Below are 137,282 nucleotides of genomic sequence, written 5' to 3'. Positions count from 1 at the left end.
TGCTTTCATATATTACTTTCATCACTTTGTCTCCAGTGTGTATTAAAGGAATGTTAGGCAGTTTCTGTAGTGTCTGTTTGCAAAACAAAAATGAAACATGTTTACAAACAATCTTTGCAAACTTCCTTTAGGAATACTTTTAACTTGAAGTTTAGTAACCTGTCGAGGAGAAACTCATATTCAGAAACTCACATTTGTCTAATCAACTGAAACCCAAACATTTCATCAAATTCCTCCATCTTGTAAAAATTGTGCCAGTGTTTACCCTTGTTTTACTCCATTGTTAACGGTGTATTTTGGCATTTCTTCGAATTTTGGCTTGCACTTCAATTACGGAGTCTAAATGTCTTTTATTCACTCCAGCTAAACACCTTCAGGCTCAGCTGCTACAGTAGCCACGCCCCAAACGCTCACTATTGGCTGCACAGAGGAACGAATGAGTGGATGAATATTTTCAGACTTTTGGTGCACTAAGTCCTTCTGGGAAGTTCATATTAACTCGTGAATACGATTTATCCAATATGACCTGAACACACCACACGTTGCTATCAGGATGAGAAGAGGCTTTCAACCAGTATAACAAAAAATTATTCTAGGGAAATAATTGACTGCCTGTATAAATTCATCCAAAATCACTACCTCATAAAAATAGTTATGTTTTCACGTGAGATTAGGTTGTCTGTGCTTACCGATGTTTGGACTATGTAAAGATCATGTTCCATAAAGATATTTTGTAAATTTCCTACTGTTAATATATTGATACTTAATTTTTGGTTAGTAATATGCATTGCATTATATGGACTTTTATAAAAACTTTTTTTTTTTTGCACTCTCAGATTCCAGATTTTTAAAATAGTTGTATCTCGGACAAATATTGTCCGATCCCAATAAACCATACATCAATGGAAAGCTTATTTATTCAGCTTTCAGATGTCGTATAAATCTCAATTTTGAAAAATTGACCCTTAAGACTGGTTTTGTGGTCGAGGGTCACATTTATTCTTATTTATGTTTTAATTAAAAATGTGAGAGCTGAATGATGTTTATGTTCTAAATATCAAATGCAGTAAAGGCTTAGTTCAGTATTTTGTATTTTGTTTTATATATATATATATATATAAACTTGTAAAAGGGTGATTTTACAAGCATCTATATGTTCAGCAATCCCAAATGGTTAATATTTTAAAATGCTGTGTAATTTGAACTCTTATTCTCTTGTTGTATTAGATTAGTCTGTCTCATCATGGCCTTCAAAAGACTAAGCATGAATACTGTTTCCTCTTTCTCCATTTGACAGCTGTAATGGAGTACACCAAGTTCATGGAGACAAGAGGCAAGATTTATCATCTCATATTTAACTGTTTCTACTGCATCCATTGAAAAGAGCATTCCTCCTCATAATCTGTAAAAGATTTGTTTCTGACTCCCCTTTCATCGGAGCAATGTGTTTCCACCCTTCCCTCCCTCCCTATTTCTCTATCTTTCAAACTTGTGTGTAACCTTTCTCTACCCCCATTGTTTGGCTTTTGTTTGGCAACAGCTGTTGGGATGGTTTTTTTTGGTCAGCTGTGAGAGCTCCAGGCACAACAGGAGCAGATGGCGTTTTGCCCTGCATGAATGGAGAAACGGAGGAGAGGAGCTCAATAGAGTCTCTCTGAATGGTGTCTGTACAGCACCTGCCCCTTGTAGCTTTGCAAAGACATCACAGAAACATTGCTTGATCTGCTACGGCTTCCTTACTGTCGTACAGAATTAGACACAGAGAGAGACTGATATAGAGAAGAAGTAGAGAGAGAGAGAGAGAGAGAGAGAGAGAGAGAGAGATTTTTTTTTTTTTGATTTTTCAAAAACCATTTATTACATAAAATGGAACAGGCTACAATACATCACCTATTTCCAAAAGGATAAAAAAAATCACCTTAACAAAAATGAAAAATACAACTCTTCTTCAACAATCTCACAAAGAACCCCATTTATGCACCAAATTGACTCAAACAATAAAAGATCATGCATTAATTTATAATAATGGAAGTCAATCAAAATCCTGGATTTCACAAGTCTTAAAAAAACAGCTACTAAATCACTGAAAACATTGCTCTCCATTTTTTCTTTTCTAGTGACGTAAATTGCCATTTTTGCCTGACCAAGCAAAAAGTTCAACAACTGAGACTTTTGACGATAACTTTTTAAAAACTTAAAACCACAAATAAATATTTTCATTGTAAAAAACACATTAAAAGAATTGAAAAGCATTCCCAATATATCAAATAAAGGTTTAAGCCTTTCACAGTGCATGAATGCATGAAAAACAGTTTCTTTTTGTAAACAAAAAGGACAACCTTCATTACAATCAGACTTAAACAAAGATACAAAGGCATTGACTGCAACTGCACCATGCAACAGTCTCCACTGTAAATCACCCGTTTTTTTGATCAATGGTGACTTGTATAAGACTCTCCACTCTGGTTTTTCGTTAACATCAAGTTTAAGAACCTCTCTCCAGGCTGTATCACACCTGTTATTTAAAAAGTTCTTATTAAACACTTTAACACAGTTCTTATACAATTCTTTCCCAGATGCAACCTCTGAGTCCACAATCTTTAAATTCTCACAATTGAGTAACATGCCATTACATTCTCCCATAACTGGATATACACATAATTTAGGAAAAGGATCATTACAATCAGGGTTTTTAGACCCTTTTGAATATTGTTCCAGCAACACTTTTTCTTCACCAGTAAGAGCTGATCTCCAACTTTCAAGTGCTTTTGTTACAATACGGCATGATTTGAGTCCTAAACACTCAGCAACTGTGTACACATCTTTAAAATCCAGTCCTGCTATTTGATGTAAGTGACCTATTGTTGTCACTTTAGTGTTCAATAAAGTCCTTTCTGGTACAGCAAAAGATGCTTCATGTGTTAGGTCCAAACGTGAACCAAAAACTAAAGGTTCTTGGAGTAACCAAAAGAGGGAGGGAGCACTGTTGTCCCTGTTAGTCTTAAATAAAGACCAGACTTTGAACAAGTTGCGATAAAAAACCGGAAGGTCACAAAGTCTTAGCCTATGAGAGTCCAACCAAAACAAAGCTTTGTCCAAGCCTAGGCCTTCAATGCTTCGAAGAATTGCACAGGCAGCACCCATCCAACTTGAATCTTTAGTGCACATCAAAAGTCTTTGTACATACTGTAGGCGAAATGCAGCAGTTCTGCTCTGCAAGTGTACTAGACCAAGTCCACCTTCTTCTTTCGTCAGGTACAACACACTTTTCGGCACCCAATGCAATTTGTCCCAAAAGAAGTCAATTAAAATTGACTGGATTTTTGTTAAAATATCAACTGGGGGATCTATACAAGCTAAACGGTGCCAAAGTGCAGATGCAACTAGATTATTAATAATCAAAACACGTCCTTTATAGGACATTTTGGGAAGTAAAAACTTCCACTTATCCAGTCGTCCTTTTACTTTTTCAACAGTGCCTTCAAAATTCATTTTCACAACATTCTCACTCCCTAAAAAAACTCCAAGATATTTGAAACCATCTCTGGTCCACTTTAAGTCTTCAGGAAGCTTTGGTTCACCTGTTAGCCACTTTCCAACCAGTATAGCTTCACTTTTTTTCCAGTTCACTTTGGCGGATGAAAGAAAATTAAAATCATTTAAGGTCTTTAACAACACATTTACATCATTTGATCCACTAATTATAACAATCACATCATCAGCATAAGCTGATAATTTAAAATTGTTGGTACAATTTGGTATACACAGTCCACACACAACAGTTCTTAATTTATTTAACAGAGGTTCTATGGCCAAAGTGTATAACATTCCTGACAGTGCACAGCCCTGTCTCACACCTCTATACACTCCAAAAGGAGAGCACAAGTCACCATTAATCTTTAAAACACTCTCAACGCCACAGTATAAGACTTTAACCATTGAAATAAAACTTGAGCTAAAACCAAAAGCTTCTAAAACACTCCATAAGTACATGTGCTCGACTCTATCAAAAGCTTTTTCTTGGTCAATTGATATCAGCCCAAAATCTAAATTAAAAATTCTTCCACAGTCTAAAATATCTCTAATAAAGGAGACATTGTCAAAAATTTTCCTGCCTGGCACACAATAAGATTGATCTGGATGTATAATATATTCAAGAACTTTACCTACTCTAACCGCTAAGGTTTTGGAAAGTATTTTGTAATCATTACATAATAAACTTATTGGTCTCCAGTTTGATATATCATTTAAATCTCCTTTTTTGGGGAGTAAGGTTATAATCGCTCTACGGCAACTCCGTGGCAATTGCCCCTTTTTTAAACTCTCATTAAAAACGGTTAACAATTCTGGGCCAACCTCTGACCAAAAGGTTTTGTAAAATTCAATTGTGATACCATCTATACCAGGTGTTTTACCACTTTCCATTTTGCTAAGGGCATCTTTCAGTTCGCTTAAACTCAGTGTTTTACTTACTTCCTTATCAACATCTTCCGTTATTTGTGGTAAGTTCTGAAAAAACCCAGAAATATTGTCTTTTACTTCTGAGATTCCATTCTTATACAAATCCTTATAAAATTTTACAGCTCTTGTTCTAATATCACAAGCATCAGTTAGTAAAACTCCGGTCTCGGACCGCAAGGCATGAATCAATTTTTTCTGACCGTTCTTTTTTTCCAAATTGAAAAAAAACTTTGAAGGTGCATCCATTAATTCGGCACTTTGAAATCTAGATCTAATTAAAGCACCTTGTGTTGATAATCCTAGCATTTCACCCAATATTTTTTTCTTTTCTTTAACTTGCTCCATAAAATTAACATCTTTTGTTGAATCTACTTGTTCTTGTAACTTCATTAAGTCTTCTTCTAACAAACTCACCGAGCCTTTAATATCTCTTGTAGCGTTGAGAGTGTAATGTTGACACAATTGTTTAATCTGTAACTTCACAAAATCCCACCACTGCTGTAATGTCAAAAAAGAGGATTTTATAGCTTTAGCATTTATCCAGAATGCTTTAAAAGCTTCTCTAAAAAGAGAGTCACATAGCAGGCTATTATTAAAATGCCAATAGGCACTTTTTGATTTGACACGATTTTTTGCCATAACACATTTGACCAAATTATGGTCAGAAAAACATACAGGAAATATTGAGCATTCTCTAAACATACTCGACTGGTGTTTGAAACCATAAAATCTGTCAAGCCTTGCCAATGACACCTGACCGTCATGAACATGAGCCCATGTATACTGTCTCTGTGTGTCATGAAAGTTTCTCCAAACATCAAAAATACTATGAGACTTTATTAGTTGAGTTAACCTCTTTCTTGATTGCTTGTGTGGTTCAACATGATTCCTATCCAAAGCATTTTCAGTACAATTGAAGTCTCCTCCCAACAATAAAAAATCATCAGTATTACAATCATTTAAAACATTGTCTAATGTATTCAGAAAAAGCATTCTTTCCAATGCCACAGTTGGGGTATATACACATACAAAAACAAAAGAAACATTTTCAAATGAAGCTTTAACTTTCAACAGCCTTCCTTTAATTACTTCTTCAACATTATAAAAGTGTGGAATAAAATGTTTTGAAAATAACACAGCAACTCCCCCACTTAGAGAGGTATAATGGCTTAAAATCACCAATCCATTAAATTCTTTAACCCAATCTATGCCATTTAAAACGTCACTGTGAGTCTCTTGCAAAAACAACACATCAATCTTTTTACTTTTCATTAATTCAAAGATTTGAGCTCTCTTCTTGATGTCTCTTGCACCATTGACATTTAAGGATGCAAAATGTATTTCCCCCATCAAAAGAGAAAAAAGAGAGCAAAAGAGGCAAAAAAGCCAATAGGAATTTTCCAAACTGCCCATTCTAGCTATTTTCACTTGACTCACTTAACTGGTTTAACTTTGTCACAATTTTTTTCAGCCGATAAACCTCTTGATCAGTGAAGCAGCTTTCACTTCTAAAAAGCTTAACTTTTTCAGTAAACTGCATTATATCAGGAAAATATTCATCTATTTTCACCTTCCTCAGATTTTTGGTCACTTTTAAGAAAGTCCTTATGTCATCAACAGTGTACGTTTGGCTGGAGAAGCCACTTTGAGGCAGACTGGCACTAAAACTACACTCTGAGATATCACTTTCACTGTCAGTGTCAGTCTGACTCACACTGACGTTATCCGCTTTTTTTGCTTGTTTATCAGTATGACAAGTTATCAGTTTTCTTTTTTGGGGAGTTTTAAAAAAACACCCTTCATCCCCTAACACGGGGGCATCGATTAATGGATTTACCAGTTCAATAGCCATATCCTTATTTTCGCCATTACTGCTTTCCGACTCGTCAGATTCACATTCAATTTCTTTTTCAACAGAGGAGTTTTTGATTGTTTCAGCTCCGTCTGTAATTACTCCGTTTTTAACAACATTGCTACTTTCTAAACTCTCAGGACTGTTATGTGTATTTTCTAAAACAGCAACTGGTGCTTTGCTCGGACCCGGCATTTCAGCGTCACGTTCCCTAACGACATTCTGCACTTCAGTCACATTATCAGAAACTGATACGTTCGGTTCATTCACTTTTTTTGGACAGGCACGGATGAGATGTCCATTATCTCCGCACGCATAACACCTCATTGTGTTTGTTGAGGCATATATGACATAATTAAAATCCTCATGACGAAAGTTGAGAGTCAAATCGAGTTCATCAGTATTATCTTTCAAAACCATATACACGAATCGCCTGAAAGACACAACATGTTTCAAAATCGAAGACTTGCTTCCGATTGGAATCATCTTTATTGGAGATATCAGTTTTCCATACCTGGCGAGCATTCCAGCCAAAGTATCATTTTTGATAAACGGCGGCACGTTTGAAAGCGTGACCTTCTTTGAAGGAGTAGAAAGGGGAAGCACTGATGTAAAAATGCCACCAATCTCAACACCGCTCTCTACTACCAAATTTGCCAGGTCTATGGTCTTAAGAAAAATGACAATAGCATTGTTCATCCGTGAAGCTGACAGAACATTCTCATGTCCAGCTAAAGCAGCCACCGCTAAAACACACTCTTCTAAATTAGCGGTAGTATCAATTTTCACTCCGTGGCGCCTCGTTAAAAACTCCAAACTCCCTGCACCTGGAGCAGCCATGCTCCCAGTACACCGACTGGGAGCGGAAAACCCTCCCTTAAACAATCACCTCCTTTGACTATCTTTACCACAAAACACAATTTACACTGACACAGTTAAAGAAGATAGGTAAAGGTAGAAAAAGAAGTTTTCAAACACTCGTACCTCACACCGCAATCAAACGCTCCACATCCACGCTCCACGCTCACACCCACTCTACGCATGCGCACGAGAGAGAGAGAGAGAGAGAGAGATGGAGCATGGTTTGTTGGGTTGTCCACATTTATTGATTTCTCTCAGACCACTGGAATAATGCGCTGTATAGTAAGTTTGAGTTATTGGATATGACATAGCATGCACATGTAATCTATCACTTTACTCTCCCAGTACACTTTATCAGCTTTGTTGCTATAGTAACATGTGAGCTCAGTAATAGCTTACATTAACAGCCTAAGTAAGTCACAATAAAAAGCAATTTCAGAGAGTCAGGTTTCTCAGAAGAACACAAAGTCCATGAAATACTGAAGAGGAATTGGAAAGAGGCAACTCAGGGGGAAAAGAGATATGGTTTCATATTCTGCAACCCAAAGAGATGGAATGAATTCTCTCTCTCTCCCAGAGACATCTGTCAGCTTCAAAGTTTAGTTCTTTGTCACAACAAGCAACCGTTCCTCAATCAATGCTGACTCACAATGCAGTTTTAAAATGAATATCTACCTGAACGTGATACAAATCATTGTAAAGCAACTTTACAGAAAATTTATCTTCTACAATATATTTAGTATTAGCTTATCTGTGGTGACTGTCAGTCATTGTACATATGGCAGAAATGTACAGAAACATAAATTTAAGGCATAATCAAACACATGATGAACACTATTAACAGCACTTATTATATGATGCAATCAAACTTGTAGCAAAATTTGGTAGTTCTGTATTTTGTTTCAGGGTTGGCATCATCTGAGGTCTTCTGAGGGTCAGCATCATCCCTTCTCAGGTGTTCTGAATCTAGACTGAAGCTTGTGTAAATCCTAGTGACCACGGGATGTCAGTAGATGCTGTTCCAGCCAAGCAAAATGTATTTGTTTAACCCAAGCTAAAGAATAATGTGTTGCATTTGATCAGATATAACTGCAGTACAAGATTATGAGATGCATTATTTGAATGCTTGGCCAAAGAGATGTGTCTTTAATCTAGATTTAAACAAAGACAATGTGTCTGAACCCTGAACGTAATCAGGAAGGCTATTCCAGAGTTTTGGAGCCAAATGCAAAAAGCCTCTACCTCTACTTTGCTATCCTAGGTACCAAAAGTCCAGTGTTTTTCGACTTTAGGGAGCTTGATTGATTGTAGCCTGGTAGAAGGCTATAGGTACGCAGGAGCTAATCCATTAAAGGACTTATAGGCAAGTAATAATATTTTGTAACTGATACAGAACTTAAAAAGTAGCCAGTGAAAAGGACTGTAAAATTGGGGTCATATTATCATATTTCTTGACCTGGTAAGGACTCTAGCCACTGCATTTTGGACTAGCTTGTTTATGATTATGCAGGATGCAGGACAACCACCTAGCAGTGACAATAGTCCAGTCTAGAGGTCATGAATGCATGAACTAGCCTTTCTGCATCATGAAACATGTAACATGTATAACATGCATCAGGCTCTTAAACTCAAAACCAGCCTCTTAACATCTTCATGTCTCCACTTAACATTAACTTAATAGTAAGCTATTCATCATTCTATACCTCACATTGACATACTGGAAGTGTCAACCTGTTTGCACATTTGCCTCTTGTACATCCCTGTGTATCTTAATATTTAAGACTACAGTTTACTTTCATGCACATTATTTCCGTTCTATGTTTAATTCTACAGTATACATCTTATTTATATTTTATTCTTATATTTTTATTTTTGTTTACTTTTATTTAATTCTTTCATAGCTAAATGTACGTATGTATATTCTCATCTGTGTTGTATTCTTAATAATTGCACTGTCCATGGAGCGGACCTGACTCACATTTCACTGCTGGTTATATAAGCTCTATGTAATTGTGTATATGACAAATACAAATCTTGAATCTTGAATCTTGATTTGATGCTCCCTCATGTTTCAATGTTTCTAAGATGGAAGAAAGCTGTTTTTGTAAAAGACAAGCTGCTATCTAATATAACACCCAGATTTTAACTTTAGAGGAAGTAACAGTACATCCATCTGATTTCAAATTGTAATCCAAGATATTCTGTGTACTGTTTTTTGGCTAAATAAGTAATATCTATGTCTTATCCAAATTTAATAGGAGAAAATTATTGGTCATCCAATCTTTTACATTTTTAACACACTCTTTTAGCTTAGATAATTTAGAAGATTCATCTCATCTTGTTGAGATAATATTTTTATATTTTCTAATAATATTACCAAGGGGCAACATATATAATGAAATGGATATTTTTGTATATTTTCTAATAATAATAGCGAGGGGCAACATATATAATGAAAATAGCAGAGGACCAAGTACGGATCCTTGTGGTCTCTTAAGAAGAGGCTTAATAACTGCCACCTTGAATGGTTTTGGGACATGACCTAAAGATTACGACGAGTTAATAACATTGAGATGCGGTTCTTCTGCTATCAACTCTTTCAGTAATTTAGTGGGTACAGGACCTTATAAACATGTTGGTGGTGTAGATGCAGTGGTAAGTTTATTTAGCTCTTCCTGTCCCATAGTTATAAAGCACTGCAGTTTATCTTTGGGTGCGATGAATGAAGCTGAAGTATTAGACGCTGTAGAATCTACATTTGTTATTGCATTTCTGATGTTATCGATTCTATCAGTGAAGAAATTGATGAAGTCATTATTATTGAACCATGAGGAACTTTTTAGATCAGATGGCGTCTGGTTATTTGTTGATCTAGCCACTGTGCTAAATGAAAACCTTGGATTGTTTTGGTTATTTTCCATGAGTTTGTGGATATGATCGACCCTGGCAGCTTCTAAAGCCTGTCTATAGCTGGACATACCATTTTTCCATGCAATACTAAAAACTTCCGATTTAGTTTTAAACTCGAAAAACGCGGCAGCAACAAACAGGAAGTGATGTGTTCATGCATCATTGATCGTAGTGATCAACTGTTAAAAATGTAACAGTAACATTAGTGCTGAGAAATTCCAGCTATGTGCAAACCGTTTCTGAATACCAAATCACATTGTTTGTGTTGGCCTCAGAAATACGGACTGTACAGTAAACTATGTTTGGAGATTTCCTGAGAACGGCTGGCTTTTTTCTGCCTGCAAGGTGAAACAGAGTCATTTTTTCTGGGCTCCATCTCATAGCATATCTTGACTTTGGCTGTGCTATGTTTGTTGTAGCAATTAAAAATAAATAGAAAATGCAGTTTTTATATTCATATAACCAATAAGAAGTGACTCAGTCCATGGAATATTTATGAGCTGAGGAGAAGAAAATATTTTAGAGTGCTGTACTGCAAACGTAACCTTGGTATATTCAAAGAGAGCAGATTCACATTATTTTAGCTATGGAGAACAATGAAGAGAATTTGCAATTATACTCACTTAAATTCAGAAAGTTCATAATATGTAAGACATTTTATAAAGTTAAAATATCGCGGGCTTCATTGAATTCGTCGTTCCAATGGAGGCGTGAAATATAGCTTCACAGAATAATATCTCTTGACACTAATAAGTGTGTATAAGAATCCTGCTTTAGCAAAAACTCTTTTCTGGGAATTTAAACTTCAATTTAGAGCAGTTCTGCTGTTTCTGGCAGAGCTGAGAGGGCTGCTGGGAACTTGGGAGAAATTGGGCTGATGCATTGCTTTGATAAAGTGGTGTTAAAAAGCAAAGGCTGGTGAATGTACTGAGTAAACATACTGTATGATGTTCATCTCACTATCAAGGCAAACAACTATACAAACTAGAACTAATTGTGAAAACAACACTTCTAAAAAATAAGTATTTTTCTTCAGAAAGTGTGTAAAGCATGATAACAAATAAACAGAGTAAAAATATGAAAAGCCATAAGTAGGATTTTATAAGTATAGCTTTGGTGCTCTCTGCTGTATAAAATTGTTACAATTAAATTAAATATAAATGCATTAAAGCTAAACAAAAAATACTAATTAAAAATACATACATTATATAAAATTCAAAAGAGTAATAAATATTATACTAGTTAGTGTACACATTATGAACACCATCTAAAAAACTATTACAATTAGTGTTATTTATTTTTTTTGCAAACCATTCATAAACAAACAGTACATACAGTAGTACACAGTGTTCTAGAATATTGCTTTAAAGGTTCAGCTGGGGAATCTTTCATACAAATGTTCACAGCAGGTCAACAGCACCTGAAGAAAGTTCTCTCTCTGAATGAGAGGTCAACATTGTGCAAACAAAAGCTGCCAGGGATCAACAGGATCTTGCCAAAAGCCAGTCAGTGAAACTCTTTACTCACTGCAAGGCCAGGTGTCTGAAGTCAGGTCAAAGGTTGCATGTGTTGTTTGGGAGCTGGGTGAGAAAGGCTTCGTTTTGTTAATGGCATGACCTACCAGACAGTGTAACTGATGTTCCGAGGCTAGAGATGACCTTTGCCCTATTCAGGTTCTGCCCTATTTGGTTATTGTTGCTAAGCTACACATACAATGTCCACAACCAGAAACTCTCCATCTGTCACGAAGCTGCTTTATCAGTGATTGCTTTATCAGAAACCAAGAAATTGTGTTAATGATTAGTTTAAATTACCGATCACAAACATGTATTCAAATTTCATAAGACTGACAAGATTCAGTGAGGTGGAAAATGCTTGATTGCTAACTAAAAAAATGAAATTGTCTTTTCACAACAGCAGGCTTATACAGCTTTGAATTTGGTTGAAAGCACAATATAATCAAATGTAATATAATAATAGGAATTATGGTCATTTCTGATGGAAACTAAGAGACCACAAAGCTACTGAGGTCACAGTCTCAGCCTCAGGACACAGACCTTTTGTCACAGCGCTCCCACTGAATCTGTGCAGACAGCAGGGTAATGAAAGACACCGATCAATCATTGATTGAGATTACAAAAATGGGACATTCACAATGCATATGACCTTTTCCTCTGTGTCTTTAACATAGACTAAATTAACACACACACACGATGATGAACAGCAGTGGATATTAGGTTATATCATATTTAACTACTGTTCGTGTCACTATGGTTTGATCTAGATTTTAAAGAAAGATATCATATGATTACTGGAGGGTAATTCTATTCTATTTTATGTTTGCTTTGAAGAATTTATGGCAACATTTTACTTTAAAATATGAATTTATATATAAATTCTTTCATTAATTACTTACCACCATGTCATTCCAAAGCTGTATGGCTTTCTTTTGTGGAACAGAAAATACTACATTATGTATATTATTATTTATATGGACAAAAACAGCTTACATATTCTTCTTTGTCTATCTATTTCTGTCTGACCATCCATCCATCCATCCGTCTGTCAGTACGCACACACACACACACACGTTTGTTTTTGTGAAAAGTGGGGACATCCCATAGGCGTAATGGTTTTTATACTGTACAAACTGTATATTCTATAGCCCTACCCCTAACCCTAACCCTCACAGGAAACGTTGTACATTTTTACTTTCTCAAAAAAACTAATTCTGTATGATTTATAAGCATTTTGAAAAATGGGGACATGGGTTATGTCCTCATAAGTCACCCTCTCCTTGTAATACCTGTGTCATACCCATGTCATTAAACAGAGTTGTATCCTGATACAGTATGTCACAAAAACAAGAGCACACACACACACACACACACACACACACACACATGCATGGCACCATTTTTTTTGTTTGTTTGTTTGTTTGTTTTTTCACATTTTGTTATATTGCTACCCTATGTTAAAATGTAATCAATCTACACTCCATGCACTGTAATGGTAAAGCAAACAACTGTTTTTAACATCTTTACAAATGTATTAAAAATAAAAAAACTTAAATGATTCCATTGCATAAGTACTCATATCCTTATCTGAGACAGTTGAAATTTAGCTCAGGAGCATTCATATTACCTGTAGATGTTTCTACACTTTGAGTGAAGTTAACCTGTGGCAAATTCAATTGAATGGGTATGATTTGGAAAAGCACACGCATCCTTTTTAAAGGTCTAATTGTTGATAATGCATATCAGAGCAAAAACCAAGCCCCGAGGTCAAAAGAACTGCTGGTAGAACTAAGAAACAGGTTTGCATCAAGCCACACATCTGGAGAAGAGATCATAAAAAAAAATTACGCTTCATTGAATGGTCATAGAAGCATGTGGTCTGTTAACCTTATTGGAAGAAGTTTGAAACAACCAGGACTCTTCTCTCCTGGCCAAACTGCACAATTGATGGAGAAGGGCATTGGTTAGAGTGGTGAACAAGAAGCTGATGGTTACTGTAGTTGAGTTCCATGATCATATGTGGAGAAGCTACAGAAGAACCAACATCACTGCAATACTCAACCGATCGGAGCTTTATGGCAGCGTGGCAAGACTAAAACATGTACGAAGTTGTGATAATTCTGTTTTTGCTTTGTCGGTATGGAGGGTAGATTGATGTGGATTTTTTTCTTTAATTTAAAGCAGTTTAACTTAAGGCTGCAACATAACAAAACGTGAAAAAAAGAAGCGATATGAATACTTTCGCAAGGCACTGTATAGATAAATAGATAGAGATGAATATGCGCCTGGACCACAAAACCAGTCATAAGGGTGAAAAAAAAAAGAGAGAGATTTTTACATCATCTGAAAACTGAATATATTGAATAAAAAAAACTATGCCTTAAAGCATTTATATAGCACTGTATGGAAAATATAATGATATATTATGTAAATTTAAAATTATATTTTAATGAGGTCTAGATGAAGGTCAGTTTTTCTTCGGTCCCTAAAACGGCACACAATCGCTAATGTGCCAACATCATCAGCTGTTGTTAGGACATATCATCAGTTTTGAAAATATCTGTAAACCGTTATTTATTTATTCATCACAAGGGTTTGTCATAGTTCCAGCCCTTCTTGTGAGATATTTATCCTCACTGAGACCGTGCGGATAACAAGGTTTACCAAATAACAAGGTACTGCATGCATTATTGATGCTGCCCTCCATGAGACTGTTCAGAATAATAAGCGCTATTTCCCGGCCCCTCATTACCGGCTGTTTTTAAAGGATGTGTTTGGTCGCCATGGACACCACTCTTACATTCTTCTATTAGCAATCTTCGCTCTCTCCATCCTTCTCTCTCCCCACTTCTTGCATTGAAATTCAGGGCATGTGGGGTACTCGCTGTTTTTAATTTTCATTTCATCATAGGCGCTTTAAGACTGTTGCCAGCACTTACTTGCAGTTTTCCTGCAGACCTCTCCACTACACCCTCTGACAGAACAGATGCTACAATTAATCAAAGAGTGAGAGTGTGGGCTTCTCTGTGACACAAAACCTGACTCGAGAGCCAATCACTGCAGCCTCTCTCATGCAAATTGCACAAGCATTCTCAGAATTAACTAATTGGGTACAAAATACAGATTGAGAATTCTATTAATGTGGAACAAGATATGCGCCGGCAGATTCCTTCCCTTCTGTTGTGTTCAGGCGTCTCTGTCTGGCGTAGCGTGTAAGACACCAGCGCCGCTCAGCAGATAAAGGCGTTCCACTGTCCTCACGTGCTTCTTGTGCATTTCTGATAATTAGCCTTTTGCAAATTCTTCCTTTTCCCACAAATATTTGTGTTTAGGGCCTCAGGGGTCATTTTTAAAATGTGCAACACCATGGAAAAGGATATCAGTGTGAACAGGCATGAAGGAAAACATAAACAGAACATATCTGAAGAAATAAATAAATGCAAATACAACTGTATAACCCAAAACAACAGAATATTTTAAGTACTGATGTCTTTATTTTAAATCTTTCATAACTAACAAGGACACATTGAGGAAATATTTTATACAAAAGTATGGCTAATATAATCTTTGAAATGAATCAGTTCCTTGAAATAAATATTTTTGATTATTTTAATTGCAAACAGAGAGACACAGAGAAATATAATACAAAATTATGGCTAGTATCATATTGATGATAATGATGGAATGTGTCTTTTTAATGTTTTTATTTATTTATTTGTTTATTTTTTTGATGGCAAAAATAAAACGTAATCAATGACGTTTAAAAACAGGTGTAGTTTCCCACTGACATGAACTGTAGTTATTTTACTGTCAGGTGTGTAAAAGCAATTAATTGTGAAATTTAAGCAAAAATACAAACAAATGATTTGCTGCTACTGTAACTCATAAAAAAGTAGAAAAGAGCACTATGAGATAAAGCAGGTGACAGGTCAGCTTGCCAAAGTCTGCATTTAAAGCCTCACATATTAAAACTTTACAACAAGAGGTCTGAAAAATGTACAACTTCATTTTCTTTTATCTTACCACTGATTCTTTTACAGCTGACACAAAATACTTCCATGTCCTTTCTATGATAGGAAAAAAAAAAAACTCCGATAAGACTCCCATTTAATGGCCCTTGTTGTGAAATGTAGGGTAATATGAAATTAAAATACCCCAATCAGTAAACCAACAGCCTAAATTCAGTAATTTAGCTTTCCCCCCATAAAACAAGTTTTCATTACACAAAAGAAAAAACAGAAACATAAGTTATTCAATAAAACTTCTGAGGTAAAGATAATTACAAAGAATATGTTTTTTTGGAGTGCTGTTACTATATGTTGGAGTGAATGCGTTTTTGAGGGTTTTGGCCAGAGGAGAAGAACTCCAAAAACATTCTCTCCTGTTTCCTAAGAACACATACAGCAGGTCACAGAAGGTGTTTGGAGACGTGATGACTGAAATGATCTATGGAAGCATGTCAAATAGTCCAGCAAAATGCTGAGTGTTTTACATCTTTTGAAAATTACACGGCATAAGATGTGTCAAACACCACTTGGTTCTAAAAGCAGGATGATTTGATTGAGAGCTTCCCAACAGTGACTGTTAAACAGTTTCATCCATGGGAATGCCAAGAAGGATGATGGAAAAGAGAAGAAGAGAGGACAGACTTGACTATACACTGGCCAGACAGTGCAAGTGCCATAAAGCATGTCTCTGATGACCAGTTTCGTAGCAGTTCATTTCGGCTCTTTTGCGAAACGTCTTTATAAATTCCCCGTCCACAGAAATCCGGTCTTCCATTTTGTCTGGTGGTGAAACGCAATCCAACCTCTGTTAAATAAAGCTGTTAAATAAAACCGTCAAGTGTTTCTGTGATCGTCTCGGAATGTTCTTCCCACGCCATCATGCTCTGACAGAGTTTAACCTCCACAACAGAGAGAGAGAGAGAGAAACCAAATGAACTAAATATACATACAAATGACTACTGGGCACTCAAGTCTATCAACAGACCTCCCGGTAGCTCAGCCTATCTTATAGACAAAAAATCCAGCATAGACGCTTCGTCCTTTTAACACAAATCTTATATCCATCTAGAACAAAGGACAGTTCTTTGTAAAACATTCATATTCCTTACACACTTCTTAAGTGCAACTTAAAAAAAGCAACCTTGTTAACGATGCTTTTCAATTACAACTTCCTTCCGGTATTCTCGTGGAGTCGCAACTGTGGGTCCGAGGGCTTTTGGTTTAGTAGATGCTCACTTGCGACAGGACCTGTGCGTGAGCCTGTACCTGTGAGGGGTGAGGCTGGGACGCAGGAGGGGGCGGCGGGCTGCCGAGAGAGGCCGAGTGCGGCGTGCCGGGGGAGTGCTGCACGGGCGAACACTGCGACTGCGGGTGATGCTGCTGCATTTGATGCTGCTGCATCTGCTGCATGTGCTGCATGTGCTGCATTTGCATTTGCTGCTGCTGCTGTATCTGTTGGTGCTGCTGCTGCATATGGTGCTGCTGAAGCTGCTGCTGCAGGTGATGCTGGAAATGCTGCTGCTGCATTTGCTGCTGAATCTGCTGGTGGTGCATTTGCTGCTGCTGCATTTGATGGTGCTGCAAGTGCTGCTGCATCTGCTGCTGTTGCATGTGCTGCTGCATGGAAGCGTGCCGGGGCTGCATTGGCGGACTCAGTTGCGACGGCACGCCTGACTGCGGACCGCCCGCTCCCATCTGCCCCAGCAGCTGTGACTGATTGCCGCCGGCCGCCATGTTCTGATGAGCTACCGTGACTGAGGTGACAATCTGGCTGCTGCCAACACGCATTTGCAGAGGTTTTGGGGCGATGGCTCGAGGCAGGGCCTGCTGGAGCGCCTGTGCCGCGGCGGACATCGAGGGGTGCTGGGATAGAGGTGAAGGCAGCATGAGTGCTGGGGACAGGCTGGTGGAGGCGAGAGTCTGCTGCACCGAGCGGATCGTCTGGGCCTCCGCTGACTCTGCGGCAGCCTGAGACAGAAATAGCGACTGGTCAAATGAATTCTAGTACTCAACAGATTCTTTCTTATGTAGTGCCCTCTCCTTTATTAGTGCTGATCTGGTGACTGACTCCACACAAAAGCTGTTCAGAGAAAATTGCTGCTGTCTTACATTCTGTGATCTAAAGAACTTGCCAAGAGGGGAATTTATATTATTTAGTAGCCTAGTAGAAAAGATCTGAAATAAGTCTTGCACACTGAGAGTAACAAAGTTTGTGATTCAGAATTTCATAGATTTAATAAATGTACTCAATGCAATGTGATGCTGGACATTAACATACAGTACCACTAAACTGTCTGTAAAACTGTCTTATTTTTTTACAAGAAGCAACAAAGATGCAAATGCTCCTGACTACCTGGCTGATACAGCGAGATAATGAGGCATGAGGAATCATGAGAATATCTCATTCTAATTCATTAGCTGTATTTAATGCTATTTTTATACCTCTAGTGTGATGGAACAAACACATTCACAGTCACATTTAAGTATGAAAGAAAATTTTGTGTCCTTTAAAATCCTTTCCAGCTGGTTTTTAGAAGTTCACTTTGAGAAGATCAATGAATGTTAACTAATGCACAAAGAAATTAACACTTCTCCTAGTTACAGAAGAACTGCTGTTTTCAATTGCCTTTCAGCTGTCAGTAGTACATTCGGCGCTTACATTGAAACCTTTACTGTGTAGAAGGTCTTATATTTTAAAAAGTGGTTAAAGACTCAAGGTGAAAGCTATCGAGCCTTAAATTTTGCTGAATTATTATTAGGATACAGATAACTAGAAATATAATAGAAAACATGATGAATGGCAAAAAATGAAAAACAACATAGTAAGAGGTAGTCAGAATTGAGTAAAGATAAAAACAGACATGCGGAGGGATGTTTAAACAGAAAACATCTTCACCTTTGACACAAGGCTAGCGCGGTACGCTGCAAGAGCTTTCAGGTACTCTTTCTTTGCTGCTTCTGTTTTGCTTTTGTAAACCTGTGGAGAAAAGAAAGAACACGTGAGGTGTGATAAGCAGATAATTAGTGGAACATTGACTGGCAAGCATGCGCTTCACAACAGGGAGAGCCTGCAGGCTTCATCTAAGCTGGTAATAAAAACTAAAGAAGGGTGAAAATATCAAGCAGTCTGTTAAAATACCTGACAAAAATCATTATGTGCAAAACTGAGAGTAGAAATGAAAAACATTTGTTATTCTAGCTAGAGCGAGAAGACTCCAGAACAGACAGCTCTATTTACAGAACTTTACATATGGTGTTCTTTGTGATGTAATATATTTTGTTATTACAAAGGATTGCCATTTGATACCTGTTTCTGCTCCTCTCCCAATCCATCCCACATTGAAGCTACTATCTTGGACACCTCTCCGAACGTGGCGTTAGGATTCTGGCCTTTAATGGCCGCCTGGGTGTCTCTGAAGAACAGGGCGTAGGCAGACACTGGCTTCTGAGGCTCATTGGGATCCTTCTTCTTCTTTTTCTTGGGCGTCTTAGGCTTCTTACCTGAGTCAGGGGCGGGACGCTTTTCACCAGTCACCTGATGGAGAGAAGGCAACTTGTTATAAAATCTCACTAACTGGATGTTGATTTAATTCTCAATTAAATGTTATGATGAAAACAATGCATAAAACATGACGTGGATTAAATGGTACTCACCCTGTTTCCTTCCTCTTGATCGTCTTCATTAATGGAGCTGGAGGGAGAGGGTGTGGCTGATTTGCTGGCGGGTGGGGATGGGGATGTGTGAGCAATGTTTGATCCGGTCATATTCAGCCCCAGCTGTGTGTTGATCTGGGACTGGTTGATGGTGGTAAGATGGTTTTGTGACATCATGCCATTGGGGTTATGCATGCTAATGATGGAGCGCATCACCATGGTGGGGTTTGGAGGGTACTGACGGAGATGGGTCTGACCGACAGCCTGCAGAGCACACGGACAAAAAAAACATGTTTAGATGTACAAAGATGCATTAAATTGATTGTTACAAAAGATATGATTTTTTTTCAATAAATGCTGTTCTGTTGAACTTGAACTATTTATCAAATTATAATTTTTTTGATTAAAACCAGTGCCAATTTAAAGGTATTCACGTTAACCCGTCAAAATAAAAGTTAATTTTTACATAAAGTCATTGTGCTAGAAATATTACTACTATTTAGTAGAATGTATTTGATACTGCTACTACTGTTGAAAAAAATAAATAATACAACTTTATTTTTAAAGAAATACATCACACAATATTTCTTCCATGTTTTAATTTTAATAAATTTAATAGCAAATTTTAATAGCAAATCCCCTTTATTTACCAAAAAATGTAATTTTTTTTAATAATAATTTTTGTTTAAATATCATTATTTAAAAGATAAATTAAATTTGGGTGAAACTTGTTTAGTATTTTTCATGATTATATTACTAGTAGAAAAACGTTGAACACAATGGTAAATAAGTATAAAGAATGACATTGGTTTTCTTAGTGATAAAAAAATAGATATTTTTTTTTTCATTAGCATATTTTTGTGTTTTGCTTTGGTAATTTATTATTATTATTATTACATATATATTTTTTTTCTTTTTTTTTCTTCAGAACTTAATACTGGCCATTTATCAGTTATTGACCATAACAAAAAAAATATTATCAACTTATGTGTATAATTTAGAGTAAAACTGTATTTGCAGTTAGAGGAACATATAATTAGCTCAGTCTAAAAGAAGAGATGAAGCAAAACTAAAATAAATTTGATAATAATGAAAATAAAAAGTATAACTATATTTAAAAAATAAAGTTTGGAGGTCGGGTACACATGAACCTGATGTGTTTTGCATTGACCAGTTTACAGAGCAAGAATGAACAGCTAGAGAAAACCAATTGTTCATTTGATCTCCTCTGTTCATTTTTTTTTTTACTACACTTCAACTCTGTCTCTCTCTTTCTCTCTTTCCATCTGGTTTTCAGAGACTCATACTCAATATCTGTATGTGTCAACACATCATAAAACTGTGCACCTGGCCTTATTGGCCAGAACTGCTGAACCCTCTCCCTTAGTACAATATTCTAACACCTTCCCTCACATACAGATTACATTTTCTTTGTATTCATTCCCTGGGTACACACAGCTTCATACCGAATCCGTGTCTTATCAAAAACTACAATCTACAAAACAATAGCTGTTTTCAACATCTGTTAGGCTGATGCTGGAAATTTTGCACTATTTTTTTTTTAAGAAACACACTGTATAAAATGAAGCAAGGAAACTAGTTAGATTAATAGATAAGTAAAAGAATTAATGACAGAATTGCACAGCAACAGAAATAAACACATTTGCATTAGTTTCATCGCTAGAATGCGTTGACAGAGCCAGCAGCAGTCTTTGTGTCAGACCTGTCTTGTGTTCATTAGCTACGACCATCTGTGTCTAACACTTCAACACAAAAAGTCAGTGATGTCGCGTATTAAATCACTAGCATTCTCTCATGCGTCTGTAATATAAAGAGTGGAGGGAATCACAGAGATGTAAGGCAGCCTTTGAGGGCTCATATTTATCATCAAAGTCTCTGTCTGGGCTTTGTGTTCTGGCTCTCTCCCTCATGTGAACACTTCAACATGATCAATGATTTGAACATGCAACATTTGTCAGACGACCATATGCCCACTTACTCTTTTGATTGATTTCATGTACTGACTACGCTGGTAAATGGTCAGAACTGGTCTTTAGTTTCAGGAGCACTTTGATCCGGTCGCACAAAGCAGAACAGATGTGGAAATAATTCCCGAGTCGGATTATGAAAAAAATAGGCTGCGATTTATCTCGAAGCATCTAATGATTTGACAACATTATCCTCTAAATTCCCAATGATCATACAGCAGAAAAAGAAAACATGAGATGATTTTGTATAAAACAGATATTTATGTGTAGAATCAGTAGATGGAAAAGAAAGAAGGCTGAATGGAGCATTCAGACTAAAGCTGCACAAACAGCAGTCAGCTTTTGCTAATAGCAGCCTTTGTCGGGAATGAAAGAAATGTGATTTTTGCTGTCAGAGTGGTTTAGCTGGTAGAAAGAGTGAGTCAGTATCCGATCTGTTTATTTATGTCCCTGCTGCACACCCTACATTTGCATTTTGATTGGAACATTGTCTGCTGACACACAGCTCACATCTACACAGATGCTTTCGATAGTCTTCATAAATCTGTAAATAACTTCTTATCTGAAGAGCAAAGAGGCCAGATGTGTCCTATCTTCTCGTCTGTGTGTTTGCGTGCGCTTGTGCAAATGTTGCTATTATATCAGCAATCAGTCCATCTCAGTTGACTGTATTCCAGCAAAAAATAACCTCCTCGTATCTTTATTCCCCGACATATCTTACTACAGGCACAAAAGCTTCTGACATTAAAAGGTGCCAAAAAGAGATGCTGACCAAACAACCACGCCACACAAGGAGCCCCTTGTCCTACATACTGAGATGTTTGATGGATGACTGTTTGGTTCTGACTCGAATAGTATCCTCACCCCTTTCATCAAAAGCAGCAACCGCAACTAAATAGTCAAGAAAGTATACTGGGGGGAGGGGGGCAGCCAAGACCTCTTTTTCCAGCATGTGTTCATAACCATAACACAACCAATACTGCTTTCAGACGATCGGGATAAGAATCTGAAGATGCCGTGTCAAAGGCTGAGAGTCTCGGGTCTGCTCTTTAAGATACCAGCCTCGGGATTCTGTGGGGGGTGGGAATGGAATTGGAGAGTTTATTAAAAGCAGCTTGGTATGAGCTGTTCCATGCTGAACAGAATGTTAACAAGTTCAATTTCCATTCAATCTTTCCGCGGAGCTCTTGGAAATGTTCCATAACAGAAAACGGAGTAAAATCATCTATATGGTAATTATGAGGATGAATCTAACAAGTTTGGCCAGTGTGAAAAGGTCAGCTTTATTATGAATAGTTTATCAGCCCTCTGCACATATTCACAGCTGCACTGGAACCTTAACCAACATGCTGCTTTATTTTTCAACCATTTATGGGCACCTGCATAACTGGCTCCTCCAGAAAAAAAAAAATAAGAAAATGGAATTTTGAATGCTTGCAGAGACCACGGTAGCGTGAAGATAAATTGTTTTCTAGTCCTATTTCTCCTCCACCTACTCACTCTCCTCTCTCTCTCCATCTACAAAACACACACACATTCTCTCGTTTCATGCGCCCTGTACGAATTGTACCCTTTGAAAAAAAGGTCCCAGAACATTGTTCCGATACCTTAAAAAAGACTAGTTTATAACCTACCTCTCTCCTCACTCTCATCACTTCTCCTTACCTCCTCCACATCTCCCGTTGCACTATGGATATTTAAAACTTGTTCAACATGATTTCATTTCCTTTCAAGTACTGGCTGAGAAAAACAAAATTACAGAATCAATCACACAGAAGGTCAGGCTGAGACTTCATTACAAGTATTGCATGCCTGCATGAATATCTTTCATTTCTTACTGGCCCAATATGTCACAATGGCTGTCTGACAGAAAAAAGAAGAAGAAGAAGAACATGAAGGTGAAGGGGGAAGAAAAAAAATCCACTTTCAGAGATTGATGTACATCTGATGTCACAACTACTCCTCTTGGAGATAAGATAACAGAAATGTGTAAAGAGAAAGAGAGGAAAGTGTGAGAGAGAAACTGTATGTGTGTGTGGTACTGGAAGAGAAGAAAAATAAAGTTTCTGCATCACTGGTCATATTTTCCATTTTATTCACAGACACAGCAGTCAGACCCTAGTCAGTTTGTGAAGGGATCATGTTTTAAAAAACTGTTCCACTGTAGATTGCTTCGAATCCCACAAACACCTGCTCTGTATAAATACACTGCACATTCATTATATTTTTATTTTAGGTAAAATAATGATGCATTTGTTTTTATACATATATATATATATATATATATATATATATATATATATATATATATATATATATATATATATATATATATATATATATATATTGTGACTAGTCAGCTGCCTCCTCCCTGATTATCATCGGCACCCTGTCGTAAATCCCTGCCCTTCACCAGGCTCCCGACAGGAGTGGGTTTGTGAGAGAGGAGGGGCGCTGGATGAGCCAGGGCTGGCGGCGTGTGATGGGACACACCTGATGTAAATGGAGCCTCATCACCGCCGCGGTTTAAAAGCCTAACGTGCCTCTCTTGGAGAGACCGGTCTCTTTCACGTGCATGCACACTGGTGTCCTCGAGGGTCCAGGAAGGGTGCTTTGAGGGACTCCCGCGCCACCAGAGATGTGAGCTGCCGGACACGCAGTCCGGACGAGAACTGCTTCCATTTACACGGCTGACGGGCCAGGATGCCGGGCTGTCCATCCCCTGCAAGCGCCGCAGCCAACGAGCAGGATGCGGCCGCTAGAAGAAGCCGCCGACCCTCTTGCCCCAGACCGAAGAGGGGAGCGCGTGTGGCCGTTGGACTCTGCCCCTTACCTGGACCCTTCTTTCATGAACACTGCCCGACCCACACGAACACCACAGCACGACGAGGACACCAGATCCCTCTTTTGCTTTATTTTATGTTAATAAAAGCCATGCCCACTGTGTGTTGTTGGCTCCTCCCATTACTATATATATATATATATATATATATATATATATATATATATATATACCAGAAAAATAGGAATGCTAAACCTGCTCTACACAACCTCCAAGAACATCTCTTCTGAGATAAACAGGTAATCACATAATTCACATCTTCATCGGTTGCGGTCTACTGAGATCCTGTCAGAACCTAGATTCCAGAGAGTCTCAAACGACATACAGGAGCTTGTTAGGCGAACAGATTAAATAAATAATGACTTCACATTCTGAATCCTGCCAGACTTCTTCACAGCTGAGAACTGGATTTTGCCGAGTTGGGTTTGGCCAGCAGCGTCTGCGGCTAATTTTACCTGACATACGTGCAGCATTAAGAGGGAAGGAATTAGAGGAATAATTGGCTTTAATGCAAAAAAACAAAGTGCATATGAAACTAGCACAGGTGTGCTGTCCCTCATAGATCTGTTTAAGCTGCACTTAACAGTTAGAATATATTTTTTTGAGCCAATGTATACATTTTCTTGACATTTTTGTTTTATTCCCTTGCTGCCATTGGTCTTAAATTTTACAACAATTGGATCCCGAATTGTACATAACTGCCTGTCTTTTTGCATTAAATGTACAATTATAATTCTTAAATGCATCAAAATGACTGAAGGACAACGTTGGAGGTTATAGTGCTAACTTCCGCTAACCCTTAGCGAGTCCTTTATAAATGTGAGGCATTGACTCAAAGGCATGGTACTGTCTGTACCAGTCCCAGAGAGCAGGACAAACTGAGATCAATTCCATTAAGAGGAGAGAGACTGAGAGTCTTTCAGGAGGACAATGAGTGATGAGCGATAGAAAAGAATCAGAGGGACGTCACAATGCCACCAGGCACAGAGCAGAGTGCCCTCATTCTCCCTCAAACCCGCTAATATAGTCCCCACACAATCAGAACCACTGTCCACAGAAAGAGCTGCTAAAGAGGAATAATGCTGGAGAATCAAATCTAATCCCTTCACAGCGCAGTGAGAACAGGCCGTGTTGTAATTGTGTCAAGGTTCCGTTTTTTCTTCCAGATGCATACGAGCTTAACTGACCATGAAATGAAAATTCTTTAGGCAAAAAGCCTTCCGGCGGTCACTTATGCAGCACAGATATTTTAAAAGCTGCAATTATTTTACTCGCCAGCAGAATGGATGGTCAGGAAAAAAGCAATAAAATTTGATGGTGCCTATGCATATCGGAATGTAAATAGAGTTATATTATTCCACATATACATTGTTGGTTAATGGGAAAGTGAGGCACTATTCAGAATGAAAATAAAAATAAAAACAGTTCATGAAAAGCATGCCAAAGCATCATCTGCTGGTTAATGTCACTTTGTGTCCTTTTATGTATTCAAAAATGCTATAATAGCAGTTTTAAAATATCTAGTCTAGCCATGGCATTTTCAATGCTTCCCCTTCGATGAATCCATGTCTGTGGCATTTAGGAGCCATTTCTCTATCTGAATTAACAGCCATAAAAAACTTGATCATAAAACATGATTATTATGAAGCAAATGCTTGCCTAGACCTTTATTTTATCTTACATATTAGTCATCACAGCAACACAAGGTTAAAAATTAATATATTCAACTAAGCTGACCAATTTTATTGCATGCCTTCATTGTTTATCTGTTGTCTTTTCATGTTGTTCTAAGCACTTTATGTCTTCCATTGAACACAAAAATAGAAACTTGAATCAATAAACTGGTCGCTCTTTTTCATGAAGTCACAATGAATGAGGATTGGAGCTTATAGACTTCAAGAAGGTTGGAAAACAACCATTAAAATAGCATTACGACAGAAATATCATAAAAGTGGTCCATATGTCTTGTGCACTTTAATCCAAGTCTTATGAAGCCATCCAATAGCTTTTTGTGTTGCTAATTATAGATTTTTTTTTTAATCTAGTAAATTGTTAATCAATACTACCAGATCACAGATTTTAACCTTAAGAACCAAATTACTTAGTAAATTATTTTTAAATGAATCATTCAGCCTAGTTTTGCTAAATGGATGGACTGATTTAATGAACAAATATGACCCAACAAGAACATTTTTAGAGGGGGTATCGATATTTTCAGTGAATAATAATTTTTCCGTCTGTTCCTTGAGCAAAGCCATTGGGCTAAGGGCTAGGGTAAAAATGCATGAGTCATAGTGAACTTTTTTTGGAGTTCTCCACCAGTTCTCATTCACTTTCATAAAAATGGAAGGTGATAAGAAATGATAGCAGAATTTATATTTATGGGTGGACTACCCCTTTAAGGCTTTATCTACAAATACAAATACAGTTTTATAACAACGACACATATCATCAGCCACCTTGATTTGTTTTGCATATAACACCTTGGTCAAACATATTTGCATTTAGAGGAAGAAACCTCCCTGGATTTAAATCCTTACTTAATCCAGATGGATCTAAAAGCTAAATGTAACTGCCAGTGAATTATAATGTTGTGAAAATATTTGTGTAATTTTTGACTTTGCATAACGACTGCCTTCAACATCTGCAAACATTACGATCTTTAAAAGGGTTGTTGAGTTATTTACATAGTTTTAAAACAACACTGAGTTATTTAAAAAAAAAAAAAAAAAACATAAAAAATAAAACTGGACATATAGCAGAGTATTTCTGTGCCAGATACACACTTTTGGGTTTCTTAAAAGATTCAGAAAGATTTTTTTTTTCAATTGTGGCTCTTCATGACATAATGAAGGGTGGAACTCCTTATATGGGCATTTCTCACGGAAGAGCAAGCCTGTGCACACATTGACCAGTGCGAGAGTAAGAGTGTGTTTTTGGTTGTAAAGTAAAGATAACATTGTTCAGCTTGCCAAAGAACCCAGCGTTATGTGATCAGTGCATGCAGTTTGTTTTTCGGGGCAGCAATAGTTTCGCAAGTGTCTTTGTTGACGAACATTTTATAAACAAGGCCCAGTTCGACGCTGGATTTGCACATTGTTTGATACTGAAAGATGGAGCGGTCCCAGCTACAAAAGATCCCGGTCATGATTCGGAACTGCAGACATTAAGTGAAACAGCATCAAATGTCTGTGTTTTGTTGTCATTCGGCACTCAAGTGCTCGTCACTCTTTAGCTCCGCCCACAGTGTGCCTCCATGAGCTCGGCTGTAAAGCTGTATCTTTCTTTTATAAATATGATCAAATTAAAGACATTTTGGGGATATAAAGAATGCAGTACTACTCTATAGGTACTCAAGATTAACATGAAATTGGGTGAAACTGTATGTGTTATGTCCCCTTTAAAATGTTCAAGCAAATAACCCGAGAATAACCAGACACTTACCCCTGGATGTCCATTGTTGATTTGTCCTTCCTGCTCCATCATATTTCTGGAGATGGTGATTGATGGCAGCTCCAGGCTCTGGGGTGGGAACTGAGGGGTGAACAACCCCCGCTGAGAGTTGGGATGGTCGGGTAGCCCAGGGAAAGGTGAGTCCACCTCCTGGAGGCCCATACCAGGGTCGGTCTCAGGAGGAGGGGTGATTGGGGGTATTTCAAACTCCTCGTCACCAAGACTTGGAGTATGAAACGTCTAAGAAAAAGAAAAAGGAGAAAATCAGGGATGAATTTTGCCCAAAATGTGGTGAGGGCCTGCAAAGTTGAAAACTTGAAATCACCATGATGTTGTTACACTAGAAATTAAACACAACCTTCACATAAACTGGAAACACATTTCATTTCAAAGCTTTGAAATATCTGTTGACCAGAGCACAAGAGATAAGAAAACCTACTTAATACTTGTACGAGAAACGGATGTTTATTCTGTCCCAAATCATTACATTCTCCATGAAACAGGATGTGAAAAAAAAGATGTCTGAATCTGAAATGCAATATTGTGTGGCTATCATACTTGCAGGAGGACAAAATAAAAGCTGCTTAATCCAAGCTGGATTATGCTGGCTGGAGGTGAAAAGAAAGTGCAGAGACTGATGGGTTTAAAGAACGTTCACACAGATTATTCCAGCTGTCCAGAAGTGTCGCACTTTGTTCTTCTCAGTTGCACCTCCAAATCTGCTCATCAAACGACCAAATCCCTCCGGCTGTGAATTACAGCCTATCGTCACACTTAATTTGCTTATGTTGACTACCTGCTCTGGGCTCCTCATCGAGGAATTCACTGACCTCCACTCCTCTCTCTTTTATCTGTTTCTTCCTGTCTCCCTCAATTTCTTGCTTTATGTATTCAGAACCTCTTGTTTCGTGTTCAATCTTGTTTGGAATCTTCACTTTAATACTCTCAACGTGTTTCCTTCACGGCATCAAAAACATATCAACATCATGTCAACACATCATCCATCCTCTGAAGCTGTTTGTCTTTTCCCCTGCTCTCACTCTATATCTTGTCTTTCATATTCCCAATTCCTCAATCTCAACCTTCTTTCTTTTCAGTTTTATTCTTACTCTTTTGTAAAAGCATAATGTGCACAGGGAATCTGCCAACACATATTTTATTAGAGCATATTTTAGAGCAGGCACACATTCAAACACACATACAGATATGCCATGGTCTCCTACATCTAAACCAAACTCTCAAAAAAACATTTCTGGATTTTAGTGGTCACAATATGGGTGATTTTGGGGTTCCTTACTGCCCTAATGGTGACATTTTGGTGCTCACAATATAGACAAAACCTGACCACCATCCCCCCATCCACACACACACGCACATACACGCATAAATCAAGACTCAAAGCTCATTCAATGCCTGTATGATGAGATCCAGCTGAGGGGGTAAGGCTAATAATCAGCTCTTTTTTGTCACCTCTCCATCTTATTTCATTTTTTATGTAGCTCCATTCCAGCATTTAACTTGCAGCATTTTTTGATCTTGTAAAGGCAGTGGTGTTTTTTGTCATAGTGAGGACCAGGGGCTTACAGTGCCTAACACATGTTCACATTACCTTCAACTAAAGCCATTAGTGACCAGCCCAGCTCTGTTTCCCACTTCTAAATTAACACACAAGCTACAAACTCATTTTCCCTCCCTGTGGCATTGCAGCAGTTAACAGTGTGTTAATCAAAACAGCAGCGTTGCGGCATTAATAATAAAAACTGTGTCATGGGAGAAGAACGAGTCAGATATCATGCACATGGCAGTGATCACAAGACATCACTGACATTGAATTTAAAGACCAACATGGAGGTAAAAAAAAACAACAAAAAACAGAGATTGAGGGAGAAGAACTAAATATAAATAAATACAAAATAGATCAAATAGAGTGAAACAGGACGAATGAATGATAGCAAAGCAGAGAAAACAGGAAAAGAGAGAGAGAGTGGTGTTCTTTTCATTTATTTTCCTTCATGACCTTTCTCTATGAATAAGACCTGCAGTGCCAGCATGTTTTCACAGTACAATACCACAGAGAGAAAGAAAGAGTGAGAAGAAGAGAGAGGGAGAGAAAAAGAGAGTGCCTCGACCTAAATGTCCCAATAACACAGTTGTGCTGTAAGATCTGATACGACATTCAAAGATCAAATGTGAGGTACATATAGCCCCTTTCTTCATCTTTTTCACATCAGAGCATAACTAAAATGACACTGACCTTTACAAATAACAAAACAAAACACTGAACACCTGACTGAACACAATGAGATGAGAGAGAGAAGGCAGAGATTAAATTAAAATTGCTCTCAGAGACAGTGAGGTGGTGTGTGTAAATGAGAATCGAGATATGGTGGTAGCATGACTGAAGTATACAGAAGCTGTCAGCTGTCAGTGTAGCGCTGGTGTTGTCTGGTGAGGTAGTAGCTCACTGGAGACTGTATTATTGTGTGTGGTGAAAGCTCAGGTCAGTGTGTGTAAAGCGGACTCAATCTTCAGTTCAGGAGGAGGAAAATAGGGCTGCATGATTATAACAAAAATCATAATTGTAGATTATTCCCTTGAAATTGTTATTGCGATTATTAATTCTCATTATTACAGTTTACTTTGAATGATGTTTAAACCACTGTTTGCATGCAGTATTTTTATATGAAAATAAACAAGCTGAAAATACTCCAACACTCTTATTTTATTTTGGTATTAAGCTTCAAATGTCAACTATACATCGGATTGGTTTCTTCTTTAAATGTAAAAAAAAAGTTAAAATATGAGTGGTATTATAATGCTATACTAAAACTAATAATGTGAAGAACCTTTAAGATAACATGTAGAAAGAAAAAAAACAACAATCTTAAGCACACAAAATAACATAACTGGGACTTTGAACGATTAATTGCCGCTTTGAACAATTATGTAATTGTGGCATTTGTGGTAATTTATTCCACTTTAAATTAGCTAAACTGACCACAAAAAAGAAAAAAGAAAAAGAAAAAAAGAAAACTGAGGCAGTTTAAAAACTAAAGTTACTTTCAATTTCAAATGTAAATGCAAGTTCAACTAGGTTCATTTTCATTGAGTTTGCTTTTTGGTCTACCAAAACAAAGATCTTATAGATCTTTAGGCATTAATAAAGCATAATTATAATATTTAGGTTTTTATTGCTTAAAAGAGAATATGAATATAATTTATGAATTTGTTTAGAGGCAGATTTTGGCAAAACCAATTGTGATAAATTAATAATGTTTATTAAAAAACATCATGAGATTAATCACAATTGATTTTAATTTACAAACAGCCTCAGGTTATACATATATCATCTGTACACAAAATACAATAGTGTAATATTTCTGTCATAATTTCCTAACTTTAGCTGGCACTGCAAGGTGGTCTAATCTTCAAGCATTCATTAGTCCAGAAGACTGAAGAAAGAGTTTACAGTAGTGCTTATTATTCTTTAATCTCTGCAATTATTTTCATTTGTATGCTAATCTGTAAAGGCCAAAATATTGTTAAATAAATGAAAATTATGTAATCATTTACTCAACCTCATGTTGCTTCAACCATGTATGACTTACTGTCTTCTGTGGAACATAAAATATTTCTTAGTTTTTTTCTTGTTCATTCAATGAAGGTCATTGGTAACCAACATACTTTAAAATAACTTATTTTGTGTTGCATGCAGTTTTGTATACAGGCTTTAAACAAAATGAGGGTAAGTAGGCTAAATGACAGACAGAATTTTCATTTTTGGATGAACTATACCTTTAATTCAATATAAACTGACAGATCTGTTCTAAACATCCAACTTGCATTCATTCACCAGCTCCAGTATGCTAAACTGAGATGACCAAGGTAAAGCAATAAGCCTTTTCACTTTGTAAATTTAGTAAACTGATTCAGCAGAGACATAAAGCAGCAGTTGTTAAAAGGCAGTGCATCACAATTACTGAGCAGATTGGTTAGGAGGATCAATAGAGCAAAGCTCCTAACATCAGCTGAGCAGAGAGAAAAACGCTCCTCGGATGACAGTGGCAAAGACTCTAAGAGTCCAATAGCAGCCATTCCAAATCCATTTCTACATATACAGTAGTGATTATATGTGAGTAATGAGATTGTGTGTGATAAGTGATATTACTAAGTGGAACTGAATATGACCATATCAGTTTCGTTTCAACAGCAGGAAGGAAGAGGTCACCTTATCAAGCACTGTGATATACTGTTTCCATATCTTGTTGCATTACAACATTCAAGATAATGTGGTTTACATATATTATCATATTTGAAATATGTGTGTGAATTATTTACAATTTTCAACTAAAATGCTACAGAAAATACCTGCTAATTGGTTAATGTAGGCTACCTTACCATACACAGTGAAAAGTGTAAGTAGTTTAACATAAATAATTTACAGTACAATATTTTACTTTTATTAATATGATAAAACTAAAGACTTTTTGGATTTATGAAGGATGTAGTACTTCTCTATAGGTACTCAAGATTAACATGAGATTAGGTGAAAATGTGTATGTTATGTAGCCTTTAAGAATTTACTGTGGAAAAACTTAAAAACATTCCAATAGGTATTACTGTGTTATTTAATGGCGTGTGTTACCCTGATGGTGTTTTATCTTTACATGTACAGTACAGTACCAACCAACAAGGTGGTTTATGTTCTTGTTGCATGTTGCAACTCATCCGCCACCTCCTCCTGTGGAGTCAGAAGCATCTGAGGTTCCTTCGTGCCATCCACATCCCGGGTGTGTTCAATCAGGCAGACGACTTGTCTCGAGCACCACTTCAGGAGGTAGTTCAGCTGATCTGGAGATGGTTGGGAGTTGCTTCGGAGTTGCTCAGGTAGACCTGTTTGCATCACTAGAAACCACCCACTGCCATTGGTCATACTCCCTAACCAAGGCTATACTCGGTTGCGCAAATATGCGTGCCCCCCAGTGAGCCTGCTCACACAGACACTGTGCAAAATCAGGGAGGACGAGGAGTAGGTAAGTGGCTCTATATTGGCCCAACAGGACCTGGTTCTCAGAACTCTTGCTTCTCGTGACAGCCCCTCCCTGGCTGATTCCTCTGAGGAAGGATCTGCTTTCTCAGAGACGAGGCACCCTTTGGCACCTGCGTCCAGATCTGTGGAAACTCTATGTGTGGTTCCTGGAAGGGATGCAGAGGTTCTAAGTGATCTATCCCAGGAAATAGCCCTCACTATCGCTTCAGCGTGTGCTTAGTCCACAAAACAGGCCTTTGCACTGAAATGGAACCTGTTCATCAAATGGTGCTCCTCCCAGTGGGAGGAACCCCAGGAATGTTCGATCAGAGCCGTGCTTTCCTTCTTGCAGCAAGGGTTGGAGCGTAGGGTGTCCCCCTTCACCCTTAAGGTTTACGTTGCAGCTATTCAGCCCATCACGTCCCCACAGAGTGGAGGTTGGTGGGGAAGCATGATCTGGTCTTCAGATTTCTTAGGAGGGCCAGAAGGTTAAATCCTCCAAGACCTCCCTCCCTCTTGGGATTTGGCATTGGTGCTAAAAGCCCTACAATCTACCCCCATTCGAGCCTTTGCAGTAAGTCAAGTTGAAATTTATTTCTATGAAATCCCTGCTCCTGACTGCAATGGCCTCGATCAAGAGGGTGGGGGACCTGCAGGCATTTTTGGTGAACGAATCGTGCCTTCAGTTTGGGCTGGCTGATTCCAGTGCAACACTGAGACCCCGGCCCGGCTACGTGCCTGTCGTTCCCACCACTCCCTTCAGGGACCAGATGGTGAACCTGCAAGTGCTGCCCCTGGAGGAAGCAGACCCAGCCCTAGCTTTGCTCTGTCCTGTATGCATACTGCGGCAGTACGTGGATAGAACTCAAGAGCTTTAAGACCTCAGAACAGCTCTTTGTCTGTTACAGTTAGCAGAAGAGGAAGGCTTATTCAGATTATGGCCCACTGGATAGTGAATGCCATCACCTTGGCCTTTTTATACACAAGTAAATGGTAAATGGTAAATGGACTGCATTTATATAGCGCTTTCAACAGACCACATGGCCATCCAAAGCGCTTTACAATTTGCCTCACATTCACCCATTCACACACATATTCACACACCGACGGCGGTGTCTGCCATACAAGGCGCCATCCAGCTCATCGGGAGCAGCTGGGGTTAGGTGTCTTGCTCAAGGACACCTCGACACTTAGTCAGGTGGAGCCGGGGATCGAACCACCAACCTTCCGGTTTGTAGACAACCTACATGAACCACTGAGCCACTGCCGCCCCAAGGTGTGTCCTGCCCACTCAGGCTCCGTGCTCACTCCACTAGGGGTATTGTATCATCCTCGGCAATGGCTCATGGCGAGCTTGGCGACCCCTAACAAGTTCGTTAGGTTCTATAGCCTGTGTGTCGAGCCGGTATCCTCCTGTGTTCTCACCTCAAATGGTTAGTGGCACTGATTGGCACTGTTCAATGTCAGCTTGTGATGTCCCGGACACCTAGTTCTCCAGAGAGTCCCCTGACCGGGCAGACCCTGTCGAGTCCTCCAGCACTTCGGCAGCCAGATATGGAGGAGCGTCCATCACCAGGTCTTTCTGCCAATGAATTTCTGAAATCTGGTGTGAAGCTAGTGCCCATATGAGTGAACTGGTTGGGATCCCATATGTGTATTCCACAGTAAACCTACTAAGGCTATGTTTCCCCTGGCAGACCATGTTCTGCCGTTTCTCAATGATGAAGCAGTGAGCCATATCAGAGACATTTGTGTGCAGTAGAGCCCCTCAGGGTTACTCCAAATGAGTATATGTCACTTAACCCCTTTGAAGGAGGTGACTCCACAGTGTGTCCTCTTCCAAATTGAAGGGCATCCTTTCCCAGTGTATCCAAATCCTACTGTTGGGTTGCGAAGAACAACAGTAGTCTACCTTCTCTGTGAAGAGCACGGTCCTATTGTCTGCTTTATAGGAATTATCAGGAGACATACACAGGTCACTGGAGGAGGAAGCACCTGTGGCGTGCAATGCTGGGTCACCTGCTCGGCTCCTCAGCTAAAGCATTATAGAATGCAGTGCACCTGCTGCCTCTTAAACTTTCGCTGTGATCAGCGGCAGCTGAATGCAATAATCACATGCCAATATGCATTGGCTCATTTAGTTACACTCGAAGTGGATTGGTCTCTCTGGCGAGATCCCAATTTGTCAACTGAAAGTGACATGACACACAGCCAAGTATGGTGACTTATACTCAGAATTTGTGCTCTGCATTTAACCCATCCAAAGTGCACAAACACAGCAGTGAACACACAAAAACCGTGAACACACACCCAGAGCAGCCATTTATGCTGCGGCACTCAGGGAGCAGTTAAGGGTTCGGTACCTTGCTCAAGGGCACCTAAGTCCAGTGGTATTGCCAACCCAAGACTCAAACCCACAACCCTAGGGTTAGGAGTCAAACTCTCTAACCACTAGGCCACGACTTCCCCTCTGTTCCCTGCTTCAGGGAACGAGGGTTACATACATAACCGTGATATTTTGGTATGTCACAGTTTACTTTATTTTGCCATCCTCACTTACATAAATTAACTATAGTGTCCTGCACCCACTAGTAAAAAAACCTTTTTTTTACAGTGACTGTCTGGCAACCACAGCTGCTGTTTTTTAACCCTAAATTAAACAGGGTATTTTTTTTTACCATGCATATTCTTTCATCACAGTTCTTTAAAAAAAAGAATAATGTGTATATAAAACCTGGTTTACATTAAATCTAATGTCATATACAGTTTATTCAGGTCCATATGCAAAGTGCAGAGTGTCAAACTCTGAGATACTTAGCCTCTCTCTCCCGGTCTCCCTCTCTCACTCTCCTAAAGATGACACATTAAGCAGATTAATGAAAGAGCTAAAGCTCATGGAAAACCCATCACACTGTGAAATTACAGCACTCACTAGGGTAAATTCCCTTTAATTTCTCTTCAGCTTGAGTTACAAGAAACAATATCTCCCTCCCACCACCCTACACTTATTTCAGGTATGTGAAAAAGAGGAATATAAATGTTCATGCTTTTAATTTCATTGTGCCATGTGTCATAATACCAGCTGAAATGCGAAGGAAACGTTATTTCTTAGGAATATATTTGACTGGGGTAAATTTTACATCAACACTCTACAACTCAACTTTCACTGCAGGTGCCAACATGGAGCTTGGCCTCTGCAAATAATACTTTTATCAGAAGAATTTATAGGAGATTGCAACTGACTCGATCAAATGTCGTTACATCTGCCTGTGACAAAGCTGTGGCTTCACCGCCTAAACTTAAAATGAAAATGAAGCCAGAAGCCCACACTAACACATCGTTACCAACAAATGTGCAACAAATGCACTTCACATGAACAGACATTATCTTTGCTTAGCCATCATGAGTCTATCGATGCCGTTGAGATTGCGAGAAGGAGATTTGCATTGGAAATGTGATGGAAATCAGGCAGTGGCAACAGTGAGTGTAACAGTGAGTGACAACACGTACTGTAAAGCGCCTGTATACAATCACACACAGATAGTGAGGCTAGACTGAGATACACAACCTGTGATTTGCAGTGTATATTGTCACTGACAGGGGATAAAAAAATTATGGAGAGAAAGAGTGACTTTTGTGAGAGGTGCCACTTTTCTTTCCTTTTCTAGCTTGATGGTATCTTAAAATGATCATGGGGACAGGTGTTTACATACACATGCCTTGAGCTGTCACTGGAGCCTGACGGCAGCTTTCACCTGGAGCATATCAGCAGGATGTAAGCACCTGTGGTATATCACCCTGCAAAAGCAACCCTAATCCCATCTCAACGCTCAGTGCCTCCTGTGCTCCTCAACCTCTGGTCATCACTGAGCTGGTCGCTCTGTTAACACCAAGCATTGATACATAAACATACCGGATCCACTGGAGGAATCATTCAGTCAGATTATAACATTGCAAGTGTATGTGTACAAACATGTAGCCACTGGCTTAACAAGCTCTAAGCTTTAAGGGTCTGGGTTTTGGAATATCCCAAAGCAGTTCAGGAAGGCCTGTAGGGAGCTAATCATGTTTTATGTAAATGCAGCAGCTGCACACCTGCCGCTGAAATTAATCATTTTATTTGAACATACAGAGGAATGCATGCTAAATTAATTGACTTTGTATTAAAACAATAAATAGTTACACATGGTAATGACTGTTTAGTGATTCCAGAAGAATATGGCTCATGGCATGAGCTAACAATCCATGGAAATGTAAAGGTTATCCTCAAGCGTGTACTCACATCTCCTGCTAATAGAGCTCCATTGGCATCAGCCATGTTCATGTAGTTGTTGTTATTCCCAAACTGCAAAAGAAAAGAGAGAGAATACATAAGTTATTTCAGTTGCCAAATGTTTTTAATTTACTGTAGTCTCATTGTGCAGTCACCATATAAGAATGAATTTTTTGCTATGCACAAAATAGCAGGACAAGGAGCTGAATACTAAAAGAACCGATTCTTTGTTAACGAGGAGTCTGCATTGAATATTACATTTCAAATCTTATGTGAGTTTCATTTGGGGGAGTCCTGTGAGCCATTCATTCAACAGTATCATTCAAAAACTCAAATTCAATCATTTTAATGAGCCAGGTCCTGACTATTTTTTAAATTATTTGTTTATTTTTACTTACAAAAGTTTGTGATGCATTGGTAAATAGTGATGTTAAATATATATGCCTTTTAGATAAATATAATCAAATTAAATAATTAAAAGTGCCTGGTTTATTTTAACTACTGACTATATTTTACATTAATAATTTAATAATAATTGTAAAAAAAAAGTCACAATGAGAACAGCGAACACATTTACTTTAAAATACAGATTTAAAAATATGATAAGAATTATCAATTACCAAACTTAGAATTTCAGAATTGATTACAAAAATTCTGGAATCAAACAATCACAGAAATAACTAATGTACCTGCACATAAATTTGGAAAGCGGTACCCAAACGGTTCATTGATTAGTTCACCCCTCATGTAAATGGGTAACAATGACACATGAAATATCCCAGTTGCTAATTCAACTCATACCATTTTATACTGTAATGCATCAGAGGGAAACCTAGGTGTGGCTTGCTGTTTGTCATGCAGAGACTAAATTTGCATTATAAGTGTGGGGGAGAGACACACAGTCATCTAACTAAACTGAAATGCCCACACAGGCTGATGAAAGATCATGGTTTATTACAGTAGGTGAACACAGAGCAGATTTCTTCCTAAAGTGAGCTGTTTTCTTTATTCTGATCCTTTATTCTATCTTTAGTACCCTTCTAAATCAAACGTGATGGCAAACAGTTTAAATGGCAGGCATCCTATCTTTTCTTCTGAGAAACAAACACACTGACAGGTTGGAACAATGGAAAAGCAAAATGAGGAATTATGGGTTAGCAGCTGGAAGGCCAGCACAGAGGGCCCTCTATAACCAGACAAATCATGCATACACACAAAGATACACATGTGAGGACCATGCGCACACACACAAACATCAACCGCAACAGCCTCAAGGCCCTGATTCAACAGTGCATCCAACAGCAAGCTTTTGTCTGTTTAAAACAGAGTGATTCCTTCAGATGTTACACAACCAGAAGAGTTGGAATAAGAGGGAAAAAGGGCTTTCTTATCGCATTGTGGAGGGCAAACAATTGCAGGAACAAATTAAGATCAGAGCAAAATGAGAAGAGCATTAATTTATTTTTCCCCTGCTTTGTTCTCTCTCTCCCCCTCATCTTTTTGTCTGAGTGGTTAGTATGCGAATGTAATTACCGAAGGAACTGTAGCTAATCAACTGCGAATGGTATCCATTAATTAGTCTATGCCCTGGAGAGAGAGTGAGTGAAAGAAAGAGCGGGGGGACAGAAAAAGAATGAGCTGATGTGTTAAAAGTCTAACCAGCAAATCTACACGTGTACCCGTGCACAACACAAACACACACGCGGGCCTCGCAGCAGCTGCAAGACTTGAAGAGCAGGTGTTTTGGGCTGAGGCGGCCTTCTGGAGCTCTCACCTGGCGCATCTACACTCAAGAGGAACACCATGACACAATACAGCACCATCATGTCAGCGACATAATGTCTCTCTGAAAATGGAAACCCTGATTTTTTCCAAACAGTGTTTGTCGTTCAGTTTTTGTTGTTGTTATTAAACATTCTTCTGATCATATTAGTGGGAGTCTGCTGTCAGTGGTCCTAAGGTCACACGCAATCCTAGCCATTTAAATATAGGATGGTGAATTGTTGTTTGAATAGTTTGAAAAAAGCTAATGCTTTCTGCTTTTTTAACAAGTGTCTCTGTAGAGCAAAATGTGTTTTTGGAGAGAGCATTTAAATAAAAGAAAGAATAAGCCTACCCCTCACTCCACACTCCAAAAATAAAGAATAGTATTACAATACGAAAATGTACAACTAATACAACAAATCGACATGACTGTCACACTTTTAAGAGTCAAAATGAACTTGCCTACTATTATTCTCAAAGATTCATCAATGCCGGTCCTTCCCAAGAAACAAATGTTTATCCATAATCTTTAGGTCTAAAAAATAATTTGCTCAACCTTTGAAACAAGTTTACCTTTCTTCTCTCATCACTGCTCAGGTTAATGGTAATGTTAATTATCACTATTAAAAGGGGGGTTTTACAGCGATGCCATGGCAGAATCGTTTGAGGTTCCCCAAAGAACCTACCAGTTCTTAAAGTACCATTTTGTTATTAGTGTGAAGAACATTTTATTAATCTAACATCTTAAGACCCTGCAGCATCATATGAGGACATTATATATTTGAGAATTTCTCTGATACTGTACTTGCCACAGTTTTAAGTCTGGATGTCATGTACAGAGCACATTCAGGGCTTTATAGTTTTACTATGTCCACTCCCTCTCCTTGGTCATCAAAAATGTCTGAAATTAATTTAGTGAAACCTTTTTTCACCAAATTATCATTTTATTAAATTACAATATTTAGTCATTATCATTTAAATCTGTCTAATTTTTTATTTGTGTGTCATAAATCAACATCTCAGGAAAATGTTATTGGGCTTCAAATCAAAATATATCTTTCTGTTATGAAATGAACATTGTTTTCATACATGTCCTCACATGAGGACACCAGGAATAAATGCATGTTTATTATGCATTTTGGGAGACAAAACAAATATACACGGAAATAAATTATAGTTCAGTATTCTATTATATTATATATTTTTATATAATATAATAGAATTATAGTATTATATATTATTATGAAGTTCCCATTATTACACTTCTTTTTTTCATTCCATGTTGCCCCAAAACACATTAATATGCAAATTAGTTTATAGATACATTGTATATAATGAGAAAACCTGTTTATGGTCATTTTACACACATTTTGCAGAAAGAAAAATGGTATATTGAATCATTCTGTTATAACATATTTGAGAAAAAAAAATGTTGGTAAAAAAAATGTGTGTATATATATATATATATATATATATATATATATAGAGAGAGAGAGAGAGATTTTGCCTATGCAAGGTCATTCATGTCTTTTTTTTTTTTTTTTAAGAAATTGAGTCCTGAATACCTCTACCGAGGGCATAGCATAATTTATGAATTAAATATCTTTATTTTTATTTATCTTTTTACATTTTTTTTAATGCTCTAAAGAATGGAAAGACATGGAAGAAAATATATATCTATTCCTAAAACTTTTTTCACGGGTCTTAAGAGGCTAAAGATCATTTTCCAAAATAAACAACTTTTTGTGCAGTGGAAAGGTTCCATGGATGTTAAAAGTTATTTCTGGAACTATAGAAACCAATACATTACCTTTATTAGGGCCTTATGATTTTCTCGATGTGGAAAACATGGACAGAATCGTGAAATCCAGTCATAAAAACATAATTCACAGTTTAAAACAGAATGTAGCAAGAATTTGTCAAATTTTTAATGTATTAATCAAAAGTAGGTCATTATACTTAAATTAAATTGCAATATGGACTAGTATCTGTAAATATTAAGCCGCAAAAGTTGATTTAAATATAAATCCTGCATGTTCTGCATGTCTCTGTTAATGAATGGTGCAAAACTAAAAAAGCAAAACAAAAACAAACAGAATTTGGAAGAAAATAAAACAGAATTTAAGAAACAAAAAAACATATTTCATAGGGCCCTAAGAGAGAAATCTATCAAATCAGAGACAGAGAGAACAAGGTGGATTCTGAGAAGATGGAAAAAAGTTCATGCCTCATTTAATCACTAATGTGTGCCTACATGATACAAACAGCAAGAGGAAAGAAAGAAGTGTGTGTACACTAGCACTGCTACAGGCTTTAAGTTATTCATTCACACCATCAGCATTCACCCTGTTTTAAATCCCATTACCTGCCTCTCTGCCTCGCATCACTGACACATGCAGATCCACAACTCATGAATATTAATTGAACAAACATTACTCTCAAACAGATATCACAGAAGGACTGCTTTAAATCACCTCTCACTTGTCAGCTGTACATTTAACAACTGATGCCGATAAACAGAAATACAATGAACTAGAGCTTTTAGGAAACAGAAGTTAGCGTGAATGGAAACGGACACAGGGTTGTCACTCTTGGCTCACTTCAGTGACTACGTTTACAAGCTGTTAAAATTCGGGTTAGGGTCGGGTTAAGGTCACTATTTGGGTTTCTGAAACATTCGGGATAACCCGTTTACATGCGTGAGCAGAGAGAGTTGCTCCTGTATACACGGAATGTGTAATCAGTCGCCAATATAACGATGTAAACGGCAACGCACGGTTAGCATCTGGACGTAATGCGCAATATGCGTCATTTCCGATTCTTCTTCCTGTATCCAAAGACTCAAAAGACCAAGATTCCTTGCGAAAAGAACATGCGCAGAACACACATTTTGATGGGGACATGCCGAAACGCGTTTACAAGACCAAATATTCGGGTTAGAAAAGGGGTACCCCAGGTATAATATCCCGGTTTTTAAAAACCGAGATATGAGCATATCCGGGTTTTTGCCAGTGTTTACATGGCCGTGCGCGACCGGGTTATTGCTAATATCCCGGTTTTGAACGGGTTATTGGCTGCATGTAAACGTAGTCAGTGAGAGAGCAGACCCTCTCATGTTCATGGCAGGGTGGGATTGAGCCAGATGCCAAATGAGATTAGCCTTGATGGGAGGATGAGACAAACTGAAAGAATGAAAGAGAGAATGCTGTAAATGGGTCAGATCAGACAATGGAGCCTCTGTAATTAACAAGATGAGAGGAGTAATGCAAATGCTACCTCTGCCTCGTTAGTGAACAGTAACGAGCTCAAGAGACGCCCCTGTTAGAGATAAATTACAATAGATGGATAGTCAGCAACCATCTAGTTGATTAATGACATCAATTTTGACTTTTTTCCTCATTTTTTTCCTTTATTTTTATTTTTTGTATTAAACACTGCATTCTTTACATTTACATTTCAAACCTCTATATTGATGAAAAAGGTTTAAACCATCAATCGTCTATGTACAAAATGCAAAAAAATATGCACAAAAACACTTCACTCGCAACCAGCGAGTTGATTAGTGATGTAACGTTTTAGATTTTTTTTCTCATTTATTTTTATGTATTTATTTTTGTATTATATTTTATTCATTTATTTTGGTATATAAGTAGTTTTACATAAAAAAAAAATACAAAAAATAAATAAATAAACAAACTGACAAAAACCGGTCCCATCAGACAATCTTTTATGAATCTTGCCATTGTTACATGTAGTTCACTTTTATGAAGCTCCTGACTGATTTTGGACACCAGCATCCATACTGAGCCAGGTTTCATAACCTGAGTGTTTGTATATTCTTATGCAAGTGTTTCCAGAGGGAAATAAGATATTATTACAACAGAGTGAATTCAATCACCCCGGGGGAACAAAACAATATTACAGAACTAAGACCCGACACAACCCAAACACAGTCCACTTGAGAAGAATGTGTCCATGAGCAACAGCCTGTTTTAAGAATTACCATGGTCACGTGGTCATTATCTACGAATGGGAGAGTTGAACAAAAATACTGGAGTGTGACGTAGTTTACTTTATTATAAAATATAACACTTTGAGAAAGGAATTATCCTTAGTATTTTAAGGAAGACAGTAAATCTCAGCCTCTTAGATGGCGTGAATAACACACAATATAAGCGGCACACACAAACATAAAAAACGAAAGTACACACAGTCCAGGGAGGTAAATGTGTAAACTGACATCTTTGTCCAGCAGGCCCACACAAAGAGCCTAAAGCAGGGCTGTTCTGATCCGCAGGAGAAATCGATCACTAAAAGTCAGTTTAAAGCTAAAATCATTACATGAAAGCACAGCACACAGAGAGAATACAATCACACTGACAGAGACTCTCTTTAGACAGTCACCTCTTCCTCTCATCTCTCTTTCATGCTCTCGCTCTCTCTCCCTCACTTTGCCTCTCTCTTCTGTGCGTTTTTGTTCTGTTATTGCATTCCGCTATATCCCAGTTTCTTTAAAAACAAGCACATCTGGGTGTATAAAGGGCCATTTATAAATGGAAACTGCATTACTTGATATTTATTGCTGTAGAAGCTGGCCTTTTACAAACATATCAGCAAGAGAGATAAAGAGGAGATCTGGACTAGTGCACCATTGCCAAAAGAGCTACAAGTGGCAACAATGAAATCTGAGAGCTACTTGAGATTTTTCCCACTAGATGAGAGATATGAAATGGATCCATAAATAAGTCCTTGAGTTTCTATCCTCTGAGCTTTCAGTATGCATTATACCATTTTTTCAGAACCTATCCAATTCTGAGTATCTGTCGATATCGATCCAATCTGATACAGGCACAGTTTTTTTTTTTTTTTTTTTTTTTATTAATCGGTGTATAATTTCTATACTTATCCGAGTTGACCTGATCATCACTCTTTTTTGTGTTAAACACAATCAAACTTAATTTTTATGAAAAATAACAAATTAAAAATTATATAATCATAATCTATGACAATAACACTTTTATTGAACTGTTGTTTTCTTCTGGCCACAGGTTTCTCCCAAAGGTTTTTATCCATCCTGTCACTGATGGTGTCGCCTCTGGCTTGCTTTGTTGGGGACACTTCATTTTCAGCGATATCGTTGACTTGATTGCACAGATACTATTTAAACTGAACTGAGCTGGATGATGACATCACATTTCCTAATTAACGCTGTACAGTTGCTTTGATACAATCTTCATTGTTAAAAGTGCTATATAAATAAAGGTGACTTGACTTATAAAAAAAGGTTAGTGGATAATTCAGCAGCAAAAGATACTCTAAAAAAAACACGGGTGCACAATATAAAATTATAAAAGTGAATGTCTAAATCTGGTAAAATGTTACACATTGCTCTTTGTTTTGTTGTAAAATACATTCATGAAAAAACAAGTAAATACATTTATATACTATAAAATGAAAAGACATTTTTTTTAAATATATAGCATACTAGTGAGGGCAGCAACATATGATAAATAGGACAGAACAAAAAAGACTTTTTAATTAATAATAATTAATAATCTTTCACTGCGTAGATAAGTATTATAATACTAAAGGCTCTAATACAGAGCAGCAGAAAGCGCTTATGCGCATTTAGTGTGCAGAATGATGAGCTTGAAACAACAGAGTCTCAGTGTGCAGGCTCTGCAGCACTCCGAGTGCACATAGAAAGGTTAGTACAAGGTTAGTAAGAGATATTTATATTATAGTGTATTAAATCCGTGAGTTAGTTCATTGAGCCTTTTCTGTTAACAGTATTAAACCTCAGTTACTGTGTGCTCTTGAAGAGAGTTTCATCATTTTGACTGTAGTAACTGAATGCAACACGCAATTTGATTATGGAATGGAGGATAACAGACAGCCGCAGCGGAAAGAAGGGTTTATGTGAACTTGAATTTAATGACTTAAATATTAATCTGTACCCCACAATGAACTATGGAACAGCTTTAGAAACTTTTTTGTGCTTTATCATGTTTTTGTGCCTTTCTTGGGGCTCAACAATAACACAGAATAGTATACGGACAAAATCGGATTCGGATTGGTCTCGTCTGACCGATACCCGATCCGCAGAAAATGCCAGTATCGGAGCCGAAACCGATCCGGAGTATCGGATCAATGCATCCTTACATTATACCACTATAACACATAAAGAGGGATGCAAATTAAAAGGAGTAAATTTGACATTGAAAAATATGGGCTGACTATAATAATCTTGTAATAACCTACAATAAGCATATGTTACAAAACATTCAGTAGTAGTAGTAGTAGTTTTTAATAGAATAAAATCAATGATAATCCAGCCTGTCCTACTTGGACACACATCCCATTTATGGAAAAGCATGCCGTACAACATAAGATGTCACATAAGAGAACACTAGGGATTGTCACCTCCGCCACCCCAGCATCTGTTTCTGCTGTGTAATAGAGCCGGACCTACCATGGGGGCTGTCATTAATCGGAGGTATTTAGACAAGACAAAATGGTCCTGTTTTGTCTTGTCTAAATATCTCCGATTAATGACAACCTCTGTAACTTTCTGTGCTGGAGTTATAGGTCAGTTATTCTATTTCAGTCCTTAAAGAAAAGCTTGAAAGAAAGCCCTGACTAGTTGAAGTTTCATCTTTGATCTCGATTGGTACAGCACTGGCTCCGTGCCACAGTACAGCTTACACCCTGGATATAGCTTCAGAGATTCCCACAATAGAACAGAACATCCAGTTACACACACACACACACACACACACACACACAAAACGCCCCCACATATGGAAGTGAACAAAGTTTATGTGTACGCTGACTTGCACCTAATTTCATTTAGGGTTTTGGAATGTACCAACAAGCCCTGTATAATAAAAAAAATAACGCAATAAAAAGTGTACCCTATAAAATGTTAAATGCATTTTCATATTACCAAGAAACTCTTTGTGAAACTTCCAAAACAGCATTTTCTATTGTATTCATCATTTCCATGACTAATTTCTCCAAATGTGTATAGTTAGCTGCTACATACTGTACATTTATTTTATTGCTGTTTGGATACATCTGCAGTGGGTGCTCTGCCTGCAAGTCTTTGTATGTCTGTGAAACACAAACTGTTAAGAGTCGGCTCATTCATCAGCTTATTATTCTAGTGAATACTCCACCATATTAAACAAATGGATCAGCCTACAGCTGCAGAGAGAAGCCTGCATGAGAGGCCAGAGGTTATTGTCTAATTTAAATCTTGGCTGTATTCCCAGGCCAGTGCCACATTCCAATTTGTGGCTGTGTAGCCTGGCGCCACTGACAGGAGTCCTTCTGAAAACACAGTTATGGCCGCTCTCCAGAAATGTGTCAAGAAACAAAGCAATCAACAGGTTGTGGAAGATTAACAGTGTGGTTGATATAAATTAGCCTGAATAATGAAAACGGTTTATAGGTTTTGTGCCACACAGACCGTTTACACCTATTGTGTGTTCACACACAGCTGTATGGAAAGAGAGGTCTTGCTCATATATGAAAGTCAAACAGTATTCCAGGTTAAATAATAGAAGAGATATGAAAAACAAATGACTAGAGGCAATTGAATGAACCGAAAGAACCGCTCTCCTCTTCTGAATAAAGAGGAAAGGAATCAATAGGCATCCCATTTATATATATATATATATATATATATATATATATATATATATATATATATATATATACATGTGTGTGTGTGTGAGAATGTTTTCAAATGAACTTTCATCTTTAAATATATGTGTGTGTGTGTGTGTGTGTGTGTGTTTACAAATGAACTTTCATCTTATATATATATATATATATATATATATATATATATATATATATATTTCTGTGCCACATCATTAAAAGAGTTTCATATGGTGTGGATGGAACTTTTTGAGAAAAGAGAAAAGACTATGGAAATCAACCTGTGATTGATTCTGTTACTACAACAACAACAAACAAGAAACTAAATCAGAGGAATCAATGTTCGCGTCAATCGCACAACGCACATGACAAAGATTTGACCTCAGCAAAACTTTTTAAACGCACCCTATGATAAAATCTAGGGCTGGGACAACGCGTAGAGGTCATTAAAATCATTAGACATGATAGAAAAAGGGTGGAACGCCAAAGTTTCACGTGGAGCATTCGGAGATTTTTTTTCTCCATGACAGGCTGCTGGCTCTCAATGTTAATATCTTTTTTTTTTTTTTTTTGGAAAAGCACTCTCTGTATTAGCTTAAGTAAGCTAGACCCTATGTGTTCAGTAAGCTTGTTTCAGTAAGCTATGTGTTTTCAAGGCTTCAAGGTTTTATTGAATGCTATCTCTAAACAAGTGCAAAGTAATGCATTCTTATTTTGTAATTCTAAGAGCAATAAACATATATTGAGATGTTAAGGAATTCATGTTTTTTTTTTTCATTCAGATATGTAAATCAACATGTATAAATTGTTAGTAGTCAATTAATGGGGAGAATCGAAATCGAATCACTCTGGGAAAAATTTATCGTTAGATTAATCGATGCATCGAAAAAATAATCGCTAGATTAATCGTTTAAAAAATAATCGTTTGTCCCAGCCCTAATAAAATCATTTAATAAACATAAAATAATTCAACCATTTTGCTTAAAGACAAAAAGTCTGTGTCTATTATGTACTGTGGTCCAGAAACATGTAAAGTCCTTCACTTAAGGACATCTTACAGTTTTACGGTAAAAAGTCTAAAAAAGGGGGTCAATAACAGATGCTATATTTGAGGCTTGACCTCTGTTAAAGGCCAAATGGGAGAAGTGCTATACTGAAATAACAGATTGGCCAAAGCACACAAAACATTCCACAGACCGGCCATCATCCACAGCACATGTAGACACTGTCCACCTCCATCTGTCTTCGTTAGGTCAGTGGTTGACCCGTTTCTCTGCATTTGAAGAGGTCTTCTGGGACCTCCTGTGTACTCCTAACACTGTTAGCGTAGATATTTTGAAAGCAGTAACTTCAAAAAAGCACAGCTAGCCAATTTAGGGCAACAGCAGGTCCGGTGAAGACAATGCCAAGCAGCTAATCCGAGCCTAAGAGAAAAGAGATGAGAGGAAAGGTCTGACATGGAATGCATCTGAGGATGGTGGAAAATGAGAGATAGACTGCTTTAATACTTTCGCTTTGGTTATGAAGTTTCATAAAAAAAAACATGATAGAAACAAATCCATTGATGTATACAGAATAGATCAGTGATGGCTAGTCCCAAAACCAGATGTCAGATTTTTAGGATAGATCATGACTAGTTAATCACAAGACTCATTATGACTAGTAGTAATAGAAGCAAACAAGAAAACTGTCCTAAAAGAAACAATTTCAAAGAGACTTGGCAAACATTTTTTTTTTTTTTTTGTTCTTTTTCATTTAAAAGGATAATGCAGGATAATCTTCTTTGTAAAGTACAAATTTCAATTCCAAGCAGTTTGAGCACAGCCACACTTAAAACCTCCAAATTGACCACATCACAGATGAAGACAGTTTTATTTTCATTCGCATCTCCCACTCATCCTCAACCATTCCAATTAAAATCAGAGTGACTGATTGAGTATAATCGTAGCCAGAGGCATGACGTTTAAACACTGGCAGACTTGCTGTCAGTGTGGACTCGTCATGTACAACAAAGCATGTTTAAAGCATAATTGAGGCCAGATGGCTGAATCTTGTGCCAAGACAGACAGGCAATCCATATGCATGTCCACAGAGTATCAGTATGACTGTAATCAAGAATCGCACAAGTGTCTGTCAGACAAGTCTTTTCACTCGGCATGCTATTTTTTTTTTTTTAATCCATAGACAACATTCAGTGCACCTCCAAGGCCTTCTGCAGTAGTCCAACAGAAGACTTCAATTGGCAATGCGTGGCAATAGACAGTCCTACACTTCAGCAACATGCTCTCTGTACGTGTACATGAGAGCACTCTGCTCCTTAATGTGGCTAAATGATGAAAGTACTGGTAGTCTTTTTTGTAGCAAGGGTTCTAGGGTTCTACAATGCTGGTGACCAGTCAGTCCAGATATGTATATAATATGTATGGTAAACTGGAACAACATTTATTGTTAAAATACTTATACAAAGTAAACACATTTTAAATTAATTACAAATTATTTAATTGATTAACGAATCTAACATTAATACTAACTGAATATAACAAAGCAATTGCTTTGGCCTCAGGGCTTCAGTACAGTAACAATATGAAAGTAAATTATTTAGTTTAGCCAGCAAATGCTGTTTTTCACTTATAAATAGTTTTCTGTGCATTAGAAGTTTATTACAATTTAACCCCATTATAAAGTCCTAAACATAGAATATATTTATATTTATAAAAAAAAAAAAAAAAAAAAAAAAAAAAAAAAACTGATGAAACAGAAGACTTATCAAGTTGCACAGTTATTTCCGATCAAGAGTCAAAAAATATACTGAATGCCAAATATTTTGGTCGGCCAAATCACTGAATTATGTCTGACAGCGAAGCACAACATTAAGCATCCCTTCGTATTACTCCGTGACAAGAAAAATATTCTAAACGGCCTCGTAAAATCTGAATAGTCCACGTAATCCCATCTGGGTAATTCTGCAGTGAACACTCTGGCATCATTTCAGTAAACTCTTCTGCCAGCAACAGCAATCCGTGCATTAATATCTCTCATCAAATCGACAGGACCAGCAGAATGTCTGACGCGGCGCCTCTGCCATCACACTTTTTGAATTATATAGAAATAGGATATAACATTACGCACACGGTCCAAAACATACAGGCAATGCTCTGGGGCCTAATTTATCATTGTTATTCAAGTGCTTGCTCACCTCATACTTAAAACAAAATCCTTCTAGATTCTAATTAAGCTCTAAGGTACCTCCCAAGGGCTCTGCTTTGGCAAAGAAAAGCACTTTGATTTATGTAGCACTTTGTCGTTAGTGCTTCAGGCCTGCCTGTTGCGAACACACTAGTGATAAATATAAGCATAGAGCAATTACTCATATTTGTTAATTAACTCCCGCTAACAATGTTTTCCTCCACAATGTAATGAAAACACAGCAGATTGAACACAAATATGCCCCATTATTTCATGTCTCCACCTACATGCAATTAAGATGAAAATAATTTGCTGCCACAGAGCCCTCGCTGTGAGGGGAAACTTCCAAGGCATACCAAATAAAAGCCGTTTACCCAGCACAAGCAGCAATCGGATGGAACTGATAGGCTTTAAATGCTGTAATTAGCTCTCAACCTTGTGGCTGTCCGACTGCATCCCGCTAATGTGCGAACACATGCACTTGTGAATGACTTCAAATATCACAGCTCTCCTCTGCAGCCCTTTAGCCTCAGTTAGACAGGGGCCAGGCGCTCTCTAGCTTAGAGATCTTTTTTCGAGGAACGCCGTACAAGTAGATCGTATCCTACAGCACCCCTGGATTGAGAACAAAGACGTTAAACACAGAGGTCTTGCATGCCAAGGCGGTGAAAACCTATACGACTAAATCAGATCTCTATATGAACACAACACTGCCTGTCATTTACAGAGAATGTTTCTATACTGAAGAGACATTGTTTATATGCTCAACCCACGAAGGTTACACCGATAACAATTCACTCTCTCACTACTGGCACAGAACAGAATGGCTATTCAAAGCAGACTACGTCAAACAGCTCAGACTCCACCCCGACACTTAATTAGTAGCGATCGTGTTCTTCTTTTACACCGCGGTGCTTGGTGAGGCTAGCTGAGCTCAGGAGTGCATTGAGCCCATGTGTAAACAGAGCTTTGGAGATTCCAGTCTCCGGGACTCTGACATGTGGCTCAGAGGAGCATGGGGAGATGAAAGCTCTCATACAAGCTTTATCAGGGTGAGTGAGAAGGGTAATGATCCTAAAACAATCTACCATTGGGGTTTTACAGAATGTAAGGCTTTGGAGCGCACTGTCCAGAGGTCCAAGCGAGCAGATGCTAACGTTGCAGCAACATCTGGTGACCCCTACTGACTGTATGTTCATATAAAACACACAAAGTCACGCACTGAAGTGAAATTCTTTTTGTCCATACTGCACAGTCCTAGTGAAGTGTTTGAAAAAACCTGCCCGAAAACTATCGTTGTGGAAGTTATGCAGAAATGTAACATTTCACCTTAAAGGGATAGTTCACCCAAAAAAGAAAATTATGTCATTAATGACTCACCCTCATGTCGTTATAAAACCTGTAAGACCTCCGTTCATCTTCGGAACACAGTTTATGATATTTTAGATTTAGTCCGAGAGATATCCGGTTCGCGAACGAATCACTCAATGTAACCGGATCTTCTTGAACCAGTTCGCCAAATCGAACTGAATCATTTGAAACGGTTCTCGTCTCCAATAAGCATTGATCCACAAATGACTTAAGCTGTTAACTTTTTTAATGTGGCTTACACTCCCTCTGAGTTAAAACAAACCAATATCCTGGAGTAATTCATTTACACTTGTTTATCTAAAAGTGCAGTTTTCCTTGTTTTAAATCTAGCCAAAAAGCCATGGGTTGACTGTGAAACAGTAGACATTAATTATATGCATTTATTGTGTAGTTACTACATTTCCATGTCAATCCAAGTTAATTTTTAACGTGAAACATTTGCTGTCACTTTAATTCAGCATGTGCAGCACAGCAGTAATATGAAACAGGCGTACATGCAGAAGTGATCGCTGCATGACTGCTGCAGTCGCATCAATCCTGGAGTATGACGTTATTTTTATGACAAATGTCAAGGGCGCATTATTGTAGCACGAAAGCACATTAATATAACGCACAAAACCAAACGCACATGCTCAGATACATGCTGATCTCGCCCAGAGAAAGTCTGCGCACTTAAAACTTTTCTATCTCCGTTCTCTCAGACTGTGTTCTGTGCACTCACAAATCTCTCTAAGCTCATGCTCTAGATATTGTTTTTTCAACTTCCTATTTATAACCTACACCGTTCAATTATTTCGCATCTTTTACAACGTGCAGTGTGAGCGATCTGATCTGTTAACATTGGCACGAAAAATATACACACCACAGTGTGTGTTCCTGGCATTACGTAGACCTATGCCCGGTCTGTTCTGTTATCACACTCCATTTATGCGCGCTACATTCTGATTGGTTTGGATAGCATACTGCGGGAGGTTGGGGCCCACGGAAAATCATGCTATAAAGCGATTAAAAAATTTTGCACGCTCAAATCATGATTTTTTTTGATGATTTTGATTAATAGCACAGCCCTACACTTCACCCATCTGCCTTTGAATGGATAAACCACTTTGTCCCACCTCAAACTAATGCTATTGGCTTCTAAGTTGAATTGCTCAAGTATATAGTAAAAGTGCTACAGAGCCAAAGCGTTACACATTATTTGCAAAGATAATTCATCTCTATTTACTAAGGAATTCTGCTATGGAAATTTGTGAGTGTGAACTATAATCAGTTACAATAAGTTTCAAAGGTCAGTTTTAAGAAAGCACACAGAACAAATCGAATGTGATAACCCTGAGAATGTCATTTGTACAGTACAGTTGAAATTTAGAAGGTTTAAGTAAAATTCAGTTAAGTGGATTGCTTTAAACTGTAAATCAGGTTGATTATATTGAAAATGATTAAAAAAAACATTACACAAGAAAGCTTAAATAGGCATCCTAATTGATACAAGACACTTAGGAAGCCACATAGTTCCTTCTTAAACAATGAACAAAGCACTCTTGTTTGACTATTTTTAAGCACATTTATAAGCTGTTAATTTCTGCTGTAACCTTTTGGATCAACTCATTATAATACATTTTAACAACACTCCATTATATCAACTAATGAAGAGAGAGAGAGAGAGAGAGAATGGAAAATAAATGAGGTTGATAACAGATGTTGAGGTTCTACTTACCTCAGCTATAGACCAAAGCATTCATGCTAACAATGAGAAGTGTAGATTATTATAGTGGGTGAGTGTTTCTCTTTAACAGTCCAAAACACGTTACATAAAGCGCATGCATCCATAAAAAAATGTGCCTCACTCGGCTCTGTGACATGAATAAGGCCTCCTGTAGCAATCCCATGCGTTTTTGTAAGAAAAATTTCCATATTTCAAATGTAATAAACACTGTTCTCTCACTTCTGCTCACTGTCATATGCAGAATCTGTTCCGGCAGATGACGTAGAATGTATTAAAGGAAAGAGAGAAAGAAAAAAATGACATGAGCATTAACAGAGTTTGAGGTTCTATTTACCTCAGCTATAGACCAAATCATTAATGCTAACAATGAGATTAGATTTATATAAAAAATAATAATAAAATGTGTGCATTAGTGATAAGTTACACAGTGAATAATCATGTTAAACCCCTTTGGTAGGGATGTATTTATACATTTACATTACATTTAGTCATTTAGCAGATGCTTTTATCCAAAGTGACTTACAAATGAGGACAATGGAAGCAATCAAAAGAGCAATGATATACAAGTGCTATAACAAGTCTCAGTTAGCTTAAACACAGTACACGTAGCAAGAGCTTTTAAATAATATAATAATTGTGTTCTTGTTTTTGTGAATTGTATAATAAATAAAAAAAACAGATAGAATACAAAAAGATTAGAAAGCTAGTTAGATTTTTCTTTTTTTTTTAAGAATAGAATTAGAATAGTGAGTGCTAAAGTTAGGGGGTCAAATTAAAAAGGAAGAGATGTGTTTTAAGCCGATTCTTGAAGAGGGCTAAGGACTCAGCTGCTCGGATTGAGTTGGGCAGGTCATTCCACCAGGAGGGAACACTTCATTTAAAAGTCTGTAAAAGTGACTTTGTGCTTCTTTGGGATGGCACAATCAAGTGACGTTCACTTGCAGAACGCAAGCTTCTAGAGGCATATAAGTCTGAAGTAATTAATTTAGGAAAAGGGGTGCAAAGCCAGTGGTGGTTTATAGGCTTCATTTCCAAGAATTTGGATCTGAGAAAAAAAAATGCTACCAAAACCACAACTGCATCTGTATGCTGACAATAGAAAGTAAACATCATTTTGGAAATTAGAGCACATTCATACCTAAAACTACTTCAGCATTCAATATATACATCATACGCATATCAAACCTAGGCTCATTGGGAAAACGTGCCCATTTTTGCCCAACTCCAAAAACATACCTAAAAATACAATTCACTGCAGTTTCCAGTTGAAATGATCACTAGTGCTGGTATAACAACATAAGACCTTTCCACATAAATGATGATTACCTAGGGCAGATTATATCATCTCAGTTTAACAAAGACTTTTTTTATGCAAAATACTGTTATGACCTCACAACACTTTAATCTTTGATTTGTAAATGAATACATTTTGACATTAACATCACATTACCAGCACCATATGTAAAGCTCATCTGACACAGTAACCTTGCTCAATAGCTCACCTAGCGCAGCATTACACTTGCCATGCTTAGCGCTCGGGTCTTATTGCAAGTCACAATAATAAAAGAGCTCAATGACTTAAAAATGCAAGACAAAATTGCATGATTGCTTCAGCTAATGCATTTTTATTTCATGCTTGCTTCTGTTAACACTATTTGTTAGGTTTAGTGTAAGTGATACATTTAAACGCTACTCCCCAGACATCTAAATTCTGAACTGTCAAACAAAAAAAACATTGTCAGATGGTGCATTTTTCAGGTGACTTTGTGTTGTTAGCACCCTTTTCAAACCTCTACTGTTTATTCTTTGATTTCACTGGTTTCAACCAAACACCATGCCTAAGATATCACTGAACTCTCTGAAGGTCCTCCTTGTACTCATCCAGCTTATGTGACACAAATCCACCTTGCTATCTTTTCGTATAATAACCACAATGTTCTTCCAGTCAAATTTCAATTAACAAACAGGAGGTGCTCCATTTTACGCTTACCTAAATATATTAAAATAAAAGCCCCTCACCCCCCAAAACACACTCACACAGAGTTAAAGCCTCTCCACAAACTCCAGATGGAAGCCAGCTGCAAAAGTCTCCAATAGAACTTTATTAGAGGCTAAATGCAACATTCAATCACACTTTAGCAAAGAGCGCAGACTGGTGTTTCTCTCAAGGATTCCTATGAGGCTTATAAAAGACCCATCAGCAATGAAGCAATCACTGTACAATTTTTGGAAACCGTCTACAAAGCATCCACTCTCCAGTTTTAATATGCATATGAAATAAATATCAGCAGCTGGCTTAGCAGTGAGGCAAACCATATGGTTGGTGGCTATAAAAAACTAACACAGCATCAAACTTTTTTTCCCGTTATTTTCTTTCTTTTTCGTCATTCTTCCCTCTGGCAGAACATTGTCTTCATTTAGAATTAAACAGAGAACATATGTCTTAATGTGTTATGATACAAGTGACAGCAAGTGAATGTCCACTGCCCTGTCTTAATGAAAAGAAGAGCTCCTCTGAATAGAGCAGATTTTTATTACAAGGGAAAATATGCTGTCATGGGCATGATAACAATTTCATGGTTGGCGAATCGGATAGGAAGAGCAAACGTGCGAGAGGTCCTTTTCTCTCTCCTCTGTCTGTGATACAGCATCATTCCACATGCTAGTCAAATGATTAATTGCCCTGGGTTGTTCTGTCAAGCACAATTTAAATGAGTCGGCATGTCAGCACAAGCTGCCAGCCTTTGGAAATCAGTGCCCTTGGAGCAATGTGCCGCTACAGAACAAAACCACGCTCCTGTTCCGCCTCAGGCATGGGAGACAACGGCGGGTCCTCTTCGGCTTTGACAAAGTAAGTAAGTGCAAGCAAACGATTCCAAAGGAACAGCCTCGAATTAACAATTAAACAAAGTGCTTGTCTAAACATAAGAAACCAAATCTATTTGGAAAAATAGATGACAAATTAAGGAAAAGAGGAAAGAGAGAGAGTACAGTGTTAGAGCCAAAGTGTACATGACGATTTATTTAACAGAAATTACAGAGATTTACATTCCCATAAAAAACGAAGTGTCTAATGCACCTCTAGAATTAAAATATTGAGAGAGAACAAGGGAGATGGTAGCTCAATTTGAGAAGAAGAACTCGAATCGAAGATATTTAATGGGTACCCGAATACCTTGTGGGAAAGTAGGGGAGGAGTTACCCATAGTTTCAGTAACCGATGACCTTTTTTAAGCTAATAGCAAATATACATTAGTCCCTAATTTCCATAACACAGTCTCCAGCTGCACACAATCACCTTACTGTTTTTTTAAAATCCAACGGAATCTCATGTTAAGAGAAAGAAAGAGAAAAAAGACAGAAAGAAAGAAAAAATATAAATATTATAACGTGAAAAAAGAAAGAAAGAAATACTAAAGTAACAGCTCTATAGGCTGTCTTCTCTGTCTATGAATGTTGTTACTCGTACAAGTCATTTCAATATGTGTTCTGTTTGCTCATTCAAATGAGTCTTTTGTTTACCCTCACTATCTGAACTCTTTGCTCAGTGAGCCTTACTAGTATTTGCACACCTGCTGTCTTTGTCAGTTCATACAGGACAACCTGGAGCTGCAAGGCATTGTGGGTATGCGTGGCGCAACCTGACAAAGGACTAACAGAAGCTCTGCAGTATGATTTTATATTATCTTCTGACACGTGGTATCTGATGTACCATTCTTCAGTTACAATAATGAGATTATCTCTCCATTCTTCCTCTTTTTCTATAACTTTTCATGTCTGCAAAAGGATATAAAAAAATTTAGTTTGATGAAAACCAAACAGTCTGACGCTGAACAACTGACACTGTACCTCTTTGTCACAAATGATTGAATATGTAGAGACTCATGTTACCCTCAGTATAAAGTAACAATCAAAAGTGTTTAAGTCTATAATAGAAGAGCTCGAGTTGATTAAATGTTGAGACTATTGGATAAGATATGGGACTTAGAGCAACTTTTGAAAGTAGCTAGTTTTAACCATAAATAAAGAAAACAGTTTATTGTATTGCACACTTACGGAGTGGATCTTTAGAAACCACTTGATTCAGAGCAAAAGCTGTTTTTAGGTCACTGAAAATATCCCTGCAATAAGCCTGAGAGGTCGATAACTTAGAAAAGCAGGACAAAGCTTGTGAGAGCATCGAGAGACCAAAATATACTTTGTAGGGCCATGAACATACATTTTCTAGACTGTTCTTTAAATAGTCTGTTTCCTCTACTTCCTTTTAGCTTTAATGATGTATAAAAGGTCAAAGGAAATGAGAGCAATCATTAGTGCAATTATAATCTCAGAAACACTACACTTGAAGAGCTATATAAAGCTCAATATAAATTCAGACAGATGTTATCTCGTACACTGTGTCCTAACTCAATGCAATGAAACGACAAAAGATAAAAGCCACCTCTTAAGTATGTATCTGAGTTTTTGTCTAAGCAACCACAACCATGATGACCAACAAGACATTTGGTTGTAGGGGTCGACTGATATGTGTTTTTCAGTTCTGATGCCGATACCGATTATTACAGATCAAGTAGACCGATTTTAGGAATATTCTGAACTGACATATACATACATATATATATATATATATATATATATATATATATATATATATATATATATAGAGAGAGAGAGAGAGAGAGAGAGAGAGAGAGAGAGAGAGAGAGAGAGAGAGATAGATAGATATATAGATATATTGATAGGTTTACATTTTAGAAATGTATGTATAATAGCATAACCTCTTATAATTCTTCATTATTTCTTTTCTGATCGCTAAAATATAACCTACAATAGTAAAGGCGAATATTCAATTCATCATCTAAAGCACATCAATGGGTTAACTTAAAAAAAAAATATATATAATAAGTATAAGAATTAAACTCTTTATTTTTGGCAAACAATGGTTTTACTATTAAAAATATTAAAAAGTATATTCTTTTAAACAAAAGTTGTACTACTTGTTGTAATATTATGTATATCATACTGCACCACAACAATATATTTCTGATAATTTCTTTAAGCTAACCCAAACTTATATTTTGACGAGTTGCTATTAGGAACTTTTACATTTCTGTAGCCTATGTAAATCAAATGACTACAGTTTTACTCAAAAGAAACTGTCAAATGCTAATGAAGTGACTCTCAGAGGGAGTCAAAGCGGTTCTGGAGATGTTGTTCATGTTTTTATGTACTCATGTAGTGAGATGACAGAAGTAGAAATCACAGCTAGCGTCGCACACTTTGTATGTGTAGAAAACAAAACCGTGCGCCTGTTCCATTTACATAAACATACACGCAGAACATTCTGGATTCATATTAAAATATTATTTTTGTGGCTTAATATTTACAGACACTAGTCCATATTGTGACTCTATTTAAGTGTACTGACCTACTTTTGATGAATTCATCCAAACTTCATCCGCATCTACAGTAAATTCCATCATATGACTGGATTCCACAATTCTGTCCGTGTTTTCTGCAATGCGGAAATCTTATTGAGGTGTTTTGCAAATTCAGTGTAACGTTAGTGGATAGGGATTTATTTCAACTTAAGACCCTAGATTAGATTCACGGTTTTGGATAGCTGCATTTACATTGAGAATGCACGTACAGAATGAGCGTTTGGTTTGTGATAACAGTATTGGCATGTGCAGCGGCAGCCTCCCCTGGGTCCTAATGCCTGTTCAGTAAGAAGTTTTAATTACGTAGGGGGCACTTTTGGCCTATTTCTAATAAAATGAAAGTAAAATCCACAAATAATATTTAGACTGTGTTTGATTCAATAAAGCAGTAATTGATTAAATAAAATAATTTGTATAGTTTGATTTAAAGTTCAGAAGCTATAGCTTACATAAATCAACAACAAAAAAAACACAAACATGACACTTAAATTAAATAATTTTATATATACTGACTTATTTATTAATGTGTAATGTTATCCTTTTAAACAAATTATGAGCTCTAAAAGATTTTCAGAATTTTTACAACTCTTTTGCTTTAGACCATTAAAATCTTTAAATCTTAAAATTAGGGCTGAGCGATTTTTGCAAAAAAATAAATCTAATTTTTTTTTCCAGAAATTTTATAAGATTTTTAACTAGTCAACTTAATAATGTAACTACAACTTGATTCAAGTTACATTTCTTTATTAACCCCCCTAGATATTTCAAGTGCAGCACACATGAAGTTATCAACATGATGTAATTGTTAAACAAATAAATTATTAAATATCTTTGCAGAAAAGATGCAGAAACCACAACTACATATTGTACAAAGTTGTCTTATACATATTATGTTTTCAGAAATAATATGAGGAAAAGTATTTTAGAAAATCTCAAATTCAAAGTCAAATTCAAAATGACTGAAGGTATAACACCAGTAGACTTTTATTAACTTTAAATGTTCTTTAAAACAACAGCAGCTTTCAGCCTGTCACCATCATGCAAACATGAAATATCAGACATAGACAGTGGTAGTACTTTACAGGTTTTTTATTTGATTGTGTTGCTTTTCCATTGTTTTTTTTTTTTTTTTTTTTTTTTTTCTGTGTAAACATGGATGTGTTTGACTGTTGCACTTGAGAAAAAATAAAAAAAATTCATAGGAACTAAAATGTATCTTATTTTTCATGAATTCAGTTAAAGTTCTATTCAGCTCAATTCAACTGATGAAAAGAAACAAGTCACCACCCTACAATTTTTCTTTTTCAATGGCTCGTTTCACTCTGATGTACTTCAGATGAAAAAGAAGAAAAGAACTGCTGCTACTTCTATTTCTTTGTGACTTAACTCAGCAGTTTATAAAAGTATATGCATAAGCATGCAGTATACAAAGATGTCAATCAACAGCTCTGTATAGCCTAAATAATACAACAATACGAGACCATTAAATAATCTTTCCACACATATAACCCCAAAAGAAGTGGAAAACTGTAGCAATACTTTCTAAGACTTGCCTAGCTCATCATACTGTAACAGAGATGTTTGTTGACCCCATCAAGCTAAAACAATGTATGGAAAAGTTTCCTTTCTCTCTCATCGGAAGCCATTGTCATAACTGTAATATCTTCTGAGTGATCAGCATTCCATATTGGCACCCTTTGTTTCCTAACAATAAGATTTGAGAAGTGTTTTGGAACAGGATGAGAATCTGAATTTCAGCTGGGCTCTTAACAAAAGAAAGAGGACATGCTAAACCCTCTCCACATAGCTGACTGGCATCAGCACAATGTGTTGTCAGATGTGCTGTGCCCTTAGCATGGGCCACATTCCTGTCTTGAAGAGGAGCCATCAAACCTTTGTTCGACACAATCTCAAGGGAAGATTTGGTGACAGTTTTCAGCAGCTCGGGATCAATGATTCCTTTCTTTTTCTCTGTCTCACCTTCCCTCTCTCTCACAATCTAAATACACACACAGCAGTTACACACACATATGTGAGTACATCACCTCAGGTTTCATTTATTATTTCACTCAGTTTCATCAAACACATTCATAGATGCCTTTCACTTAGAAGCAAAAACAGACATTCATACCATCAGTTAACTCAACGTATAGCAACCAGATGAGGCACACAGGTAATATCGGAGGAAATGAGATGAAGAGCATTTACAGGAAGCAGCATGTAGAGGATTAAAGGCATGATTTATAGAGTGTGATCCGGCCTGGCTAATGGTGCGTGTCAGCTACAAATTTACATATTTGCCCAGGCACACAACATCATATCAGCCAGCTACTAAATCAATCATAGCCACTATTAAAGAGTCTGCTGATGGGGGTTAGTGGAAATGAGCTCTTGAGCCTGGGGCTTGTACTGGCATGGTTACCTTTCTTCCATCAATCACCGATGCATCTGAGATGGCCATTGGTTACGGTTAGCGGTGAAGGACTCGAGTGAATTACATCGCTATTTACACCAAATGATGTCACTTCCCAGGCACTGAACGAGATACGTTATGTAGGTTACACAACGTGGCCATATGCAACTAGTACCATCAAGTGACTTTTCATCCTGAAGGCGAAATCACAAGTCTGAGTCCACTTAAAACAATGGTTCAGCACAAACAGAATTAGAAAACAGAAACAGCTTTAGGCTCAAGTTGTTCTGTAGTTTATTAAAAGTGTATTAATTCTGAATGTGTCGCATGTTCATATTGCATCAAAATCCAACATAACTCTTCCTTGGGCCAACACACCTGTCACGCGTGAAGTCGAATGGTTCTCGACATAATAAAAACGTAAACAGACAGACAGACACACAGAGATTCCTGCCTTTATTACACCGTGTCTACACCTGTACGCGACAGTTAGTCACGTCGCGCCGCGTCACAATAACTAAAGTCTGTCTACATTGGACGCGACCAGCCGACTGTTGAAAATCATTTGAAATTTGTGTCAGTGCGTCATAAATAGAATTGTCGGGAATTTTGCCACATCCACTGAACCTACTGAAGCTTCAAAGCTCATAAAATGGTATTCAGACCAGCCCTAATAAATACATCAGTATTCCTGGCAAAAGCAATGAGAAACATTTCAGACACACTGCACACTTACATCTGTTTCTGCTCTCAACATGCTATGTTGTCTGAATGGAGATGGCAAGCAAAACTATATCATTTGCAGTGTTCTCATATCAGCTAACAATTTCTATTTTCTTTAGCTGACGATCAGGTAGTTAAACGGACAGTTACACCAAAAATAAAAATTATTTCATCATTTATTCCCCCTAATATTGCACCAAACCTGTACGGTTACATTCTTTCTTGAAATACATTGTTGTTGTTGTTGTTCTGTTTAGTTTTTTGGACTTCATTGACTTTAACTGCATGGACAAAAACAACTGAAAGTTTCTTAAAAATATCTTTACTATCTTTACTATCTTTCATCAACAATGAGATTTTCTTCTCTTATTTCTGTCATTAAGCAACACTTGACAAAAATCCTCCATTCAGAAAGAATCTGCCACAAGAATCTCTACAAACACGCGTATACTTGCCCTACAAAGAAGGATTTTGTTACATCGATTAAAACTCCTGAATCAGATCTTTGCTGCTTCCTGTTCACGTGTGTAATGACACCTGCTGTGTACATTCATTGTATCACTGAACACAGATTTGAATCTAAGAATGTGTAATTTAATCCTTGCTTTATGGATCAGTCCTATAGGTCTAAATTGAAAAGCTATATACCTGAGGGACGAGAGTCTACGTGTCAGTGTCAACAAGTGAATGCATGCACTTGAATCTAGTCAACATTGTCATTTGCTATTTCCTGCTGCTGTCACCTCATTTCTTCTAGTCTTTGTCTTCAGTAAAGGACCATGAAACAGCATCTATGTCCTTAAAGTTCAAAAAGTCTGCTATATGAGGTTGTATTTTCACATAGCCTTTCCTGCTAAATCAGATCAGTGCCAGCAGCTGCGAAAACAGTTTGTGTAAAAGTCTTTTCCTTCACTCTTGTGGGAAACATTTCTGTCTTTATTAAGAGCATTACTCAATATCTAACTTCAGATATACAGCTTAAGAAAAAATAATAATTAAAGCAACATTTCACTATATATACAATTTATTATTTCAAGTCGCCAACCATCAGTATTTCTTTATAATAACAACTTCAGTCTGTGCAAATATGCATTTAACTAAATTACTTTCTTTCTGTACTTTCCCAAATGTCTTCTGTTTCAATATGTGATATCTCCACTGATTTCACTGACAGAAAAAAAAATGTATGCATTTCTAAAGAGTTCTTGAAGAAATGATACACTGACATCTGACTTTTATGGCAGATAATTATGAGTAAACACTGATAAGTCGGCTATCAAAGGAAGAAAATGTCATTTGAAATTGCAATAACTTAGTATGTCAAAAAAACAAACTCAGATTTTTTCTATAAACAGTCTGACTAAACCCACACAACTTGTCATTCCCTGCAGGGAGTTTGTACAATAAAAAACCTCAGTGTTGACTATATGAGCCTTTTATGGCTTTGTTTTGTTTTGTTTTATAATTTGCACAACATACATGTGTCTTTTACATTTAAACAAAGAGTGAATTAGTGTGCACAACTTTGCAGCAGTTCTAAAGTGATCTGTTTATATCCATTCAAAATGCAAACATTTCCAGGACAAAGAGAACCATCCATCTCTTGCATAACTGAATGATGCTTTTCATGAGAGACGGGATAGAGAGAGAAAGAGAGAGAGTGAATAGGTTTAGGAATGCTGACAACCACCAAACGAAAGATGGACAACCCCTGCCAAAATGAGCTGTCTCATTATCCATGTAATCATTATACATTATATCTCCTGTGCAACAGCCTTGAATGATTTCAGTGAAAATTATCAGTCAAACGTAATGCCTTTGCATGATAAAAAGGCTTCTTCAATTACACTATTAGACATCTGTAAATAGTCAGAGTAAATAGAATTCACTTTGAATGCAAATTACTTGTACCTGACATTATGTAAATACAACCACAAACTCACTAAATTACAAAGCAAGCATAGAGTTTAGTTCAGTGTGACAGATCTGTCTTTGATATTTAAGAACAGTTGATCGATACAAACCAAAACTGGACCAAACACAGAACAGAAACAGCATTTAAATGTGTCATTCAAAATTCCACAAAACTCTAAACTGCAATAAAAAATAATATAAAATAAAAAAATAAAGTCACATTGCATTCTGCAAATGTAGGCACTGGTTTATTTAAGCCATCAGGAACACTTTTCTAGTAAATTTCACTGACTGCTACCACATGTGTTCGCTTCATAAACCCAATGCTCCTGCAAAAACCACACTCATTACCCAGAATCCACTGCATATGTGGCTGCAGACACAAATCAAGACCCCTTATAGCTGCCTCAAGGGTACAGGCCTTTAACTGGATACCCTAAAGTTCAGTTTAAGAACTCACAGCCTCAGACACGGATTGTCTACTGCACTAAAACGATCAATTTACTAAAACTGTGGACTGGACACACCTACTTTTTTTGGATGTTTGCAAATCAGATGTGATCGTTGACCTTTCCATAGCCTGTGGTTTCAGTTTCAGCATTTCAAACTGTTCAGAACTGTATTTCTAAAAAAAAAAAAAAAAAAAAAAAAAAAAAAATTGGACGTATTTCTATCTCACATCTGCCACTATTTTCTCATCCTTACACATGATCTTACCTTTATTTCAGTACAAATTAGATTTAGGTCAGTCATTTTATTAGGCATTAAGAAAGATGTGATGCCTGAAAGTAATGTTATTGTGGATGTAATTCAAATTTGACTTATTTTATGAGGACGTCTGCAGTAGGAACACATCTAAGAACAAGTGTTTAGTGTGGAAGACTGTCCTGTGAAACACAAAATTAAAAGCACATTACCTCCACAAAAAATTTTTTAAAAAAAAGTTCTCAAAACAGAACCTAAATACCTCTCAGAGTGCCTAAAGACAGCTAGACACTACCTCTTGGTAATAAATAAAGTAGTTATGGTTCAAGTGTTTTAGAGTACATTCTGAACCAGAGTCTTTGCAGTGACATTATTAACTTTCTACTTCATAGGCTAATTGAGAAGGCAGAAAGTTATGTAAAGGCCAGAAGGGATGGGTCAAATTTCTCCTGAAGATGCGTTAGGTTTGTCAGGCATTATATAATTATGTTGGCAGGTGGTAAAACCTTAACAGACCTGAACAGAACTCAAACCTTAACAAAAATCCAGAGAACACGTTCTAGCTTTCTCTGCAAAGTATGGTATATTACCAACATCGTATAATTTAGTTTGAGTTGGGATAGAGAATAATAGGGATTCCAGGATTTGTACAGTAAGACATTTTTGCAATCTATTACTGTCTATTACTACAAACTATTGCACTTTACTTACAATTTTGACACTATTTATCAATAGGCCGAAATATGACAGAGCTGCCTAGACAAAGTCAAACCCCTCTAATACAGAGAAGAGAACACCTGCCAGTCTAAAACACTGTGACAGGAGATTTTATAGTTCCGTGAATTACTAAGGATTTGCTAGGAGAGCTAAAATCCTGGAATCTCAGAACTGTTCCCCTAGGAGCACATAAAAACATTCCTGTCATATTAAGCAGGGTCTGTAAGGCAGCACAATTCATGCATTGTCCTGTAACACTGACAGCCTTTTGTTTCAAAGTCTTCTTTAACTGCTGAAGGCATGCATCCCCCTTCTGGAGAGTCATTATTAAATTCATAGACCTATGGGCTTCTGGAAGTAACTTGTAGTCAAAACTTGTGACACAAGGAAGAGTTGGGACTGACTCTTGATGAAATCGCTCTAAAAATATGTATCATAGGCTGACTCAACACTGTTTAAGGAAAATAAAAGGACTAAGAAACAGCACAGAAAAAGTGCAGAGTATGGCAAGCCATGTAAACATTTAGAAATTGCATCCCTAACTAGTAAGTAATCTAATAAGGACTAAAATCACAATCTATTTCACTATCATCCTGTTATTAATCACAGCAGTTTTCCTAGCAGATACGGAATAGACACTAAAATGCATTTTGATTGTTACTAGTAAGATTTTGAATTTAACTATGATGCAGACCTTCTGACAAGTCATTACATATGGGCATGATTGTACCTTGTAAAAAAATTTTATTTTACATGTTCCTCAAATCCAACACATTAAAACTGGTAAAACTGTAATAAGTGCCAGCAGTAATTAGAACCCATAATTAGACATACATTTGCTATTTGTTACTAGAAGCAACAGAATAGTTATTTTTCATTAACAGATAGTAAAGGAGTAAGTATCAGTATCTAATGAGTAGAATGGCTATCAGTGAAAGAAATATACTGTTACTTACTAGTTATTTAAAACAAGTAGCTACTAGTAACAAAAACATAATTATTCTTTATGAATAAATGTTAAGTTGGCTTGCCACATGTGAGAGTGTTTTGGCAGTAGCTTCTCCACCTGCTCTGAATGATGGTGCTTTACAAAGTTAAATCACTGAAACAGCACGACCTTTTCATTAAAACTCTCCAAAGTTACCATATGTAAGTTAAACTGGTTAAAATGAAGTATGCAGTCGCGTAAAAGACTACACCGCTCGCCATTTCAAACGTACTGAACCACAGAGAATCAACGTTGCGCTCCTAGTTTGGAAACACCAGCTCAGGGCGTTCAAACTGAGGTTTTACCTTGTTGTAGTTGTAGTATCCCAGGCAATGGGGAAAATCCAGGCTTTGTGGGTCTCCAGGAATAGAATTCCCTCCGGCTGAAGGATAAAATACATCCATGTTTCCTCTTTCCTCAAAGCGCTGCTCTGTGAAAAGGGCGCAATTGTTCTCTTACTTGTCCTTCAACAATCCAGGCGCAGTGAATGAGAGGGAAGCGGTGAACAACGCGGGTTTAATGCAACTCAAGGGGACAGAGAAAGGTTAAAAGGATGTTGTAAGTGGTTTTAGTAATCCTCTTCTATAAGCAATGATCGCTGGCCATAGTTTTGGGATGTTGAGGAAGGCTTGGCGATGTTCAAACTGCTCCTGCGCTGCGAGGTTCAAGCATGCTTGGAGAAAAGCAACACAAAGAAAGCCGGCAAACTGCAACTCCGCTATAATGTTCTCCGCTTAGATACACGCTGACAGACAAGCTCGGTGATTTAAACACGAGGTTGTTCCCGCTCTCAGTGTTTCAAAAACGCCTCCATCAATCCACACTTTACGTTTCAAATTAACCGCTTACGGTTAGTTGGTGATCTGGAGACACTTCAGCCTCTCAAAGCTTGGCTAATTAAATGAAATGGAGCCCTCCAGACACATGAATAATACTGTCCGATGACACCACTAGTCCAAGAAACTTGGGAAGCAGTGTTTACATATTCATTACAGCGCTCAAGGGACTCTGGACAGCCAATGGTCTTCTGTTTACTTCAGCCAACACATCAAGCTGTGATGGAGGAGTATGGGAGAGAGTGGGGTTCCATGCGACCACTCCCCAAGCACCCATCGCCACTCCCCTATCAGCCCCAGAAAGAAAACCCCCGCGTATGGATGGACACTATAGCCAATATATTAAACTCATAATCACTAAGATATTTTTTTTGCGTAAACGTTTTTATTGATTGATTTATTTCATTTTATTTTGGTTCAGCCTGGAAAAATAAGAAGAATAAAGTAAATTCCTTAAAAAGTAAATACATAAAAAAACTTTCTAGCAGGCGTTGTACACGCCCCTGTGTTTTTTTCAATAAGCTTATATTGATTATTAATAAGGATATATTTATTTCTTATTAAAATGTAAATACTAATCGTGTTAGAATTAGTAAATATTTTGAAGAACATTAAAAAAATAATCTAAAGAACCTTATTCAACTATTAAGAACCTTTTCTGCATTAGAAAGTATCTAGGGATGTTCAAGGTTATTCATAGAACCATTGGTGCCTTTACAGAACCATTATTTTTAAGAGTGTAAGTAGTGGCTGTTCACCATATTGAGCTTTTAATATCTGGAAGAATTTGCATTTCTGAGATCATGAGTTTGTGATGAGTAGAATAAAGCAGACTGTGGTGACCATTACCTGAAGGGACTTTCAAATTTTGTTCTACAACATAAATTACATTATTATTGATGAGTAGGGCAACCATTCTTATGTAGCAACTTTTTGGTTTTAGTAAACATAAATTGAGATTTGACTGTATGTGCGATTTATGTTGTAGAAGAAAACTTAAAAGTCTCATGAAAGTCTTACTAACTACAGGCCTTATTTTACTTGTAAAAGAAAAGCTCTATTCTAAAAGCCCATAGGAGGTTCCCAAGGGTGAAATAGCCTTCTGAGTTGGACTACAAATCGATGTTATGATTGTACAGCTATATTGGTATTCAGTATTTTCTGAAGTTCATGGCGGCCTTCATTCCCATTAGCTCATCCTCAACCTAAGCACAGACTCCAAAACTCAACATCACAGAATCTCTTGTAAATCCCAACATAACAGGGCATTAAACACTAGCAAGTCTCCTCCTTTTTTCATCTTACTCAAAAACACATTAAATATACATGCTGGAAACTCGAAATACGCTGCCCATTTCCAGGCTTGAACAGGAACACAAAATTACACTTTGATCTGAAGGAAGTAGTTCAATTAAACTAAACTCGATTATGAATTAAAAGAAAGACATGAAACATCATTTCAATGGGTCATATCAAATATAAACAATTATTAAAAAGTAAAGACGCTGTATGCGCCTTTTCTTAGTGCAATTCAGCAGAATTCAAAATGTGCAGAAGATATTTGAACATAACATTTGCTCAATCTTTTTTAGGGTAAGCAATGCTTTGGGGGTGGGGAGGAGAGAGTCATTAGTAGTTTATTTTTTAACTAATGCAAGGAAAATGTGGGGCAATTGGAAAGAGAGAGGATGTGATATATATATATATATATATATATATATATATATATATATATATATATATATATATATATACACACACACACACACACACACACACACACACACACATACATATGTTCCTGCAGCCAAATTAAACATTTTGTAGAAGCAGCTGGATAACATTCCTAATTATGACCACCAGGGGCTACAGGCTACAAACACACTGGGGGCATTTTACAATGATTTATTATTTAGAACAGTAATTCAAAAGTTGTATTTATTTATTTATAATACAATGCAATAGAAAAATGAATAAAATTTGATGACTGGGATATAATACTGAATTTTAACCAACTAATAATGGAGAATGTTGTCATATTTAGTGCAAAAAAAAAAAAACAAAAAAAAAAAAAAAAAAAAAAAATATATATATATATATATATATATATATATATATATATATATATATATATATATATGAAAATAAAAATAAAAACTTTATATTTTTATACTGTTCATACAAGCTGAAAGGTTGCTGAGAACTCATTTCTTTTCTTGAAAAAAATTGTCACGGATATTTGGTGCATTATGGGATGGGATGAGTTCTGTAATCCCATGGGTCTAAATCAGAGAGCTATAGATGAAAGTAACTCCACCAGCAAAACAGAGGCTCAGCTGGAAGGTAAGTGGCAATCATGATTGCATTTGCATTCACAGTGATTCCTTTGAAAATGTTCACTCTCATGCAATGCATAATCCTATATTAGACAAAACAGCCAAAAATTTAATTATGATGTGTTTTCACATTTAAAATTATCTACAATGGCTAAGAATTTAACAAAGGGAAATAAATGCATGGAGTATATTTACATTATATGCATAACATATCCTTCTTCCCATCAGACAAACACTAATGCAATAAACATGCATGAACAGACAGACAAACAAACATGTGTGCATGTTATCCACACACACACACACACACAGAGAGAGAGAGAGAGAGAGAGAGAGAGAGAGATACAATCAGATAAGGAGGGTGTTCCACATTCCACATTGTTGTTATTACATTTGATAAGTGTGGTGATGAATGCGCCCGATCTGATGTGCGCAGGAGCATCTTTGATTCTCTGTTATTATTTATTTGTGTGTGTAATGTTGTTTGCCCATGTGGCAGGAGGGAAACCGAATTAATTTCCTCTCTGTGGGTTTGATGTCAGCCTCTGAGTGCAGATGAATTATGCCGCACTCACTTCATGTCATTTCCTCTACACCCAGCAACATTGTCACCATTTGGTAACCTGAAAACAAATTGTCCCACTCTGGCACAAGTTCAAATTCAATTATAGCAGCCCATAGTAATTATGTGGAGGCATAAAAGAATCATAAATTCAAAATAATTAATTAACCTAATAATCTTTATTTATGCGCCCCTCATATTAAGCCTGTGATCTCTCCATTGTGGCAGTGTGCACTAAATTAGACAGAACAGCTGTGGATCTAGAAGAGGAGGCATCAGTGGCATCAATAATATTCATATTTCAATTCTCATGTGCTTATTAAAGAACAAGGCCAAATACTTCACATAATGCAAATCTTTTAGCTTCATTTTAATATAGGCCACACTTATTTATAATGCGTATTTATAACACCTTATAGTGCCATTTCGTGATACATACAAATTCAATCGTGTATTGTATTTTGTCTTGTGATTTATCATATAGCAACCTACATATCATTTTGCATTTGTTATGTATGACTCGTGTCTTTTGGGTCTCAAATATGTGACCCACAGCATTACTTTTCCACCCAGAGCTCCAAATTATTCTCTGCTATGAATCTAAAGAAGAGCGTGTTCTCCTGAGACCTTGGCAAACTTGACAAATCAGCTTTGCTCTGTTGTGTATAGAAAAGATACACTCAAGGTTCCCTCCAATTATACATGGATTCATATAGGGGGTGGTATTCTTGGGAGGTTGGGTCTGTGCGATTTTCTTGGCTTTCAGTCTTCATTATCAGACACTGAGGTCTTTGATCTCTCACCCCTTTGTAATGCAATAAAGTCGAATTGTCATTGAATTTAATGTTCAGCTGGTCTCACATGTCTTAAAGAGTCTGATACATTTGCTTTCATCAGTGCCAGCCATTGGTCAGTGATGTAACCCTGAAATTGTGCACTTGTACACATTTAAATGAGTAATATTATTCCAATTTCAATAACAACGACAACAAACCTACTTAACATTTCAAATGCAAGTAACTGCAAGTACTTGAAATGAGCTGAAATCCCCATAGAAATAGAAATACACTTCCAGAGGCAGGGGCTTAAATATTTAAAATGTTTAGTTTAAAAGGCCAAACCACAGAATTGAACAAGAATCTAAAAAGGTAAATGAATACTAAATGATGTATCTCGTATGTCACTTGTGCTCCCTGATGGGCTTGGGTGGAGCTGATTTTTCAGTGTTTGTATTTCTAAACTCATGCATTCGAATCTTAATTGTGTGTAAGAATAACAACATCAGGCTACATTGGATCAGAGGAGAATAAATTTACTCTGCCCTTTACAAATGATATTTTCACGAGATTTGATTCTCTAACACTTTTACCCACTTCTTTCATATCATGGCCGATATGTGAGTGTGGATATGCTGTTTTTTGCATTTTACACACCATAGGACCCTCAGGGGCCATCGCCTCTAATACAGCATTCAGTAATGATGAGAGAGATAAAAGATAAAAGTGTTTTCTTTTTCTCACTACACCATTTCCTAATTTATCTTTTTCTCTCACCCTCCTTCTCTGGAATTACAGTTGTATTTAAATATAGGTAATAATGTGCTGCAATGCTGTCTGTGATATGTGTTATCTGTGATATGGTGATAAATATATTCAAATATAGCTATACAAATGAAGAAAACATTTAGTTAAAATTTTCTGCCATAATTAAAGTTTAAAAATATTCTTCCTAGTCAATGTAAATACCACCAGACCCTCTATACCACCAGACCTAGCAAATAAAACTGGTAAAGTTGTTCAAAGTTAACAAATAAGTGTTTTTTAGAATCAGTGTAGAAGATTAACAAAATATAGTACTGTGACTTTTTCACAAACCAATGCAACATCATTTTATATAATCAAACATACTCACCTAAATGCTCATCTCTCTCTTCTTCTCATATTTATTCTAGTGAATCCATTCATCTGGTCTCATTTTGTTATGAAGTCAGATTCAAACTAATTTATTGATTCATTCTAAATGGTCCTCTGCTATATATTTACAGTAACATTGGAAAGACTGATTCATTCAAGTGAATTTTTGTAATACATTTTTGTAAGTTCACATAATGTTGGAGTGGTTTTGTTGTATATAATATAAATTAGCTTGTTCTATATTGATATTGTAAACTATCATTTATATTTTAAACTATCATACTATAAACTATAATAGCAATATAATACATTATATAATATATCACAGGCTGTACATTGCTGTATTCATTCAAACGATTTATAAGATTCAGTTCTATGGTTTTTAGATAGAGATTTGGTATTTGGTTGACAACCATAAATAGTAAAGTACTCCCCATTTCTAAGACAAATACACTGAGACTGCGGCTCACCTTTTGAGTCATTACCACACCACTGCTAATTACTTAATTAGTAATCTACTTATCTCCTAATTTCAGTTAAGCACTGTCTAATAAAATGTGTATGTCACCCTACTCTAAAATGTCACTGTAATTACCTTACATCAATTAGAGCAAAGAAACTTTCTTAGTCCAAAAATGTACAAGAAATAAAACATGGTCTGTGGCAACATTAGTCTGATGAGCAATTAGTGTGTGGCTTTGATGAATTTGAGGGATAGAGTGTTATATTTTTCTCAATTAAAACCTGTCATCCACAGCATTACTCATTTTAACGCTCCTCGTTCATACTAATTAGCAGGAGCCTTCATTGCCTCTCAGCTGAGGACATTTCAATATCCCATTAAAACATAGGCAGATAGTGGCGTGATTGACACACTGTGAAAGTTGGGAAGTAATTACATTATATGCTTCAGTGTGCCTTTCTATCAGCATATAATGACATGTTTCATTCTGCCATGACTTTCTTTCTCTTTAACTTGGATTTCATCCTTTTCTTTGTTTTAATTAATGTGATATTGCCATACGAAGTGAATTAGAGATAGATAGATAGATAGATAGATAGATAGATAGATAGATAGATAGATAGATAGATAGATAGATAGATAGATAGATAGATAGATAGATAGATAGATAGATAGATAGATAGATAGATAGATAGATAGATCTACACTTTACACTCGTCTTGGCTCTAAGTGTTTTTTGGAAATCCCATCTGATAAGAAGGGAAATGGGAATGCGAGATGAGGCAGCATTTAGGTTAGCCTAGTGAATAAACAGTAGAAGAAGAGGAAGTAGGAATGTGAATTCTGTTGCCCCATAAACATGTCATAAATCCTTTCAAATGACCTTGTGTTTATTTTACACTGCAGCCTCACTGTGCAGGACTGTGAGAACTGGGCCAGTGCTTGGAAAGCACTGCAGTCAGTGATGCTCACTATCTACTCTAGGGGAACATTTGGCTCTTACAGATCACATTAACTATCAATCAAAAGGCTAAAGTGAACTCTCATTAGCCTTGTTCTGAAATGTATCTGGAATACAGGCACTGGCTTCCAAACCACGGTGTTTAATTTATTTAAAAACAAGGCCATTTAAGTGGACATTATCAGCAATGAAATCTTGGCTTTATGAATGTAAGATGCATTAATATACATCAATCAGGGAAAGATAATAGTGCCTTCTGACAACTGACTATGACCTGAATGTGAAATGGTCAGTAAAAAGAGAGCAAAACTCAAATGTGAATATATCTGATGCACACAGCAGCACACTCAACGATGTGAATTATAAATGAACTGAAAACTGGTATTTTAAGTGACACATTATTCATCATTTTCTGGAATTTGTTCATTACATAGATTAATATGACATGATGTTATTACATTAAAGTCATTTTGAAATAATGTCGTAAATATATAAAGCTGAACACATGTACCATGTCCACTCATGTGTAAAATAAGAAAAGAGAATAAAATTAACTACGTCTCAGGGTTGGACCAAAAATATGGTATCTGGTGCCTTAGGAAATCATTTTTGTATGACACTATTTGGTAATGAGTTTTTAAAACAAATATTGTACAAAATCGTAACAATGCCACCAGTTTCAGTAAAAAAAATTGCAAGAAAATACTATTTTAGATTTTCTGCTTCAAAATTTCATTTTTAATTCAGTGTTCCCTGCTGTTTCTTTGTAATTATTTGTGAAATTTACTGGCAATTTCTGAGTGAATATCATTTAATTTTAAGTGCAGTTATCTTTTTTTTCATACTATGTGTATGTTATGGTTGTGTCAAAGGAAGGCAGAAGGTAAAAGGTACAATTTCCAATTATCTTGATTTAATTAATACAAGCCGCAAAGCCATAAGAAAAACACAACTAAACTTAAAGTAGAAACAGGTGAACTGAAAACACAGAGAAAACAGAACAGGAACTAAACATAACAGTGTACAGTCTCAACCATTTAATTTTCTTAAGTCTTCATATGTCTTGAAGAGAGAGAGGGTCAGAAACACAGATTACCACCCCCGCCCCACACACACATACAACACACTTTTCTTTTTCAAACATTTTCCTTCAGTCACTCGGTGCATTTAACTAGTGTTTCCCAATCAGGGAGTGCCATCTGTCAAGGCCAGGGGTTTCATGTCAAAAATAATTTTTTAAGATTTTTAAATTGCTTAAATGTTCAAAAAAGGATATTTTGTATAATATCCATTTCTGACTTTGCCAATAATTAGAGATGCACCGAAATTCTGTCTGCTGAAAATAAGTTCACCGCTCAGGTTTCACTTTAATGTGGTGTGACGCTCTGCATATTATCCCGCTCTATGCATGTGCGCTCTGCTCAGTGCTCTTTGGCTCCACTTATATACACCGTTCATGCTCGTCAGAACAGCAAAGTCCACTCAAAAATAGAAAAATCTATGTAGTACAGTATTGTTTCTATTTGGCAACAGCCCTACTGTGCTGTAACATGGTGTGATATATGGGTACTTCTGTTAACGCGTCCCTCTCATTCATTGATCTGTTAAAAGCTATGTTATGCTCACATGTTCTGATAATAATAGCTTAATAGCTTTCTAGGGCTAAACATTATTTGGATATAATTGGTAAAAAAAAAAAAAAAAAAAAAAAGAAACTAAATCTCTTAATAACCCTATTGTTTAGACCTACCTGGAAAAAAATAAAATAAAAAGCTATTTATTTAATATTTTATATATTTAAATATATTTTAATATATTTTAATTTTTTATATATAATTTTTTTAAATATCTGTATTGCAGTATATTCTGCAGTTCTTCCCTGTTGTACCGAATATCTATACTTTTCTAGGTATCATATCAAAATTAGAATTTCAAGTATTGTGAAAAAAATTATATTGTCGGGTGCCACAAATTTTTTTACATTTACAAAGGGTGCCATGACTAAAAAAAGGTTGGGAAACACTCCCTTAATCCATACACCAAACTTTACTTCTACTGTGTTGTTGTATGGTAGCAATTATTCAGTCCTAAGAAGTGGTTCTGGTGTTCAAAACCTGGGTTACAATTCTGTCACACTCCCACCAAATAATAAGTAGCAAAAACGAACAAATCCTAAAGTCTGCATGTTACTGTCCGAGTGCCAGGAAGTGCTGTCGGCCCGTGGATCTGCAGTAAAACCAGTACTGAGAGTATTTTCTAAAACAGACCTCAACACATGGTGCCCTACTGGCAAACCACTGCCAGGCTACTTTCTATAGTATTCTTTTTCTTTTCTTTTCTTTTCTTTCTTTCTTTCTTTCTTTCTTTCTTTCTTTCGCCATTTAAGAGAATATACAACATCTGTCCTTTGCTCCACTTGGTGTTTCTCTCTTGTGAAATGTTTCTACAGACTGCTCTAGATCTCATTTAGTTGACTGTTTCACTTTGTTGTTGGAGCATAACTATGTATTTGCAGGTTGCTATATTAAAATTTACAGCACTGGTTGCTGTTGTCTCATACTGAGAGACTGTAAGTAACATTTGTGTGTACACACACATATAATCACACATGCTGTATAATGGTGTATCAATTAAGTGCTGTCTCTTACCACACTTTAAAAGCTTCTCACAAATAGAAAGACTGCGGGTTATTTATTCTGATAGTTCAAGGCCAAGGACTGAAGAGCCATAGGGGGAAAAAAACTAAAAACAAAACACAATACACATAAAAAGAAAATGAAGGGAGAGGTAGGAAAACAACCCACAGGATAGGGTTCTGTCTTTTTCGCTGCCTGCCACTGCCACAGAATACCTGTGTTCAGAGTTATTTAGAGTGATCAGGTGCAGCGAGGTGGGTCGGCGCTGGTGCACACAGACACATGTTTCTGCGCAGTTTGACATAATTGCCATTCTCTCTCCCATTTGGCATCTCAGTAACATCAGTCAGAGAGAAGCAGGCCTGTCACAACTGTCTGACTGCAGGGAGGAGAAAGAGAGAGGGAGAGAGAGAGAAGTCAGATGAGGAAGAGAAAGAGAGATAGCAGATATAATAGTGTGTAGTGCAAGTCACTCACCCCAAATGAGCACCAAACAGATCCAGGACAAACATACATATTTAATACTATTAATATCAATTAAAACTTATCTCTGGTTTCACAGGTCATTTTATTGAGGCAGGCAATATTTCGTTATCAACACAGCTTCCAACCTTTTTAGAAGAGATTCATACAACTGTTGAAAAGTCTCCAGTTGAATGTTGTCTAGAGTGAGGATTCTCATATTTCTATCCAAATCTGCCCACAGTGGTTTGATAGTATTCAATCCAGGCGATTTGTATGGCCAAATGTTTTGGTTATATGTTCATAACACCATAGTTTTTCACATTTTAACATCGGAGACTAAAGATGTAGCAATTGTGGCTCTTTTATGGATGTTTTCTTTGTGAACTGTGATCAGTTTTTGTAGAATTAGTGTATTCAACTTGAATATTGAGGTCTGCTGTCACTTTTGCTGCAGTAGTTTGGTGTTGTTTGGACACAATCCTTCTTAGTGTTTGATGATCCCTATGATTCATGTTTGCTTTGCACCCACTGTCTTTCTTAGCAGATGAATTTGTGTGTGCAGCCGATTATAATCATAAAGACTGTAGTTCTCAAAACGCATAAAACTAAAGTAAGGTAAGGTACATTTACATTTTTGGGTTGTGATTGGCAGGATTAGATGAACATGCTCCTCTAAGACTTCCATTCCTTCATGTATTAAGCAGTCACCTATTAAAGATATGGTTTACATATACAGTATTTGTTATATGTTATATGATTAATTAAAACTCCATTAACGGCAAACTGAATATTCATGTTCACTGTGATTAACAATCCAAACAAGCAGATTGCACAATTTGTGTAAAGTGTGAACATAATTTAGACAGAATGGCTGTTTGGAAGCAATATTTCAGCATCTGAAAGGATAGGAAAAAGTGAGGAGTGCGGGGGCTGTTAGAATTGAGAAAATTCAATGTGACATGCTGAGAATGAATTGCTCAGTCAAGCTGAAATATCCCTCATTCTAATGGCTTGGGACAGTCATTGGTTTACTCTCTCTCTGCCCATATCTTCTTTCTCTCTGCCTCTCCGTGTCTTTCATATTATTTTTTCCAGTAATAATTCCTGATAGATGATGGACTGTACTCTTGATTAATTCAACTCCTCGTATATTTTTTTATACTGTTTAAAAAACAAAGGTGAGCCAAGCCACATGCTATTGAAACTCCTCTTAAAATAGGCCAGGTCTTAATCTAGATCAGCACTATTCACACAGACGGTTATAATATAAAATAAATATCTAAGAATTCTATTACACTGCTGCTGTGTCCATTAAGAGACTAACTGGCCTGGGGATGAGAAAGAAAGAGCCATTACCCTGTGTACAGAACTGCTCGATCAGATTTCTTCTCCCACTGACTGCTGATCTAAAGGTTAACAAGCTGATAAATTCAGAGAGAAGAGCAGAACATGTTTGAAATTCTTGAGTATTGAAAACGAAGGAGATATTATTGCAGCTGCACCATTTTGAATCCTGGAATGACAAGTAAAAAGAGCATATAAAACATCTCATGTCTGACCATATTTGCTGATTTCATAAACAGAATTTCTTCTTGTTCTGCACTGCAGCATAAACTATTTATTTTATGAGGTGCAGAACTTTAGAGAAGCATTTTTGGATATGAGCTATGACTCTGAAATCTAAGAATGTGGCAGTAAAAATGAGGCCATAAAATATGGCTAAGAGAAGTTGAAATAATGCCCTCAGAAAATGTAATGATGGATGTAATGCTCATTGTTTCGCCAGCACACACACATACTTACACAATTCCTGGAATTCATGCAGGAAACCAAAATAGTAAATTGCACCCTGGGGTTTGTCCACTGTCTGAGAGAGAGAGAGAGAGATAGAGAGAGAGAGGTTGCGTGCTTATTATTTTGCTAGTTAATTTCTTTTGTAAAGCCAGCCTGGTCTCATTGTTTATATGCAGGTATTAGTATGAAACAAACAAAAATTACTATACATTTTGGCTGATGCTGGAACACACAGTTTGGACACATTCAAAAATCCAACAATGGAAATATTACGTATTTAAAGCAAAAAAAAAAAAAAAAAACCTAACAAACAAACAACAACAAAAACCTTAAACATTTACTAATCTGCTATTTACATAGATTCTTCTACTTCTATCGCTTCTTTGATAAACCCTACCACCAAACCTAAACATAAACATTTTATAGAGATATAAAATATAAAATGTAATAGACGTTTAATCAACATTTAATAAATGCAATTTAAAACATTATGCTATTCTTATGACAGCTGAATACAATATAATCAAAATTTCAATGCCATGATTTTCTGTATTCTTAAGGATTTATTTGTATGCATACAAAGTTGTTTATATAATTTCAATTTTAGATGCTTTCAATATATGTCATTATTGTACATTTCGGTATGCAAATGTATATATAGGGTTGAACCACACCTTATGTAAAAATATGAAAACTCATGAGATCATGTTGGAACAGCTTACTTTAAATCCAGTGTATAATTGAGGGTTTATATTGCACCAGTCTAGTTTTAGAATTCAGCCTTTACATTGTTGTGCTCTCATACTGTGGCATCACTGCTAATCATGCTAACATGCTTTGATGCATAAGAACAACCCACGATATAATGCCATGCTAAGCCCAGAGAAAGACACACACCCATATTTATACACAATCACACACACATTTACATACATCCACAAAGAGAGACAGACAGATAGAGAGACCAGTAGCACTTACACCCCATTAGCAAAATCTCCCTCTTTTTGGCTGAGGCAGAAAAAAAGGTGCATGCATAAATTTTACACATTTATTTCCATGGTAACCATTCACCGTGTCATTCACATGTCAAAGTGAATCAGAGGAGATTAGGGGCATTCTGTCTCTCTCTCCTTCCCTCTCTCTCTCACATATATATACACTCTCTTACAGATTTAATAGAGAGAATCACATGACAAATAGCACCTATAGTTAAAAACAGACAGACAGAGAGGCTTGACTTGAGAGATTGAAAAGCAGCCTAGCAAAATGGCATTTCAGATTTACACACACACACACACACACACACACACACACACACACACACATATATATATATATATATATATATATATATATATATATATATATATTAGTGGTGGGCCGTTATCGGTGTAAACGTGCTGCGTTAACGTGAGACTCTTATCGGGCGATTAAAAAAATATCGGCGTTGATATTCTCAAAGTTGGGTTGAGAGCTGGGTCTATACTAAGCAAGTTATGATGACTTTCACCTTGATATTTTATATAACCTAAAAAGATGCTCAGGACAGTTGAGGGGCCACTGCTGCGCATCGTCATGAAAGCTTATCTTTTTCACGTGTTTTTAAGCCTTACCGCTTGTCGATTTAAAAATTAAAGCATCCAAACACAAGACGCGGAAAAGCTGAAAAGAGTAGCTGGTTACTCGCGCACTGTGTTCGCGATTTATTATTTTTATTAATAAATAAAAATAAACGAACATACAAATTAAACAGGGCCCACTGGTACAACCTTCACCGGGGCCCTGCTGACCCCAGCTACGGCCCTGCTCACGCCTGTTTCACACATACTCCGTCTGCAGTGCGTATGCAGTCCGTGTGCGTTATGTATGTGGTGCAGCACGGACTCGATGTGCTTTCACACAGGACACGTTTGCAGTTCGCTACTCGGTACGTAAACGATTGCTGCACTGCTACAGATGCAACGCTCCTGGAACGCAACTGGAATCTGTTAACATGGGTGCGTAAAGAAATATGCAATGCATACGCACTGCAGACGGAGTATGTGTGAAACAGGCGTAAATTTGTTTGCACCTTGTGCAATGTAGAATTAGTTACAGTTTTTTCAAGCACTTTGTGATGCATTTTGGAAACAGGAGATGAGACCCTTTTCTAATGCACCGCCTAGCTAGATAAACCCCTTTTCAAAGACTTACTGTTTGTCAATGTTATTTGGGTAACATACATATTCTGAATGCCTTCGGCAGAATGCGAATGAGCCATTTTAATCTAGATTAATCTAGACTAATTTCAAGATCACAGTGAGATTAATCTAGATTAAAAAAATTAATCTATGCCCACCACTAATACATACATATATATATATATATATATATATATATATATATATATATATATATATATATGTAATTTACGTATTCACAAATATAGAGATTGACAACATATATTGATCTGAAGAATGCTCTAATAAAGCACATTTCCACTAATCCATGCATACTGAATAATTGAAACACAGTCATTTTATTAGAATAGCTCACATACACAACAACCAGACTCGGAGGCTGATATTTCCCATGATTATGGCTGTAATTAGTGCTAAAGCATTTCTCCCATTAAGAGTGAGAATGCAGACATTGTCAGGTATGGTAATAGTGATGTTACTGGTGGGGTGCGATGGGTGGGTGGTCATCTTTGACTTTCAAACAGAACTCATTCATCTTACTCAGTGTTCCCTAAAGACTTGTCCTCTTGTCTCATATACCTCTTCCAGACAGTTTGAGGCTCTACACTGTGAGGCTGAAAGAATTGCAAAATGAAAAACAGACTTTCCATCAGACGTCTCAGGGATTGCTGTAGAAGCAAAGAGACACGTAATTTATCATGATCCTACCATTAAAACAGATCACAAAGTCCTTCATGCTGTTATAGCATATACCAAAAAATGATTTCTTTGGTGGGAATATGAATAGTCTTTCTTATGTTATTTGTGCATGTACTTGATGTGTTGTCAACCCTGGGCTTTAGGCAGTAAAAACAACCACAAAGGCACATACAGTATGCATACACATTAGGGATGCACATATATTAATAATCTGGCTAACACTCATAACTCATGTTATGGCTGATAACCAATAAATTACCAGTATTATGCAAAGTCTATAGTACTTTGTCTCAATAATTTAAAGATAAAAATAGGGGGGAAAAACATATTACTGAAAAATTACTCCAATTATTTGTAGTATGAAAATGGAAAATTCGCTAAAGATCACATTTAACAGTGTTATTAAATTACTAGTGCTTTAAAGATAAGGTTTATGCATGCATTAGATGACAGTAATCTAAATGTACAAATAGGAAAATTGAGCATGTAGAGTTAAATACACAGTATGATGGTCATAAGATTTTTAATATTGGATTCTGAATAACAGTAAAATAAAAAAGTCTCAGGTCACATCCAATTTAGTATCAATCTATTGTGCACCTGTTTTAACTCTGTCTTAACATTAGTATCCCACAAGTGTACAAACAGTAACCTATGCAACATTTATCATTAGAACAGCTATAGATCGCACTCAGGAGAGGTAAACTAGTGTGTATATACTCACACCTTAATCTAAACACACACACACACCAATTCCTCACACAATGTATTCCCTCTGATACATACAGACTGCACTCTTCCTGAGCCTGCATGGAGTTCAATCGATACACATAAGCAGGAATATATGACACTGTGGCCGGTATAAATCCAGACTGTTGTCAATTCACACTATTTCCATTTGATTTAGCCTTCACAGCTGCCTAATTGAATGGACAAATGCATAATCCAAGCATGTAGTGCTAGTCAATACTGGGAAGGACCGTCAAGACCTGTACAATTTAATACTTTAAATTAGTAAAATCCACTAAAGTTGACTGCTTTGTTGCAGATTCTTATGACCGGTTACACAGAGTCAAATTAAACCGTTATTTCCCCCTCTTAACGTCTATCAATCAAGGTTAATGTTAATTCATAAATATACTATTTTTCTATTATACTAACACTAATTCATACAACTTGCAAAAAGTAAATACATGTAAAAATGTACATTAACCTAGATTAATAAATGCTAGAGATAAGTTACTTCATGACTCCTAATGCATTAACGGGATAGTTCACCCAGAAATGAAAATTACCCAAATCTTACTCACCCTCAGTCCATGTATATTACTTTCTTCTTTCAGACGAACACAAAAATGTCCTGGTTTTTCCAAGATTTATAATGGGAGTCAATGGGGTTTGAGATTTTTTTGAGTGCAACCATCCATCATAAAAAGTGCTCCACATTTAATTGAGGTTAATAAAAGACTATTGAAGTGAACTGGTGCATTTGTGTAACAAAACCTCCATATTTACATTTAGCAGATAATTTTATCCAAAGCAATTTACCGTGCATTCAGGCTATACATTTTACCAGTATGTGTGTTCCCCAGGAATCAAACCAATAACTTTTGTGGCGCTAACGCAATGCTCTACCACCGGGCCACAGGACCATGTTTAACATATTTAAAACTGTATAAACTGTAATCTCCAGCTTCAGTTAACTGCCGTTAACTTTCAACTGCCTACAAAGTTATTTTTAATCCCATCAGCAAACTTTATATGCTGGTGTTTGTTGGCTTTTCTGTGTTCAGTGTAAACAATTATTTGATTAGAGCTTTTATGTACTGTAGCATTTACCCATATGCTTGTTTAACTACAGGCATGCGATATGGTTCTGTGTTTGATTTGGCCACTCTAGTAAAGCCATGGGTAGTATTTGTATGGGCTTGTAGTTCTGGCGACAGATATTTCACTACACATGACAAAACTAACAGTGCTATACAGTCAATAGCGATCATTTAGATCCTTAGTCTGTAATCAAATGATTCCTTTATGGACTGTAATATTTGTAAGAATGATTACATGAAAAGTATAGACATTTTGTGCATATTAGAGCTTTGGGTGTGATTCAGGTTCAAATTAGTAAGGCAATATTGTTTACAATACACTGGAGCATATGCAACTTCTCGTTATGGTAAGGGACATAACATTGCCAGTCAACATGCATTTATAGGCAGTTAGTGAGTCACAACACACTGGGCCCAGGTTACCAATCTGAGGGGGCTTCAGAAAACCTGGAACTCAACAGAGTGCTTTAGGAGAACAGAAAAGCTGTTTACAGTAAAGGTAAAATATGTAAAAAAAAAATATATATATAGACGGCTGACCACCACTTTAATGTAAGATGTTATTTATCCGAAAGAAGAAATTCATATACACCTATGATGTAATCATTGGGAGATTTTTGGAGGAACTATTCCATTAAATATAAGGTAAACAAACCGAACCTGTTTGTAAAGTGTAATTTTTTTATTTTTATTTTTATTTTTGTATTTAAATATTACACTTTTAAATGTATTGGTTCAGATATATCCATAAAAAAAATGTGGTTTCTGTTGTGTCTGTTCCCAAAGACCAAAAACTAATTTAAGTGTTATTTTATATTAACATGACAGTTATATCAAAATATACTACAGTCCAATAGAATTCTGCTTTTTTAAAGTGTATTTATTTATTTATTTATTGTGTATTGCAACTTTCACATGTAATCTCTAATTAATTAATTTCACTTGAGTTGCAACATATAAAGAAAAAAAAAAAACCTCCTTCCTAACCACCACAGCTGTTACAGTTGCACGATGCATCTTTACTGATGATAAACTCAGCAGAATGTCTGCTGAGCTGAGAATATCTGAAGTTTATTTCAGCATATTAAACATGAAACCAAGCACTACAGTTAGGGCAGCTGGCACTCTGCTGTGTATCCAAAGAAACTGACTGCAACTGATGGGCCACTGCATTGCCAGTGGTTTCTATAAAACTCTACCAAATAGAGAGAGGGAATGTAATCCAATCAGAAATGTACTTTAATATGCAACATGTGTTATACAGCTTGCAGCAATGGCATGCCTTTGTTGTGAAAAGACACAGTGCAAATGATGTCTTGCTCTGCTGTAGTGCTGAAAAATGAACATCATTATACAGTCTTGCCTCTATTCATGAATGTCTAAAAATGCTGTGTGGTTGCTGTTGCAGATATGATGTACTTTATGGTATGAATTACACAGTGTCTATACAGCAAGTGAGCAATGCGACAAAACCAGATTGCTGTAATTATAATCAGCAAAGCTGTCTACACTGCAAGTGAGTTTTCGCAATCATAGGTGACAAAAAAAGGATGGGGTTACTATATTTTTGCATAAACAATTCTTAAACTATCGTTTGCTATTTTGATAATTAGTTGTAAACTGCTTTTAAAAACTAAAGATGGAAATACTGAACATATATTAAGTATACAATATATTAAAAGCATGCTGTCAGTCAAATATGTCATAGTGTTGATCATTAAAAGCACAACATATATGAAGCTAAATAAAGTGGCTAAATGTAAAGAGGCCAACGGCTGAATTACTTCCATGTCTCATTTAACACGTAACATTTAAATGCCATTTAACAACTTTAATTTGAGATGGTAATCATTTCCCAGTAAACCAGTGAGCTGATGACTTTGTTTGACCTCTTCAATAATGACCTGGGTGTGAGAAAATTATGTACAAAAGGCCAGCGTTTTAAGTGAGCTCAATTTCTCAGTGGTTAGAGGCTTGTGTAGGAGTTGCGGGTAAAAGGATTTAAGAACAGTGTCCCATCCGCTCACCCAGCTGGTCTTAACTCTAATGAGGCTTTAACCAGGATGTGGGATGGCTTTCTTCATACAACCTACAGGTCAGCACCGCACAATGTGACCATAACAAAGACTCTGTATATCTATTGGTCCAAACTGCCATTTTAACAAAACTGCGAGGTCAGCAATTCACTTGAATGGAGTCCAACCATATAACATTCATCACATGTGAAAGGACACATTATAGACTTTGACAACTTGCTTTACTTCTAGTCTTATTGAGCACTTTCCATTTTAAACCAGAGCTCCTTCGTGAATTTTTTTTGTATAATGAGTGTGTAAAGAAAGCTTATGTCAGACCTTAAATGGGCTATTTCACATCGAAATGTTTTGAAGGATAAAATCACTTATCTTTTTATATTATAATAATTTCTGGGTAAACTATCCCTTTGGTCATGACCCAACTCTTTACACTCTTGCTAAGTATATCTTATATATAAAAAAATACATACATTTTATAAATCAGCCACTTCTTGGATTACTGGAGTATTAATGGTAATATAATACAGCATCACTGGACCAGAAAACTTAAAATAGCAAAGTCTGTTGTAATATTAATATTTGAAATATTGCTTTTTGCAATTGGCTGCGTATTTGTACTCTAGCCAATGACAATAACTTTTAATCTAATCTAATTAAAACCTCCCAGAGCAGGGGTCTTGCTTGATAATATCAAGAAAATGCTTATGATTTTCTTATGTTCTTTTGAGACATTCACATTGCACACCCACACAGGAAAATTCTTTACAAATAATATCACGTCCTGTCATTATGAGGAGATTTAATGGAAGATTGGACTAAGCTCAAGCAAGTGTGTCTGAACTACATTACCAGATGTCTGCCCTGTTAGAAGGTAAGGCCAGATGTAACATGAAACATGAATTATTAACATGACTAATAATCTAATTCATGTTCAAGTATAAAGAAACTGAATCATTAATATTCCATGGTGCTAATGGTTATTTAAATAGCTTTTATCATATTACAGTAGCTCATCCTACAACCCACTTATATTATAATATGCAGATTATCAAGTCATATGCACCATCATCCAAATGGACATTGCCAAAGCTCAAAACAAATAAAATAAAACATCTAACATTTTCCTTGTGTTTTACAGATAAGCAACACACTGCAAAGAAAACAATCTGATGGATATTGTCCTAAACACTGAACTGCCTGTTGAACTAAATGAAGAATGAACATTTATTTTTCATGTTCTTTACTAGAAAATGTTCTGATAAAACCATCATAATGTAGTTAATTGAAACAGATGAAATTATAAGAAAAGTAAGCATTTTTTTTTTCGTCAAAGCATTTTAAAATGCCTCTAGCCACATTCTGAGACATCACAGAGCAGAGAAAAGTGATGCCAGTCTGTGATGAACTCTAATGAGAGCCATTGGATTCATGGATCTCCAGTGCCAATGATGGTTGCAGGTGCACTCTCTCTCTCTCTCTCTCCTTTTTGTTTGTCATCTTTTTTTTCATTCTGCTTGTGGGTGGTGTTTTGATATTTTAATCAAAGCATCTGCCTATCAAATCTGTCAAGTTATATTCTTCACATGCCCTTTATATTCTACATGTCTGAGCTCTTTTTGAGGTTAGATGTTTGTTTCACTTCAACAATTGCTATTGATCTTGTTCTGGAACCAAAGCAAAATCTGACCTGTAAGGAGAAGAAAAAAAATCAGTGTTAATGAGGTTGGTTTTTATAGGTGCAAGTGAAATATCTTAATTAAGAGGTAGCAATTCAAATACGGGGTTTAAATATAATTAATTAAGTAAAGATTTACAGCATGCAGATTTTTCTTTTTTATTTATTTTTTTTATTTTTTTGTGGAATAACAAATTCATGTTTCTACTGATGCATAATGTCATCTTAGTTTTGATATACTGGAGCATAAGGAAAGATCCTCTAAAATCATTGTTAATCTTAAAGTAAGCTTTGCTAGAATTTAAAGGGTTAACTGCAGCTTGGCTTTATTGATTTTAATTGGCTCACACACTAAATCTCATCCGGCCACAGAAAGGCATCAAGATCCAATTGGCAATTCCTTTAGAGTTTACTGAAAAGATAATTGATTGGGAAGCCATTTAATTTACTTCTTCGTCAATGCCCATGTATGAGAACAATCAATAATCAAACAACTCAGCCAGCCATGTCATAGACATTATCTAATCGGATTAATAGGACTGTCTTTACTCTCTCTCACTCCAGCATGTTTTAAAATAAAGTCGTAGAAGTAATTTCTTTTAATTATTATTATTATTACTTTTACTTTGTGCATTCCATTTAACAATTTACATTTAATCATTTAGCAGACGCTTTTATCGAAAGCGACTTACAAATGAGAACAATAGAAGCAGTCAGGTCAAAAAGAGAACAACAACAGTATACAAGTGCATTGACAAGTCTCAGTTAGTCTAGTACAGAATGCATAGCCAGGTTTTTTTTTTTTTTTTTCATTCAATCCAGCTGAACATCTAAGTGCCCATATAAACGTTAACAACCATATATGCATAATGGAATGACTATTGGATGCATAATTAATGACTAATGGAGGATTTTACATTAAAAGCACAATGTTTGATTGACTCATAACTTACTGATTCAATCTTGTCAGTGATTGTTTTATCTGTGAACTTATATTCATTATGGATGTAGTACCTAAGGGGAAACACACTAAAAGACATTCCAAACAGTGTCAACCAATGAATTTTTCTCTTTACTTTTGTCTTCAAAGTATCGTCCCTTGCCCTGGTTTTTAAGATCCCTTGGCTCTGAACTGTGATCAAAGAAACTGCTCTCTGTGGACACAGAGTATCGAACTAAGCATTTGACAAGGGCCTGTCAAAAGCTGTATCCATAGCAACCTATAACATGAGGGAAGCAGGAGCAGACACACACACACACACACACACACACACAAACTCCTTCACAAACACTTTTGTTCACAGACAAATCAGAGATGTGGAAATATTCACAAGTGAGTTGCAGATATTGTGTTGAACTAGATAGTCTTGTTATTAATTAACACATTATTATAAAAGCTGTTATGTACATACAGTGTGTAGGAGTCTGTGTTTGTGTATATATCCAGAGAACTAGATTTCTTTATACATTTCACAATTACCAGTTACCACTTCCACGTCAATGAAACGTACATGCAAACATAAAACATTATTTCATGAATCATCACTAGCATGTGTGACTTCAAAACGTGTTTAACCTCAAGGTACAAAGTTTCATCTCACTTTATTATATTATATTATATTAATTCAGATGATCCTGACCAGCAGTGTGTGCTATAAATATTTGAGAGAACAAAAGAGCAGTTGAGTAATGCAGTGTAGGTGTGCTTCCATCTGTTTAAATACATTAGCAATGGCAGTCAAATTCATATCCATGAGCCTTTATTTAAAGCCGCAAGGTGCAAGAAAAGACTAGGACACCCATCACCTGACAATGGACAATAGTGCATTTACATAATCATATATATATATATATATATAAACATATGTACTGTATAAATATGTAAACTTTTATAAGGATCATTCATTTTAATTATTGTACTAAAATATGGCCTATATATATATATATATATATATATATATATATATATATATATATATATATATATATATATATGTACATACTGTATTGCTTTTAATGCATACCATTAATATACATATGTATAAATAACATTTTATATGTAATATATAATACTTTTATATTAAGAGTTATCCTTAAAAGATGGGTATATACAATACCTCAAGCATTTTTTATGACCACCATTAATATATGTAAAAATATGTAATATGTATTTTCATAAATAATAGTGAGTAGTGAAATATGCTTGAGGTATATGCAAATCATGAGAAATATCAGAATGGTACACATATATCCAGATGATGAGTAGTTTTTGAGTGTTTGTTCTTTTATAGTATCCATTAGTAGGTCACTGAAAGCATTCATCATATCTCTGTTAAAGTATCACACACACACACACACAAGCTCTCCTTTGAACAGAGAAATATTGCTAGCACTAGTGCTAAAAGCTAAGAGTCTTTTACAGCTATAGCTTGACATTATAACAAAGACCCTGACAGATCCAATGTGTCCTCAGTGCAATGTACACACAAACACAGGCACAATTACACACACACACACACACACAGAGACACAATTTTTCTTCCTCGTCTGCTCCTTCTTTCTCTCCCTCCACCCTGGCAGCCCCCCTCCCTCATCTCTCCCAGTCAACCTTGACTGGAAGAAAAGCAATTTATTTCTACATGGCTTAGATAATGAATAATAGATGTTATCCAGTGATTTGGGTTTGTCATGGCTCTGTGCGGTACTTTCAGAGGCTCTGAAGCTCAAGGCTTGTTATTGAAATCCATTAGGAAGATGGAAAATGAGACTGATGGTAAATATAAGTGAATTTCATGGACATAACAGAAAAAAAGGTAACTGCGGTTAATGTTAATCTTGCTCTGACAGTAACACAGTGTGTGTGTATCTGTTTGTGTTTTCATGCAAGCAACTGTGTGTTTATTTTGGAGCATCCTGTGCTGTGTGTGTGTGTGTGTGTGTGTGTGTGTGTGTGTGTTTAACTGCAGTAATATCCATTATATATATTGTGTTCTGCTTGCTTGTCTCCCTTGAGTTACCCAAGGGGGATGATATTACATTTCATCACGCTTTCATTTTCTACTGCAGATGAGGGACAGTAGAAGAGGAGAACAGCAGCAGTCCTGTGGCATGTATGAGTCAAATCTGTCTCACATATACTCACTGTCTCTCTTTACACACACACACACACACACACACACACACACACACACACACACACACACACACACACAGACACAGACACAGACACAGACACACACACACACACACACATGCAGCTCAGGGGACTAAAGTAAAATGAGTTACCATCTGTTATCCTGTGAAACCTGTCTTATTGGAACACAAAAGTGAGAGGAATGGCAATAAGAGAGTCATTATTTTTGTTATTGACTAACCACAAACATTCGCACTGATTTTCTTTGTGATTACAATGACAATTTAAATGTTTTCTTCCTTTGTTTTGAATCATTAGTGTTTGGCATCATACGTTTTTGCTGTATACCCACATGCATATCAAGAGAATCTGAAACTGTACCAACCCCGTTCTGAGTGACACTAATAATAATGGCTTTGAACCAAATCTATATACTTACAGGCACAGTTTTATTTAGCCAGCTCCTAATAAAGAAAAACACATGATGAAATGATGGAGACATTTATAGGACTGTCAGTAATGAGCGCACGCAGGAAAGATGTTGCCGTTGCTGAGTGCTACATCATATAAAAGCCTCTCTCACAGCAGGTGTGGGATCACAAACATGGCTAGTAAGTAATAACATCACAACTCAGAAATACACGAGGCTCTGCAATTTATTTGTACAAGCATTTAGAGTAAAAGTGTTGAGAAAAGGGCTACAGATATTTAATCATGTAATTAAGTTAGGGCACCCTATTGAATTCCATAGTTCTCTGTATCAGGACATAATAAACAACAACACATGACACTGCACTGTGTCATTATTTATTTAACTAATATAAAGCCAAAATGGAGAATTCATGTGTGACAAAGTTAGGACACCCAACATAGGAGTTAAGATGGTAAATAGCAGTCAGGCACTGCTAATAAAATTCCTTTGATTAACTGATCATCAGCAGTTGTGAGCACCTCTATAGAATCACACAAGCTACTGATCACCATCACACCAGATACTGATTGGTTTTCGGATGGATTATCTCGACAAAGGAGAAGTGCACACTAACACAGATTTAGACAGATTTGTGAGCAATATTTGAGAGAAACAGTCCTTTTGTGTACATAGTAAAAAAAAGTCTTAGATCTTTGAGTTCAGCTAATGAAAAATGGGGGCAAAAACATAAGCATTGCATTTATAATTTTTTTCAGTGTATATATGCAAACACACACACACACACACACACACACACACACACACACACACACACACACACACACCATTTGATCAGTTTGAGAGTGTAGGAAGTCTGACTATATCATTAGTAAGTGGGTGTTCGCTATATAGTTAATTTTATGTGATTTGCTTTGCTTGCAAATATCTTATATGTGATTTGCTTTGCTTGCAAATATCTTATATGTGATTTGCTTTGCTTGCAAATATCTTATATGTGATTTGCTTTTGCTTGCAAATATCTTATATGACCGGGCACTTCTCACATGATAAAATTATTTAAACTCAAATCAACATTTGATGCTCTTTTGTTTATAATAAGTGGTCTCATAATCAGGAGGATAAAGATAGGCCTCCTGTTCAAAGAAACATGAGGTTCAGAGGAAGTGATTGGAAACCGAAGGATGGTCAGGGCAGAAGAATGATATAGCAGGAGAAAGTACAGGTGTTAAAGAGTAAATAATACCACTGACATAAAACAAATATTGTGGTATAAATTAGAGATATATAGTCAGACTGAAGAACACAGTCTACATCAACTGTGTCAGAGAGCCATTGGCAGGCAGTCATAAAGTAAGTTGTGTTGTTGTTTTAATTATCGACAGTAAAGCAATCTGTTCATAATTACAATCATTTGCCTGTAGTCATTACTGCCAGTGGCACTGAGCAGTTTAATTTGCCTTCTCTAATCTGCAGTGTAATTAGAGCACACACAAGCAGAGTTGAGTGATCATTCAACATACACACCAAACACACACACTCTCTCTCTCTCTCTCTCTCTCTCTCTCTCTCACACACACACACACACACACACACACAGGCATACACTAACAGAGTCTGTCATGCTGCCTCTGGAACACATCCTTTCTCTCTTTCTTTTCTTCACTACATCCTTTAAAGAGTCATTAAAAGAGTCCTTACCATTTGGTATTGTTTGTAACACAGCAATCATTTAATCAGACAATGGTTCATTTGGGATTTTTATAAGATCTTGTGACCCAGGTGCCCTGTAGGGGAGGCAAGACATAACCCTTGACCTCTGAACTTCCCCCTAAACGCATGTAGCATAATTGTCTATGATAAGCATTCTCAAGCAGCTAAAACCATCTGAACCAAACTATTTCTGTAAATTCTGCTGAAATGTTTAATTAAAGGGTAAGTTCGCCCAAAAAAAAAAAAAAAAAAAAAAAAGCTTGTGTTTTACTCACCCACGAGGCATCCTAGGTGTATGTGACTTATATTAAAAATTGTCCTGGCTATTGCTGCAGTCAGTGGGTGTTGCAGTTGAACAGTCCACATGTCATAAAAAAGGGCACGCATCCATAATAAAATGTGCTGCACATGGCTCCGGGGGGAGAATAAAGGCCTCCTGTAGTGAATCCATGTGTTTTTGTAAGAACAATATCCATATTTCAAATGTAATAAACACTTTGCTCTCAATTCCGATATCAAAACCAAGGATTTGCAAATCAAAACTGATTATTTCGATATAAACTAAGAGGAGATTGGTTTTCCTTTGCTAAATTAAAGAAACTTTGCTTCCTTTGCTCCTATAAACAAACTTGTGAGACTAGCATATCTCAGAGGCATGCACGCTGTACATACGTGCTGTGTCATCTGCCAGATGGCTTCCGCCTATGACAGATACCGGAAGGAAGAGAAAAGTGTTTATTACGTATGAAATATGGATATTTTTTCGTACATTTTTTTATTCCCCACCGGAGCCGTGTGAGGCATGTTCATTAAGAATGTGCGTGCTTTATTTGACGACATGGACTGTTTAACTGTAACACCCGCCCACTACAATGATAGAACTGGGATAGCCAGGACAATTTTTAATATAACAAAGGTAAGTAAAACACCGTCTAATTTAAATTGTTGGGTGAGCTAACCCTTTAATATTTCACTAATTTATCAACCTGTAAAATCTTCATGGTTTACTCATGTCAATTAATGGCCACATAACATGCAGGCAGTCCAATCAAATATTACTGCTTTTTGGTTAGTTTTATTCTATAGTTATTTATCTCGATTTTACATTTGTATCATAGTGTAATTAAAGGGATAGCTCACCCAAAAATTATATTATGTAATTAATTACTCACACTCTTGTCATCCCAAACCTGTCAGACATCTTGCATCTTTGTAAAACAAATTAATATATTTTGGTTGAAATCTGACTGCTTTCAAACCCTGTATAGTCACCGACACAACTTCCACGTTCAATGCCCAGAAAGTTAGTAACGACATCATTAAAATAGTCCATGTGACATTAGTGGTTCAACTGTAATATTAGGTATGAGAATATTTTTTGCGTGCAAAGAAAACATAAACAACAGCTTTATTTAACAATTTTCTTCGCTTCTGTGACAGTCTTGGATATATGTTCACAAGAGTACCACAACAAATTCTTATGTCAAATCCGGATGTGCTGCGGCTTATTTATAAGCAGAGGAATGCACATGCATTTATTGTTGTCCTGTTGTGAACACATGTTGAAGACTGATACAGAAGAAAGGAAATTGTTGAATGAAGTCATTATTGTTATCTTCTTTGTGCACAAGTTGAACAGTTGAACCTCTGATGGCACACAGACTTTTTAAACAATGTCCTTACTACCTTTCCGGACCTTGAATGTGGTAGTTCCATTGTTTTTCTATGGAGGGTAAGAAAGCTCTCAGATTTCATCAAAATATCTTTATTTGTGTTTTGAAGATGAATGAAGGTCTTTCAGGTTTGGAACAACGTGAAGGAGAGTAATTAAAGCTGCAGTAGGGAACTTTTGTAAAAATATATTTTTTACATATTTGTTAAACCTGTCATTATGTCCTGACAGTAGAATATGAGACAGATAATCTGTGAAAAAAATCAAGCTCCTCTGGCTCCTCCCAGTGGTCCTATTGCCATTTGCAGAAAGTCATGCGCTCCCGGTAAAAAACAACCAATCAGAGCTGCGGTCCGTAATTTTGTTTGTGTTCAAAATGTAGAAAAATGTATATAATAAGCGAGTACACCATGAATCCATTTTCCAAACCGTGTTTTTATCTTGTCCTGAATCACTAGGGTAGACCTATAATAAGTGTTTATATTCTGACTATTTTAGATTGCTTCGGGGGTACCGCGGCGGAGTAACCCAGTACCTTTGTGATTCTTCATAGACATAAACAGAGAGAAGTAGCTCCGGCTACGATGTTCTTCCGCAAGACGCAAGCAGTTCTGTTTATTAACCGCTAGAGCGTCAAAAGTTACCTACAACAGCTTTAATGACAGAATTAACATTTTTGGGTGAACTAACCCTTTAAGCCCAGGGCTAATCAAAATATTCATGTGATTTTAAAGCACCAAGAACAAATGTGCTACAAAGCAAAAGGAATGCCGGATGTATAAATACACGTTTAAACACAAATACTGTACAGTAAACATAATGGTTTAATCCATATATTTAATTCTATATTACTATTTACTGTCACGTCAATTGCAAATATCAGTTCACCAGTATATTTATGCAAACAGGATTTGTCTATCATATCTATGACCTTTTGCTTGTTTTTGCATGCAGATGAATATATGAAGGTGAGTACACACACACACACACACACACACACAGCAGTGATAATGAACTAAGCCACTCAATCTCTCACACACAGTAAAACTCAGCACATGGTCTCTCTCTCCCTTTCTGATGACAGCTATTTATTCTTGTCTGCACTGACTTGATGGAAGGCTAACAACATTTTATATTGTTGATACACTCTAGGCTGTGGCTACATGTTCTCAATTACTGATGAAAGATAGATGGTAACCTGGTTACAAATGGCCAGCACTGCTAAGATGATGTCAAGCACTTTTATCACACACTGGTATACATTGGTTGCTCGGACTCCTTTTTGCTTTCCTCTCTGTCTCTGTAAAACTATTACTCACAGCAATGGCTCCTGCTGTAGTACTGCACACATGCTTTTGAAATCAAGTGTATGAAAAATTTAAACGTGACAATGTTGTTGAGTGATGACAGTTTGACTGCTTTGACATGTTTTAGCAGCACGGCCTCTATGAGAGTTAAAAAAAAAAAACAGCACTGAGAGGACTGTTGAAGCATTGGAAGCGCATGCAGCAAGGTACACGCTTGTTCTGACGATATTACGCTGCACACCGGATTCCACATTGAAATACCTTTCATCGTAAGAGTAAGGTCACGTGCATACAGCTCGCCAAAAGGATCAATTTTATTATCAAAGCAAACTGTGGGAGGGATCGCAGGACTAAAGCGGTTATAATATTAATTCAGCACATTTAGAATAGTCTTTTCTGTGGCTTTCTTTGAGCTCGGGAGATGAAAGGTGTAATGCGCATCCTTTAAAGTCTGCTGATTTTTGTTTCATCAGAAGAGCTAAAGGATGAGGTGAGGAGGGGAGTGCAAGGTGAACAAGCAAATATAAATGGCTGCATTTATAAGCACATCTTACTGTGTGTGTGCGTGCGTGTGTGTGTGTGTGTGTGCGTGTGTGTGTGTGTGTGTGTGTGTGTGTGTGTGTGTGTGTGTGTGTGTGTGTGTGTGTGTGTGTGTGTGTGTGTGTGTGTGCGTGCGTGCGTGTGTGTGTGTGTGTTTTGAGGGTTTCAGGTCTCAAGGTCTACGGCTTGAATATAAATGTGTTCTTACATAATGAATGAGCTTTACACAGGCTAAAAGACAAACATCAGAGCCTTTTTACATCAGCAGTGTGTTTCAGTAGCAGGATGCTGTCTTCCTCTCTCTCACTGCCACACAAAAGCTCCTTTTAAACCTGTCTCATTTTATTCTTAGACAATAATGAGAAGAATTTGGGAAAGAAACAGATTAGGCATTTAAAAACAAACATGCTGGAAGTGGGGATGAAGAATAAGGAGTTGAAACATCAAATCTCCTTTAACCATGGAGAGCGTTGCTGGCCAAAACCCATCTTAAAGAATTAATCATGCATCATGGACTCTCTCCACCTTTTACAATTAAACACACACACACACACATACACACACACAGACTAATGCATGCGCACAGCTGCTGTGTTGTTTATAAGGCCCATTTGAGATGTCTTATAATGCATTGTGTCATGGAGTATTGGGTCAGGCCAATGGAAATTAAACTCTTCAGACAAGATAAACATTATATTACATCATTACCCTTTACAACACATGTAAATTAAAACCATTATCTAAGCGATTATCCATTCATCTTCACCTCTACCACTCTCTCTCTCTTTCACTCCCTTGCCATATGTTTGAATCTCTACCATTCCCTTTTCTTCTCCCTCCCTCCAGTTTGGCATTGGTGCAGTCAGCTCTTTTGTCCTATCAGACTGTGACTGCTTGAGCTGCCCATTTTCCACTGCTGAATTAAACATTAAACATTAATGCTCTCTGACAGCAATAAATAACATTTAGCACAATGGGGATCTAATAATGACCTGACTCTAGGCTGAGCCCCATCAGAGTCCTTCCTTTGACAACTGCTGAAATGTGATTATCAGGCAGCTGTCTGAGACAACTGTATCTGAATAACTTTTCAAGGCTTTGATCTCCCCCACGCATGAAATTATAGCAGAGATCTGTTTGAATTACATTTTCTTTCTCTCTTCGAACCAATTATCATTAGAATCACATGTATTATTCCAGTGGATTCCCTGCCCAGACTTATGTGTGCGGATAAATACGGAGTAATGGGGCTTCTAAGACCTCTGAAAACAGCTCTGTTCCAGTGACTATCGTCTGCGTGACTGTGCATTTATATCAATTCTTAGGCAAACAATTTGAGGACTAGTTCTGCTCAATAACCCAGACAGCAGGTCACAGCACCAAGGTCAAAGTTTGCATCTATAATTCACCTCAGTGGGTTGGAATATGCATTGTAAACAACATATTATTCTGCTTTATGTACTTATGAAGCAAACAAAAATGGCCAATTCGTCTTTAACACTTAAGTCATCTACCGAGTTTAAATGTTTTGTTAAATGATTTCAAATGCAAAAGATCTATTAATCATAAGCCCACTATTTTCTGTACCCACTTAAAGGCAGTGATATGCAGAACACATTCCAGTGCTATCTTTTCAAATATATGTATAATAAATTATTCACTCAGCATTCTGTAGCAAAAAATAACAATGAACTGTCAGGTAAAAAACAATGCATGCTTTAAAAAGCACAGCGCCCCAGATATAAGAGCATTTTTATCTAGCTTCACACATGCGACTCATCTACCGATGCTGCCAGGCTATAATTAGCATAATGTAGCACAACCCCAAAAAAGCTGTGACAAATGTGAGAAACTACTGGCTGGGTATCTTTTGTTTCTCTGACCTTTACATAGTCTTTAAACTAACCTTTATGTTATTGATTTTGCCCTGCTACATAATGGCCAGCACTTTCACAGATGTTAAAGAGCACTAATGTTATAGTCACATGTTATTTTTTTTTTTATTTTCTTTTTTTTAAAAGACCCTTAAAATAAAGTTGAAATTAAGTTATGTAAACGAATGACAGTTAGCCGCTGGCTAATCGTAAACAGAAACATTACATACACAAACTTCCATTAGCGTTAGCATAAAAGAGTATAATCTTCATCCTGTTTATCTGAAGATCACATGTTTAGATTGAAATTCCTTGAACCAAATTGCACAGCTATGAAAACATAGCCCTCTCAGTATCACTCAGTAACTGATGAATACAGATCATGAACAGTAAGTGACTAGGTTCTGACTGGGATGATGGAGTTTTGTGACATATTGTGGATTAAAGTCTTTTTAACTAACATTTGTTAAGAAAAATACAATACATGCAGTTCTGTTTAAAGGTTTAAACTCACTACTATTACAGTAATAATGTAAACAAAAAAATAAATAAAGTATAACTACACTTAAAATGTTTTCTATTTTAATGTATATTCCTATCAAAAAAAAAAAAAAAAAAAACATCTTTCTCAACTTTACATTTTAAGAGTTTGATATAAACAACATATTTATTATGTGTATGTCGACTCATGCCTAAACAGAAAAAAACATGCACGTTGAAAATGTTAAATTCTATATTATATTTATTAAATAAAGATTTGATGAGAGCTGGTCGTTTATGTTTATGTCTGTTTATTAGGGTCCCTGTGAACTGATTCTAAACACTTGCAGCTGCTGCGGACCCAATATTTAATGTGTAATAATAAAACTGAATAAAAAAAGAGAAAGCCGCTGTGTTAATTGGAGTTCTGCATTAACTCTTCCACTTATGTTCACAGCACTATGAGACTCATTCATTTTCCTTAGGTTGTTTGAGTAGAAACTGATAAACATCTGTTATTTGACATCACTCTCCTCATCACACATTCAACAATTCCAGACAGGTGTTTGATTTCAGGCAACACACACACATATTCAACAATAGCATGAGTCACGTATTCTCCCATTAACACGGGTGAACTCGACAGTTTTCTACGTTTTAAAACATGGGTCATGCTTTTAAGCATCCATCCACTTAAAGATGAATGCTCCATCTCTCACTCTTTTTTCTGTTTCCAAAAGACTTGAGGAAAGAGGTGCTCTGTTCCATGCAGTAAATAGAGTGAGCGTTATACAATCAATCTTCTAGAGAAGTTTTCAAAAGTCATAATATTGAGAGGAGATGTCAGCTGAGTCATTAGGGTGATTCATTCCTACCGCTCTACATTTACAGTCTCTACAAGAGCAACGCTGCTCCCCTCTTTGTGCCTCTGACACCATTTCCTCTCCATTTATTTCTGCATTTAAATGTGCAAGAAGTAAATTCAATTATGGGGTTGTGGGTAAAAAGAAGAGAGAGAGAGAGAGAGAGAGAGAGAGAGAGAGAGAGAGAGAGAGAGTTTCTTGTTTTTCCAGGGCAAACACAAAAACATCCTAATTTTTAGTGCAAGTAATCACGTTGTGAGATGTTATTATCACAAACAAAACAAGCTAATGTAAGAGGCTTATAGTTTTACACCACCAACTTTCCACAGTATCCCACTTTTAAATTTGACTCTGTGATGGCTTGAAAGAGAAAAAATAAAAGCAAAGCAAATGAACATCTGCAATGTAATGAAACATAATTAATAATGACTGAAGTACACTAAAACCCCTCTCAAGCCATCTCAAAAGTTCTCAGTTGAGTCATTGTAATGAATTATTAAAGCAGGACTATTATAAACATATAACTTGGCCACAGCACAACAAATACCCTCATTAACAGGAAGAAATGTGAGAAAGTTAACACAAATCTCATTTCAAGGCTAACTGACTGATTCCATTTCTTGGTTGCCAAGAGCTGCTACAGCAAACAGATTGCTCCTCTGAGAAGAGAGCTGACAGACCAGCAGACAGTTAAACACAGCTGTAGGACCAGAACCAGAACATTCCATGTTGCTTCGCAGTCAGCAGATTCTAAACACTCACTGTGAAAGTGCCGGCTCGAGCAGGCCTCTTATACAGTATGCAGCCTCTGGAAACAAGCCAACACTCAACATTAAGAAAACCAAATCATTTGCCTGCTCTGTTTCTGCACTGCAGCAATGATATATTTCTTTAAAATTAAACTTATTCACTATTACATTCTCTGACACGTCGATGCCAGCTATGAGAGGTGAGGTGTTGGTTGGGTTTGTGTGCAAAGAAGGAGAAAGCTTTTCGGTTATGCACCGCTCTTGTGGTTTTTTACATGAATGAGAAACAACAAGCCCAAAGCCTGCTTAGGTTGGGATCAATTCAACTTTTGTGAATGGCAACTCATTTAGTCATTGGCACTGCCGGTAAACCAAACCACAACTTTGGTTACATTTTCAACAGTTCCAACAGCATCAAACCACTGTGGCTCTCTGAGATCTGTTGTAGTCGCTTGTGGTCTAAAACCCGATTGATATTGTAGTGTTTTTGCACAAAACCGATCACACTTGTAATGGTTCAGGGGTTCAACTGCCTGATTATGGGAGAAGCTTGTCAGTTTAAATATATTAGACATACTAAAAAAAGTTTTTTCATGCCTGATTTTTCAATTGAATTGTATGTAGAATGTAATCTATGCACAGAGGAGTGTTAGTTGTCCTCCATAAAGAGAAAGTTACAGAATGAATGGCCTTTTCTGTATGTTTAAGCCTGTTGTGAGGACATACAGAACATGAGAACAGTGCTTTGTTCATTCAAGGGTTTTAATGCTGAATACATAACATGTCAGTCCATCAGTGTCAAATCTATGAATGCAGCATCTTTAAGATATGTAAATTATGCCTGTGCAGTGTCTTTTCATTTATAATGTTAGGAGGCATTAAATCGACTGATTTTGTTTTACATTTAAGGAAAATTCTTAGTGCAATGACTTTGAATATGGTAAAATTACCCAAAACATTTATGGAAGCCTGTTTCCGCCTTGGGGTAGAGAGAAAAACAGCTGAATGTAAGATAGTTTAACTAAAGAAATTAAAGAGACAGTTTGTCCCAAAAATGTTGTCAATAATGTCCTGTCAATAATTATTCACCCTCATGTCGTTCCAAACCAGTAAGTCCTCCATTCATCTTCGGAACACAAATTAATATATTTGTTTAGCTTTCCAACCCTCTCATAGACAGCAACTAAACAAACACGTTCAGCGTCCAGAAAAGTATTAAGACATTGTTCAAATAGTCCATGTGACATCAGCAGTTCAATCGCCTTGAACATAATAGTTGCTATTTGAGATGTATGCCATTTTTTTATTCTAAGGCAGAAATGGACAGCCTGTATATATCTGAAGAAATCTATGAAATATCCATTCCCATGTATGAATTATAAAACAGTAACATGCTGGGGGGGGAAAACATATGTTTACTGAAAAACCACTTTAGGTTTCTCATCATGCAGCCTGTAAACTTCAAACGCTTCAAATGCACTCCAGTTCTGCAAAGACAGAGAAAGAAACAGGAGCCAAAAGCCCATGTTGAACAAAAGAAACTGGAGCAGATTATGTGTCTTCAAAGTTCAAAACCTAATTTCGTTTACAATTCAATTCAACTGCTTTATTAATCACAGAACTGTTCCCTCTTGTACTATTTGACAGAAGTTCATACAGAATTCATTCCCATAAAGGACAGCAAGGTGGTGAGCCCATCTGCCATGTTTCATTGACGCTGGACTCTCAACAGCTCGTCACACAGGTTTAGTCGTGTCAGAGAAGCTTGTGTTTCAATCATGCAGTATGAAGATGCTATTTATCTGTTAGACTCGACTCATTTCACAAATTGGAGATGGAAAGAATAGGACAGATAAATGTGTGCTGATTAAAATTAAAATGGCTTTGTATCTGCTCTTTTCAGTTTTGAATCAGAGTGATTATTAAAGGATACGTCTGTCTTTTTATTCATCTCACATCAATAACATTGCAAAAAGCAGATGAGATTTAATGCATACTGATTACTCCTGAGGCAGACACCTGGAGTCAGAAAGACAGAGCAGCGCTTACAGTCTGAATCCACTATAAATGAAAATGCCTTAAAATAAACGATAATTACATTCATCCCCTCTCTCTTTTCATCTATTGTACAATACTGGACCAGTCAAATGGACCAGATTCTTTATCTTTCCGACTAGTTCAGTCACCATAGCTTGTGTCCTTTTTTTCTTGCATAAACACTATTTTCATAACATTTTATACATGTATTGATGTATCAAAAACACAACTGTACAAAACTTTAAGCACATTTCAGCATTCTATGCTGAATTGAATTGAATAAATATTCTTTATTCTGTAAGACCTGCAACCACAGGAATAGGAATAACAGGCATTTCTGCTACTAACTGTGCTTGATTTAGCATGACTCGTATTAGCTCAGCATGCTGGTGAACATCATAGTATTAATGCTCTTATATAATGCATAGTTCCAGCTCTTAAATATGATTGGATGAGATTGTGATTCACGTTGTGTCCATGGTAAAATCACAGTAATGTAAGGCCTCTTGTGGCTTATTGTGTTATTTTACTGCCTGGAGCAAGAACCACAGCATTTACTGAGAGCTGAGAAAAATAGTCATGCACATTTATATCACATATTTACCACAATCCAGCAATACCTCAAGGTGCCAACAGCCGCCCACTAAGACAGGAACTATAAGTTGACATATGTCAGCGACTAACTGCAGTTTGTTATGTGTTTTTGTGTGTGCGTGTGTGTGTGTGTGTGTGTGTGTGTGTGTCATTAGAGACAGGTTCATCTGAAATAGCTTATACCACAGTATATTATATATATACGGTTGAATGGTTCTACAGAAAATACAAGAAAAAAGTGGACAGTAACAGTTCTGCCCATGGATATTTACTTTGCTTGCTACTAAAGGAGTAGTTCACCCAAAAAGGAACATTTAATCACATTCAGATTTGGAGAAATTTGGCATTACATTACTATAGACTTGTATTTTGGCCAGAAGCAATGGTTTAAAGTTAAAAAACATCTTAATGATGGATTTCTTTCACACAGCTTTTTACTTCACAAGACATCATTTGATAACTTGTGGATTATTGTAATGTTTTTATTAGATGTTTGTACTCTTATTCTGACGGCACCCATTAACTGCAGAGATATAATGCTAAATTTCACCAAATATATCTATATCACACATATCTAATTTATCGTTTTCTATTAACTTGTCTATTTTTTATGTTAAAATGTAGAAAATATTATTCAATCTGAAAATTTCGCATTTATAGAAATTGTATGGGAAACTATTTAAATTTAACATGATTGGACGTGATTTAACAACATTTATTTTTAGCCCATGGCCCTCAAACAATTGAAAGCCCACCAGACCATGACATCATTTTATAGCGCCACTGCTCCCCAGTATTTTACGGCTCATGTGATTGGGTAAAAAAAAAAAGAGAAGTGGTCTCATGATCAAAATTGTCAAGATTTCAAATGGCAAACTTCCTGCAGCAACCGAGCAACTGCCATTGAGATGAATGGTGATGCTAACGGATCACTTTCTGCAGGTATTACAGAGCTCCCTGATTAGCTTGTTCAGTTGTGTTTGATTAGGTTTGGAGCAAAACTCTGCAGAATGGTGGCCCTCCAGGAGTAGATTTGAAAAGCACTACAATCCACTTTTACACAGCCTTAGACATTACTAATCACAGAGTACTGAGGATAACTACCATTCAAATCATTACTGTATCCTATTTTTCTTTTTATTTAATTTTTTTCAGTGCTAGTCATTATGTTGTGATTATTAATTGTGTGTTTACAGATATCAAGCCCCATTTTTCATCTCTTTCTCTCTGTTTCAAGTAAAGGACAACAGAAATGAAATGAATGGTACTTCTTCTGTTCATCGGTGCATAAAAATGCTGCTTGTGCTTGGAATGGAAATGGCTGATGAAAAGAGCGTAGAATAGACTGGGGGATGGGACAGAATGAGGGAGGGGGAAAGGGAATAGAGGACAGAAGAGGAGGTGGGGGGAGAATTTGTTTTCTGAACCCAAAGACATGAACCTGGCAACCCCATTATTCAGTGTTTGAATAGAATAGGCACTTCATTGCTTCTCAAATCAACACACACACTGATTAACTCTAGCTGCAAGAAGCGCTGAGGCTGACCACCACCTCACAGAGCTGTCAGCATGCACATAAATACTTACATAATACATATATCTATCTATCTATATATATATATATATATATATATATATATATCTATATATATATATAGATATATAGATATATATATATATATAGATATATATATATATATATATATATGCAGTTATTAGCTCTGTTATTACAGTACCTCAGATACTGTTTCAATAAAAAAACAAAAATGTACAAAAATATAATATCCAGTTTTTTCTTCTGACTCATTATGAGTGGCTGCTATTCATGAGGGACAAAGGAAAATCAGTAAAGGCTATGTTATACTACTAAACTATATTATATTATACTATACTACTACTAATAATGCCTAAATAGTTGTTGTAAGGGAAACAGGTCAATTTAGCTCAAAGGGAATCATTTAAGATTTTAAAGGGAATTTGAACAGAATCACTGTTTCACGGCTGTTCACGGAGACGCGCCTGCGGTTCAGTGAACGAGCCGTTTAACATCAAATCTGCGCTGGATACTAATATCCAAACTATAGTGAAAACACTATCAATTAGCACAGTAACAAGATCGGCAGTTTAAGACATTAACTTGTAAGCACAAAACACAAGATACTTCTCTTTTCAATATGAATAAGGCTTTATTAGATAAATCTAAGACATATAAACTAATCTAACACATAAACGCACGCACACACACATTCACACAAGTTGCAGGAAGGTCGAAAGTTAGGGAAAGATGAGTTTAAGAGAATGGAAATATGGAATCCCAAGTTAACAGCAATACGTTAAATTGCATAGACATGAACAACCATCAATCACTTAATTAGCGCTCGCATTGAGTTCCTCAATGGGGTTAAATTTATATTAGATACACCAGCACAACAAATATCTGGGAATACGTTGCCTTCGTTTGCTGTGAAAGGGACTCCAGTTGAAAGGGGTATCCCGGTGTCGCTGATTGGCTTGAAGTTCAGTAGTGAAGTGACGTCTTGGGAAGCCCGTGGTTGCTGGGCGTTGGCTGAAAGTGCAGAGTCGTGTTCGCTGGTTGAAGTTGAATGGACGTTACAAAACTTAACTCAGAACACGAAACTCTCAAACGGAAAAGAAAAGAAATAAAGTTTGACGAGACTAGGTTGTTTTCTTTCTCATCGTGGCATAGTAGCAGCAGGCAGGCACGCTGGAACCGCGCTCAAAGAACCATGATGACTAACCACATGGCTAGATGCTACAAGCTAAAGCTAGGTAGCAAAGCTACAAGCTAAGAGCAGGCATGGCTGATAGCACGAGCAAGGCTGGAACTAAAAGCCGACATGGCTAATAGCAGCAGCTAGACTAGAACTAAAAGCAGACCAAAAGCAAAATTTCATGGGATCCAAAGTATTTAAAACTTCCTTGTTGGCCAACCCTCAAATGTTGCCTTGACCAATCAGATATGTTCTTGGGGTGGGTATCATAAATCATTTGTTTATCTTACCAAGCATGTGGTTCTTGCCTCACAGGGTCTAATTTTGGACATGATTCCTATAACATGATTATGATATATTTTACAAATAAATGATTGTCAGGACAATATCAAGCAAGAAAATGCGATTATTTCAATACTAGACATGACTAGGTATCCTATAGTTATCAAAAGACATACACAATAAGTGATTATACATGATAGTCAAATGTGTGGGTTACACGTAAATGAATATGGAGTTAAGCAATGGAATGATTCATTCATAAGTCTTTTTTGAGTTCATTCTGGTCCATATATAATGTATAAAAAGGGTTTCTTTGCCATTCTCTGGCAAAGGACTTTTCTGTGAAGACAAAGGTTTAAAGCCCTTCCCCCTTAGGAATTTCAGTCTGGTTCTTCTGGGTGGGGGGAAGTCAATGCAAGTATTTAACTTGATCTCCTGGGTTTACATGTGATGTCCAGCGTTGCATTTCAATCACGAACAATAAATTTGACAATCTCTTCTTCGAATTAAAATTGTCAATAATTGTTATAGTGGTGTTAATGTTGAAAGCTGTTGTGTGAACAAGTTGGTTGGTTGGTTATCTTGCTTGGTTCTTGTGGCACTAGAACTGATTTATGACTTCCTGAGGAATTCAGCTCATGTTTCAATGCACACAGCTCTGATAGACTCTTTGATTTGTCTGATTTGACTCATTTCTGCTACATTGTTCATAATACAAAATGGATTAAATGTGATTGAACTGTAAAGTGTTGTTACTAAAACTAAAAATAGTTTTTCTGAACTGAAGTAAAATATGAATCGGATGGAAAAACACACTCTCTAACGGAAAAATAAAGATAAATAGATTTTTCTTTTAATGCTCAAAACACAAACACTAAAACTAAAAGTAAAATGAAAACTAAAACTGATTTTTTTAAGCTAATATAAAAATTATAAATATTATAACATATTAACAACAGTGGTGTTGGCACTATATATGTTTGATGACTGGAGGATATGACTATGCCTTGTTCTTTGTTAATGCCTACATTTCAATTTATTGCCAAGTATTTTCATTATAATTGTAATTCTGTGCAGTTTTCCTTTTGCTAACTAACACCAAATTATGTGGCTCTTGTTTGCCAGCCTTGCAATCAGGAGAACAAACACCCATTGTTGCTTGAAAGAGATCAGTGGTATTGCTTTAAAAAACATTATATTTGAAGTTAGGAGTAGCTGCAATGAAAACACTGCATATGAACACAGTGAACCTGCTCTTATCTATATGAACAGCCCACTTCACATACTCAGTGTCAAAGCTATTCTTATGTATGCCTGTGCACTAAAAATTCAAACACCTCTTTTTAGCTCTTAGTTTCCACATTGTGCAATCAATGTAATCCTGAAACAAGCACTCCATATAAATCCAATGCTGATCATCCATCCTTCAAGTGGGTTTGTGTGTTAACAGCATTTCATAAAACAACAGCTTAATAAGAGAGAGAGACCAAAAAAAGACACAAGGTCTGTTTGTGTAGTTAGCACACATCGGCACCAGGGAGCCATGTAAATGCTGCTAACTATTTCAGAGAATAAGCATCAATCACCATGGCTATGACAGTCTTTTTTTTTGTTTGGTACACAAGACAAACACAGCTGCTAACAGACCTAGATAGCCTGCACTCCTTTATCTCAGTAACACACCTGTCTTCATGTACTTATGTATTGCTCAGCTACTGTTACATTAACAGCAATCAACTCAACTCAACTTCTTTATTATGGACAAACAGTCACATCATTTATCTGAATAGCAATCTTGGGTTTTATTAAACCTTGTTTAGATTCCATCTGTCATTACGTCACTGCATACAAGAACCCTCACACATATTACCATGGTAACCAAAGTCTTCAAAACACCACAGATAATACGGTTATTGTTACTATGAAATCTTTTACAAATTTTGTTTTTGGACACATGTTATGAGGTTCAGTTTGTTAAGATTAAAAGGGTCATGAACTGCTTTTTTATCATTTTGTACTGTTCTCTGAGGTCCACTTTTAATGTTAGCAAGATTTTTACATCAAACAAATAATAATTATTAATTAATGAATTAGTAATTAAATAATTTTGAAGTAATAGACTATTTTCTGTTCTGTTTTTGTACTGACACAGTCTGGCACTACATTAAAAAGAAACCTAAAATAATGTACCTACTATGTGCACAAATCAGTGGGCGGGGCTAAATAGGCAGTGATGTAGAAGCAGTAATATTCTTCTTCTGCAGAGGCAGTGTTTATCCACACTATTACATCATAAAGTTGTACATTCCACAAGCTGTCCTTTCAGCAGATCGGCTTCAATATAAGCTGTTTTTGGACTAATGAGAAACTTTTTATAGCATAATGATTTTTTATATCATAGGTGAATTTTAATTTCTAAGTTCATGACCCCTTTAATTAATGATATCACTGTAAACATTAATTATTGTCTCAGATAATAATTAACAATATTAAGCAGTATGTATTAATCTACATTAAATGTTGATTATTTTTACAGACAAAAAAAATAATTTGTATCATTGTTGAAAAAGTTAACATTATTAAAATGTATTATGAACAAGCAAAATTGAACAACATTATATTTTTAGCATTAATATTTACGTTTATATTAAACTTAGATTAATAAAAACTATGCTGTTGCTCATTGTTAATTAATTATATCTAATGTATTAATTAATCTGAAAAAAAAAATCTATTTATTAATACTAAGATATGATTTTTAAATGTTCATTATATTGGGTATAACTTTTTCAAAATTGTGAGTCATAACAATCATCAGCTTATATCTTTCTGTTATAATTGCATGTTACTTTTTGTCCTTAAGGAGTGATGTAAACAATATAATAATGAGTCGACCAGTGTATTTGTAATAGAAAGACTGTAGAAAGAAAGAAAAGAGTTCAGCATTCTTGTTCCTAGTCATCGTTTTGCACAGTGGTTGTCTCTTATTATTCTCTCAGTAGAAGTCTCTTATTCCCATTGCTACTGACTGCTACATATTTTAAATGCATCTATTTTGGAGATTTATACGTCCCTCTCCTCTAAAAGAACAAAAACCTTGAAAAGTGCTGTTCCAACATTCTCCTCATATCTTTTGTTATCACACCATATATACACACACACATATAACCATTATTTCACATTATGCACAACACACACAAACACAGTTTGAATAACAACAACTTTTTATATTTTATCTCAACTGCGTTATTCTGATACACACATACACAATTTGAGTCTGTGACCCAGTGTATTTGCATGAAATATCAGTGGTAGGATCACGGCAGCTCACAGAAAGACAGACATAATCCTCAAAATCTTTTTCATACTCTTCCTCTCTCTCTCGTTGAACTTCCTTTCTCTTTTTTCCCAATAGTGTCTTTGTTTTGTACTGTGTGCGTGTTTGTGTGTGTAGTAGTAGTGTGTTATTGTGTGTACATATACTAATACTTACTTATAGGTTCTAGTTTCCATAGTAAACTTTACCAAAGCCTGTAACACCGCTTGAATACAATGTCATGTAGTTTTTGAGATGTTCTCCATTAACACTTAACAAATCGAGCACTGCGTTAGTTCAGTCAGGCCACGGAGGCAATGCTGTGAACAGCTGATGCAGTCAGCTGTCAAATCGCTCCAATTGCTACCACTCTCCTATTAGACACAGGACATATTTATACGTGGCACTACTGCTCAGTAAGTATGCTCAACGGCTCGCAACCCTCCCTTCCCATTATAAGCATGAGCACATTACTGCGCACCTTCTGGCTGTCGTCTTCTTTGTTTCAGACAACTAAGGATTCCAAAATCTTAGCTGGTATGGACCTCACTATATATATATATATATATATATATATATATTATATATATATATTAGTGCTGTCAAAATTAGCGCGTTAACGCATTCGATTAATTTGAAATATTTAACGCGTTAAAAAAAAATAACGCAATTAACGCGGTTGCAGTTTTTTTATTTCCAGTTGTGGCCTATGTGTGTTCAACGTGCAAAGAAATATGGATAAGACCAAGGAAGGACTTTTAGACGGAAAGTTTCAGTATAAAACTCTGCCGGATTACTCTTCAGTCTGCCACAAGAAACATTATGACTGTATGACTGTAACAGTGCGTAAATCAGACCTTTCTGTAACGCTAACGTTAATAAGCTTAAACGAAAATAAAGAAATAATTGTGTAGCGGAGTATTTTTTGTACACAGTGCCGCGAACTGTCAATCACTCCTGTGCGCGTGTATCACTGTCCTCCTAGCAGCTGCAGCAACTTGCGCTCTCTCTCTTCATCAAGCTTTAAAACAAAAAGGGGACAAAAAGATCATATTGTCTTTGTGCATAGGCTATAGATTAATTAGATAAATGAATATCTAAATTTGTGCCTTGCCGTCTAAGGTATTTTTTTAGAACTTAGAAAAAAGATGCTGCAGCCTATGAGCAGCCAGCGGGGGCTGCAGGACGACTCAACCTCCGCAGACAGTTTTTAATGTTTATCAGACAATAAATACTCAAGATTTTGCTTTAGTATAACTCACAACGAGTTTCACACACCTTCTCCGGCCACGTTGAGTTGTTGACACTTAACAGTGGGAAAAGCGACACATGCGCTATTCACTTGTATAACTTAAGGGTGAATGGGTAATGTAGTTTCTGCTCTGGGTGGGATGAATTAGGAAGCTTGCATTGTGAAGGGCGCTCTGAAAATCGGCAAAAAGATTAAAACCTCTATTAAAACAGATGTCCAAATGAGCGTACCGGTACACTAAAAGCACGTTCTGGGCGCACGGAGAGGTGGCGGTACGCTCAAGAGCTATATTTGGAAGTGGCGGTACTGAGTACCTGTGCACTGGCCCACTTAAAGCACTGGCAATGACTATACTTTGGAATTTTTTTGCAGTCCACTTAGAATTCAACGTGGAAATCATTTTTGTTTTTTATTGGCATTGATTGTTTTGAAATTCAAATGGTACTTACATGCCTGTGTTTTTATTTCTGTAATAAATATGGCTTCCAAGCCAACAGTTAATTTGGAGGATATTGATGGTTTATTGCAGGTATGTTGCAGTGTTAATTTCGTTGACTAAATATTTTCGTCATTATTTTCGTCACGAATATATTTTTGCCGACGAAAACGAAACGAAAACTAAAATAGAAGGCACTGATGGAGACTAAAACTATGACTAAATTGATTCACATTATCGTCAACGAATAAAGGACGAGACGAAAATAGACTGTGACGAAAATCAAATCAGCAGACGGGAGAGATGCGAGGAATGAGCAAAAGAACCGGCAAAACAGAACAGACTGCATGAGAGAAGAGAACCAATCAGAGCCTGACTTATTGAGACGTGAAGCGAAGGTTTTCAGTTTTTATGAGCTCCCGGGAAGTCGGCATTCGAAGAGGTGATAGGGACTTTAAGCAACAGCCTCTGGTGGAACGGCAACGCCATTCTGGCGTTGTATTGCGCCTGCGCGAATTTAACTGCTACTTTGTGACGTTCTAATTTAACGGTCTACTACGGGAGAACAGCTGATTTGCCGGAGTCGCTACAACGTGAGAGGTTAGGTAAATAAATGTTATGTTTTTAGACTTATTTACATCATACAATATTAAAAACTCCTCTTCTGACAAAAGATTGTCATTTAACGCCAAAAGCAATCCTTCTCTTGCTTTTTTAAATTATATATTTTTTTGGATCTCAATAAATGAATTAATGCTGCGTTGCGCTGTTCTGTTTTACCGTTGCTTAGTGACTTTTACGTTCTTGGCTACAGCGGTGTGACGGCAAACTTCCGGTCGCTGTAGCCGTTCCATTCGCAGCTGTTGCTTAAAGTCCCTACTGTCTAAAAGAGCGACAAAATGTCCACAGCTCACTTCACGTTTGACGACGAACAAAACAAAACAAAGTGTAAAGCACGCAGAGCGCTCATTCGTGGCAAGAACACAACCAATTTGAAAAGACATTTACAGACGAGCCACCCGGACATTTTCTCAAATGTAATTTCACAACGATGTTCTTTTGTTTATTGAGCTAAGCAAAATTGGAATAGTGCAGTGCGTAGATGTTGTAGCATTAAATATTACGAACTGAAAAGTACTGTAAAATAGCCCCTTCTTCAAATTAGATGCGAGCACAATACAAATACGTAATATCATGATAAATACATTTGATTAATACTAATGTTTAGTATATTTTATAATGTTCTACTTGTTGACAATATCACAAATATTTCTATATTAGTCATGTGAAACATGAATGTTCACATCCTATCATTATACATACAAATCTAGCAATATTGTAGTATTTAAAACATACAATATTGCTAGACAAATTAATACCTTATAAAATCTTGTTACTTTTTTTTATCCACCCAACTTATTAAATATTTACTTTAAATGTATGCACTTATTGTTCAGCTCAGCTGTAAGCTTTAAGGTCCTGGACCTAACGTTATTTTTCTTTTATTGATGGTCAATTGGCAGCTAGTTATTGTTTACATTATCATGACAGTGTTTGTTGCTGCATAAAAGCTTTTGAATCGAAATAAAGACACAGTTGTGTTGAAATAAAGTTGAATTTGTGTTTTATATATTTTGGTTAAGTTTGTTTCCTATACCAGCTGTAAAAAATTGTCTAGTAAATCTGTTATTGATTTTAGTCTTATTTTAGTCGACTAAAATACCAAGCAATTTTAGTCGACTAAAATACCAAGCAATTTTAGTCGACTAAAATACCAAGCAATTTTAGTCGACTAAAATACCAAGCAATTTTAGTCGACTAAAATAAGACTAAAATTAAAACAAATCAGATGACTAAAACTTGACTAAAACTAAAAAGAATTATAGTCAAAAGACTAAGACTAAAACTAAATTAAAATTTTGTGTCAAAATTAACACTGGTATGTTGTTTACATGAGAAAACGTCTCGGTTACGTACGTAACCCTCGTTCCCTGATGGAGGGAACGGAGACGTTATGTCGACCGACAAATGGGGTCTCACTTGGGAGGCCAATCATCTCTGATTTTAAGAGAAAACGCCAATGAAATTGGCAAGTGGATTAACACACCTGAGCCACTCCCCGTGCCAGCGGGTATAAATAGGGTGACAGGTGCATCCACTCATTAGGTTTTACGCTGAGGAGCCGAGAACGTGTCCCGGCAACAGCGAATGGTTCAAGGTTGTGGCATGGGGACATAACGTCTCCGTTCCCTCCATCAGGGAACGAGGGTTACGTACGTAACCGAGACGTTCCCTATCTGTCGGTCACTACGAGTTATGTCGACCGACAAATGGGGTCCTATGGAAAACGCCATAACCTGAACCTCGTCACAACCCTGAGGCGCTGCAATTGTTGACAAGCCTTGGCGTGCCACAAAAGCTACGCTTAAGGTCGTAACCTTCCCAAAGCCCCAGCGCAAATTCACTGACCTTGGTACCGAAGGGGCCAAAGGGTGAGTACATCGCTGCTGGAGAAAACCATGCTGCTGTTCCGCCCACATAAAGTAAATGGAAGGGATTTCAACCTTCAGTGAAAGATTGCTTCAAATCTTCCCTATTTGTTCTTTCAGCTGGCAAGACAATGGGGAAGCGAGCCTTTAGGAAAGGTCGCTACGGAGACCACATCCTACCCGTAGGGAGGTGACATGTGGATATACCGATATGGACTGACCCAGGGGGCAGTACTACATATGGAAAGGGTCTCTGAGGCAGGTCCTACCTTGGAGTAGGGATGGAACAGCTGCCAGAAGAGACTGACAGAGCGATCTGTCAAGGGAAGACACGGGTTTGCCAAGAGGGAAACCTTACCGTGGAAGAATACACATATGGGATTACCCGTAGGGAACCCAGCCATATGGACACCTAGCCCAGTACAGGGGCTGACCGGCTCCGGGCATGCTAACGCCAGTACTGGGCCTGGCGACAGACTGCTCCGCCAAGTCTGACGCCGAGGGTGCTGGAGGATGCTCGACCAGGGTACGCCAACCGGGGAACTCTACTGGGAGAAGAAGGCGCTCACATCCCCGTGTTAGGGGGAATGGCGCAGCAAGCGAGACACCCAGCCAGCCCTTCCCGCCAATTACCTGTTACCCAACACACGGGAGGAAACTGGCTCTACACGGAGGTTGTAAAACCTCGCAAAGGTGTTAGGTGTCGCCCAGCCCGCAGCTCGACAAATGTCTGCCAGAGAGGCGCCGTGCGCCAACGCATAGGAGGAGGCCACACTCCGTGTGGAGTGGGCCCTCACCCCCAGGGGGCACGGCTCGCCTTGGGAATGGTAAGCCAAGGCGATGGCGTCCACTATCCAGTGGGCCAACCTCTGCTTAGAGACAGCCTTCCCCTTCTGCTGACCTCCATAGCAGACCAGGAGCTGCTCAGAGCTTCTGAAGCTCTGGGTGCGGTCCACGTATATGCGAAGCGCTCTTACGGGACACAGCAACGACAAGGCTGGATCTGCCTCCTCCAGGGGCAGCGCTTGCAGGTTCACCACCTGGTCTCGGAAGGGAGTGGTGGGAACCTTGGGCACGTATCCAGGCCGGGGTCTCAGGACAACGTGAGAGTAGGCCGGCCCGAACACAAGGCACTCTTCACTTACCGAAAATGCTTGGAGGTCCCCGACCCTCTTGATGGAAGTGAGCGCGATCAGGAGCGCTGTCTTGAGAGACAGGAACTTCAGCTCAACCGAATCCAGCGGCTCAAAGGGACCCCTCTGAAGTCCCGCCAGGGCAATAGAGAGGTCCCAGGAGGGAATCAGGGGTGTCCTAGGAGGATGTAACCTTCTGGCACCCCTCAGGAACCTAACGATCAGGTCATGCCTCCTCAGGGACCGGCCGTCCACTGCATCGTGATGTGCTGCAATGGCAGCCACATACACCTTCAGGGTGGAGGGTGACAGCCCACGCTCCAGCCTACCTTGCAGGAAAGAAAGCACGACTCTGACCGGGCATCTCCGGGGGTCTTCCCGGTGAGAAGAACACCAATTCGTGAACAGACTCCACTTCAGAGCATAGGCCTGCCTCGTAGAAGGGGCTCTAGCCTGAGTGATAGTGTCTACCACCGCTGGGGGCAGATCACTTAGGTCTGCCGCGTCCCGTCTAGAAGCCACACATGGAGGTTCCAGAGATCTGGGCGCGGGTGCCAAATGGTGCCAGGCCCCTGAGAGAGAAGGTCTCTCCTCAGGGGGATGCGCCAGGGAGGGGCTGTCACGAGGAGCATGAGTTCCGAAAACCAGGTCCGGGTGGGCCAGTAAGGCGCAACCAACAGGACCTGTTCCTCGTCCTCCCTGACCTTGCACAGTGTCTGTGCGAGCAGGCTCACTGGGGGAACGCATACTTGCGTAAAGCCAGAGGCCAGCTGTGTGCCAGTGCATCTGTGCCCAGGGGGCCTGGGACAGGGAATAGTACAGCTGGCAGTGGGAGGACTCGTGGGAAGCAAACAGGTCTACCTGGGATTCCCCGAATCGACTCCAGATCAGCTGGACCGTCTGGGGATGGAGTCGCCATTCCCCGGGGAAAGTGAGCTGTCGTGAGAGCACGCTGGCTGCACGATTGAGCTCCCCCGGGATGTGGACAGCACGCAGCGACTTGAGCCACGTCTGACTCCAGAGGAGGAGATGACGGGCGAGTTGAGACATGCGACGTGATCGTAAACCGCACTGTCGGTTGATGTACGAAACAGCCGCAGTGTTGTCCGTGCGGACCAACACGTGCTTGTCCAGCACTAGCGGACGAAACCGTCGCAAAGCTAGATGCACTGCCAGCAACTCCAGGCAGTTGATGTGCCACAGCAGTCGAGGTCCTGTCCAGGACCCTGAAGCTGCCTGCCCGTTGCATGTCGCGCCCCAGCCCGAGTTGGAGGCATCTGTTGTGACAACAACGTGCCGGGACACTTGTTCTAAGGGCACGCCGGCCCGTAGAAAAGCAAGGTCCGACCAAGGACTGAATAGGCGGCGACACATCAGTGTGATGGTGACACGATGTGTACCGCGGCGCCATGCCCATCTCGGGACTCGGGAGTGTAACTAGTGCTGAAGTGGTCTCATATGAAGCAACCCGAGTGGCGTGACTGCGGCTGCGGATGCCATATGCCCCAGGAGCCTCTGAAAGTGTTTCAGCGGTACCACTGTCCTGCCTCTGAAGGAACTCAGGCAGTTCAGCACTGAGTGGGCACGCTCGCTGGTGAGACGTGCCATCATACTCACCGAGTCTAACTCCATACCGAGATAAGAGATTCTCTGCACAGGGGAGAGCTTGCTCTTCTCCCGGTTGACCTGAAGCCCCAACTGACTGAGGTGCCGAAGCACGAAGTCCCTGTGATCGCACAACTCTTCTCGGGACCGGGCCATAATGAGCCAGTCGTCGAGATAGTTGAGGATCCTGATGCCCACTTCCCAAAGTGGGGCAAGGGCGCCCTCCGCGACCTTCATGAAGACACGGGGGGACAGGGAGAGCCCGAAGGGGAGGACCTTGTACTGCCATGCCTGACCCTCGGAAGCAAAGCGCAGGAACGGTCTGTGACGAGGGAGGATAGAGACATGAAAGTACGCGTCTTTCAGGTCGATCGCTGCAAACCAATCCTGGGGCTGGACGCATTTGATAACGCGTTTCTGCGTCAACATCCTGAACGGGAGCTTGTGTAGGGCCCGATTCAAGACTCGCAGAACCAGGATAGGTCGAAGGCCACCGCTTTTCTTGGGCACGATGAAGTAAGGGCAGTAAAGCCCTGTCCTCATCTCGGCTGGAGGGACCGGCTCGATTGCATCCTTCGCCAGGAGGACAGCAATCTCCTCGCGCAAGACAGGGGCGTCCTGGACTGCCACCGAAGTCTCGAGCATGCCATTGAACTTGGGGGGTCGCCGGGCGAACTGAATCGCATAGCCGAGTCGAACCGTCCGGATGAGCCAGCGTGACGGGTTGGGCAGCGCAAGCCACGCTCCCAGATACCGTACAAGTGGCACCAAAGGGACAGTCGACATACCCGCAGTGGTGCAGCGATGGGGAGTCGTGCCGGAAGGCCCAGAAGGCACTGCGTCCTGGGTCATCGCAACCACACTCCCCGTGTTCCCGGAGGAACTGGCCAGAGACGCGTGGAGAGGCGTTGCGTCTCCGAACCGCGACCTCTTGGCCGCTGGCGAAAGGGGGCGTCGTGGGTGAGAATGAGGAAGCTGTGCGTCGCTCATTGTCAGCCCACAAGCCTTGCAACTCGGAGGAAGGAGAAATTGCTCTTCCAATGAAAATGTGGGTGCCACTGGCCGTTCGACCAGCGGCGGAACAGAACCAGAAGATTCTCCACCCGGCCCTCCTCCGGGGGAGGGAGTGGCGCTCTCTCCGCCATCTCCTGAAGAGCAGTTCTCCGCATCTCCGAGTTGCCCGTGTCAGGGCCGCTTAGTCGACTTCCTCGAGGACTTCGCAGCCGGGAGTGACACGGGGGGCGCCGCTCTCCTGCGCGGGGCTCGACGCGCCGGCCTCGAAGAACTCTCAGCACGGGGCGGAGCTGGTGTGGAGGACGCAGGGGGGCGCCCTCGGCGACGAGCAGGCTGAGGCACTGCCTGCGACGGAATGGTGGCAACCAGAGGATCACGTCGTGGCAAGATGTGCTGTATGGCCTCAGTCTGCTGTTGTTCTGTCAGGAACTACTGGGCACAGCCCCTGACAGCGTCGCCACACAGGACAGCCTGGGACATGGGAGCATCGAGAAAATGCACTTTGTCAATGTCTCTCATACAGACCAGGCTGAACCTGAAACGGCACTACTGGACCACCAGAGTGGACATCGCTTACCCGAGGGACTGCGTTGTGACTTCCGTCACCCAGAAGGGGGAGGTCAGTCGCCATGCGCAGCTCCTGCATCAACCTCGGGTTGGTCCTACCCTCGTGCATTTGTTAAAGCCTTGGCTTGTTGGGTTTGCAGGATAGCCATGGCATGCAAAGCAGAGACAGCTTGGCCCGCAGCACTGTAAGCCTTGGTAGCGAGCGCGGCCGACAGCTTACAGGCCTTGGGTGAGGGGCGCGGACTATCCCTCCCAGTGGCGGCGTTTTGCGGACACAAGTGCACCGCAATCGCACTCTCCTGCTGGGGAATGTCAACACACCCCTAGCTGCCTCGCCATCGAGGGTAGTGAGGACGGAGGAACGAAATGAGCTGCTTCCGGCCGTAAAAGGGGCCATCCACGACTACATCACTTCCCCATGCACATCCGGGAAGAAAGGAACCAGAGTAAAACGCGGTTGTGAGTCGCGCTCCACACCGAGAACCAATCAAACAGCCATGAGCACTCAGGGCTGGCGGTGCATTCACCTCCATCCTGATGCTCACAGCTGCCCGGGCAAGCACGGCTGTCGACTCTGGGTCCAATTCGGCAGTGGCGACAACACCCGAGGGGGGCAGCCCCGCCGAATCTTCATCCACAGAGGTCGATAACCCATCCCCCGATGCTGCAATCGACATCTGATCTCCGGCGGCAAACTAAATGACCCGCTGGGACTGCCATAAGACAGCCCAGCAAAATCACCCAGCAGCTGCACAGGACAAACACTGCGGAAGGGGTAAGAGGTCCGTGGGGCGTGGCCCGGCGGAGAAGCTCTCACGGTCACCTTCAAATCTCCCAGAGCACTAGCCGGCGGTCCTCTGCTCGAGACAGAGAAACCAGAACGGGTAGTGACAGAGGGGTCTGCTCCCTTCCCTTTAAGAAAGGGGAGACGCGATCACAGCGTTGCCATGGTCACACACGCAGTGCGTGCATGAACCATCCACGAACGCGCCTTCAGCGTGCTGAATGCCCAGACACGGAAGAGAGCGAACGTGGCCGTTGTCAGAGAACAGGAAACGACCGCATCCAGAAGGACGCGGACGAAACGGCGTCTTGAAAAAGACGCGAATCGTCCGCGATTTGCTCTTTTAGGAAATCTGCTCTCTTAGTTGAAGCGCCCAGGGGAATCGCTGAAAGGGACACCGCTGTTTGCGCCGTACCGCCAACCAGAACAGCTTCCCGACACAGCAGATGAATGGCTTTGTGGAGTATAACGGCTTTCATACAACCACTCGGCTCCGAAGCAAAAATCTAATGAGTGGATGCACCTGTCACCCTATTTATACCCGCTGGCACGGGGAGTGGCTCAGGTGTGTTAATCCACTTGCCAATTTCATTGGCGTTTTCTCTTAAAATCAGAGATGATTGGCCTCCCAAGTGAGACCCCATTTGTCGGTCGACATAACTCGTAGTGACCGACAGATAGGGAATCTGTGTTACAAGTTAAACAAAAATTCCAATAAACAATCATATTTTGAATTTAAATAGTTTCTTTGTCTTGAGTTTACATAAATTATTTACATTTTACATTTACATATCCAAAAAGTTTCAGTCTTTTAATTGCGATTAATCGCGATTAATCGCGATTAATTTTAAAAAATTGTGCGATTAATTAGTTAATTTTTTTTAATCGATTGACAGCACTAATATATATATATATATATATATATATATATAGTGCAGCGCAAATCGCGTTGTATCTGAAGGGCAACGCTGAGCCCAGGGTCCAGTGGCGTGCATATCGCGTCCTATGTGAAAGACCCTTTAGCCATTTCTAGCCTTATCTACTCTGTAGTGGAAAATGCAGGTTTTAAGAACATTCGTAATTGAGCCCCGTTACAATATTCCTTCACGAGCCTATTTCAGCCAGACCGTAATTCCTGCTTTGTTCCTATAGAGAACCAATTAAGTAAAAACACACTCAATATAAAGAGTTATAGAATTCCATATAAAAAGTTACATCTTTGTATTTGTTCATAACTACTACAACAATATAACATTTTCATTTTTTTTTTATAAGGACCTGTTTTTGTTTTATACAGTATGCTGCTAAGAAAACACCATAGAAGATGGGTAAAGAATAGCTCCATCATTGTTCAATGTATTAAAAAACAAAAAACATACTTTGTTAGTTTTAATAAATATATATTTTTTTTTAAATCAAGGAAATTTATCTGCCAATGTTTTCTTTTTGCTGTATCTAAAACCGAACCGAACCGAACCGTGACACCAGTGAATCGTATCGAACCGAACCGTGAATTTTGTGAACCGTTACACCCCTAATATATATATATATATATTAGGGCTGGGCAAGTTAACGCATTTTTATCGCATTAACGCATTAATTAATTGTAACAAACAAATCTCCATATTCATCGGGAAGAAGGAGGCGGGAACCGGCGCACAATCAAAAAGCATTTTAATACTCAAAAGTAAATACACAACGGCGCACCAGCCCCTCGCGGACGACTGGTGCGCGCAAATAAAAACCAAAACATAAAATAATATCCCAGGCCTGGTCCTCTCTCGTCCTTCACGGTCGTCGCTCCAGTTTTATATCCTTCCATCTCCTACGTGGGACTCGATACTAGCGGTGGGGCTCAGGTGTAGCTCATCTCCAATCACTACACCTGGCCTCACTCCTCGTTCCCACGCCTCTCGGCCCCGCCCCACTCGCCACATTAATTAACACCGACAATTAATTTATCGCGCCTTAATGTACTTTTATTTTGAAAGTCCGTTGCTCACTGCGTTTGAATACACATAGATAGACTGTAATAATACAACCGAATACAACACAAACCATGGGTCACAGGAGGGATGGGATGTTTATCAGTAGGCTACTGCGGCTGCTTGGGATGAGCGTCATCACGCGTCTCAACCAATGAAAGCATTTGTTGTGTGCCTAAGAGAGCTACAACGTGAAACAGAAAATATCAGGTGCGGACAGAAAAATGGAAACAGGTAACGAAATCTTAAATTTACATTTTTATTTTAAACCTCTTCCACACAGTGGAGTTGATAGAACTAAAGCTATTTGTAACCACTGCAAAGCTGAATTTTCTTATCATCGGAGCACTTCGAGTCTGAAGTATAACTTAAATGCAATGCACACCATCAATGCCAGCAATTCACCCGCCCAAACAAATCGATAAATGCAGTTAATTTTGTCCACTCAACCTGCATCACTGAAAGTGTTTTTTTTTTTTTTTTTTTTTTTAGACTGAGATTCTCAGTGTCTTAAAGGAGATTGATGTTGTTGCTCGGAAGGGGCCAGTTAAAATGTTATGATCGAGGTCCTGGACATAACATATTTATATATATATATATATATATATATATATATATATATATATAATTTTTTTTTTTTTTTTTTGCAAACTAAACAAAACATTAATGTTTTTATTTATACGTTAATGTTATATGTAATTTGATTACATTAATGTTTAAGTTAAGATTTACAAGAAATGTTAACTGCTACTAACTTTTAACTGCTGTAAAAAAGCACTTTATTCGTTTAAAGTTTTGACAAACCAAATGTTATTGAACTTTTGTTCATACAGCAGAACTTTGAAAGAATAAAATTACACAATACGCTACTTTTGATTTCATTATTGAATTTTGCGCATGTTGCGTTTAATCGTGATTAATCGCAGAAAATCATACGATTAATCGCGATTAAAATATTTAATCGTTGCCCAGCACTAAATATTTTTTATTGTTGCATTGAATGAGGAGTAAGCTGAAACAAATAACTGTTAAAATCAGCAATACAACATGACAACATTATCATAGATTGTGCTTCTTAGGATCAAATAATGTTTAGAAGAAATTAAACACCCAGGTTTTTTCTTAAAGTAAACTTCAGGCTCAAGGTTTTTTATTAGAAAGCTCATGTATAAGATGTGATGCTGTTTTCTGGAGAGCATGTACATGCACTTTGTCTCTGGTCAATAGTTTGTACGGTTTTATGTTTGTCTTTTCTTCATTTCTGTCTCACTCTACCTTCCTTCCACCCCCTCCTACAGGGCAATGCTTCAAGCTTGAAACTCAATTTCTCAGCCTTTGAATGGACAGCAATTGCACTGAGCTAACTCGATTGTTGAGATACAGCAGCACTGGCCCTTCAATAGATTGGGGCCTCAGCTCTAATACTACATCTCTCATGAAACAGCCAAACACATTGCTACAGTATTCCATTTAAACCACTGCACTTACAAATTGAAACCTTCAAATGCAGGGTATGCTCAATAATGTAGAGGAAACAGAACAAATCCCATGAATATATTTAGCAGCAATTTATTTATTTATGTTACAGTTGTGAAACAACAAACAATGGAAGTCGCCTGAAATAACTTCTACAAAAAAATACACATTTGCCCAAAGTAGGGCTACCCCCTAATAGTCGACTGATTGTTATCTACCAGAAGAGACTTAGTTGACCAAAATTATGAGAGAAAAAAATATTATAATAATCCACAGGAGAAGTCACACAGTTCGCGGCGGACAGATCGTTAAATGTGGTAATATAGTACATCAGGCAGGACATACAAATGCTTTGCCTTTCATTCATCGACCTCAAATGTGACTAATCATCCGAAATATATCATCTGCTCACTGCAGGACAGATGAATGCGCCAGTGTGCTCACTTGCTCTTAAAATACTGGTCATTTTTGGTCATACAAATAAGAGTAATACATCTTTCAAATCTGTAAAGACTCTATATATATTTGTGTGCACTCTCAATAACAACAAAACATTGTGTTTTTGTAAAATAATGAAAGCAAACAGGGAGGGATGTTTATTTTCGTTATTTTTCCTAACTGACAACCAATTATTAACCGTTAACCGACAAGATTATTTTAAATAAAAACTGAATTAAATTAGACAGGATAGCTAAGTATCTGTGACCCGTTAAAAATACTTACAACTCTTTCCCGGGAATTAATTTTACATGTGCAAAAAGCAGCAAACGGCAGAACATGAGGATCCACTTTTTAAGGTTGGCTGCATGCTTTTTAAATATTTTGATAAATTACTCAAAATAAATAAATAAATAAATGACTTTTTAAACTGTTTAACTGATTGTATTAATTGGTCAAAATTGTCAAAATGTCCTCTGCACGCAATTCAAGCCCTTGCGCATGCATGGTCATTCCCCACATACTCGCGCTCGATCTTCTCACCTCTGTTCGCTCGAACAATTTCAATTTTGTCAGTCGTGGGGCGGGGCTTGCTGTTTTAGTTGTTATCTCAAATGTTATTGGTTATTCCCCTTTTCCTGAATCAGTATTGGACCCCTGTTAGAAGATGATTAATAATTCACTTGAATTGACACATGACTTCATCAGTGGACCAGATACACGTGAGTTATCATTTCATTGTTTTATTTATTTTTGTCTTTATTTAATGTAATTTAATGCATTGTTCATAGAGTAGATCTTTCTAGATACTTGATTAACTGGAAGTCTTCTGATTGCTAGTGATTGCAGTCTTGTGAGAAGAGATACACATATGAACCCTTTTTTTACAGACTGTAATGATGCACACACACACACAAGGATGTCCTTGACACTTGATACAAAAAAAAAATGTCCAAATAATTTAAACATGCATGGACAAATCATTCTCTATAAAATAATCTGTATTCTGCCAACTTTAATAGCTTATTTGGTGAAATAAATGTATATACACTGTAAAAAAAATTATATCACTATAATATCTTTGTTTCTATCCATTTAACACTGTCAGTGTGTCTCATTTCACTGTTTCAGCTTGAAATTCTTCATCAGTAAATGTATTCAAAGCATTTAGGAATAAAAAAAAACTCGAGGCAGCGATTAAATTTGAGATGCAGTTGGAAGTCATTTTCAAGCCTTTTTTAATGACCTAATAACAAACATGATTTCTGCAAAGGCACACTGGACTAACAACAATATACACTAACAAAAGAAGCAAAGGGCTTGTGAACAGAACTGTGTAATTATGTGGCAAAGCTTTGCTGCAGCTGGGTTTAAACCACTGATGGGCAAATTTGTGCTAGAAAGTAGCTGAAATGCCTGACTAAAATAAAATGTTTTTACACAAAAGCTAGATAATCCTCGAAGACTCAATGCTCTAAATCAGGGGTGTCAAACTCTATTCCTGGAGGGCCAAAGCCCTAATTAAACACACCTGATCCAACTAATCAAGTCCTTCAGGCTTATTTGAAAACTACATAGTATGTGTGTTGGAACAGGGTTGTAGCAAAACTCTGCAGGGCTCCAGCCCTCCAGGATTTGTGTTTGACACCCCTGCTCTAAATCATTAACAATTACAACTAGGACATTTCCTAAAAATATTTTTTTCACAACAAAACCTGAATTGTTCAAAGCAAGTTAAAAACTGAATCTCATCATTGGTCATGCTGACAGACTGAATCATGGTTTTCCCTGAATGAGAAGACAGACCATAAGTTAGAGGCAACTGGCTGTTGTGCCATCTTGTTATTCTCTCACTGAGTCAGCTGTGTCGAGAGAGAACAACATCTCAAACTTAATTACCTCTTAGGTCTCTGCATCATGCCAGAAGTTCAATGCAGATAGAAATCAGGAGAACACAGCCTTATAGTCAGTACAGTACATGTGTATATATGAGAAACACACACACACAAAAAAGAAGCACATAGAATCTACTTCTAGTCCTCACATTAGCCTACAGGTGTCTTCTTTGTGAACAGCTAACATGTAATTATTTTTTATTGACGAACATATACTTTCATTTATCTGCTCACATTAATTAAATAGCTGAGAGCTTTTATCTCATGAGCCCAGAGCTGTTACTCTGCCACTGGGACTGTACACTAGAAATTAACAGCATGTTTACCTGCTATCCTGACAGTAATCCTTCAGTTTTATGCAGTAAATGGCTGAAGTGTTTTCTGCTTTATTGAGTATTACTTTTGTTTTATAGAGCAATTACAGCTCTGTGGCCTACATTGAGTGAGTGAGCTTGCAGGTCTAGGACGTACGGTTTGAAATGAGCATTTTGCGTCATTCGCTGATGACACGATGTGCCACCTGAAGACACAATGAGATGCTTTGCTCAACACAAAGCTGTCAACTATGATTGATGTGTTTTGGAGTAAATAACAATGAAACTTACCCACTGACGGTTCAAAAGAGGCAAGTGTACAAAAAGAGAGAAAATAATGCCACTTTCTTGAGCTCTAATCACCATCATAAATATACCGTTTATATGATTCATGCACACACTGTATGGAAGATTACAAGCCTAATTAGATCATGAGAGCCAGCCAAAATATGTAATCAATTACACACAGCTGTGCATTACTGCATGAGCTGAAGAGACGAAGAGAGAGAGAGAGAGGAACACAGACCTACGGATCTCCATCATGGAGTGATTCTCCACAGGACAGCATAGACAACAAGCAAACACACTCTGTACGACACCTAACTTTAGCTCTGTCTAAAGGGCATTTAGTATCAGTTCATTATTGATACAAGGGTGGGAGATTTGTGTTTGACTGACAGAACAGTATCTCTTCTCTCAGCTCGCACAGCCAGCCATACACCCACTCTCACTGCATGGGGAGCATAAGGTAAACATATAAAATATTTAGCCAGCAAACCGCAGAATGAGAGATGCCAGGGTGTTGAGTACACCATGCAGAGCCCGACATCCATCTGCAGACACGAGCAGAGGGGTCCGTTCAGACATTAGATACAGTTAAGATAAGAAATATTTGATTTCGGCCTAAGATCCAAACTTTGTGAGTTATAAAAAATAACCCCAAACTTATTTCTTGACCAGGTGGCTTATGATACTTTACCTCATTCTGTTTATGATTTCACTGACATAAAGACATTTTGACTGTACAACACATACAATAAACCTATAAACTGAAAAAAGGTGAGATGATTTTTTTCCCTATTAACATAATGTGATAATAATGATACTTATGTTACTAATGTTGTATTATAATATAATTAATACATAATATCACTGTTGCTGGTAATAAAATATTATTATTAGTGTAATATTATTAAAACATTAAGTTTGGAACCTTTAATGATTCCACTGAATGACTTTGCAAAAACCCAACCACGCTACTTCATACAATAGTTGAGTTCTGTGAAAAACTCTATATAAAATCTCTCAAACAAAGGCAAACGTCAGTGCAGCTGGAAACTATAACTCATTTCAAAGAAATAAGACTGTTAATTTAGCAGGAGTTCTGGGAAACCGGATTCCTCAGGATTGAATGAACAGAACTGGCTCCATAAGAACTGACAGATCCTCTCATGTCTTAATATATTATGATGTTGCTATGATGTCATGTCATAATTAATCTTTTACATCTGGTTTGGAAAACTCCCTCATTACATAAAACAAAAGTTATGGTCTTGAAAAATACCTTAGGATAATTTAGTAATTTCATGCAATAGATTAATATAATATTGTTCTGGAATCCTAATGAATAGGCCCAGGTTCTTTGCTGTTTGTCTTAACTATGGCATTCTCACAGATGTATCAGTAAGAGCAAACACAAACACCTCAAAACAGACGCTGGGCTTGTCTGGCTAATTTCACCATTACCAGTACCAGCTGAAATGTCTTCGGTTTATAATGTAATCTGTAACCGACCATTAAGCCAATAAAGAAATAAAGAAAATATACTTTTGGTCTATGTTAATTACTTTACATATTAATACAAGCTATTTTTCAGTTCTGATATTTTCAGGCTTCCTATTCAGCAAGCAGCAAGAGAAACAGCCATTACTATGCCATATAAATGAATGCCTTGATGCTTATACACTCACAAACTTCAACTAACCTTAACCTTCAACATTTTTATGCTTTGAAACTAGTCTTGTCTAAAGTACCATGACTCCTGTTGCTAATTAAATTTTGAAAACATAATGCTACCATCCTTTTCACAGCACCGATAGTATTTTTATTTTATTTTGATTTATTTTTTGTAGCAGGACTTTTCACTCAGTCAGTCAGCTTGTACTGAAGTGATATCAGCTTCACAGATGATAAAGAGAATGTTTTTAATTTGATTTCCGTATATAACCCATTCATTATTAGATTTTTATTTTTTATTTTTTAGTATTTTTATGCTCCTACAGTAAGTACTAGTGCTGTCAGATTGATCGTATCCAAAATAAAAGTCTGTGTTTGCATAATATATGTGTGTGTACTGTGTATATTTATTATGTTAATATGATGTAAATAGTTAATATGATGTATCAAAGTGGATATGTGTATTAAGCCTTGCATTGCAAGTACAGTAGACCTGCCGCTAGTTCTGCAATGTTTCTTTGAAAACAACTGAAACTGTTCTAGTGCTTTAGAAGCTTAAACAACACACACACACACACACACACACACACACAGAAGTAGTGCATAACAAATTAGTTAAAATAATGATCAGTCACATAAGGACAAAACATGCTTCTCCCCTGGAGTCAACACTCTGTTTGAAGTGTTTTGGTTCCTATCAGAGCTGAACTGCATCAAAGCAGGAGGAATGCTGAATGGGAATTTTCAAGGTAAGTCACCTCTACTGTATATTGAGATAACACATGGGTACACGTAGTCACTTCTGGTGTTTAAACGTGGCAGCATCCCTCATTCTCCTTCTCTGTGCTACCTTTCCTGAAAGTCAGTGAGAAACTCTACTTGTACAGTATTGAAACCAATGGCATGAAATAAGATGTTTACTGAACTTTATTTATTTATTTATTTTTATAGATCAGGTGTTATTTTAAAATAGTTTTAAGAATTCCTAATACATGCTTCTCAATACATTTCAAAATTCTTTACAAAGTTCTCATAACTTTCTGCTTGGCACAGCAGTAAATTGCACATCCAAAGTGCACAAAAACTACCAAAACACTTCATGTCTCTAATCATGTTATTCTTCCATGACACTCGCAAAGGCAGATCAAACATATTATGACACTCTTAAAACCATAACCTAAAAAACCCCACTAACAACAGGTAGCATCACACATTATTTTCTTCTGTAAAATTTATTTTCAAAACAAGACAGCTCTTTACTGTTTAGAATTCACTGCTGCATTTTACAATGTCCATGTTTACATGTCTGTACAAAATTAAACTGTGTAGGTTCAGGATACAGTATTTCATATAGCTCTGTGGTATTATTGCAGAAAAAAAGGATTTAAATATAAAAATTGGCCTGTAGGTACAAATAATTTTGGTGGTTTTTGTGTCTGATAGAGAACAGAAATCATACAATTGTTCTTGCGCTCACTGTGTTAAGAAATGGGTTCTAGCGATTCAAAAAAAAAAAAAAACATAAAAAACAACAACAACAACAACTGTAATTATATTTTGATAAAATATTAATGACAAGATTGGTTTGGGGCATGTATGTACATTTCACAGTGCAAAAAAAAAAAAAAGAGTTGTTTTCAACATAAATAAAAAATCTATAAGTTTTTCTTCAAACAGATTTCAGTATTTGTTGGTATATGAACATTATGTCAGTTAATGAAATTACAGTATTTAACTGTAAATTTAAGTTAAAACCGTAAAACCTATAATGTTGCTACCATGTATATATATATAGAGAGAGATTTTTTTTTATTTTTTTTTTACATATATAGGCCTACCAATAAATAAATAAATCTTGGTTCTTTGTGCAGTATACAGGTATCAGCATGCCAGCTGCTAATACACTTTCACAGGGTACACCTGGAGCATCTGGTGCCTTTGTGTTAGACCATAAGAGCAGAGAACAGAAGAAATTCACCAGGGGAACCAAACCTTGATTTTCCTTTTATGCGCTTGTGCTCTTTCCAACCTGTAATAAATATGCACAGCAGTGAATTGCTGAAACTTACTTTTTGGTATCTGCTAAGAGGCTAAACCATCCTGCAGATAGGAAGATGAAGTGGTTACATGCAATATTAAAACTAAGTGAAGGCTAGATCATTTCAAAAGGTTTCTAATTTACCGGCTCTTTAAAGATTTGACAAATTAATTACTCATGGAAATGTTCTTGCATATAGCACAAGAGGATTAACAAGTTTAAAATGTCAAAAGCAAGCAATCCAACTCAAACAAGAGGGTTTTTACTAAAATAAAAAATAAAAAATGCTGTGGCTACTCTTTTAGTACAGCCAAATTGAATTTGGTAGGTAAGAACATTATTACAAGCTCCCAGCCATAATTAACTTTTTTTTTTTTATAGCGAATGCTGCATTCAGTATCTCAAGATATATTACACGCCTTCAATAACTCCAATATAATTAAGTAGTCATTTTTATAAGGAGAGTAATCATTTATCCTTTTCTGTAATAGGCTATACATCAGCAGGCGCTGGTACATTTCATTCTTCCCGAGGAAAGAGAAAAGCCGAATGTTAATGATTTGCTCCCGCTAGCATAATTTTAATTATGGATTTTCCCGACATGATCGATTTGAGGAGAGCCATAGTAATACAAGTTGTACATTCCACTGTATTAAATATTTGATATCCATTAAATTTTCATGATTAATGTCCTGGAAAAAATCCGTTTCTCTAAGCCCTTTGGTTTTTATTGCTGGCTAAATTAACAGTCTTATTTCTTTGCCACGAGTTATAGCTTCCAGCTGCACTGACGGCTTCCTTTGTTTGAGAGATTAAACAATTTTTATATTGATCTTTCATAGAAATCTGCCCTTATATGAAGATTTAATTAGTATTGAATCCAACAATACAGGATAAAGTTTTTGAACCAGATCTCATTCTTTTCACAAGGCATTATTTGTATTTTACCATTATCTAGTTTTTTTAGTTTTTGCTCATTTTATTATACATTATATGCACTGTAAAATGGACAGTTCATCCAAAAATGAAAATTCTCATCATTTTCTCACCTTTTTGTCATACAAAACCCGTATGCACATTAAACACCGAATTATAACATGTTGTTGTTTTCCCAAACAAACAAAAAAGTCAATGGGGTCCAATACATATATATATATATATATTTTTTTTTTTTTTTTTTTTTTCATTGTATTAAATAAAAAAATCTTCAAAATGTCTTCCTATGTGTTTTGCAAAGGCAAAAATCATACAGGTTTAAACAACATGAGTAAATGTTGACCAAATTGTCAATTTTAGGGTTCACTATCCCTTTAATAGTTAAATTAAACTCATTGTCTCCATGTTGTTGTTGACGAAAGAGACATGAAAGTGACATGAAAAGCTAAATCCACTTATATAGCTCCTGAATGGAGTTTGTCATTTCTGTTTAACATTCTCCTTGCAGCTTCTGTAAAAATTAGCACATTTCTACTTGTAATACAGAATTCATTCCCCTGTCTCCTCTAAATGTGTTTTTCCTGCTTATTTACAGCAGTGTGTTCTTAGGGAGAAGAGAGGTGAGCCACAGCACCCTGCTGTGTAAATCTTAATGATATTGGCTCCCTTTCCTCAGGGAGACAGTTACTTTTATGCCAACTTCTATATCACACATGTCTGATGGTGCAAATTTAATCTCACACTTCTGATATATGTGATTTTTTTTTTCTCTTTCTTTCTCTCTCCACCTCTTTCTTTTTATTGAGTGTTCCAGTGGTAGTTACAGTATGTTTTAACCTATGATATAAAAAGACTTGAGACTTATTATTTTTAAACTCTTCATCACTTTTAATCACATGCTTTACAAAAAAAATAAAAAAAAATAAATATATATATATATATATTTGTCTCACAATAAATTGATGTAGATTACTTGGAATGCTTGGCCTTGACACACTAAACCAGCTGCTAAACAAACAAAGATGAATTTGGGATCATTTTCCAAAGTATCTTCCACACAATTTGAACATAGTCCACACTGAATGTAGAGTGTTTGAGATCAGGACACAACAGAACTGAGTGATAAAACATGATAACATCTGTTCAGCTTCATTACTCAACATTTGTCCCGTGTAGTTCTGAATATTGTCCTGTTTATATAATTTTTTCTACTACTAAGTGATGACAAAGTCCCTTCTATACAACTGCAAATGTGTCATAGAAAGAGAGTTCACACATACATTTATGTTTAAATAGCTACAGCAGATAAGACCAATCGAGTAAAGCAAAACAGGGACAGGACGTACAGACGAGGGAAATAAAAGAAAGATTTAACTAATCAGTGTCCTTCTCTTAAGGTTCATTAAAAATACAAATATCTGTCATTATTCAGTTACCTGTAAGTCGTTTCAAACCTCTATAATGAAAACTGTTTGGTTACCAATGCTCTTGAATATATCTTCTTTTGTGTTCCACAGAATTAAGTCTTACAGGCTGGAAAGACACGGGGGTGAATAAATAGTGAGATAAGATTCTGCAATCCATTCAAGCAATATCTCTTATAGATCCAATCTTTGAAAATCAAACTCATGACCTTGGTGCTGCTAGCATCATTAATGTAACATGCTGCTCATCTTGTGGGCTAAATAAGCAGAAAAATAACTAAAATGAATAAACAAATAAATAAAGTACATATAATGTTGACATTTCAAGTTGTATGAATTAACATGAATGTAGTACACACAAACATGAATTAATGTCCTATATTATGAATAAGCATTAACCTAGAGAAGTAAATGCTGTACAAATCACTGTTAGATCAATACATTATCTACAAATGCATTTAATCTAAAAAAACACAACTACAAGCTGTAGAAAATGGTTTTCTGGGTACATATATGTGATAACAGAGTTGCATTCTTCCTCTTCATGCAACATCAGTATTCAGGGAGGAAAGAAAAGCCCCCCAAAATTGACTTTCATCATCTGCCTAAAGAAATTATTCATTTGTAGCCCTAAGAACCTCTGGCATGTAGATTGTATTTCAGTGTTATTTTATTGAGGTACCAAGAAGGGACTAGAATGCCATTCCAGAAAAATCACACTTGACCATTTACTGCTTGCCTGGGATTTCTCCCCTTTTCCATTACACCCCCTTTTTCCATTCTTTTTCTAACCCCCCTCCCCCATCTTCCTCTTCTTTTAACTCTCTCTCACTCTCCCTCAATCTCTTTCACTGTATTTTCTTTATCATAAATCCCTTGTCAGCACACGTGTTTTCCAATTCTCAAGTTCATTATTGTTAATAAGTCAAATGTATTGCATCTCTCTCCATCACATTTCTGTGTTCAGCTACAGCACATTTTTGTGCATTGTAAACCAATTTACTTTCCTTCCACCAATGCAGATAGTATTAAACAATGCCCTAAGAGCACACAGCTGTCTGAATACGAATGATTTATTGCAGAGTAAGAAGTCTGTGCGTCGCTTTCCACGACTCTGCACTGTAAAATAAGCTCATTTATATTCCATATTGCCACAGCTGCCGCATTTAATATTACTGTCAGTAGAAGCTGAGCCGTGAATTCTTCTGGATACAGCCGCAGTGGCAAGGCCCCTTGCCATCTTAGATATGTGTACAAACAATCTTAAAGGGTTACTCCACCCTAAAATGAAAATATTTAAATTAATAACTTACCCCCATGTCGTTCTAAACCCGTAAAAGCTTTGGTCATCTTCGGAATACAATTTCAGATATTTTGGATGTAACCCGGGAGGCTTGTGACTGTCCTATTCACTGCCAAGTAACTTAAACTGTCAAAGTCCAGAAAAGTATGGAAGACATCGTCAGAATAGTCCATCTGCTATCAGTGGTTCGACTGTAACATTGTTAAAGTGATTAGAATCATTTTGTATGCGAAGAAAACAAAAATAACAACTCTTTTCAACAATTTGTCCCCTCTGTGTATCCTCTGTGTATCACTGTAGCACCATTTTTGTCTTTCACACTTTTCTAGATCTTAACAGGGTCATTTACTTGACATTCAATGGGACAGTCATGAGCCTCCCGGATTAAATCCTAAATATGTGAAAATGTGTTCCGAAGCCAAAGATTTATTTACAATATGTTCATTTTGGGGTGCAGTAGTGTCGATTAGCATTAAATTACAGATATACTTTATCATGATGGAAATTATAATAATAAGAACTCAGATAAACCATATACTGCCATAGTCTTGTGTTTATTAGTCACATTAAATCAATGAAAGCAGTTAAATCTTCTGTTTATTCAGCAGCAGCGATAGTCATTTCCTGGGTTTCTTCTGCAATGTGTATTTTGGAGTTTCAGCGCGAGAGCGCCCTCTGGTTTTTGGATGGAGATCTACCGATCACATAGCCGTGCTTCACTGAACGATGGAAATTAGCTTCTGCCTAATTGTGATTTATTGCCTTTGCGATTTAATTTTGATTAATTAAAGGTGACTGTTAAAAAAATTTCTTTGACTTTGACAAGGAAGATTGTCATTGCCTGTCAATAGTAGTATGCTTAGTATGTACTGTAGTAGCATGCTATGACAGTATTTTAAGAGTCATTGAATCAGTCTTTCAGCTGACTCATTCAGGAATTAAAAATTCAAGAGTTGTATCTGAATATGTATATTTCCCTTTTACATAGCATGTGAAAACACGGATTACTTTAGAAATGAAACACTGTTTGTGTTGGCGGAGCAAATCTATAAAAAGTAACTGTTAATATTTGTGTCCAAAATGTAATTGCAATCACGGTTAATTAGCCTGCTTAGTTCCTGGCATCATCATATTTGAATGACTGCATGAAGATGGAATTAAGGCTTTTAAATGGCATACCCTATGCGCTAAATGACATTTATTTAATGACATACTGCAGAAAGACTGCAGGGAACATGAGTTTGTAGTCATGGTGATAGTCAGGCACTGAAATGTCTTTTCTCCTTTTTCTGTCGTTTTTTCCACTTACAAGCGATTACACCTGTCTCTTTTCTCTACCTCTTTCTGTTTGCATCATTCATCTGTAATTAAGTCTAAAGAGGCTAATTGTTCTTTATAAACTACAAGGCTATCATTGAAAACCTTCCTCCTATTCATAGTGCTAATTTGCAGTTGTCACACAATCTTATGGCGTTTATGTATCACAGCAGAGTTTCATTAACTATTCAAGGGATACTGTAGTTCACTCAAAGATGAAAATTCAGTTGCTGGTCCCCATTGACTTCCATAGTAATGAAAAATAAAAATAAATAAATACAAATATCTATGAAGTCCATCTGGATCAAAAAACTGTCTTCTTTTTGATGTTCAGATAGAGGAAAGTAAGTCATACATGTCTGTAACAACATGAAGGTGAAAAACATGCCTTGTAGAAAATGAAGACACATCAGTGATACTGTACAATAAATGTGTTAAAAAATTAGAATGGGAAAATATGTTGCATGATACTGTTTAAACAAACCAGTGTGTGTAATCTGTTCACAAATAATAAGTATCATGAGCACCTGTGTTAAACCTAACATATTCACTTGAATTCACACATGATTATGATTTACTGTGTACATTATTTGTTTAATTAACATGTTTAACATGTTTAGCTATCCAGGGCTGTAAATGCCCCGGAGAGATAATATAAAAGAGCAGCAACACCACAACCATGTCATCTGTTCTCATAGACAACTCCCACTGCTCATACATGCATACACACATACACACACACACACACACACACACACACACACACACACACACAGGCAAACACGAGTAAACAGTCTCATGCTTTTCATCACAATTTAGGTTAACAATGGACATAAATAAGGGAAAAACAGTGTCTACGTTCTTTTGTTTGTGTGTGTGTGTTTCTCTAATCAAATTTCATTGCTGGACTAGGTCAATGGCCATTCCTTTAATTAGCCCCTCTGCCAGAGAATAAGTGCCCTGCCCCTTTAAGAGCACAATAGAAGTGCATTTGTATTCACACAGAGTACAACATGATGTTCTTTGGGTGACCCCCACCATTAGCGGGTGGAAACCTGGGCACAGAAAAATTTGCCTAACAAGAAAGAATCTCCGTGTTATAAGAGAGAAAGAGCAAAGCTTGACCTTAGCCAAAAATGTCAAGCATCCACTGGTCTTCAATATGACTTAGAGTAGTTTATCATCAGATTTAATCAGAACATATAGGACTGAAGATTTTGCCCTTTGAGGCTTATAAGGGGTTACTGGCTGAAATACTAAATGTTGAATAGATAGTGAGATTGTGTTCAAAACAGAGATGTTACAGTTGCATTTGAATTGTAAATGTTGTTAATATAACATTTTATTATAACATAATATAATATAATATAATATAATATAATATAATATAATATAATATAATATAATATAATATAATATAATATAATAATATTTTTTTGTTATGAATTTATTCATAATTAGTCCATTAATTTGTTAATTTGTCTGTTAATCCATTAAATCCAATCTACCTCTATAAAAAATAACTCAATCTTTTTTGTTTAGCAAAGACGATGTTTATGTATTTTCTGTATTTGCATGACAGTTTTATGCATCATGGATCCCAAATCTGAACAATCGCTATAGGCCTTTTCACCTCATGTCATAGGTCACCATTCTGCGTGTGACATTGATGATGCACATCTGAAAGGTTGCGAGAGAGATTATCAATAGTTGACCTTCAGATTGGTGCCATTATGCAGGTTTGGTCTTTCGGTTAGGGCTGCACAATTAATCGAATACGAACGTCATGTGCATTTTGTTAGTAAAGCCGGTTCGATAATCATCAGTAAATCATCATCATGTGTTTTCAGATGGCGCAGCATTTACTACACAGAGCCATAGTTTACTGAAAAGTTACGAAAATAAATAAATAAATCAGCAAACTATATTATAAGCGCTATTATGAAATCTAAGAAATTGTTCGCAAAAAAATGAAAGCAGTTTGCGTAGCTTCTCAGTGAACTACGGCTCTGTGTATATACTGCTTCACCTGAAAACATGAGAAAATACCACATTTAATAACATGTTTTTACTCCAAACTCACTCCATTACATCAGTAGAGCGTTTGAAATGAATCCTTCTGTGAGATATGTGGCTTCTAACACAGAATAAGGCACACGACATATTTCATAGTATTCTAAGCAGTGATAAAGGCATTGCATTATAAATATACTTTATATTAATTAAAATTATAATTACTCAGATAAACTATATATTGTCATAATTGAGTGTTAATTATTGAATTAAGAATCAATGAAAGAAGTTCAATCTTCTGTTTATTCAGCAGCAGCTGTAGGCATTTCCCTTTATAGACAAGTCACAGTCAACATCTGCCTGGTGTGAGAGTATCAGCTCTGTGATCAGTGTAGCAGCATATGGGCCTGCACTCTATCAAGTGTCTGGAATAAACTTCGAAAAATCCCAGCAGCCAAACAGGAAACAGAGTTCAGTGTAACTCCAACAAGAGCAAGTTAAGCTGTTGATCTATTGACTTTCCCTCCCTACTGTACCAACCCTATAGCCTGTCTTTGATAAGCCTGCCAGCTCAGCTTAAAATGCTGTGCGAACTGATGAAGGACGCTGTATCGCTGCATCTTGTAGTCCAGCTACAACACAACGCCTGTAACATCTTTAATTCTGTCAGTAGAATGCTTTGATAAGCCATGCAAGCCTTAAACAAATGCAATCAATTTCAGCCTTAAATCAAACAGAAACTCTGGGAGAAAATTTACAGGCTTTGTTGCTGGGCCAGATTTGGAGTGGTTTCCATTTCTGTTACCATATTATGGTGCAAAATTACAGATTTACTTTTATTTAGCTGGTAGAACATTTTTAATTATTATTTTATTGCAATACAATAAAAGATTGGAAACGTCCAACAATGTAAGACGCACACTAGAACTACCACACATACACACACACACACACACACACACACATAGAAAATAATAATTAACTAACATTTTTTTTAATATGAGCAGTGCTTGATTGTTTTAAATATAAGAAGTTCTATGTATAGCAAATGTAAAAGCCCTTTCACACCAAAAAGTGTTATGAATAAACCTCATGCTGAAGGAAATGTAATTTGCGTCTGTATGCAGGAGAGGAAGGTTCAACACTATTCAGAAATATAAAAAATGAAGTTAAAGCGTAATGCGAGTAATGATGTAATGCGTTACTTTACTAGTTACTTGAAAAAATGTGTCTGATTACGTAACTTGCATTACTTGTAGTGTTGACCCCAACACTGATTATAGCCAATAATCATCTTAATAGTAATAAGTATTATTATTATTATTATTAAGGTCATTATATTTATGCAAAGTTGCTTTGCTGTCTGCGTTGTGTGCAAAATAGAAGAAATACAAATCAGAAATATTCAAAAGGGAGAAGCAAGGAAGTGATAAGAACAGGATGCAGGATTGTTTTCCAGGGAGGAATTGAAAGGCTCTTATGATGTGTCATGTGCATGTAATAAATAATGTGAGAGAAATATTGCTTTGCTGTGCTCCGAGTTTTCTTTGCCCATTTTATAACATATTTCTTTCTTTCATATGGTAGGCACAGCTCTCCATCTCAATTGGGAACAGGAGCTCTTATATTTAAAATATTTTTCACAACTGTGCACGTGGGTTATACATTTTTAAATCTCATAGCACACAGCTTCCATACGGCTGTGTATTCTCCACCCAGAGAGAGCAAGAAAGAGAGAGAGAGAGAGAGAGAGAGAGAGAGAGAGAGAGAGAGAGAGAGAGAGAGAGAGAGATGTGTTGCTTTTTTAGATACGTACATTTCTGCAGCTATTACACAATAATCAGCTTCGGTAAAGACAGTGAGACTGTCTTGGGCTGTGAGAATGAAGAGGGAGGGAGACTTAAAGGAAAGACAATAAACAATTTGGCATCTCTGTATGAGCAACAGCTCCTCTTGTTTTCTTAGGCTTCCATTGCTGCTTGTGTTCTGATCGGAGTCAAAGCCCCGCTCCTCCCAGCATAAGGGAGGGGTGCAGAGGGGGATGGTGCTAGATCCTGGGGCTAGATGTTGATTTGAAGAGAGAAAAGAAAGAATAATAGTCTTTGATGTTTAGGAATAAAAGCTCCTGCCTCTCAGCTTTGAAGGCTGAATGTCAGGAAACCGCAGACTAATTGGTAGTGTTATCTCAGAGGATACTAGCCTAGTGAAGAGACTGCTTACCCCCCGTTACATGAGAGCGCAGGGCTAAGCACCCTACGTAAACTACCTATAGGTGCATCGGACTCAAACTTGAGCAAAGCAGTGATTGTATTTTCATCTCTAGTGTTTCTCATGGATCTGTTCAGTTGTCATCAGACATGATTTCATTTATCAGTAAAGGTCAGTTTTGCATAGAAGTGTATGTTTATATTTGAAATAAGTTGATTGAATATGGGGGTAATATTCATGAACTATTAATATTTAAAAGAGCTTAAATTACATTAAATTACTTATTACTTGCATCTTAAAATTACTTCTTATGTTATAGCCAATAATCAATAAATGACTGATATTAAAGTTCTATTTTATCGAAACAAAATAAAAATGAAACATTAGAAATGTCTTGGTTACGTACATAACCCTCGTTCCCTGATGGAGGCAATGGAGACGTTATGTCGAACGACATACGGGGTCTCACTTGGGAGGCCAATAATCTCTGAGTTTAAGAGAAAACGCCAATGAAAATTGTCTAGTGGATTTAACATACCTGAGCCACTCCTCGTGCCAACGGATATGCATACAGTCGGCATCTAGTCATTGTTGAGGGCGAAAAACACATCGAACATTGTGTGTATTTGAATGACAAAAATGCTCATATTGAGCGCTCATTCCCAGAGTCGAGTACAACAATTGTAGTGTCTTTTAACTTTAATATTCATATACACTAGTCCATATTGATATTTGATTCATTGCACAGCCCTACTTTAGATTTATTCATTCAAAAATAGCAAAATTCTGTGAATTTCTGCTTTGTATGGCAAGTTCCATTTTTGACTGGATTCCACGATTCGTTCCGTGTCGCTTCGCAAACACAGACGGGGTGAATTTATGAATGAAAGTTCAGACACAAAACTAAATTTTTACGTATCTTCATGCTTTTTTTAAGTGGGTATATGGAAATCCTTGGCCTTTTCTACCTGCGTATCACGTAGACTGCACCTCTTAGCAGATGCGTTTTCATGCGAGTTTATGTTCAACACTAGGCTACATAGTTTTGCTTAAGGTAGAATGATAAGGCTAATTATATATGCATGCCACTTTCTGAAACAACCTTACACAGTTTTGACAGCGTTAATAATGA

At 37.3% G+C, this 137,282-nt stretch overlaps 1 protein-coding gene across 1 annotated transcript; it reads right to left on the bottom strand.

Annotated features, from left to right (window-relative positions):
• Positions 1-15,827: 15,827 nt before the first annotated feature.
• tox3 (TOX high mobility group box family member 3) lies at positions 15,828-66,657 on the bottom strand. Its single transcript, XM_026267593.1, has 7 exons — positions 65,766-66,657; positions 36,857-36,919; positions 27,537-27,785; positions 19,263-19,526; positions 18,916-19,143; positions 18,505-18,585; positions 15,828-17,576 (listed from the first exon to the last, which is right to left on the bottom strand). Exons 1-7 carry the CDS (start codon positions 65,862-65,864, stop codon positions 16,830-16,832), a joined length of 1,731 nt encoding a protein of 576 aa, XP_026123378.1. The 5' UTR covers positions 65,865-66,657; the 3' UTR covers positions 15,828-16,829.
• Positions 66,658-137,282: the final 70,625 nt, after the last annotated feature.

This window comes from Carassius auratus, chromosome 7 (genome assembly GCF_003368295.1).
Source record: "Carassius auratus strain Wakin chromosome 7, ASM336829v1, whole genome shotgun sequence".
NCBI lineage: Eukaryota > Metazoa > Chordata > Actinopteri > Cypriniformes > Cyprinidae > Carassius > Carassius auratus.
This window is presented reverse-complemented; position numbering and strand designations above follow the sequence as displayed.

Coding starts and splice junctions, on each gene's coding strand:
- tox3 (XM_026267593.1), bottom strand. CDS start 65,864: ATGGATGTATTTTATCCTTCAGCCGGAGGGAATTCTATTCCTGGAGAC. Junction 36,920..65,765: donor GATACTACAACTACAACAAG/GTAAAACCTCAG, acceptor TTTCTTTTGCAG/TTTGGGAATAACAACAACTA. Junction 19,527..27,536: donor TCAACAATGGACATCCAGGG/GTAAGTGTCTGG, acceptor TGTGCTCTGCAG/GCTGTCGGTCAGACCCATCT.